Raw genomic sequence first — 121,896 nt, forward strand, 5'->3', positions numbered from 1 at the left:
ATGTCCCAGAAATGATGACAGAGGATTTGGGGTGGCCAGAGAATCCTACAGTATAGGCAGGGTAGGAGCCAGAGGACTAGGTATGACTTTAATGAGAAATGTCTTCTTTGGTCTGTGTCCTCTGCCAGCAAGCACGTTCCCCACCCGCCTGATGAGTGTCCACCCAGAGGCAAAAGAGCCTAAGGCCATCAGTGAGCGGGAGCAGCAGGCTGTGGCCTCAGGTCTCTGAGAGCTCACCTTGTGGCGCCTGTGCTTCATTTGTCTCACCAGAAAGGCATTCTTGCTGCTCAGTAACCCCCAGATGGAAGGCTGGTAACCTAAGGCATGGGTGGCAAAGGTGGCGAGCCGTCTGACTTTGTTAGGTTTCTTGAGGCAGGGCTAAGCCTTGCTCTCCTTCTATTGTCTTCCCACCCCGCATCGGCACCCTGTAGGTTATGTTGTTGGTAGACTCTGCTGGAATTGGACAGACAAGGTCAGACATCTTTCCTGGCTACTGGTTGGTCCCCAGAGTTGTCTCTTTATCCCATCTAGTGCCCTCCTGGGGGACTCCATGATGCCACACTTAACAGCCATAGAGCATACCAGAGAGTGAAAAGAAGGCCCAGTGAGGGAGAAACAGAAGGAATGGGAGGTCATGTGTACAGCGAATGACAGATGAGGAAACGCAGCCAGTGAGTGACTTGGAGGGAGTGCTGCTGCTCTGCTGCCCTGGCTGCCCGTGTCTGCCCTGTAAGCAGTATCAGAGGGCTAGAGTTTCATCACCAAGGGAAGAGGGGGGAAGAAAAACATCCCATAAACATCATCACCCCCAGGGCTGACACTGGGAAATCTGAACTTTGAATCTGGATCCTGGACTCGACCTTTGAAGGCCAGGGAGGGCACTGGTGGCAGTGGGAAGTCGAAGGCTTCAAGCTTGTACCATCCTTGCTGAGCAGGGAGTCGACTCTGGACCCCGGGCATTGTCCCAGGCCTCTAGTGCCCCGGGAGTGGTCTCAGGCCCCAGAATGGGGCACACTGCCTGGACCCGAGGGCCTCTGTCCTCTCAGCAGGGCTGGCAGTGCGTAGAGCCCCGAGCTCGGGAGGACCCTGTACTTGGTCAGTGCTCTGCTGCCACCTGCTTGATATTTTTAATTTTTCTTATTTAATTCTTTTTTTATCATGGTAAAATATGTATAACATATTATTTTACCATAGCGAAAAATGAAACACACATTATACGATTTTAACGTATACAACTCAGTGGCATTAATTACATTCACAATATTGTGCTACCATCATCACTCTTTCCAAAACCTTTTCCTCATTCCAAGAAAAACTCTGAACCTATTAAGCAATAACCCTCCATTTCTTTCTTCCCTCAGCCCCTGGTAACCTCTAATGGACTTTCTGTCTATTAATTTGCCTATTCTGGATACTTAATGTAAGTGGAATCAGTATACGATGTTTGCCCTTTTGTGTTAGGTTTACTTCTCTTAGTACAATGATTTCAAGGTTCATCCATGTTGTGCCATGGGTCAGAACTTCATTCTTTTTTGTGGATGAATAACTATCCATTGTACGTATGGACCACTTTTTGTTGACCCGCTCCTCCCTTGATGGACGCTCTTGAACTGTTTCCACCTTTTGGCCATTGTGAATGATGTTGCAATAGGCATGGACATGCAAATCTCTAGCCAGCTCCCTGTTTTCAATTTTTTGGGGTATATCTCTAGGAGTTGTATTGCTGGGTCACATGATGATTCTACGTTTAGCTTTTTGAGGAACTGCCAAACTCTGAAATTCTTATTGCTGGAACGAGGGGCCCTGCATTTTCATTCTGCACTGGGCTCTGCCAAGTGATGTAGCTGACCCCTCCTGTCTCTCAGGGCTGTTGTCAGAAAATATCAAGGTCTGAGGCATATCCGAATCACCTTTGGTGCATCAGCCCTGTATAAGCAGAAATAGCCACCACACCTATCCTAGAGTCCACTTAGGTTTCCCGTCCTCTTGTGGGCACACATGGCTCACTTACCAGTATACGTCACAGTGTGGAAGGAGAGTGGTTTATTAAAGGTGTAATGCCTGAGGACTGACACCATCAAAGCCCACGTGGCTTCCTCGTCTGCACTCACATGACTACTACCACACGGTCTTCACTAACGTGACTTCACTACGCTGTCCTTGCCATCATGATTTTTCTATCGCGGAAACACTTGTCCAGGAATAAAAAAGTTGTGAATAACTTTATTGTTTCAGGAACTTCCCCCAAACCCACTTAAAACTGCTTAACTCTATCATAGATAGCATCAAATGACTGCTACCTCAACCTTGCTCTGCCCAAAATCCCGAATGATGAAATCGCGAGCTTTACCCCGTCCTATTCTCACGCACACTGAAACACCTACCTCAGACCAGATGAACATCCTGACTCTGGAGACACTGTCAAGATTGCCAAGTGGTGACGTCTCTCGTTGCCAAGAGCTTTGTCTTATCAACAGGGTGTCTTGGTGGTATTTTTTCGGGGCCTGTATTTATTAGGCTACAATTTTACCTTCTACACTATGTAGTTGCTCCACTCCATCCAATATCTATCCATCCATCGGTTGATTTGTTGAGAGCCTACTATGTGTTAGGCACCCTTCAACACTAGTTCCATGATGACTGAGACAGATACGGCCCTTGGTTTTATAGAGCTCCCCCTGTCCTCCACTGTTACATCACATTCCTGTGGCTAGAGAAAGTGCAGACTCAGAGCCACTTTCAACTTGAATTCATTTGAAAATGGAGCTTTCCGTGGCAAACAAGCTGGGTCCCTGTTTTTTGTTTTGGTTTTTAATCCTCACCTGAGGATATGTTTATTAATTTGAGATAGATAAACAGAGAGAGAGAGAGGGAGAGAGGGAAACATCAATGTGAGAGAGAAATATAGGTGTGAGAGAAAAACATTGATTAATTGCCTCTCATATACACCCCGACCAGGGATCAAACCTGCAACTTAGGAATGTGCTCCAGCCTGGAATCAAACCTGCAACCTTTTGGTGTACAGGCTGATGCTCCAACCAACTGAGTCACCTGGCCAGGGTGGGTCCCTGCTTTTCAAATCTGGATTCTGGAACATGGTTGGGGAGGAAAAACTTTTCCTCTACCCTCTTAGGCTCAGTGCTCAGGGGCGTGCAAATTTAACCAACAAAAGACAGATAAACAGGAGAAAAGGAATACATTATGAATATTAATATTTTCCTTGCATGGGAGTTCATACAAAAGGAGTGTAACTCAGAAGCAGTAAGACTTGACTTTGGGGCTTATATACCATCTTTAACAAAGAAAAGCAGGTTTGGGCTTCAAGGATGATGTATTGTGGAGAAGCAATTAGAATATTGTTGGGGAACAAACAGAAGATAAGGATTAATTTAGTAAGAGTATTTATGAAACTCATCTCAATGACTACTCTCTTCCTGGTACAGGAGAGAGGACACTTTCACAAGGGAAATTCATGTCCAGCTTTTAGGCAGAAAAGAGGAGGGAAGAGAACTCTGTTTGCATCTTGTTGATTCTCAGTTGCCTTCACTTTAAAATAATCCTTATGCCAAAATGGCATATTTTGGGGTGGCATGTCCTGATCCCCTTCAACTTGATCTTTAGAAGGCTAGGTAGCAAGATGTTCTTAGAATGAGTGTGTCAGTCGGAATGATGACGTGACTTGTAAGTGCTGTGCTTCCTTACCTCTAAGGCACTTCCTGTGTCGTGGTGCCGCCCTGCGTAGTCGGTGCATGGACGCGTTGGCCCGAGCCAGCCTCTCCAGCATAGCTGCTTTTAAGCCCAGTGCCCAGTGATGAGATGACCCACCACCACAGCACAGGCGAGTCCCCAGAGGGATATTTCCAGGATCTGTGATCAGTGGGGGAAGTAAGGGGCCCTATCAGAGGTTTCACCAAGAGGTATGACCTGCCAAACCGGTTTGTAAACTTGCTTCTGTCACCCAGGGGTAACTGCTGTGCGTCAGGATGAACACCAGTCAGGATGCTGGAACAATTCTCTCCATGTTTGGGTTGCTTTTAGCTTAAGAAGGGCTTTCACTTTTCTTCCCTTTTATCTTTTTTTTTTTTTTTTTGGTCTGGTTCTTAAATATGCTGCAGCCCAGGGTGTTTATCTTGTGAGCTTCAGAAGGCTCGCGCTCCCCTCCCCCTCTCCCTCCTGTGGCTCCTTCACCATCTGATTACATCTTTCCTTGGTAATGGGGTTTTGACCGGCCTTTTGTGTAATGCTAAGACACAATGGGACAAGAATATTCACTCTTATTTTTATCACTGTGTTTCTTTTCTACCTTGTTTTTGTAAGTGTGCCTGTTTCTGATTTTGCTCGTGGTCCGGAAAGGGGCCTGGGATTCAGGGAGAAGATTAGATGCCCTGGTGTGGCGATTGGTCTTTAAAAGAAAGAAGCAGAAGTTTATCACATGCTGAAGCTCAGGGCCAATGCAGAACTGCCTCCCAAGAGGCCAATCAATTTCAATTAAGGAGATTAAAAGCCCTGAGCACAGAGAGGCCCTGTCACGGGTTTCTGAATGCCTGCTCCTCCAGCAGCCTGAAAACAGGCAGTGGGCCCCCCGAAGCTCTGGACCTTGTCCTCTGGGCCAATGTCAAGTGAGGGAGTGAATGCAAAAGAAGCAGCTGTCTGAAGGGGCTCAGCAATGCCTCACGGGACTCTACTGGCATTTGGGGAAGGATTGACCTGTCAGTGTCCTCAACTCCTGTAAGTCTACAGACCCAAGTCACTAGGCCAACTCAACCCGGCCTGATGGCCCCACACACTTCCTTGGGCAGAACTGGAGGCCTGGCAGCTGCCTCTGACCTGCTCTCTAAGGGTGGGACAAGCCTTCTGTGGCCCCTGGCTGGATAGCTGGTCCTCCTGGTCTGTACCCTCCTCCTCACAGGGCATTGCCAAGTGTTCCAGGTCCCCACCTTCCCTAATTGCTGAGGCTTCCTAGAGCCCAGACCACCACATGGCCAGGGCTGGGTCATAGCAGGAGGCCTGGTGGAGGAGAGGGGCTGTGGCATCACACAGGCCCAGGGCTGAGCCTGAATCACCATGTGACCACTCTGTGCTTGCTTCTTTAAGACCAGTTGACTCACCAGGGCATCCAGTCTCCACCCAGGCATCCAAGTGAGCCTCACTTTCCATGTTTATAAAAAGGGAGCAACCACCTACCTCACGGGGGTTGCCAGGCTCACAGGAGGTGCCGTGTGTACATAAAGTGTAAAGCCTGTGATGTCCCCCAGCCATTCCCCTCTGCCAGCAGCCATGCTGATGACAGTGGCATTGGGAAGACAGAGTGCTTAAATTATACTCAGTTCCCCAGATTTTTGTTCAGTAGTTAATAAATCAATGATATTGTGAGGATTCAAGGAACGTACTTTGTCCACTGTAGATGCTATGTAAGTATCAAGGATGTGTTGCAGGGGGCAGGAGAATGGGGCCATTAGAGGACGAGTCTGCAGGGATGCAGGAGAGGGGCAGGGTGGGAGGGCGGGAGGAAGGTACTCCAGGAAGGGGAGTAGCAGGAGGCTAATGGAAACCACAGATACTTGTTGGACAGGAAGGAGAAGTGGGCCGGGTGGATGCCAGACACAGCTTTATAGACAGGAGAGACTTCAAAGACAAGTGTAGGGATTCTTGGCAAACTCCAGGAGGCTGAAGCCACTGTTCATCCTGCTTGCCCTTGGGGCAGGAGGAGGGCAGGTAGATGAGGTCCTCTCCAGGGACTGGTTATTCCTCATGGTGCCTCTTCCTTCTCTCTGCAGCTTATCTTGTGGCTATTTTTCTATTAACAGGACCATCTGGAGAATGAAGGAGGTGGAGGGAAAGGCTCGATTCTAGCCATCTGGCTGCTTGTTTGGTTACCTGTGGGATGGGAGGGACATGGTTGGAAGTGAAAGCATCAAGTGTGGGGTCACACAGCTCCAAATCCTATGGGGGGAGGCAGCAGGGTCGTTCATGGATTTGCTCAAGGTCACTTTAGTTAGTGGCAGGGCCAGGCTCCTGCTGTCCTACTGTACCCTCCAGCCTTGCAGACCTACTACTCCCAATGTAATTGAGAAGGAAGGACTAGAGCTGCAGGCTGAGGTTTGTTGTGATGAGCTGGGATGGCTCTTCAACTTTGAAAGCATCTGGATCTTTTTCTAAAACAACAAATGGATTGCATTATAGAAAAATGATCTTTTCTTGATACAAATTTATTATACAACTGTGGAGAAATGGAATTTATCATTTATATCGAAGAAGATATAAAGATACATAAAGAATTTTAGATTGCGAAGGAAGGAGTAGAAGAGTGTCCAAAAGGAACCTCCCCTGGAGGGGGGCCCAGCTTTGTGGGAGGAAAGGGATGGTGAGCTCCAGCCCTTCCTTCCTGAGATAGAAAGTTGTAGGCTGGCCAGGCACAAGGAGGCGCATCAGGAGGTAGGAGGATAATGTGGTGTGTTGTGCCCTGGGACCTACTTTTAAGCACAGCACCTTGCAGGAGCAGGTTTGTGTCCTGGGGAACTGGCTTTGTCTTGTCACGTCATGGGAACCAAGGCCAATTTTGACAAAGACGGGAGGGAAGAAATGCTGAAGTGGAGTAGCACCAGACAGCAGGAGGCTTTGCCTGAGCCATGGCCCTAGAGTTGTCAGAAGCAGACAGCATCAGGGTGTCAGTCCTTTCGGGCTGCCACAACAGAATACCACAGATGGAAGGGCCTGAACAACAGACAGATGGAGGCTGGAAGTCTGAGATCAAGGAGCTGGCCGATTCCATTCCTGGAGAGGACTCTATTCCTGGCTTGCAGGCAGCCACCTTCTCACTGTGGTCTTTTTTCTTCTTCATATAAAGACACTAATCCCATCATGGGGATCCTTACCTTCATGACCTTGAGACAGTATAGTAAGAAGCCAGGGAAATTTATTGACAAGTAGAATAGGGACACTGATTCAGACAGCTGAACAAACTGGCCCAGCAAATTTACAACCAGGTATAGAAGGTCACCTCCTTAGAGGTAACATCCAGGCCTCAGTTGTATTAATATTTCAGCTCTAGCCCAGAGAAGCAGCAGAACCAGGTGGGTGATGCCAGGACAGCTACAATGACAAATGACCCCCTGCACTGGCACTGACCAATCAGTTGAGACCATGACCCTGACAGAGCACACCTGGGAAACTGATGAATACTCTGCTGACACCCTCCCTGAGACCTCTCCTAAGATTCCTGACTTCAAGAGAGAGATAAAAACTCAAGACAAAAAAATCCCAGCATGGGCTCTCCCTCTGGGGAGCAGCCTCCATCACTCCCTTTCCCCTCTTTTTCCCTCACTTCTTCCCCCACAGGCATGCAACTCCTAAACTCTAAGGGTCCCCGCCAGACTTGCAATCAGGGGAGTAATGGGCAGTGGCAACTCGTCCCTGGCTAATCTCCTGAACCTGTCCCCAATGCCCCTTTTCTCTGACTTCCCAGTGAGCTAAGGCAGTCCAGCCTGGGCTTTCCTGTTGCTTCCTCTATGCTAAGCCCAGCTTTCACAAATGTACCCTCAGAGTCACTTGGGCTCCTGTTGTGAAGTCTTTCCTACATGAAGTCAAGAACCCACACACTACAGCTGGCTCTAGGCAGACACACTCAGGACTGGGCCCTCTGTCTGGTAACAACCTCATTTAAACTTAAATTCCCCCCAAAGATCCTACCTCAAAATCCCATCACACTGAAGGCTGAGGCTTCAACATATACACTGGTGGGTCAGGGGGGGATAAACATCCATAATGCTTGGGCTCTGCCTCTCCATTATCTTCCTGTCTCCTCAGTTTATGCTGAACTCTGGCTTCTCAAACTATCTGTGGTGAAGGACCTGTTTGTTCTTATTTGTAATGGGGTATGATGTGTGATGACAAAAGTGAAATTACTGCATGAAAAAAGACTTATAAAATGCAAACTCATTTCCTTTTTTTTTTTTAATTACTAGTTTCCACCAAGATAGCATTGGTGTTAAATTGGTGTGGATGCTTCTGAATGTTCACTCCTACCTCTGTATTCATCTTGTCATGGAGCTGTGACCAAGCCTTCAAGGGCCTCCTACATGGACCACCCTTTGGGTGGCACATTCTGGAGCCCCATGGAAAGCACTCAGACACTACAGTGATGGGACTCTGAAACTTCCAGAGACAAGATGTCATGGGCACTTGATATGTTCCCAGATGCCCAGTGCATGCTTGAAAATATGGATATACTGAACCTTATATACGAGGTCTGTCCAGAAGGTTTCCAGCTATGCAATTTGAAAAATAGAGACATTTATCGAAGAAGAATCAAGATACAAGAAACATTGTACAAAGGACAATGACACCTCAGTCCCCTTCAAAGTAGGTACCTTGGGACTTCACAGAGTTCTCCCCATGGCCATCAGCTGCCCCATGATATTTTCCTGAATCTCATCAACAGTCTGAAATCTCTTCCCTTTCAAAGGTGACTTTAGTTTTGGGAAAAGCCAGAAGTAACAGGGCACCAAATCTGGGCTGTAGCAGGGCTGAGTCACCTGGGTGATTTGATGTTTCACCAAAAAACTGCACAAGACATGATGCATGAGTGGGCGTGTGGTCATGATGAAGCTGCCAATCAGCAGTTGCCCATAGCTGCAGCCTTCTGAATCATCTGAATAGTTTCTGTGGAGGAATGTTCAAGCTTAACGCAAAATTTGTTGCAGACTTGTTGCTCTACTTGCTCAGTCATTTTGAATGTGATGACCACACAGTACACATGCTCACTCAACGGTATCTACCAGCCCCCACTGACTAGGTGTCTCACCAGCAGGGATTGTCCACAGCATGGAGACCCTGGACAGACAGAGGGATGATTCACATCCTGGGTGTGACAGAGCAGGACAGCACATGACTTCCTCCCGCTACTCAGAATGGAGTACAATTTAAAATTTATCAGTTGTTTGTTTCTGTAATTTCCCATTTAATATTTTTAGACCTCCAGGGATTGCAGGTAAGTGAAACCGTGGAGATCGAAACCGTGGATAAGGGAGGACTGCCCTAACAGCGTTCTGTGTGGCGACAGCAATGGCCTTAGAATCAGAGACTGGAAAACAAATCTATCTTCCCCACTTGAGCTGTGTGAATTTGGGGTGAGCTTTAAGCTATACATGCCTCAGTTTCTCCATCTAGCAAATGGAGATGATAATGTCTTCCCTCAGGGAGGTGGTGAAACTTAAAGGACACCGTGCCTGGCAAGCACTTGGCACAGTGCCTTTTTTCCTCTGTTTCCCTTCAGAAAAAGACTGAGTTAGGTTCCCAGTGAAGAGGCAGGACTGCTCCCCAGGGGAGAGATCATGGCCATGAGACTGAGAATGCCAAGGGGCCTTTTCCACAAAATCACTGGATGTCAGAGCAGAGGATCAGGATGGGTGCAACCTCTGGGAATACAGACATGAGAAAAGATTTCTCAGGAGAACTTTCCCCGGCAAGAGAACTGGAGAGAGATCAGCAGGATGTTCATCCAACCTGGTTGACCAGAAGGCTCAAATATCAAACCCTTAATTGGGATTTGCTGAAGGAGTAGCCCTGATGGAGAAGACAGACGCTTCAGATTCCTCCTGTTCCTCAAAATGTCCAAGATAAACATGAGGCTCTTAAGCACCAAACAACTGGTGTGTTTCCAGCCCAGTAAGCCTCACAGGCACTGTCCTGGGGCGTGGGGCTACATGTCAGGAGACCTGGGGTCTCTGACTCATCAGTAAAGGCCCCTGTATGAGCCTTCTCAGGTGGTTATAACAAAGACTGGGCGGCTTAAGCAACAGAAATTTATTTTCTCACAGGTCTGGTGGCTGGAAATTCAAGATCAAGGTGTGGGTGGAGTTGGTTCCTTCCGAGGGCTGTGAGAGAAGGGTCTGTTCCAGGTTCCTCTCCTTGGCTTATAAATGGCCCTCTTCTCCATGTGTCTTCACATGAACTTCCTTCTGTGTATGTCTGTGTCCAAATTCCCCTTCTAATAAGGACACTAGTTATGTTAGATTAAGGTGCAGCCTATTGACCTCATTCTAACTTTATTATCTGTTTAAAGACCTTGCCTGCAAATAAAGTTGCCTTCTGAGATCCTGGGAGTTAGGGCTCAACATGAATGTGTGTATGTGTTGATGGGGGCAGTTCGGCCCATGACAGCTCTTTACCCGATTGTCCTAAATTTCATGAGCATGGAAATAAGGAGTGAGCTGCGACCCCCAGAATCCTCCTGATTTTAAGCAGATTTAGGCTCAGAGTAGAACTGTGCATCCACCTTCCAAATGTAGCTGAGTATGTGACTGAGGCCATGTAATCTTTCCAGGTTGAATTTTATTTATAAAGCAGAGATAATAAAAGTAACATCTATTTATCTCCCCAGGTGTTTGGAGCCTTCAGTGATGACTGTGGTGATGATGCATTGAAAAAAACAAACAAATTAGTCCTTAGGACTGACGACCCACAGGCAAATCAACCACCACCACCACAACAAAAAAATCACAAGCTTTCACACCACAAGAAGAGAAGATTATGATGCCTTCTAACAATGCTGCTTTATTGATGCCATGCAAGGAAAACGACATTAGATTCTATTGATTCTCTTTGAGATCTAATAATATGCTTTATTTGGGTCTTATTCACATACCACTTTTTCTACCGGTCTTTCTTGGGAGCCGAAATTGGCCAGTTACAAATAGAATTGGTTCTGCAGTCCTTTGAAATCACTGAAGTGGACATATTTTAGAACACAAAAGATTCCAAGTTTTCTTTGGGAAACAAGGCATAGTTGGAAAAAATACCTCATCTCTAAACAAAATTGAAAGTATGCCTCACTTTAGATTCATTTGATGACATAATCTTTCTTGGGACTAATCTGTTTTAGAATCTGTTTCTATTGGCCCCAGTAAACCAGTAAAAAATCCAGAAGGAAAGAAGCAGTATAACAACAATTCAGAGAAACAAGGTTGTTCAATTTTTTTAAAGCACTGAATTAATGTTTGCACCACTGAGTCAAATTATTTATACACATACCATCGGTTTTGCATCTCCAGAATTTGTTAGTATTCAGAGTATGATAAATTGTACCTGACTTGCTTGTGAAAACTCATCTTGAGAACCATTTTTTCCAGTGGGAAAATATGTGGATGACACGTGGTGAGGCTTCACTGAAACTGTTCTTCAGGTGTGCAGCCAGAAAAACTCGGCGGAAGAGAGGTGGGTTTTTAGACAGCATTATAGATGGTGAAGAATTTTGGCTTTGAGGCAGTGTTATAATGCTCATGGAGTGACTTCAGCTCTGAACGACATTTTGTTCAACTCTAGACAGGCTTCAGACTCAGGGTTTTCTGTGAATATCCAATGGGACAATGCACGCAGAAAGATCTACCTGAGCCCTCCCAGGGTTAAGGATGTGGTAAAAGTCAGCTTTTGCATTGTTATTGTTATAGAGAATCTTTGCAGGTTTATATTTCATCTGTGGGGGAAAAAATCACAAAAAGGATTAAATTTATTGAGGAAAAAAAGTAAGTCTTGGTCCCCATTCACTCATGTGCTCTCTAAGAAAGGATGTTAACAAGTTAGCAAGCATTAGAGAACGTGTGGAGAAACCAGGACCCTCCTACATACGTTGCTGGTGGGAATGTGAAATGGTGCAGACCCTTTAAAAACTGCTTGGTGCTTTCTCTAAAGTTAAACAGAGAATTACTATACAGTCCAGATATTTACTCCTAGGTATATACTCGGGAGAATTGGAAACATGCATCCATACAAAAGCTCGTACACAGATGTTCACTGCAGCATTATTCACCATTGCCAAAAGAGAGAAACAACACGTGTCTGTCAGCTGATGAAAGAAAAAGCAGAATGTGGTATATCCATGCAGTGAATGTCACATGGCAACAAGTGGCAACGAAGTGCCTATTTGTACTGCAATGTGGATAAACCTTGTATACATTATACTAAGTGAAAGAAACCAGTGACGAAGGCCACACACACATGATTCTGTGTATATGAAATGCCCAGAACAGACAAATCTGCATAAACAGAAGGTAAGTCCTGGAGCTGGGACGGCAAGCGACTGCTAAGGGGTGTAGGGCTCTTTTTGGAATGATGAACATTTTCTGGAATTAGATAGTGAGGTAGTTGTGCAACTTTGTGAATATCCTAACAACCAATGAACGGTACACTCTGGTGAATTATATGGTATATGAATTATATCTGGGGGGAAAAATCAGTGAATGCTTAATGTGGAAAATAAGAAGGCAACGAAAGTACGATTGTAGCATCAAGAGGGAAGCACTGCAAATGTCTTGATGTACGTCCTTCCAGATGGTTATGAAAATACATACACCTTTAAAAAATAAAATGGGATCATGTAGAACATTGTGTTTAGTGAAAGCTTTGTTTTATATTACTGTGACTTTTTCTTTCTATATTAAGAAATCACCCCTCTACACGTTGGTGACATCCGACTCTAAGTCTTCTCAAATGTCTTGCCTTTCCACATTCCTCTGCCAAGCTATGTTCCTTCTCTTTCCAAAGGTCTTCTCAGGAGGGCTTTTCAAACAAACCTGTTTACCTCAGATCACCAGAGAACTTTCAGTGCCTGACGTCACAGCTTGCCCTACATTGTAAGATATTTCATTAACGGTACGATTTCAATGGAATGATTCCTAAATCTCTATCTTTACCTTGACCTCTATCCCATATCCCATAGACTAGTCCTGGATCACCAAATGCCTTCTGGAAATTTCCACTTGGATATTCATCACTGACATTATTATATGACTAAAATCAAACTCATTCTACTTTTCAATGCCACAGAGGAGGATACACAGAATTTTGAATCTGGAGATGGGAGTTCATGCCCACGCTTACTTCGCCTTAGTCTTTCTGATTCAAGTCAAGCTTCTTGAAAACCACGGAGAGCTACTCAGGCTAACTGAGACAGAAACGGCCTGTATGGAGGGACATGGGGTAGCTCAGCTCACACAATAGGCAGGAAGGAAGGCTGAGGAACAAGATTTGGAAGAGGAGCAGTCAGCGTGGCATTCTAGGGGCTACGCAGCAGTTTCCACAGCCTCACCGAGTGCAGTGTGGGCAGGATCTGCTGCTGCCCAGGATGCTGAAGCACCTCTTTGGAGGGAGGCAGGACATTGTCCCATTAGCAGTCCCCAAGAGTGAAAAGAGGAGTTGGCTATGAGATAGCACCAAAGAAAAACAGCACCTGTCCACTTCTTTTAGCCTTGGTTTCCTTACACCAAGAAAATGGTGATGATAATTTTCTGACCCACCTTATGGGATTACAAGGAAGACAGAGCTGGTATATTGGATGATTCTTTGTAAATCATGAGCTGTTTCACAAGTGTATGTTGTTTCTATTATAAAATGAGGTTTTTCTTTTCATCTCTGTTCCCCTCAGCACCCCCATATCCCCTCAGTACCCACACATCTCCTCATTGCTTCATTTTTATTGCACCTTTTCCTACCATTTTTCCCTTCCTATCCCCATTGGCATCCTAGAAGTCAGCTGCAACAATGGAAACCAATCATTCTCAACCTTGATTACAGAGTGGACTCACCTGGGCAGTAATTGGGCTTTAGAAGGCATGTGATACCCCTTGGAAGCTGTATTCTTACCAGGCTACTGAGGAGATTACAACTGACCTACCAACTCGAATCTACAAACTGAGTTTGTTACCTGGAGCAAAAGCCTGGAAAAAGGGTTCTGTATTGAAATAAGTTTGGAAACCACTGCGGGCCACATCTGCCACTTGGAGATCCACAATTCAAGAGTTCCTAGAGGAAAGAGACCTGTGAAACTGCCCAACCCAGGATGTCTAAGACCTTGTGATGCTGTGATTTATAATAAGTACTGGCATACCTTGTTTTATTGTGCTCTGCTTTATTGCACTTCACATGTATTGTGTTTTTATAAATCGAAGGTGAGATCCTTCACCAGCAAAAAGGTTATGACTTGCTGAAGGCAGAGGTGATGGTTAGCATTTTTTAGCAATAAAATATTTTTGTATAGCTTGATGAATTTTTATGTATGTTAAAGTATTTTAAATTAAGGTATGTACTTTAAAACACTTTTAAAGATTTTATTTATTTATTTTAGAGAGAGGGAGAGGGAGGGAGGAAGAGAGGGAGAGAAACACCAGTCAGTTGACTCCTGCACCGCCCCCAACCAAGGACCTGGCCCACAACCCAGGCGTGTGCCCCAACCCAGGGCTATGGTATGTACTTTTTAAAGACATAGTGCTATTGCACACTTAATAGACTACACTACAGTGTAAACAACTTTTAAATGCACTGGAAAACCAAAAATTCCCTGTGATTTGCTTTATTGCGATATTCGATTTATTGCAGTCTTCTGGAACCAAACCCACAATATCTCTGAGGTATGCCTGCATATATTTAGCTTTTGTTCAGTTGCTGGCTCAGAACTCCCCAAGCCCTTTGGAATTTCCCAAGTGTTGGGAACAGCAAAGCTGTTGTTTGTTGTGTTAAGGAGTTAGATTTTGGAAAGCCCTTAAGGATGGAAGGTGGTTGCCAGGAGAACCAGCCACGTGACTAGAGGGTTGGAACTTTCAGTCCCGCCCCATGACCTCCTGGTTGGGGACAGGTGCTGAGCTTAACTCAATCACCAATGGCCAATGATTTAATCAATCATGTCATTGTAAGGAAGCCTCCACAAAACTCCAAAAGTACAGGGTTTGAAGAGTGAGCTGCTGGGCTGAGGAAGATGTGGAGACTGGGGAAGGTGGTATAGCTGGAGAGAAAATGGAAGCTCCTCACCCTTCCCCCATATCTTTCCCCAAGCATCTCTTTTGTCTGGCTGTTTCTGATTTATAATCAGTAATATATTAAGTAAAACATTTCTCTGCGGTCTGTGAGCCACTAGCACATTAATTCAACCCAAGGAGGGAGTCTTGGGAGTCTCTGACTTGTAGCTGGTCAGTCAGAAGCACAGGGGACAGCCTGGGCTTGCAATGGCATCTGAAGTGAGGGGTGGGGGGCCAGTCCTGTAGGACTGAGCCCTTGATCAGTGGAATCTGATGCTGTTTCCAGGTAGCCAGTGTTGCAATCGAGTTGACTGGTAGGACACCCAGCTGGTGTCTGAGACTTGCTGGTTGGTTTGGGGAAGCCCTCCCCTCCCCGTGTTGAAACTGGCACCAGGCCCTGTTTAGTCCCATGATATCTATTAAAATTCTACCAAGAGAATATTCTGAGAAATATACTTACAGTTTGGGAAACCCTGGTCTATACAGTAAATTTCAGAATCTGATACTCCAGTTCTCAAGGCTTTGACCATTTGTCTGCATGCTTCAGCTCCTCTCCTCCCATGCATCTACACATCACTACAGCTTCGCCAAACTTCCTGCCCTTTGAGGTAGCAGATTTCTGAGATCTGTGTACATTGCCCTTTCTCACGCCTAGCCTTCTCCTTGTACTGGCCGCTTTGCTAAAGTGACTGCTACCCCTCTTCTCTATCTGTGCACATTCTCTTTATCCTCCAAGACTCAGCTTAAGTCCCTCCTCCTCCACAAAGCCTTCCAATGTGAGTCCATCCTCTGAACTACTAATTGTTGCTTGTCTGGTCATCCTTTTGGCTAGATGCCATGTGGCACCTGTGGCCTCTTGTTGAACAGAGTTTGTGGAGCTTGTGTTGCTGCTGTAACTGTGGTGAGTTTTCACCTTGTCTCCTCACTGACCCTTTGAAAGCAGTGGCCACGTGTAGGTTCCTTCAGTCCTGGTACAAGTCCATCTGCACAGCAGGTGCCCCGTGAACAGTTGTCAGTTTGTTTGAAGTCTTTTGTGGTCTTGATTTCTTCTGCATCTGGTGCATTCTGACCTCCTGGAGCATAAGGGTCATGGGACTCGGGGACATTCTGGAGGGTGGAATGCTGGTCAAGACTGCTGAGTGGGTTATGTGACTTTCTAGGGCAATACAGCTGCTGAGAAGGACTTGGGGAAGAGAGTGACAGGCAGATGGTGTGGCTTAGGGAGTGTGGGGTAGCTCGAGATACAGCCCCTCCACTTCAGAGAATAGCTGGCTGCCTGGCCAGCAGTCCTAAGGAGCGAGGAAAACAGCCTGTGTCTGGAGTCCCAGCTTTCTCAAGGCCCCTGTGTTTATTATAACCTTGTAGCATTTCACCCGCTACTGTGGCTCCCTCCCGCTGCCACTGCTCCCTCCCTAACCCTGAAAGTAGCACCAAGGCTGGAAGCGGAGGGTCGTTCTAGCACTGATCGGCCACCATGGATGCACTCCCCTATGACGTGAGTAAGAAACCTCATGTCCAGAGCATGTTCACCTAGGCTGGTTCTCTGGGTGGTTTTGTTTTTGTTTTTGTTTTTTGGAACATCTGAACACAAGTGCAGTGTAGCTCCCCGGTGTGGAGCTCCTGAGTTACAGTGTGTGAGAAAATTTGTGTCCGTCTCTGCCTCTAACTCCTCTGTGCCCTCTAGGGACCTCATCCCAACAGTCAAAAAAGAGGGGGCTGGGCCTCAACTTTTCCCCACAGCCAACACCAACTGTCTGTGTTTCCGCACTTTCCCAGATTCCACGTGTCACACGGTTACTGGAACTTTCAGTACTTCTTAATGCACCCTGGTCCTCTCCATTCAGAATGTAAGGGGAAGTGATGCTATCACAGGCAAATCTTTGAATCTGCTCTGATTCATTAAGGAAGTGAGTTCACACATTGTTCACACATAGGTAACTCAGAATCCACTTCAGGGCTGAGGTGGGGGCCCTGCCACAACTCCCAAGTGTTCAAAGGTGGTGGGTCTCAACCTTCACTGTGCATCAGGATGGCCCGCAGAGCGTGAAAGACCTACATCCCACCTCAGAGCTTCTGGGTCCGCAGGTCCGGGGCAGGGCAAGGGATTCTGTTGCTCTAACAAGTTCCCAGGTGATGCTGATGTTGCTGGTCTGGGGACCACACTTTGAGGACCACTGGTTTTGGCATCACCTCCTTCCAGCTCTTCAGCTCTGCTACCTGCAGCAAACACCTCCCCACTGAAGTGGGGGTTTCCCAGTGAGTTCAGTGGCTTTCATTATTCTGGGGGTAGTTTGACTTCATTTCAGTCTGCTCTAATTCTTTTGGTGGACTGATAAACAATGGAAAGTGAGAGGAAATCAGGGATAAAAAGATACCAGAGCTAAGTAAATGGTAGAGCCAGTATTTAAACTCTGGTCACTCAAGTTCAAGTTGTGTAAATAGGTTCAAGTTGCAAAACTCCATCTTTTACACTCTTCTGTGTTCTCTTGGAAACCTTTTAATAAAAACCTATTGTCAGGTGGAAGATACCAGCTACTTCCCGGTCTCTCTCTGGCAGTGACTGGGAATATTTCAAATGAGATAATTAAAGTGAAACACTTACTAGGCCTGACATAGAGCAAGCACCCGCCACATTCACACGGAAGGACAGCCCATTGCACAGAGATTAGAAGAACAGGTTCTAGGTCAGGGTGTCTGGGTGTGAGTCCTGGCTCTGCCACTTATTAGCTATGTGACTTTGAGCAAGTTAGTTAACCTCTCTGTGACTCATTCTCCTCATCTGTCAAGTGGTGCTGGTCATTGTACTTCCAGGCTTATAATGGGGTTCAACTGAATTACTATCTCTCCCCTACCTCTGACAGTTCCTGGCTCATAAGAGGCACTCAATAAACACGTGCTATGATTCCTGGCTCAACGCTGTTGTGCAAACTGAGTAGAAACAGCCTTGTAAGGCTGAGCCCTCATTGGGGTTATTGTGAATGGTTCTCTCCACTGAATGTGAGGGCTGGGGCCACACTTCCTGGGTTCTAATCTTGTCTAAAAACTCTCCTTAGTTATGTGAGCTGGAAGAAGTTGCCTCCTTTTTTCATCTATTAAATGGGGACTATAGTACTACTTTTTAGGGTATTTTGAAGATTATTAGGTATTTTAAGTTATGAAGATATAGGGTATTTTGAGTTAAACTGTATGTTCAGGCATCAGACTGTGCCCAGCACGCATGCATCCCACACTAGTCAGTGGGTATCCTCACAGAGCTGGCGCAGCACGTGGGCTCGACGACCACAGATCTGCTTCTCTGACGCCCAGCACCCGTGAGGGCAGTGCAGCCACGCCCCGGTGAGTACGCCTGCGAGGGACACCCTGGCATGGCCTGACTGCTGGGGTCCTTGCCCTCATTTGTTACAGCAACCCACTCTGCGCTTTATGTTTCTTAGGCAGTCATTGTCTCCACATCCCAGAGGCCCGGACAGAATTGTGTTTTGAACTGATGTGTCCAATACACTGATACCTCAGATGGGTTTCTTCTTGTCGTGCAACTAATACATTTTTGATAAAGCGTCGTCTCCAGTTTCCTTTCAAGCTACAGAGAGGATATCCTTTTTCGGTCAAGCTTCAGAGTGATTTTGTTTTTTGCTTCAAAGTAAAGCTTTAATCTCCAGAGTACTGTAAATAGGTTCAAGGCATATATTATTGGAGTAACAAGGATGTCTACATATTAGTGAAGTAACAAGGAGGCGCATGTTATTGAAGTAATGAGGAGGTACATGTTGTTGGAGTAACAAGCTAGTTTTCACCAGCACTTACGTGATATTTCAGAAGCCTGTATCATAAGAGTTTACATTGATATTTTAAGTATTCCTAACAGTATCCAAGTGGTGAGTACTACATGTATGCAAATATTAGACCACTGAGCTTTTTTCTTCCTTTACATTTATTTATTTACTTTAAAAATGATATATGTTCATTTAAAAAAACTTACATGAATAATCTTTTAAGATCACATGTACCCTGGCCAGGTGGCTCAGTTGGTTGGAGCATCGTCCTACATACCAAAAGTTTGCGAGTTTGATCCCCGGTCAGGGCAAATACCTAAAGTTGTGGGTTCGATCCCCGGTTGGGGCATGTTCAGGAGGCAACCAATCAATGTTTCTCTCTCACATTGATGTTTCTCTCTCTCTCTCTCTCTCTCTCACTCTCTCTTCCTTCCTTCTTCTCTCTCCCTCTAGAATCAATAAACATATCCTTGGGTAAGGATTAAAAAAAATCACATGTAATTCTACTACTAGAGATAAAAACAACTTCTTTTTATCCTTTTTCTGTGCATGCATATTAATATTTCTTTTACAAACTTGATAAGGCTGATGGTTAACACATCATTTATACCTTTTTAAAGCTGTTGGTATATACTTTTTTGACATGCAATTGGTTGGTGTTTGTAGTTGCACACAATTACAATTAAATCTAACTTTATAAAAATAAATGTGTTTCTGAAATAAAAAAATCTGATTGGGTTGAACATACTATTTAGCAGTAAATGTATCATGAACATTTCTCCATGTCATTAAATATTTTCCCACATTACTAAAAATTGAAAAATAACTTCATTGCATAAGCAGTACATGTCATTACAAAAAAAATTAATTTGGGTAAACAACAGGAAAAAAAATTTAAAGTATCCAGAAGTAGCTCACTATCCAGAAGTAGCTATCATCAAACATTTTGGTGTGTGTTCTCTTGGACTTTTTTCTATGAGTTTGTGTATTAAAAAAAAAAGATCCTGTAGTACTTATTATTCTGTGACATGCTTTTTCCAATTAATTGACTGTGGATCTCTATGTACACCAATTAAAATAGCTGCATAGTATTCAGTTTTGAGGATGTATTATAATTTAAAATATTATTGTATATACACATTAATTTTTAAAAACTGTCTAAACTATGTCGTGATGAATATCCAATAGCTTAATCTTTGGGCAAGTCTTTATTTCTTTCAGATAAACTCCTTCAAGTCGAATTGCTGGGTCGAAAGTTTTAAGTTGCGTTGTATTGCCAAACTGCCCTCAGAAATGCTGTTCCACTAGCATGCCTATCAGTGCTGTCCATCGCAAGAAACACTGCTGCCGCCTTGCTTTCAGTTTTTGCCAACTGAATAACCAAAGTATTTCGTACTATTTTCAATATGTTTATTGATTTTAGAGAGAGAGGAAGGGGAGAAAGAGAGAGAGAGAGAGAGAGAGAGAGAGAGAGAGAGAGAGAGAGGGAGAGAAATATTGATCGGTTGCCTCTCACACACACCCTGACCCAGGACCCAATCAGCAACCAAGGCATATGCTCTGATCAGAAGTCGAACCCATGTCCAACCAACTGAGCCACACTGGCCAGGTCTAATACTGCTTTCTACATGAGCATTTTGATTTAATGTTAGCATTTTAATGTTTATCGGCCATTTGGTTTATGAGTTGGATAAGTATGTAGTAACGCATATGCTTTCTTAAAAACCACTTTTTCCTACAAATGTTTTTCTCATTTTGCCATTTGCTATTTAATTTTGTAAAATTTTTGAACTGAAGTTTAAAATTTTTAGTTAATAAAATGAATGAATTTTTACTTGATAATTTCTTCCCATGGCCTTATGTTTGGGAAATCCTTTATCTCCTCAAAGTTATTATAAATATGAATTTAAACATTTCTAGTATTTTTATGACTTATTTTACTTAAATACTTTAAACACCTGGAATTAATTGCCAGATATAGAGTAAGGTAGTAGGGTCTAACTCTATTGTTATTTATTAATAACCACATTATTGAGATATAATTCACATACTATATACCCTTTTCAAATGTACAGTTCAGTGGATGTTCGTAATATATTCAGAGTTGTGCAGCCAACACCACTATCCAATTTTAGGACATCTCTTCATTTAAAATAGAAGTTCTGCCCCCATTCACAGTCACTCCCCATTACTGCTTCCCCTCTTGGCCCTAGGCAACTATATTAATTACCTTTGTCTCTATGGATTTGCCTATTCCAGACATTTCATAGAAACAGGTTCATGTATTATGTGATTTCTTTCATTTAGCCTGTTTTCGAGGTTCATCCACGTTAGCTTGTACCAGTACTTCATTCCTTTTTATTGCTGAATAGTATTCTACTGCATGGCTATACCACATTTGTTTACCGTTCATCAGTTGATGGGTATTCAAGTTGTTTCCACTTTTTGGCTATTGTGAATAATGCTGCTCCGAACATATGTGTACACGTCTTTGTGTACAGATGTGTTTTCAGTTCTCTTGGAGTGTAATTGCTAGATCATATGGTAACTCTATGTTTAACTTTTTGGGGAGCTGTCAATCTTTTCCAAAGAGCCTGAGCCACAGTACATTCCCACCAGCAACATCCCAGGCTCAGTTTCTCCCCATTGTCACCAACACACCTATTGTCTCTCATTTTGATTGTAGCCATCTTTGTGGGTTTGAAGTGATACCTCATTTTGGTTTTGGTTTGCATTTCCCTAATGATTCATGATGTTGAGTATATTTTCCTATGCTTATTAGCCCATTGGCCATTTTTATATCTTTGGAAAAAGATATAGAAAAAAGATTCCCATCTTTTGCCCATTTTTATGTTGGGTTATTTGTGTTTTTTTTGTTGTTTTTTTGTTTTTTTTTAATATATTTATTGATTATGCTATTACAGTTGTCCCATTCCCCCCCCCCAACTCCACTCCATCCTGCCCACCCCCTCCCTCCCACATTCCCCACCTATAGTTCATGTCCATGGGTCATGTATATAAGTTCTTTGGCTTCTACATTTCCTGTACTATTCTTACCCTCCCCCTGTCTATTTTCTACCTACCATTTATGCTACTTATTCTCTCTACCTTTCCCCCCTCTCTCCCCCTCCCACTCCCCTGTTGGTAATCCTCCATGTGATCTCCATTTCTGTGGTTCTGTTTCTGTTCTAGTTGTTTGCTTAGTTTTCTTTTGTTTTGGTTTTAGGTGTGGTCATTAACAACTGTGAGTTTGCTGTCATTTTTACTGTTCCTATTTTTTTTCTTCTTTTTCTTAGGTAACTCCCTTTAACATTTCATATAATAAGGGCTTGGTGATGATGAACTTCTTTAACTTGACCTTATCTGAGAAGCACTTTATCTTCCCTTCCATTCTAAATGATAGCTTTGCTGGATACAGTAATCTTGGATGTAGGTCCTTGCCTTTAATCTTGGGTAATGTAATTATGATGTGCCTTGGTGTGTTCCTCCTTGGGTCTAGCTTCTTTGGGACTCTCTGAGCTTCCTGGACTTCCTGGAAGTCTGTTTCCTTTGCCAGATTAGGGAAGTTCTCCATTATTTGTTCAAATAAGTTTTCAATTTTTTGTTCTTCCTCTTCTCCTGGCACCCCTATAATTCGGATGTTGGAACATTTCAAGATGTCCTGGAGGTTCCTAAGCCTCTCCTCATTTTTCTGAATTCTTGTTTCTTCATTCTTTTCTGGTTGGATGTTTCTTTCTTCTTTCTGGTCCTCACCATTGATTTGAGTCCCAGTTTCCTTTGCATCACTATTGGTTCCCTGTACATTTTCCTTTGGTTCTCTTAGCATAGGCTTCATTTTTTCATCTACTTTTTGAACAGATTCAACCAATTCTGTGAGCATATTGATAACCAGTGCTTTGAACTGTGCATCCGATAGGTTAGCTATCTCTTCGTTACTTAGTTGTATTTTTTTCTGGAGCTTTGAAGTGTTCTGTCATTTGGGCCATTTTTTTTTCTTTTTATTTTTTTTTTGTCTTGGAGCGTCTGTTACTTTAAGGGGCGGAGCCTTAGGTGTTCACCAGGGCGGGGTAACGCTGGTTGCTGTGCTGTGACGCTGTACGTGGGGGAGGGGCCCAGAGGGAGCAATGGCGCCTACCTCACTCTCCCTGGATTTTAATCTTTCACTCCGCTACCCACAATCAAACTGGGTCCCTCTGGTGCTGGTTCCTGAGTGGGTGGGCTTGTGCACACTCTAGGCCCCTGTGGGTCTCTCCAACGACCTCTCCTGTGAGGCTGGGAGTCTCTCCTGCTGCCGCCCCAACCCCCAAGGGCCTTTTCAATCAAAGGTTTGAGGCTTTATTTCCCCGAGCTGTAGGCCTAGGTTGCGCAGTCTGCTTCGTTCCCCGTCCTTCATCCGGTTTATCTATGTTCAAATGTGGGGCTGCGGTGTGCTACCCGCACTCTGCCTGCCCCACTCTCTCCGCCACTCCGAGTCTGGCCCTCTGGGTTTATCTGCACGAATGTGGGGCCGCAGGGTCTGCTAGTGGTCAGACTGCCTGCCCGGTTGGTCCCACACCCCACCAGTCTGGGTCCCGCCACAGCTATGCGAGTCCTCTCCACCCCGGTGCCCGTCTCTGCCCCTCCTTCCGGTCTAGATGAATGTTTATTTTTTATTTCCTTGGTGTCGGACTCCCTTGCCGTTCGATTCTCTGTCAGTTCTGGTTGTGCGAGGAGGCGCAGTGTGTCTACCTACACCGCCATCTTGGTTCCTATTTGTTTATTTTTGATTTGTAAAAGTTCTTTATATACTTCGACTTTTCTCCTGCATTCAGTCTTTCAAATAAATCCAAACTAATTTTATCAACTTCTACTACCTCCTCTTCACCTCTGAAGTTGCCGGGTATTTCCCAATTGGAAGTCATTTCTTGGGCCCTGGCTGGTGTGGCTCAGTTGGCTGGAACAGAAAAGGTTGCAGGTTTGATTGTCCGTCACAGCACATACCTAGGTCATGGGTTTGATCCCTGGTTGGGGTGCATATGGGAGGCAACTAATCAATGTTTCTCTCTCTCCTTTTCTTTCTCTAAAGAAGTGAAAAAAAATCCTCAGGTGAGGATAAAAGAAAATAATAAAAAATGTCAATTCTCGGTCTTTGAGAGTTTTATTCATTTTCTAAAGCTGTGTGTTATAATGCAAGCCTAGGCATGACCAAAGTGCATTTTGGCTCCTGTTTCTTAGTGTGATCAGCAGCCAGTGTGCAGGAGTCAGTGTGACATTTAAAATTCACACACTCTGCCATGACTGGTGAGCCAGTCCCACCGGGACAAAGGGAAAGACCAGCTGTGGTTATCATTCCCAGGGGACATCAACATGGAGTGGGCAGGACAAATACACTTCAGTAGTTCATGTCACAATCCACAGAAGCAAACACAACCTTAATGGGGGTCCAGGCCGTCCACAGCGGTAGGTCCATGTTACAGGGAGCATCAGTGACAGGGAGGAGTGGAGGAAGGTGGCGCTGCTTCACTCCAGTGAAACATTTCTCCTAAGGATGAGGCAATGTTACCGTGTTCATCACAGGATGGGGTGGGGTTAGCATGGGGGCTGTTCTGATTTTCCCTATCCTGTGGCTAGAAGTACATCACTTTTGGAGGATGCCTAATTCAGTAATGTACAGGGTAAGTGCCATTTATTATGACATCTTCTCTTTCTCCCTCCATTGCCAGAGTATAGCAGAAAGTAGTTTTTCTACCAGAATATGCAATTGGCCCTCCACTTCATTGAACCAATTTAGGATGCTCAATTTCCTTTGTAAAATTGATTTTTCTCTCCTTATTCACATTAAGGGCCCTCCACGTTTTCAATCTGTCATGGCATCGTGATGGAGAGTAGGCACAACTGGAAGTCAAGAGAGCTGGTTTCTGACCAGCTCCTGCCCAATTACCACACTTGTATCAGCTTCATTTTTGGAAAGTATTTTAAAGGAATTATTTAAACTCAGTTTCAAAGTTCAGGTTTAAAATATCCTCCAATTTCTCAGCATTAACAGATTAAAAATGGTACCCCCCAGCCCCACTTAAAAAAGCCCTTGAATATCCAGTCTGTCTGGAGCATCACATGTGTAAAGCACATCATACTGTGGGTTTTCCTATCGGTCTCCGTTTCTAGATCAGTCTTTGGCTTTTTCATTGGTTCTATACATTCTTTTAATTTCACTGATAACAAAAATGGACATAAACAAATAATAAACAAATACACACACACATATATACATATCATATCTATTTTAGGAGGGATGATCAATTTTATGCTTTTGAGGTTACAAAATACAGAATCGATTTGTGTCGATTCAAAGTGTTGCTCTAGATTACTAGTTATCAAATTCTCGCGGAGTGTGCCCAGCATCTCTTTGGTGTTTACTGACACAATTTCACCACCACTTTTTTTAAAAATTTTTATTGTTATTCAATTACAGTTGTATGCATTTTCTCCCCTTTCCTCCACCCCACCCCAGCTGAACCCACCTCCCTCCCCCACCTCTACCCTCCCCCTTGATTTTGTCCATGTGTCCTTTATAGTAGTTCCTGTAATCCCCTCTTCCCACTGTCCCCCCCGCCCCTGGCTATTGTTAGATTGTTCTTTTTTTTTTTTTTTTTTTTTTTTTTGGGAAGCTAATTTGGAAATTGCAAGTTTAGTATAAAAGGTAAAAATGGGGTCCAGCTGCTTCAACTCCTTCTCCCTTTGTGAGGAAGATAGAGCATTAAATGAAGTTAGTTTCTATGCCAGGAACATTCAGTGAGAAGGCAATTGGAAATTAATGCAGAAAAATTACTAATAGAATTAGTAATTACTAAAATTACTAAATTACTAATAAAGCAATAGATTAGGAGTCACTCATTAGCCATAAAATCCTGAATGTTCACTTCTGCGACTCAGTTTCCCTAACTTTATAATGTGGGACATGGGATGAAAGATCTCTAAGGACACTTCTGTCGCTAAAAATCTCTTATTTTGTGATACATGGCAAACAATTCAGTGGTTACAGTATGCAGAAAAGTTAAGAAAGCCTAAACGTGAATAATATCACTTTTATTTTTTCTTGACCTTTTGACATTCCTTCATTGCCTTAGAATCATTTTCAGGCAGACTTAGAATTGTAAAGGAATGTTAATATCATAGAAGCCCTTCCTCCTCATCTTTTTTTTTTTTTTTTTTCTTTGTGAGATTTTTATTACAATTTCATTCAATTTGTAGATTAATATAGGGATTCTTGTTCTCTTGACAATACTGAATTTGCCTATGTAAGAGCAAAGTGTATTTCTTCATTTTTTCACGTCTCTTATTTCCTCTTGTAAAACTTCTATACTTCATGCTAGTCCTTCAAGTTTCTTAAGTTTATTCCTACACATTTAATGTTTTTTTATAGACATTTGGTTTCTTTTTTTTTTTTTTTTTTGTTGTTATGCAATTACAGTTGTATGCCTTTTCTCCCCATCCCTCTACCCCACCCCAGGTGAACCCACCTCCCTCCCCCCTCTCCACCCTCCCCCTTGGTTTTGTCCATGTGTCCTTTATAGTAGTTCCTGTAATACCCTCTTCCCACTATCCCCGCCCCCACCCCCCACCCCCGCCCTGGCTATTGTTAGATTGTTCTTAACTTCAATGTCTCTGGTTATATTTTGTTTGCTTTTTTCTTCTATTGCTTATGTTCCAGTTAAAGGTGAGATCATATGGTACTTGTCCCTCACTTCCTGGCTTATTTCACTTAGCATAATGCTCTCCAGTTTCATCCATGCTGTTGCAAAGGGTATAAGCTCCTTCTTTCTCTCTGCTGCGTAGAATTCCATTGTGTAAATGTACCATAGTTTTTGGATCCACTCGTTTGCTGATGGGCACTTCGGTTGCTTCCAGTACTTGGCTATTGTAAATTGTGCTGCTATGAACATTGGGGTGCACAGATTCTTTTGGATTGGTGTTTCAGTGTTCTTAGGGTATAATCCCAGCAGCGGAATTACTGGGTCAAAGGGCAGTTCCATTTTTAGTTTTCTGAGGAAATTCCATATTGTTTTCCACAGTGGCCTCACCAGTCTGCATTCCCACCAACAGTGCACAAGGGTTCCCTTTTCTCCGCATCCTCTCCAACATTTGTTTGTGGATTTGTTTATGTTGGCCATTCTGACTGGTGTGAGATGATACCTCATTGTGGTTTTAATTTGCATCTCTCTGATGGCTAGTGATGCTGAGCATCTTTTCATATGTCTCTGGGCCCTCTGTATGTCTTCCTTGGAGAAGTGTCTGTTCAAGTCCTTTGCCCATTTTTTAATTGGGTTATTTGTCTTCCTGGAGTGGAGTCGAGTGAGTTCTTTATATATTTTGGAGATCAGGCCCTTGTCTGAGGTATCGTTGGCAAATATGTTTTCCCATACTGTTGGTACTCTTTGTAATTTGATGCTGTTTTCTTTAGCCATGCAGAAGCTTTTTATTCTGATGAGGTCCCATTTGTTTATTCTTTCCTTTATGTCCCTTGCTTTAGGGGATGTGTCTGTGAGGATGTTGCTGCGTGGAATGTCTGAGATTTTCCTGCCAATGTTTTCCTCAAGGACTTTTATGGTGTTACGGCTTATATTTAAGTCTTTTATCCATCTTGAGTTTATTTTCGTGTATGGTGTAAGTTGGTGATCGAGTTTCATTTTTTTGCACGTAGCTGTCCAGATCTCCCAACACCATCTGTTGAAGAGGCTGTTTTTGCTCCATTTTATGCTCCTGCCTCCTTTGTCAAATATTAATTGATCGTATAGACTTGAGTTTATTTCTGGGCTCTCTATTCTGTTCCATTGGTCTATGTGCCTGTTTTTATGCCAGTACCAGGCTGTTTTGATTACAGTGGCCTTGTAATACAGTTTGATATCAGGTATTGTGATCCCTCCTGCTTTGTTTTTCTTTCTCAAAATTGCTGCAGCTATTCGAGGTCGTTTATGGTTCCATATGAATTTCTGCAATGTTTGTTCTATATCTGTGAAATATGTCATGGGTACTCTAATAGGGATTGCATTGAATCTATAAATTGCTTTGGGTAGTATGGCCATTTTGATAATGTTGATTCTTCCAATCCATGAACATGGTACATGCTTCCATTTGTTTGTATCTTCCTTAATTTCTTTCTTCAGTGTTGTGTAGTTTTCTGAGTACAGGTCTTTTACCTCCTTGGTTAGGTTTATTCCTAGGTACTTTATTTTTCTTGTTGCTATATCGAATGGGATTTTTTTCCTGATTTCTGTTTCTGCAGTTTCGTTGCTGGTGTACAGGAATGCCTTTGATTTCTGGGTATTGACTCTGTATCCAGCTGTTTTGCCAAATTCATTTATTAGGTCGAGTAGTTTTTGAGTGGAGTCTATAGGGTTTTCCATGTACACTATCATGTCGTCTGCAAACAGTGACAGTTTCATTTCCTCCTTTCCAATTTGGATGCCTTTTATTGCTTTTTCTTGTCTGATTGCTGTGGCTAGGACTTCCAATACTATGTTGAATAGGAGTGGTGAGAGAGGGCATCCTTGTCTAGTTCCTGATCTTAGTGGGAAAGCTCTAAGTTTTTGTCCATTGAGTGTGATGTTGGCTGTAGGTCTCTCATATATGGCCTTAATTATGTTGAGGACTGCTCCCTTTATTCCCACTTTGCTGAGTGTTTTTATCAGAAATGGGTGCTGTATCTTATCAAATGCTTTTTCCGCATCTATTGATATGATCATGTGATTTTTGTCTTTGCTGTTGTTGATGTGATGTATTATGTTTATTGATTTGCGAATATTGTATCATCCTTGCATCCCTGGGATGAATCCCACTTGGTCATGGTGGATGATCTTTTTAATATATTGCTGGATGCGGTTTGCTAATATTTTGTTGAGAATTTTAGCGTCTATGTTCATCAGCGATATTGGCCTGAAGTTTTCTTTCTTCGTTGTGTCTTTATCTGGTTTTGGGATTAGGATGATGTTGGCTTCATAAAAAGAGTTTGGGAGTCTTCCATCAGTTTGGATTTTTTCGAATAGTCTGTGAAGGATAGGGGTTAGCTCTTCCTTAAATGCTTTGTAGAAATCTCCTGTGAAACCATCTGGTCCAGGGTTTTTGTGTGATGGGAGTTTCTTGATGACTTCTTCAATTTCCTTTGCTGATATTGGTCTGTTCAGGTTTTCTGCTTCTTCTTCATTCAGTTTTGGAAGATTATATTTTTCTAGAAATGTGTCCATTTCATCTAGGTTTTCAAATTTCTTAGCATACAGGTCTTCATAGTAATTTCTTACGATCCTTTGTATTTCTGTGGTATCAGTTGTAATCTCTCCACTTTCATTTCTAATTCTGTTTATTTGGATCCTCTCTCTTTTTTTCTTGATGAGCCTACTTAAAGGCTTGTCGATTTTGTTTATCTTTTCAAAGAACCAGCTCCTGGATTCATTGATCCTTACAATTGTGCTTTTAGTCTCTATGTCATTTAGTTCTGCTCTGATCTTGGTTATTTCCTTCCTTCTGCTTGCTCTGGGCTGTCTTTGTTGTTGTTCCTCCAGTTCTTGTAGGCGTAGGGTTAGGTTGTTTGTTTGAACTGTTTCTAACTTCTTAAGGTAGGCCTGTATTGCTATGAACTTCCCTCTCAGGACTGCCTTAGCTGTGTCCCATAGGTTTTGGGTTGTTGTGAGTTCGTTTTCATTTGTTTCCAGGAAGTTTTTGATTTCTTCCCTAATCTCATTCTTGACCCATTCATTGTTTAATAGCATGCTATTCAGTCTCCATGCTTTTGAGTGTTTTGGGTTTTTACCCTTGGGGTTGGTTTCTAGTTTCAGACCCTTGTGGTCAGAGAAGATGCTTGATATGATTTCAATTTTCTTGAATTTGTTGAGGCTTGCTTTGTGTCCTATCATGTGGTCTATCTTTGAAAAAGTTCCATGGACACTTGAAAAGAACGTGTATTTTGCTTCTTTGGGATGAAAAGCTCTGTATATATCAGTTAAGTCCATTTCCTCTAAGGTATTGTTAAGTGACACAATATCTTTGTTGATCTTTTGTTTGGAAGACCTGTCCATTTTTGATAGTGGGGTGTTAAAATCCCCTACTATAATTGTGTTGCTGTCAATATCTTTCTTGAAATCCTCCAAGATTTTCTTTATGTATTTGGGTGCTCCTATGTTGGGTGCATATATATTTACAATGTTTATGTCTTCTTGGTGGATTCTTCCTTTGAGTATTATGAAGTGACCTTCTGGGTCTCTCTTTATGGCCCTTCTTTGGAAGTCTATTTTGTCAGATATGAGTATTGCTACCCCTGCTTTTTTTTCCTGTCCGTTTGCTTGGAAGATTTGTTTCCAGCCCTTCACTTTCAGTCTGTGTAAGTCTTTTGTCCTGAGATGGGTTTCTTGTAGGCAGCATATGTGTGGGTCATGTTTTCTTATCCATTCAGCTGTTCTATGTCTTTTGATTGGAGCATTTAATCCATTTACGTTTAAGGTTATTATCGATAGGTAGTTATTCATTGCCATTATTTCCTACCTGTGTTCCTCTGTCTTTCTCTTTTCCTTCCTTTCCTTAAAGCAGTCCCTTTAGCATCTCTTGCAGAGCTGGTTTGGTGGAGCTGTATTCTTTTAGACTTCTTTTGTCTGGGAAACTCTTTATTTGGTCTTCTATCTTGATTGAGAGCCTTGCTGGGTAAAGTAGTCTTGGTTGCAGGCCTCTGGTTCTCAGTACTTGGAATATTTTTTTGCCATTCTCTTCTGGCTTGGAGCGTTTCCATTGAGAAGTCAGTTGCTAACCTTATTGGGGCTCCCTTGTATGTTACTTCCTTTTTCTCCCTTGCTGCCTTTAAGATCCTCTCTTTGTCTTGGAAATTTGCCATTTTAATTATGATGTGTCTTGCAGTGGGTCTCTTTGGGTTCCTCTTGTTTGGGACTCTCTGTGATTCCTGGATTTGGGTGACTTTTTCTCTTCTCAGATTAGGGAAATTTTCCATCATTACTTTTTCAAACAGGTTTTCTATCCCTTGCTCTTCTTCTTCTCCTTCTGGTATTCCTATTATACGGATATTGTTACGTTTCATGTTGTCCTGCATTTCCCTTATTGCCTCTTCATTCTTTCTGAGCCTCTTTTCCTTTTCTTGCTCCTTCTGGGTGTTTTTTTCTACTTTGTCCTCCAGCTCGCTGATCCGATCCTCTGCTTCGTCAAGTCTGCTTTTAATTCCTTCTACTGTGTTCTTCAATTCAGAAATTGTATTCTTCATTTCCTCTTGGCTCTTGTTGATATTTTCTATTTCCTTTTTCATGTTGATATAGTTTGCAGTGAGTTCATTGTAGTTTCCTTGTAGTTTCTGGTAGTTCTCTTTGAGCTCAGAGAGCTCAGTGAGTTTCCTGATGACCATTGCTTTGAACTCAGTATCTGATAGTTGACTTGCCTCTTTTTCGGTTAGTATTCTTTCTGAGGCTTCCTCCTTTCCTTTCATTTGGGAATTGTTTCTTTGTCTTCCCATTGTTTGTGAGGCTCTTCTTGTTGGCCTCTGCGTCTTAAATTGCTTTGTTTTGACTCCCTGGATTTATGATATGAACTTCTATGGTAGAATGCCAATGGGATTCGGTGGTGCTGTCTCCTTACTTTCCTGTGCTCACTGGTCTTGAGCTGACGTTTATGTGTTTAACACGGTCTAACTCTAGTCTTTTCAGCACTCCAGGTTTTGTTGTCTCACCTGTGGGAAAAAGAGAAAGGGGGGGCAAAAGAAAAGAAAAAAAAAACACACACACACACAAAACAAACCAAAACAAAGATGGGAAGGAGGGAAAAAGGAAATAGGAAAGGAGGAAAGGAAGGAAGGAGGGAAGAAGGAATAAAGAAAGATCGGAGGCAAGATAAGAAGGAATTTTAGCAAAAATTAAAACATAGAAATAGATAAAAGAAGGCAGGAAGAAGACATAAAAATGGTAAAGGATGGGAGGAAGAAGGAATGAAAAAAAAGAAAAAAAGAGAGAGGAAGAAGGAATTCAGGGGGAAAGGAAAAAAAAGAAAAAGGATAAAAAAAAAAAAAATCTTCTGTTGGCTTTAAACCGGTCAGGTTATTTCTGCTGGTGTCCTGTCTGTGCAACGGGAGGGGGTGGTTGGAAGGATTGGTTTCACTTTTCTCTCTTCCTGGGTCACACTCTTCGCTGTTTTGTAGGTGTGGTCCCTGGCAGTCAATCAGTCCGTTGATCAGCCAATCCAGCCGCTTTGGCTTGTGACGCGTGCGTGCGCAGCAGGGGAATCCAGCCGCTTTGGGTCTGTGACGTTATTTTGTGCCCTGAGCGCGCAGCCGGCGGACCAATTGAGCCGCCAGGGCTTGGAACGCTGGCGCGCAGGTGGCGGATTCAGCCGCCTTGGGGTTAGGACACTCGCCAGCAGCTTTGTATTTGGAAAACAGGCACCCAGCCGGCCCTGTGCTTGGTGAGCGCGCGCAGCCCGCTGAGCCACAGGCTCTGTGCTTGGGGGCCCGATCCAGCCGCCCTGGGCTTGAGTCTCTCGGGCGGGCGGGGCCGCCCTGGGACTGAATCACGCGGCACTGGGTTCCGAGGTTTTGGGCCTGTGGGTGGAGCAGCTAGTCTCTGCTCCAAATTATCTCGGAGGTTTCAGGTGTGGGCGCCCCTCCGGGGTTTCAAGTGTGGGTCCCGTTCGCTAATCTGCTCGCTTGCGCGACCGGACCTCAGGTGAGCGTAGCAGTCCAGGGGTGGAGGGGGAGGGGCGCCAGGGGCCTCGGCTACTACCGAGAGTTCTCTAATTAGCCCCTGAGTGTCTCTATTTTCTTTTTCTTTTTGAGAAATTCCTCCTTTTCAAGCCCCCCTGGTCCAATCAAGCACCTGGCTGCTCACAGCGCAGCCTGGCCCTCTCCCAAGACTCCTGCCGCAGCCCCTGCGCCAGGGCTGGCGCTTCTGCCGCCCTTGTACCGCGCGGTCCTGGGTCCCGTGGACCTTATTGTCCTTGAGCACTCTTCTTACCGTCAGATCTTTCAGTGTCCTCTATCTTTGGTCTCTGATCTTCGTATATGCTGGAATACTGTTGGCTGTTCGCTCTGCTCCTCAGATCAGCTAGGTATTTCCCTGGTGTTGAGGGGAAGTGGACTCCGCTCCCACCTATGTTGCCGCCATCTTGTCCTGTTAGATTGTTCTTAACTTCAATGTCTCTGGTTATATTTTGTTTGCTTTTTTCTTCTATTGATTATGTTCCAGTTAAAGGTGAGATCATATGGTATTTGTCCCTCACCGCCTGGCTTATTTCACTTAGCATAATGCTCTCCAGTGACGAGCGGCGGCAATACAGGGACAGAGGAAGTGCACGTGATCAAAGGCCACGGGACAGGGGAGAAGGGAGAGTGTAGTGACGCCTGCTCCCCATCTGTCCGAGCCCACTCTTTCAGGTGGGTTTTCCTGAAAATGGGTTTTCACCAGGGCCTGACATCTTAACGGCCTTACAGATAAGATTCCTGACATCGTCACAAGGCTTAGGTTCCAGAGGAAAAGTGATGATAAAAAACACATAAATAAGCAAGACAATTTCAGAGGATGGCAGGGGCCACTGTGACTTGGTAGGGACTGGTGGTTACTTGCGAGCTGATAGTCACGAATCCCTCTGTGATGGGGACTTTAGTTGGGACTTGAATTACGTAGAACAAATAGTGCTTCAAATCTTCATTGCCTTTAGTTTGGGACAAAGCTACCAAGTTTAAGTTGCCTTCTCTAGTTCATGACACAACGTGCCTTATATGGACTTATATGGTGGCGTTTCCTGGGTCACATGTCACGAATGATTGCCAGAACGAGCTCCATGATCCCTGTATCCAGCCCCAAGCACAGTGCCAGGACTACCCCAAGTGTTTGGCAAACTTGCAGAGCGAACAAATGGAAGAGCCTCGGAACCTGAACTCACGTGTCATCCTCCAAATCGCTCTTTCCAGTTTTCCAGTCTCAGTGAGCCAAGTAACACCCTATGGTTCCCCCAGCACAGGTCTGTGTGCCAGCTCCGACACTTCCTCCCCCTTCCCTAAAGCTACACTCCCCTCCTGTACCGGAAGATGGCCTGTCACCAAGTCCTATTTGTTCTTTCTTTGGCTTGGGCCTTTGAAGTTTTGTCCTTATGGGTCCTCTTGATCTCTTTCTAGCTATCCCAACAGCTTCTTAATGGGGCTTCTGGCTTAGGCTTGCCCCTCTCTAGCTAATGGTCCATACTTCAGCCATATGGAGTAATATAACCTAGTTATCAAACATCTTACTTAGGATGTTTCCACGGTCCCCCACAACTTCCCAGCTCCTTGGGATGGTCCACAAGGCCTGGTGTGCTTGGGACCAGGCCAACCTCCCCAGCCATGGCTGGCTCTTACTGCTTTCTCTTGCATCCAAACCCCAGTAAGGACTGGAACTTCACTTGTAGGGCTGGGCCTGTAGGAGGGGAGATGAATGAGGCAGGTTTTTGAGTTTTTACTCTATGAGAACACCCTTCTGGTGGAGCCTCCTGTGGTGGAACTGGGTCCCCTCACTCTGCATTAGAAAGCCTTTTGGGACATGTGGGGACAAAGGCATCCCAGGGCCCTTGGGCCAAATAACATGGAGTGGGCCCATTCCAAATAATTTCATGGCACCAAGGGCCACATGAAGCCTGGGGAGCATTGTGGCATGAGGGGAAGGCTGGTGCCAAGCTCCCGGCTTCCAACAGGTGCAGGTATGGAAAAGGCTGGCTGTGGTTTAGATTTCCATTTTTTGCAAGCAAGGCACCCTGTCACCTTATCTCCCACAATCTAGATGCTCTCTTAGGGAGCTGTTACTCCCTAGCACCCCACATCCACCACCCTTCACAGCTGTGAAACAGCTCAGGGCCCTCTGAAATGGAAGCCACCGAACTAGACCCTGAACAGAAGCCCTGACAGAGCTAACCAGCTGGGGGTGCTGTAGGCTTGGGGGCTGGAAAAGCCTGTTGGATGCAGGAGGGGCAGGGACCCAGTGAGGGGTAGCGTCCTCCTGTGTTCAGAGAGGAGAATAAAGCAATTCTGTTCTAACAGGCATTCTGCATTAGAGAAGATTGATTTGTCCTTCTGATGTGTTGTTTCCATAGAAGCAGGGCTTAACCTTTTAAGCGAAGATTACAAAGCTACCTAATTCATGTAAAATTAGGCTTCAAGCACATCAGTGCTTAATGCTTAAGTGTTTCTGGGGGACTTGCTATGGCCATTGATCTGACTGACAGACGGCCTGTGACTTTCTATGTTTGAAGATGCTCCTGCTGGTAGCAATCTAGTTTATTTATTTTAACAAATTTATCTCCTTCATAAAGAGATAAAACTTCTTGGGTAAGATCACCAGAGTATTAATAAATACCTTTTAATTAATGACTAGCATGGACTCTTCTTCATAAACACGGGAGGACTGGCACACAGGCATGAAACAGGCACTTTCAATTAAAGTAATTTATTGTGTTCTTCCAGAATGGACATAGAGGGCATCTTGGGGACTGACATCACAACACAGTGTCGTACACCATTTTCACAACTAGCCTTGTGTCGAATTTTTTTTAAAAGAACATAGTAATTTTAAAAAATCTAAATATTTACATAGTAATAAAACATATATACAGAAGATTGAGACATTATTCACAGATATGGAATAATTTGTTTTTGCCAAGAAAGCCTATAGAAAGGATTTCTGAATAAAGTCTGAACAGTAGTCACAGTAAGTAAGCACAAATACAGTTTTAATTTACAAAATGTCACTTCACTCTTGCAGCTTTACAGTATGTATTTCCAATTTGGGGATCCATTGCACATCCCTGTGAGTTGGACGGTCCCCACCCTCCCTGCAGCGGCGAGAGTGCCAAGCTGTCGCCCAGGCTCAGAAGGACGTGCTTCAAACATTCGTGCTTTATATTTAACAGATGTCACAGTGGGAAGGTGAAAGTTTCTACCTTTATTAGCAACATATTCATCTTATCGTAACAGAGTTGAAAGGTCACTAATTAATCTTTTCAATTCCCTTGAGACATGTTTTCTTCTGAGAGGCAGCAGACAAGTTTTAAAATGCGTGTTGCAGGAAAACAAAAACCCTGGTTCATAGTATCTCACCAGACACTCAGTGAGCAGAGAGACTGGTTTCAGGGGAGGGATCACTAGCTGGCCTCAAATGTAAACGGCCAACTAAGGAGTGATGGAAACAACCACTCTGAACCTCCCTGGGAGCTTCAAAAAGGAGGCAAGTAAAAGACACACATATATGAGATGCAGATGTCTAGCAGTTGGGTGGATTCCACAGGCCAAACCTAGCACCAGCTTCCTGTCACTGTTGGTTGATGAGCTGGTCTTCAGTGGAAAACTGATTCATCCCAGAGCCCTTCCTCCCTCAGGCTTAGCTGTTCAGTGTTCTGTGGCACAAGTTCCTTGGACAGGGGAGTAAGGCATTTAGGTGCTGGGCCTGGCCAGGCCACTGACGGTTACTGGCCCTGATGGTTACTGCCTCACTTGCAAAGTGAGGGGGTGGGACTAAGAGACCCAATTCTGAGCTCTAACACTCTCTGACTTGATAAGTGCTGGGGAAATGCGTTACACAGAAGCACAGCAATTTTTCCCCCTGGGGTTTGGTGTTTCTAGTTCACCTTTCTTTCAAGCTAAATTTTGGCCTTTGGGTCAAGTGTCAAAGATTCAAGGTAATTTGCTTTATGCAATAAATGAGATGTAAATGCAATGTTTCTAAATAAAATAGGATTTTAAAGTCATCATCTTATTAGAGAAAGGAATCCAGACATAAATATACCTGTAAAACAAATATCCACATGGCATAATATCTCTTTAAATGAACCCAGATTTTCATTTGTTGGTTTTATATAAAGTGAAATGTATGTGTACTAGGAACCAAATAAAATATGTAACATTAATTAAATATATTTGTGTCTGGTTGTCACACAACACTAAAAAACTGAACCACTCACTCAGTTAAAACCATCTTCCAAAACAGTTGTTAGGTATCATGTAGATAACCGCTTACTTTGAGAGCCTCACCTTTCAATGAGTTATTTTGTCACTGTGTTGATGCAACCTACATGGAAGGTTTTTCTTTCCTAAGAATTCATATATCATTTGCACTTACTCAGTTACAAATGGTTATTTTAGGGGAACTGATGTCACAAATGATTTTATCTAATACAGCAGGGCTATCCAGTCTCCCAAAGCATCTTTAAAATTTTTTTGATTGATTTTAGAGAGAGAGAAAACCATCAATTTGTTGTTCCGCTTATTTATGCATTCACTGGTTGATTCTTGTATGCGCCCTGACCAGGGAACGAACCTGTAACCCTGGTAGATCAGGATGACACTCCAGTCAATTGAACTACCCAGCCAGGACCTCTTTTTAGAAGATCTAATTAATTTTGTTCTTAACAACTGCTCCCTCAGTACTGGAAAGTACCATTCTCCTTAACATAGCAACTAAGCAATTTATGGTAAAATAAATATGCTTTAAAACTCCACATATTCATTCACATTGAAGTTCTGGAAAAAAAAAACAAGGAAGGGAGCTGCTTCTTTTTAATGGACAATGAACTAACTGGATCAGACACTGGACTTCAAGGGTGATGAATCAACTCTAAGAATGATTTTTTAAAAATCTTACACTAAATGGAAGGCTGGCTTATTACAGATGGCCAAAGATAGTACATGGAAACTATTCAAACAGGACAGCTAAACTTCACAGGACACTCACACTTTGCAGTAAACTGAAATGCTGATGTGGGTCTTTGAGGAAATTCAAAGGGAAGAGGTGCACATGCTAATGAACACCGTCACTAAACGAAATTCTAGGCAGTGAAACCTGGCTCTGTGTCTTCTGTGTTTTCTCTCCTGGTGTCAAATACATGACCTACAACAGAGACAAGAAAATGATGGGGCCGTTCCCTAAAGGAGAGCTGCACACTTTCCTATGACGTGGCTGGAGGTAGTTTGGATACGTGAAGAACGTTGTTGGTGAGGTGTCTGTGTCATGTTTAAATCATGAATTTTTAGCCAAGGCTTTCATTGTGCTGAGTGAACAATTTTAGCCATTAGAAGTCTGTAATGATTATTTTTGCAAGAGAGCCCTCGAGTGTGTGTTACTATTAGAGTGTGTTCATATGTTGTCCAGGAACAGAAAATGGCTAAGTATGATTTACCTGTAAGACAGAATATCATGCAGCTATTAAAATAATGTGTATGAAAACTTGTAATAAAATGGAAAATGCTTGTTAGGGTAAAAAAAACAACTCAGGAAAACAAAATTTTATGTATTTGATCTCTATTGGATAAATCAAATAAATATGGAGAAAAGTCTGGGAAAATAAAACCCAATAATGATTGTCTCTCAGTAGTAAAATTAATTTACATTTTCTTCCTTGCACTTTTATTAATTTTTTAAAAGAGATTTTATTAATTTATTTTTAGAGAGGGGAAAGGAGAGAGAAACATCAATGAGTGGTTGTCTCTTGAGCGCCCCCTACTGGGGACCTGGACTGCAACCCAGGCATGTGCCCTGACTGGGAATTGAACCAGTGACCCTTTGGTTCATAGTCTGGTGCTCAATTCACTGAGCCACACCAGCCAGGGCTCTTTATTAATTTTTAAAGCATGCCAATTTATGACAAAGACTGCTAAGCTCAGATGAGCTCTGTACTCCTCTATTTCAAATTCAGAAGCCTCCTTATTAAATTTTAGAAAGCACTGTTATGATTTCACTTCCCCCCACCACAAGCTGTTCCCAGACCCTGGATGTTTTTGTCATTATCAGGGTGCTCTGCCCACACCTGGCTGCAGGGTGTCTTGGCCTCTGCCTGTCTCACCAGTCTGGGCTTTCTGAGGGTGGGCATTTGTTCACCAGAACCTACCATGGTGCTGGCTCCTGGGAGCTGCTCAGAAATGCTCTCCAACAGGGTTGAGGACAAAGAAACGAAGAAAATGTTTTTTCACTATAAAATCTGTATCCATTTTTGTTAAGACTAGACACAGAAGTTTGCTTAAATGTAATGGATTGAGACAAATGTCATTTGACTGCCAGACTATAACCCCGACCTGCCTGATTCTGGTTCACAGAAACACTAAGGATTTACACCTCTCCCCCACCCTCCTCAGTACACATGAATTTGGAAGGGAAAAAAGACCTAAAGTTAATCAGGGCATTGTTAAATCTTTAGAAAGGACCAACTGTTGCCAGCTCAGATAACGTGACAAAGAAGGTCTGGCCAGTGAGTCTCAAATCCCAGGATGAAGCTCCTTGCACAAGAAAGGTGGAGTTCACCTCTTGGACAGTCTCCCTGGGGTGCACACAAGGAGGGAGGGATCAGTAGTAGCCTTGAGTCCAGAGGAGCCACCAGATTGAGCAACAATCAAGAGACAGGCTATTCTAATCAAGATTGAATTTCATTATTGCAAATTTGGGGCACCAACCTGGAAATTCTTTTCCCCTTTTCTAAACGATAAACAGTATTATCACGCTGTTTCATTATTTGTGTCAAATATCTATCAAGAGTCTAGTGAAAAGACCTGCAGGGCCATTCTGCTCCTGTCTTCATTACGACCTCACAGCCTTGGCCCCCTTCGAGAAAGTGCAGTGGATTTCTGGGGGACTTACGATGGGCATTCTAGTTGTGGAGAATGAGAGACAGTGACATGGGGTCCTAAAGGGATTAGTACATCCATCGACTCTTGGGATCTTTAAGAAACATGCAGAGAAAAGCTGGCTTTGGCTTAGGTGTAAGAAAGCTACGCGGTGTAACGACTGGCAGGCGAGAGGCCTGGCTTCTGGGCAGGCCACCAACCAGCTGTGGAACCTGGAGTAAGTCGTGTAGTGTTTCTGGGCTTCAGACTTTTTTACCTGTAAAATAAAAGGACCGGATAAAAAGAAGGTATGGGACTAGATGATCTCTACATTCCTTCATACACAGATTCCTTGAAATTCTTTTCAGTTCCATGAGGTTGTTCTACCATCCCGCGTTCAATTTTCTCATCTGAAACATCTCTTTGCCTCCATCCTCAGACAGGAAAATGCAAAGGGCAATGGTTTTCCAGTAATAATTTTTAAAAGCCCACTGTGTCAGAGGGCAGTGAGGACGGCAGGGCAAATGCCCTAGGGCAACAGCCGGAGGGGAGTAACCCTGGAGAGCGCAACTAGAGCAGCATGATATTCCTCCCAGGGGCCCCCGGAAGTGCACAATTCCATTATTAGTTGTATTTCATGTGTCTACTGGGAATGGGCCAGGGGTGATAAGCACACGGCTAGTATGAGTTGTCCTGATATTCGGAGGACAGAATGGGAAGGAACAGTAGAGATCATGCATTTCAATTATGTGGACACATAGCCAAACAAGAAGAGAAATCCCTTTTATATAATGACTAGGTATGGTACATTCCATATAAGCAGCTCCTTTATTCACTTGTCCCTCGATCTGTTGCTCAGTCGCTCAATGACAGAAAGCACTGTATCATTTACATGGCTGAGCTTTCTCATTGCTCCGAAGTTCACTGACTTACGTCTGTCCTACACCACAGCACTGTGCTTTGCTTGCCATCTCAGGGTAAGGGCCATCGGTGCACACATGACCCAGGAGCGTGCCTACACGGACTAGCTGCTCCATTCATATTTGCTGATTCCACTGAAAACCTAGCAGCCCAAATCTAGAGGAGAAAACACTGAGTTGAGCTTTTTCACCTAGAAGGTTTTTTGCACATCTGGGTTTTGAGGGTGGTCAGTAAAGAGTCTCGAGGCCAACTGAGGGAATAAGCTGTTTGCCACATGGCTCCGTGATCAGAAACCTGTCCGTCTGGCTCTCAGGGGTGAACCCATGCAGAGGCAGGAGGCGAGGGTCAGAAGTGTATCACTTGAGAGTTAAGTAATGTGACGTCAGACTGACTCTATGGCTTACATTGTAGCAGATGCTTCAGTGAAAAGTTGCTTTGCGGGGATCTGGTTATAACGTTAGTAATGTGCCACCCACGCCAGATGGCTTGCCTTATTCAGTCACTCAACTAAAACACGATAGTCACTGGGGGCCCACTGTGTGCAGGGGGATGACTGACTGCCTCTCAAACCCTGTGGGGCAGGTGGGAAAGGACAGAATGGACATGAATTTCACCATAAAATTGGTGGTCCCTGTTCTAAAAAGAAATGTCATATTACATTAAAATGTTTTTTAATGTACAGATGTTTGGGGAGGCAAAATCTTGTGACACTAAATCCTTAGGACTTGCTATTCTGAAGTTTTTAAGAATATGAAACAGTGTGAGAAAAATGTAGCTTTTCACATTCAATGTGAAAAATATGACTGAACAAAGGACACTGAGAACCTCTGATGACCTGGGTCTGTTAGAGAAGCATTTGCTCAAGCATCTGCATCTCTAATGCTAACATTTTCAATGCAAATATTTTCCTGTGCTGTGTTTTCCAGCCGGCAATGAAAACATAAATGTGTTTTACCTGTTGGTGGTAGAGAGATGCCGTCCAGTCTTTCATCACCGTCAGCTACCTCTGCTGGTTACAAACATAAAACAAAATCTCATTAGTTTCAGGAGCACATCCGTTCTATGGAATATAGTCATACAATTAAAAAACCCTAGTATATATGAGTTTTCACTTTTCTTTTCCCTTCTCAGCTTCACTTGGTTCATATTACAGACGTTAGTACCAATATTTAAATAAAATATTTTAAAGATGATGTGAAATCAATTTTCCTGTACTGAAATTTTTTATATCTTATGAAACTTGTTCTATCCATCAATGATGATTGCAGTGCATTTCACTCATTTAGATAGGCTTAAATATCCACCCAGAACTTGGGGTGAGTTGTTTAAATACAATCACGAAGGCGCAGAGGTCAGTGAATTCCTGTGTCAGAATTTTGCTTGTCATCACCAGAACCGTTCCCAAGGGGCAGGCTTAGGACACCTTGAGAATAAATCTTTGCAGATGACTGGAAATTCAAATCCTAGAGCTGCCAGTGTAAGTTGACATCAATTCAGTCATAAAGAAAATCAGAGGGAATAAGCATTTCTTTAAAAGCAATTCTATGTTTTAAAATGCAAACCTTTGCTCATCTCTGATACATTTCAATCTCCTTTAGAGTTTTCCAGAAAACCTTCCACTAAATGCAAAAAAGAAGGTGCCCGTATGGCTCCTGAGAACTGACGGGCTACAGGACAGGTCCAAACGTTTCATTATGGCCATTTGGGTGATTTCAGTGTGCTCCCGTCTCCCGGACCTAGTGGCCCCACGGGGAGTTTCCTGCCCAAAGCTGCCACTTTGGTCCTGCATGTGTGCACGTGAGGCCAGTCACATGAGGGCTGCCACTTGTATCACGTGGTAGTGCTAAGTTGGTGGGAAGCGAACTAATAATATGTTCTTATTTTTACTGCGGTTGCTTTACATATTATCAGGGTTCACAGATTTCCACTCTAGTTCACCCTCTCACAGCTCGTCCTCAGACTGCTACACACTGACATCTGTGAGAGACTCCTTCTCTGCTGACCTGCTCAATCCACCACAAAGAGAAAACACTGAGAGGAGACAGAACACTCAAGATCCATTTGGGCTGGACAGAATAGAAACCACCAAAAATTATGTTGTAGACGAATACTTAGCAACAAAAACATTCAAGTCAAGCAGTAAGACAAATGATAAGAATAAAATTTTCATACAGATTTACAGACAAAATACAGGACAAACTAAAATGTTAACAGTGTTTCTCCGGATGAAAGACTTACAGGCATTTAAATTTTGAGGCTTAAAAAAAAAATTATTCTGTATATTTAAAAAATAACAAACATGTTACTTTTATATTTAAAAGACATTATTTTCTTCCAATTGGTTTGAGTGGATTTGAATAGGTAGCTGAACTTGCCTAGGATTTAAAAAGTCTCCAACAATAGCAGTAGCAGCAATGCCGCCACCATGTATCAGATGCTTTCAATTTACTGAGCGCGTCACACGTATTGTGTCATCCCGCCCGTGGAGGGCCCCACCAGGCAGGTCTGTTATTACGTCCATTTCAACAACCGAGGAAATGGAGACAGAGAAGTTAAGGCATTTACCTAGGTTGACATAGCCAGTAAGCGACACTGCCGAGGGCCGGACGCAGTTTCTGCCTGGGCTCTTAGCCTCTCTGCTGTTAATCGTGCAAACACGGATCACATGTTTCGGGTATAATTGCTTCTCATTTAGTTACAGCAAAACTCGGTTCTGGGCATGAGCTGATCTTCCCTTTGTAATGAAGTTATCCTCACTTTAAAAAAGCAGGCCTATCAATTAGGTGCTTTTTAGTAAGAACAGAACATATGTAAACGAAAAGGTGTATGAGTTGGTATATGCTGGCTGCATGAACAGGGCGCAGTGTCATGGAGGCAGAACAGGCCTGTGTTACTTAAATTTAATTATAACATCTGCCTGTAATAACGGGCTCACCATCCTTCTTCCCTGGTGACAGTCAACTTGTAAAATTTGGAAAAGATTGAGCAAGTCCAATAAAAATTTAATAGCAGCGACAGCTTTACTCTTAGATCTAACGCATACACACAATTGTGGTTTCAGCTCTGAGGAAATAATCTAATGAAAATGATAAAAATCCACACCAGGAAAGGCATCATTCCAGTTATAGAAAAAAAATTATTACATGTAATGAGGGCCTCAAATGAAATTCTATTTGCACGTACAACCTTTCAGAACTGCATGGGGCACCTCCTTTTTCTAGAGGCAGTGCGAGCTCCCTTAAGCAGTGAGTTATTAGCCTGCCCAGGTGGAGCCTGTATCTAATTCCAGGAACTGAGCCAAATATGATAAATAAGGTTAAAGTTGTGGAGTATCTATGAGACACTTTTTGGATTATCACTTAGAACCAACGTAAGACAAAAAACAGGAGAGCAAGCAATATTATCGAGAGGCCTCAGTTCTACCCACATGACAATGGGAACGCAAGTGGGGCTAGTTTCAGTTTGCTGGGATCCCACTTTTATGTTGCTTGGGGAGAAGGCAGTGTAGTGGGATGTGACAGAATTGGGAGACAAAGCCTATGTGGCAGGCCACCGCTGAAGCACTGTCATTCTGGTCTGGTCTGTATGTCAGGGATGGTTTTGCAGGTGCCGTCCACTTTCCAAAAACTAACAGAACGTGCTAGAAGGGCAGAGAAGTGTCATGGTGCCGATCCCAAATATCTAGGCAGATGATCTAAACCCAGTGGTCAAAGTGAAAATACCCAAAGTCAAATATGATGAAACTAAGGAACAGGGCCCACAGCGTCCTCAGCACATGGGAGGCTCCCGCCGGAAGGGAAGAGCACGTGAGCAGTCTACGGTTTGGGTCCCGTTCTGTAGACACAGGCACGGTCGTGCGGAAATGAACATGTGCCATGTGATTTACTAACACTCACGCTGGGTTGGTTCAGAGATGTGTTCACTGGCCAGTCTGTCTGTGGGAAAGAGAAACAGGAATGTGGAAAAAAGTCCCCACTGTGTGCATGTGTGTTTGTTGGGGGAAAGCAGGGAAGGGAAAGGGACCAGGACTCATTATAATTGGTCTTAGCATCTAAAATAGAAAAAAAGGGTGTTTATATATATAAATTAGTAATATATAGTATGGGGAGACAGAATTTAAACTGAACTTCCCATTTCAGTCACGTGGCCTGTTGCCAGAAAGGCTGTTTCTGCATCTCTGAGAAGAGGCCTCTCCAATACACTTAGTAGGCACTCAACACCCTCCCTACCCTTTGTCTTCAATGTTTCAGGGCCTTTAGGGACTTGTAATCACCTCCAGCTGGAGACACATATTCTGTGACACTGATTTCTCCACCTCAATCAGTAATATCAGCATCCTGGATTTAGAGTTCTCTCCCCTCAAGCTCCCAAAGAGCTTCAAGTATTTCTCACATTTTCCTCTTACTCCTACCAGCCCCTGTGGGACAGGAAGGGACTGGCACACTTCTGTGCATTCTGAGGGGAGGAATTTGCTAAAAGTTGGTGGCACAGTTGGGACATTGTGTGAAGAACCAGAGGGTGGCTGGTTTTTGAGCTACTTTGGCCCTTGCTTTTCCTTTGGGCTGAGTATTAAATTTAGGTCTCTTCACTATGACAAACTTTTGATCTCTCTCAAATATGAATATTACATTTAGCACTTTTCTGGGGGGGGGGCTAACAATTTTCCCCTGCAAATCAATGGGCAAATGGAAGCTCTCACATACCTAAGTGGTCAAGATTGCCAAGGCAGAATGTAGGCAACACAAGACCAGCTGAATACTACCAAGCATACCGCTCCGGATTCACACTTGAAATTTAATTTGGGATATAAAACCGATGAGACACAGCCCCCGACATGATATCAGTGCTCAGAAAGGCATTACTGTATAAGATGATTGGGAAGTTGTCTTTGATAACACCTGTTACTGTCTAAAATATTTTTTTCCTGTTTCCTATTTTTTTCCCAATTCTTTCCTGGAGACTGAAATTTAAATAAAAGGGCTAAAGTAATACAAGGGGCTTTTGTGAGGTAGGAGACCTTCTCAGACCACTCCAGGCTGAGGCAGGAGACCTTCAGTATAAGAAGGGATACAAGACTCTGCTGGCAGGACTGGATTTTTGTAGGTGTTACTCAGTCACCTTGCCCTGAGTGAGGCCAGGTGCCATGATGTACGACTCTCGACTTTGGGGGGAGGAAGACAGAAGACAGGAAATTGGGAGGGAACTAAGGAGATGGGGGTGCGGAGAAGGAAGTAAGAGAAAGGCCTTGAGGAGGAGGAAGAAAGGCACTCTGTGATGACCACGTAGCAGCAAGGATCCCCTAAGGAGCCACAGGAGCCCTGAGGATCTTGTCCCCAAGGGCGGAGCTCAGGGACATTGCTGCCCTGCCGGTTTTGGGATAAGAATTTGAACCCTCAAGGAAGGAACTGATGACAGAATATTCTCCAAGATCTCACATGACCTAGATGAGCTAAACAATAAGAACTTTTCGTTGTGGACTACTGTCTCTCCTTTTCCATGGACTGATTCGTTGGTTTGTTCATTGGTTCTATGCTGTGCCACACACCACTCTAGATACTTGGGACAGAAACGTGACTCCGATGCCATCTCTGCTCCTCAGGCTCTCATGGCCATTGGAGCACACAGGTGGGTGGCTCTTCCACTGAGAGAAGACCAAAGTGCTTGTGGCCACCTAGGGGACAATCCAGGAGGGGGAACCTAGATGCTACGACAGGAGGAGGCATTGTTTTCCAGACAGAGGAAAACATGACTTTGAAAACCTAGTGTGTTTCAGAACAGGGAGCGTTTGTGGAAGATGAGGCTGGTCAGGGGGTGGGGCTGACTGTGAGGAACCTTGCCTGCCATACTGGGGATCAGCAGTGTGTGTAGAAGGGATTTTACTGTGGGGGTGACAGGAAGCTAGCAGAAGTGTTTAGCTGGGGTGGGAAAGAGCAGATTTCAGTAGCTGAATTACAGAGAGGGAAGTCAAGGGTCTCAGGCCATGGCCATGTCTGGGGCTGCATGCCTGAGAGCCACTGACGATGGGACAGTCCAAGTCAGGAGTGCGGGTGCAGAATGAGAATGGCACCGAGGACGGACACTCGGGAACGCTGGGTGTAGGAGACAGGTGGAGAGAGAAAGGCAGTGAGGGAGACTGGAGGCATTGCCAGAAAATTTGGAGGAGAAACAGAGAGAATGAAGTCACAGAACCGAAGGGCAGAGAGTTTCAAGAAGGATGAGATTCCACAGAGTAAAAATCAACATGAAGGTCAAGTAGGAGTGTTAATATAAACAGCAAGCGAAATCTGATCTTTGGGATGCAGATGCAGCAAGAGCTCCAGTAGAGGAATGAGGTCAGGGGGCAAAGTACAATGGATTCTAAAGTGAACTGGGAGCGGGGGAGGCATACTGGGAGGCAAACCCTTTTGGGAGAATTTTGACCATCAATATTAAGAGAAAGAGAAGGTAGTGGTTTTAGGAAATGGCAAGGATAAAGGAGTTGTTTTACTTTCGGTTGGCAAAAGGGAGGAGGACAAGGTCATGGATGTTTTTTGAGCATCGTTATGTATCAGTCTCTGTCAGCGGCAATACTTACATTGTCTAATTCTAACTCTGAACACCCCCTGGGGTAGCTGTTAGCCTTATACAAATGAAGAGTGCAAGGCTCAGAGACATTGAATAATTTGTCCAGAAGTCCCAGGAATTTGTAAATGACAGCGCGGAGCTAGGAATTCAGACCTGTTCTTTCCATACTGTGTTTGTTCGCGATGATTTGTAATAAAGGAGAAGGCAGTGAACGCTGAGAGACTTAGGAGGATGACCGGATCATTTATTCAAGCTTAGAATCCTTTGCGAGTAGAAGGGGTGTTATTAAGTATGTCAGGAAACGGGTAAAGCAGGACTGCCCAGGCACAGCAGGCTGGTGGTCCCCTGGCCTAGGACAGAGGGGCCCAGGAGGTTATGACTTCCTCAGCGACCTCCAGTGCTGCCAGGCACCGCTGTGTATGACACAGACATTCTCAGAGAGGATACACTAGCATCATCTATAGAGACATCTGTGTACAGCACGTGTCTGGAGCCTCCCAACAACTCTGAGGCGGCTTTATTTTTATGTCCACTTCATGAAAGGGACACTGAGGATGAGAAAGATGGGGTGACCTGCCCAAGGTCAAGAGCTGGTAAAAAGCAGACATAACACTCGCAAACCAGATCTTCTGACCCCATTATAATTTATTACCTGATGTGATAATCCACTTTTTACTAATTAAAAATATTATAAAAAGAGCATCAATTAAGTATAACAGAAAACAAATGGTTAAAAATGATGAAGGGAAGATTTTTAATATAAAATCATCTAAAAATAAATATTTTATTTCTTTTGGACATGACCTTGGGACCTAGAGCTTTGTACACGACCTCTGTAACTCTGTCATCGTTAGGTCAGAGGATGCTCAGGGAGAGCGTACAGAGGTGCCTCTACAGCTGAGTGTTTTAGTTAGAGTCCTGATGGCTGCTTTTAGAAAGAGCTGTAAGGTTTTCCACACTGAAAACCACTTGGCCCTTGGTGCCCATGTGTCCCATTGTTGTGACAAGGGCCTTCCCAGCCTGTGCAAGCTCTCCCCGAGGCTGTCATCTGTGCTCCTCCCCAGGCTTAGGCACAGTGGCTACTGCTCACTGAGGTCACGGGAAGCGATCTGTTGGTGACACAGCCTCAGGCTTCTGTACTGCTGTTCTCTTGGACCCCCATGACATCCAAGCCTGCAACATTTCAGCACCTAAGGTCGCCTTCTCCCAGCCTCTCACCTCCAGCCACGGGAGCACAGAAGGCTCTGAGCAGGCCAGGCATCATCCGAAGTTTGATCAGGATTGTTAAAAAAAATCTAGAGGCTTCTGACCTCCTAGAGATGATGATTTTATTATTATTTTTTGTTTTATTTTTTAAAATCCCCACCTGAAGATACATTTATTGATTTTCAGAGAGAAAGGAAGGGGGAGGGAGGGAGGGTGGGAGAGACAGAGAGAGAAAGAGAGACAGAGAGACAGACATCAATCGGTTGCTTCGGGTATGCTCCCTGACCAGGGATCAAACCCGTAACCTGGGTATGAGCCCTGGGCAGGAAGCGAACTGACAACCTATTGGTGCACTGGATGATGCTGCAACCAACTGAGCCAGCTGGCCAGGGCTTTTTAAATTTCATATTTATTGATTTTTAGAGAGAGAGGAAGGGGCAGTGAGAGAAAAAGAAAGATTGATTTTTTGTTTCACTTATCTATTCCTTCATTGGTTGATTCTTGTATGTGCCCTGACCGGCACGCGAACCTGGAACCTTGATGTATCAGGATGATGCTATAACCAATTGAGCTACTGGGACAGGGCTGAGATGATTATTTTACATGATGACAGAAAGCTGACCTCAAAGGGATTCTTCACTGATAAGTTGGCCCACTGTCATTTTGGGGAGGTTGAGACTTCAAATGACTAAATGATCACAATTCAACTAGTGTTCATTTTTCCTGGAAGAAATCCCAGAATCACCAAGCCCAGATTTAAAAAACAATTCAAAAAAATTTAAATAAATAAATATTTGACTTAAGATTTCCTTCTATTTCATGTGGTGTTTCAGGTAGGATGATTGTTTTGTTTTGTTTTGTTTTGTTTTACCTTAAATAGTACTTTCTGTAAAGTCAGTCAGATCCAAACAAACAGAAACCAACAGGCAATGGAAGCAAATCACAAAAGAGAGACCTGCTTTTATCCATAAGACGTGCAAGCCCGCAGATGTGGTTAGCGATCTTTCCCCTTTGTACTATTCAAAGTGAATGGCCTGACATATTTTTCCTATCTGATCTTCAGGTGAATTTCAGAATTCATTTGAATGGAACTCTAAAATACAAAACCATAGCACATTATATGGAGCATCTCCTTCAGAAGACAAGAGACAATGGAGCACCCTAGAGCAAAGCATTGTGCTTTGCAATGTCTGAGAATTCAATAAAGGGCTTCTGCAATTATTTTCTTGTAGCTTATTCATACCTGAGCCTCTTTTTAACCTTCTTCTGGCCAGTTTAATTTGATCCTGTAGAATCTGTACCCAGTCTCTCGGGCCAGGAAGTTTATCCACATGATTAGCAGTACAGTACTTTTCCGTGAAGACTGAAAGGAAATGTGAAATATCGTTAAATGCTTTAACAAATAAAACCGGCAGATCTGAAACAGGAACATATCCCAAGGAGAAAAAGTATGTTGCTAAAAGACAATGGTTCTACAGTAGATACTTTCAATGTCCATATTACATTCCTCTGGTGAAGGTAGAGCTTGGCATGGCCCTGACTACATAAAATGTACTGTGCTTCAAAGTGAAACCAGCTATAAACATCTGGCAATTTCTATGGAAAGTGCCTTTTCTACTTGCTCCATGTCCATATATATATGTCTTATGAGCACAGAAAAAAGTGCGTCCTGTGGGTCCACTGGCTTCATGACAAAAATTCAGCAACTGTATTAAAAGATTACACTTTTTGTTATTAATTCAAAATCTAATGCAAAATTACACAAAAAGATGATGTTCTCTTGGCGATCCTACTAACTCAGTCAGTTCTCAGAATAAATAGGATGTAGTTGTATCTTAATGGAAGTTCCCATTCTGTGTTGCGTTAACTTCTTACAATACTCCACTGGCTTCTAGGAAAGAGCTACCTATGAAGCACAAAAGAAAGTATGGAGAGTCAGAGAAGGCACAAAAGGGAGGCCAGGCAATTATCTTACTGCAGCCACACGGCGTGTGAGTGCACACACAGGCGCTGACATGGGCAGTGCTGCCTCACGTGCCATCCTGAGTGCCCTTCAGCCTGCTCTTCGTAAGGTCAAGACCAAGCATGCACTCACGTCACACTGCCTTCTTGGTATTTAAAATATTGGTAATTTTAATGTTTTAAAGGCTTAAAAAGAAAGGAAAATGTTGACAGATTCAACTACTATGTAAAACTATAAAATTTCTATTGAATGGAAAATAAACATTTCATTGGAATGAGAAAAGCTACTTGCACTAAATGTGACTTGAAAAGGTTCAATATCTACCACCATATAAAGCACTCATTCAAATAAAAGACTGACTTCAAAAGTCCCTATAGATAATGAACAAAGTGTATTTAGCAAAAACCATTAGGAAAAATACTCAACTAATATGTAAGCCCCCAAATTGCAAAACACACTTTATACCTACTAAATTAGAAGAACAATGCTAAAAGCTAACATACTTAATATTGATAAATTGTGGGGCCCTGGCCCAAACATTACTATTGGCAGAAGTTGGCAAAACCCTTTTGGAAAACAAGATGGTAATATATAATGAGAGGCATAAAACTGTTCTACGTTTGAATTGGTAATATCACTCCTAGAAATTTATTCTAAGGAAATAATTTGACAGAAGGAAAAACCCCCACACAAATGTAGAGAATCCAGTCTGAGTTAGGGCCATGCTAGTAAAGATGGAGGGGTGACCAGATCAGTATCTAGAACGGGCATTTCTGCTGAATTGCATGACCTGGTAACTACAGAAGAGAGAGAAGGTCTGTAAGGGGAAAGGCAGATGTATTCAGCTTAGTTTGGGACATGCTGAGTTTGGTGTGTCTGTGGAACATCCATGTGGAAATAGCTAGCAGATATTTCTGTACAGAAGCCTGCAGTTCAGAGAAGGGACCAGGCTGACACCAGTTTGAGAGGCACATTTAAAATGACAGAAAAAAATGACCAGGGAGAACATATTGAGCAAACAGAGCGAGAACTAGAGAGAACCCTAGTGGCTGAGTGGAGATTAAGGCACAGGAGTCCATGAAGGAGCCCAGGATGGGCTATAGAGTCCGGAGAGCCACGAGGGGCCTTAGGGAGGTTTGGGCCAGGGAGTGGAGCTGATAGAGGGACCCACAGTATAGGTGCAGAAGGGCCAGGAAGGGAGGTTTGGAAAGGGTCCACTGCAGGTCATCAGGAGTGGTGGGGGTGGCCACAGATGACACTTTGAAAAAACTGGGTTCAGTGGAGAAAAGGAGAGGAAGGACTGGGAGCGGAGGAGGGCTGAGGGACGGGGAACCTGAACATGTGTACAGGCTGAGGGAAGCAGCAACGTTGTGGGGAAGACAGGATCCAGGAAAAAGGAGACATTCAAATGAATCATCCTGGAAGAACTGCAAGGTGATGGGTCAGGATAGAAATGGAGGGTTGCCCTCAAACAGGAAGAACTTCTTCCTTCTGACCCCAGAGGCTAGTAAGACTGGGGCAGGTCAAGAAGTGGTTATAGTTGGAGTAATCGCTCCTGAGACCTCACTGAGCTTACGGTGAGGAGAATGTAGAGTGTGGGAAAGTCTGGAATTGCCTCTGAGAAGAACAGAAGTAGGAAAGCAGCAGACTGAGGACGTGAGGATAGCTGGCAGGAGTGTGGTGTTGGCAACGATCTGTAGGGGCAGGCTGTTCGCTCCCATGGCTCCCCGCAGCCCTTCCTTGGGAGTGGAGACCCTGAATGGTAGTGCTGTTCTTGGGTTAGAATTTTTCTGCACAGTTTTGGCAGAAGGAGAGGGTTATGAAGCACTTGAAGATGTTGATGAAGATAACACCTTGAACGAATTACTTCAACTTTCCTTACTCCCCCTTCCCGCCCAAATCTGAGAAGGAAGGGAAGCCAGGAAAAGGCTCACAGAGTTGGAAAAACCCATAGAGATCAGGGAATGCAAATATCAGTAGGGTTGGCAAGGAGGTGTTGTGGGTAGGGGCAGTTGAGAGGATAGTGCTGGAGTATAGATGGTGGTGGCGGAGCAGTCCTGGATGCGAATGCCAAGGTGTGGTCAGGGGTGGGGGGCTGAAACGTAGCTGAGGTGAATGCCACTGTGTTTGAGATCCAGGTGCTATGTGGCTGAGGGGTCAGGTGGATCTTTCATGTGGACGGTAAAGTTATCCAGGATGACAGTGCAAAGAGAGAACAAGAGGAAGATGTGTAGCTGTAGTTAGAGCCTTAGTGGAAAGGACCCTTCCCAGCCCAACTGAGGAGAGGACTGATGGTTAGGAAGCAGAATTAAGGATCAGGGAAAAATCAACGATGTTGCCTGGTGTGTGATATGTGGGCCAGGCGAGTAAGGAGTCTCCACTTGGGAGAGATGCAGAGGGAACGATACCTCTGGGGGTTGGGTGTGCTTCTGATTCCCCCACACTAGGTTACAGACACCTCAGGGTCTTCGTTTATTTTGTCTCCCTCAAAGCACCTACAACAGCACTTTGCACTGATTGAGTTCTTACTCAATAAACATTTGATGACTAAACAAACACACTTTCTAGTTTTGTTTCTAACAGAAGCAAATACTACAGCTCACAAATGTAGACTAATTTGGGAAGGAAGGCCTATCTGAATTAATAGGAAGCTTTCATTAATAGAACATAGTTAAGGAAACAAGGTTTTATTACATTGAAATGCCCACAATCATGTTTGCCATGAGAGAATTGCCAAAAGATTCTTGAAGTCCTGTTTTCATGAATATAAAAAAACTTGTATTTAGCACCCTATTAGTTTATATGAAAATGTGTACCACCAAAAGGACTAAATATACCATCTTAGCAGGTAAACAGCTCCCTCCTTGTAATATTATTTCTATAATTAATTTCCATCGCAGCCCCTCTTTTCTTAGATTGTGAAACGCAGGAGTCCACGCTGGCACCCATTAGAAAGTAGTGGTTCCAAATTAACAAAGTAGATTTGGGTTATGCCCACATCAAAAATGACACCCAGCCACAAAAACCAAAAGGAAGGTTCTGGAATGTTTCTCCCACTCTGTGAAGAGCTTCCAAGCAGATCTTTTGAATCTAATCTTGAGCTCAGGTTAACCTTATCGCTCACTGAAAAAGGCAATAATTTTTGGTTATTTTTTCAGTTAAAACCTATCTAGTTTCAATAAAAAGAAGCCAGAGAAGTCTCTGTCTCCTGGTCTGTGTCTCAGATCACACTGAAGGCAGAGTATTAAGCTTCTCAAAAAATATCAACACAAACAAATATTTCCACTGGGTCTATTTTGACATTCTATTTCATGGACTACGTTCATAATCAAAACCAACTTTCAACTAGAATCTACGTACTGAAGATGAAATTTTATTCTGTTGCACACAGAGATGAGGCCTTAGGCCAAAATATTGTGATTGTATTGACCTGAAAACACTCAATATGTTATGTGAATAGAGGTATCGGGTAAGCAGAAATATTTTTGGTATCTGAATCTATGGTTAAAGGTCAAGCTATTATCCTGGTAACAGTTCCATTAGGAGTAACGATGTGAGAAGAGGTACTGCATTAATGCACTGGTTTCCTACCATGTTAATAGTGGGTCATTAAGAATCACAGTAGAACAATTTGCATTCATCCTTAGAATGTAATAGGTCCTAAAAAGAAATTTTCTTCCTTTTCTATTTTACATATTAAGGGGAAGCAAGGGCTAATGTTAAGCAAGTCCAAGCAATCTAAACAAGTAGATGAAGGCCAACAATTAAACTAAATATAAGAGTTAAAGTATCTACATTGCTTAATATAATTTGAGGTCCCAAGGCACAAAGAGTATGTTAAGCCACTGGAGAAATGACAAATGTTCAATTTGATCTGTACATGAATAATGACTTTTCTCAGATGCTTGCATTCATTTGAGCCATGCCCTTTAATTGTGTATAAATAATGAATAAGCTAGTGGTGGCTGAGCAGATCCTTCCTTCCCTGGGAACGTGGCATTTAAAATAATCATCAATGAACACAGCAGTGTGTGGTGTGTCTGAATGCAACACGCCGAGAACAGAGCCGATTGGCTGGGTTCCCCAAAGAGCTGTGTGTTCACACAGCAGTTCCTAGAGGACTCTTCATTTAGATTTTTCTGGCTCTCTATGCTGGGAAATGCAGAATATGGTATGGATTTTTAAAGGGAGTCATCGTACCATACAGACACTTGAAGGGGCAGGAGTAGATAGAACAGCTTTCATTTCACTGGGAAATGCTCTAAGAAGGCGAAACTCTGTCCAGTAGTGAGCACCCACTTCTGATCTGATGCTTCAGTTTGGACTTCTGGTCAGACAGGTCAGAGTCAGGCTGCCATCAGGCAGAACTGATAGCAGAGTCCTCATTAGATCTGCCAAACTCCCGGAACTTGAGGGGACCAGGGAGGAGGGTGAGAAAGAGCTGTCCGCAGAACCACTTGTGGCTGGGAGTGTGCAAAGGAGGGGGAGCCCTGGGACTGGCCTACAGGTGCAGGAGGGGAGACCAGGTTCCCTGCAGGCTGCTCGAATTACCCCACCTCCTCACATCTGAGGGCGTGGAAAACCAGCACCCCTCCCACATTTTCCTCTTTCCTCCTACTCTTTTAAAGCTGTTATTTGAAACTTCCCATGAACCAAGAGCTTTATATCTATCTCATCTAATCTTTGCAGTAATCTGATGAGGCAGGAACTGTGATCCCACGTGACAGATGAGAAAATCAAAGTACCAGCAGGGTATATAACCGGCCCAAGATGGCACAGCTAATAGGGGTTATTTTCCACATAAATGAATTTTTAACTTTATGTTGTAAATGAGCACACAGATTCGGTAAAAGGAAAGTGACTGAATTCTAAATAGAAGCAAATCAATAGCTAAGGTAATACTTGCATGTAAAAGTAAGTTGTGAACGTTGGTCTGACTTTCAGTTACATGCAAACAGAAGCACAGCAGGAATGGAGAGCAGACGGGGCAGGGCCTGTGAGGTCACCCCTCCTCTCCCGGTAATGGGCTGGGGCAGGATGGTATATAGGTATTTTTGGCTTAAAAGTGATGACTGCAGTCCAATTTTTATATGGTTCTAATACGGTAAATATTTTCTTTGATGATATCATGGTGCTTCATTCCCCAATTTCATGGAAAGAGCTGAAAACTACATATTGTAGTTTTGACATCCATTCTGATCATTTATTAAAATGACCATAAAACTGGCACTTAAGGCACTAGGAGAGAAAGGAAAAGAGCTAGAATAAGCCTGGCTACAGTGCAAGGCCTTAAGGTCCTCCAGAGCTCGGTGCAATTGATGCTGATCTAGGGACTGGTTCTCAGCTGTGCAGGTTCAGAAATGTGGTTTTATCAGACCACCAGGGGTTCAGGCCCAGAAACCAGCTCCCAATAACTACACCTACAAGAGACTGATAAATAAACTAAGATGACAATGAATTAATGTGTAAGGGGGGTGACTATCTTTCCAGCATCCAAAACATTTGATGTCTTCACCCACTTCACCCACTTTTTGGAATCAAGGGGCGGGAATGAAGAACTTAACAGAAGGTTGCTTACTGAGAACCAGAGGTTGTGAATGGTGTGGGGCCGGCCAAGCTTGAGGATGCCTGTGGGAAACTGCCCATTCCTGGTGACTGCTGACACTGTGGGCAGGAATGTGTCACACCAGTACCCGCCAAACCAGAGCTTGAATGGAGCAGAGACAGGTAATTGAGCTAAAGAAAGCCAAGCCACAGACTGCCCAAAAGGATGAGCAGGACCCCCTGGCATCCTCAGAATAGCAAGCAGTGAGGGGATGAGCAAAGCTGTGGCATGATGGCATGATGGCATGAGCAGGCCCGCCACCTTGTGCAAACCACAACTGTGAGGGGCAGAAGCAAAAAGGAGGACGCCAGCTGGTGAGGAGAGGAGGGTGAGGTCGATCTGCACAGTGCAGTGGAGAGCCAGAGAGGCTGAGGTGGCTGGTGAGGAGGGGATGTGGGGCACAGGCAGGCCTGAGAGCTGCCTCCGTTCCCACTGTTCCACACGCAGCCGCACAGTACACCTGTTTCCTAAGGGAACGAGAGCACTTTGCAGAGGTTGGAGTATAGCCTGATTCTTAATTCACCATCAATGGCCCATCAGTGACCAATATACTCTAATGCCCTTGACTTCTAGTACTGAGTAGGTAGCAACAAGTCCCTGTGCTTTCCCGTTGTGGGCCTCTGTGCACAAAGCTCTTCGGGGCACATCCTGAGACACACAGTCACAGATGATCTTTGGAGGTACACTTTATTTCACCTGTTTCTGTGTTGACTCTTGTTAAAGCAATGACAGTGGATGTTTTCTGATCTTATACAGAAACTGGGGTGCTTCACACCTAGCACCTGAATCCTACTTTTTTATTATAAAAATAAGATGCATTCATTCAAGAAGTATTTACCAAGCACCAGCAGACTATGCTAGGTGCCAGTGAACTGATGGTCCCTTGTCCAAAAAAGGCACTGAGTGAAATGGATGAAGACAAATGAAGTCAAAAGGAGTACAGAGTGAAGCTGCTATTATGCAAGTGGGTAGGGGGGGCACAGAGGAGGGGTATCGAGCCCACTCCTGGTGGAGCAGTATCAGGGAAAGCTGTTGGATAAAGTGGAGGCCAAGCTGAAACCCAAGAAAGAGTGGAGGTTAGATGAAGAGTGAGAGAAGGAGGAGAATGTTCCAGACACACGCATTTGCCCTAAGGAGGGGGTACAGAGAGGCAGTCTCAATGGCTGAGAGGCTCGGGTTTTTACACCTGTGAAGGAAGCAAGGAGGAGGCCCTGATCCTGTACGGGGAGGTTGGAACCAAAGCCTCTGGGCGAGGCTGAGTGCCTGGAAGGACTGCCCCGCAGTGAAAAGGGGACCATCTATCCGCCAGTATAGAAGCTCTGTCTAGTCTTTGGAGGGAGGAAAGGAGTTTCCTTGGAAAATTCTAATGCTTGGCCTGGACCTCTCATAGGTTTGGAATTTGAAATTATATTACCAGCATAAATGGATATAAGCTTCACTGTTGATACCCCTGGCCTATGGACAAAGGAAATGCAGAATTACTCCTACGATTTGGGCCCCAACAGATTCTCATGGCAGACAAACAAAAAAACAAACAAAGAACACAGGCCCACTACAGAGGGGCTCATATGTGAAAATAGTGCAACATAAGGAAAAAAATCCCTTGTAAGCAAGAGTCAGCTGACCCAAGAAGCACAGGATTAAACCACCAATAACCTCAGGCAATGGAACTACAAAGTACATATGTTTAAAATGATGAAAGATATTAAAGGACTTAAATCATTAAGCAAACAATGAGGCTGATTTCAAAACTAACTTGTAGAAATTAAAAATATGGTAACTTAAATTTAAAAATTGAAATGACAGGTTAGCCAGTAAACTAATAGAAAAGGGAGACAGATCTTGGCACCCAGAATGTAGTCCCTAGAGATGAAGACGTGGAACATATATCAGACAAATTAAGAGACATGAACAGAATAAAAATGTCCTCTTAACACTGACAGATGTTTCAGAGGGAGAGAAAAAATGAAGGGAAGGCAAACTTTGAAGAGACAATAGCTGAAAAATTATCAGGATTGGTAACTCATGAACACTCGGTTTCAAGAAGCACAACAACCAAGCAGATTAATAAAAATAAAGAAATAGCTAAATTTAAATAAAGAATCTGGAGAATGACAAAGGCAGAGATATCTTAAAGGCAACTAGATAGAAAAGACAGATCATCCACCAAAAGAACAAGAGACATAGCAGATTCATAACAGCAACAAAAGTTAGAAGAGAGTGGAATATTTTCAAATTACTCTGAAAAAAGACCTTGATCTAGGATAAATTACCCAACTAAACTCTACATCATTCAATAGTGAGGGTGAAATTAAGAAACTTTCAGGACATAATAGAAAGAATATACCACAGAGACCCTCACTCAAAGAATTACTACAAGTTGTATTGACAAAGAAGAAAACTGAAAGCAGAGGAAAGAGTGGGGGCTGGAGAGAGGAAAGGAGGATATGACCTGTAGATATCAAGAATTATCACAGTGCCAAACTCATGAAAACCGTGTAATATTGGCTGAGAGGGAGATGACAGGCCAAGTGTCAACATGTGAAATGGGAGCTCAATATATGTCAGAAGTGAAATTACAATTCATGTTAAAAAAAAAAAAAGGATGATGTGTTACAATGATTGACTACCCATAGAGACACATAAATTAAATCGCTGCCTCATAGTTTAGGCAAAAGTAAATTCCACGTGGGTGAATGATCTGAATATAAAAGACAAAACTTTAAAATAGTTGGAAAAATCCAGCCAAGATGGAGACATAGGTAGATACACTTTGCTCCCTTGCTCAACCAAAAGGACAACAAAAAAACAAAAACCAACCAGAACTGCTAGAATATCGAACTGTATGGAAGTCCAACAAACAAGGAGTTAAAGAAGAAACATTCATCCAGATTGGCAGGAGGGGCAAAGACAGGCAGACAGGATGCGCAACAAGGTGGAGGCTGACAGATGGGGCGGTCCCATATTCGTGTGTGAAAAAACTGGGAGGAACAACAGGGGAGCACAGAAACAGTGCAAACCAGAGTTCTAGCACAGGGAAATAAAGCCTCAAAACCTCTGGCTGTAATAACCTGTGGGGGTGGTGGCAGTGGGAAAAACTCCCAGTTCCACAGGAGAGTCTGCTGGAGGGACCCATGGGATCCTAGAATGTACACAAACCTAGTACCTGGGAATAAGCACCAGAAAGGCCCAATTCTCTGCTGGGTAGCAGGGGAAGTGACTGAAAGCCAGCAGAGAGCTGAGCAAGTGGCACTGTTCACTCTCTGACTCCTCCCCCACATACAGAACCATAAGGCATAAGGTTGCCCCACCCTGATGAATACCCAAGCCTCTGCCCCTTACAACATAACATGGGCACCGAGACAAAGAAATATGGCCCAAATGAAAGAACAGATCAAAGCTCCAGAAAAAGAACTAAGCAATGACGAGATGGCCAACCTATCAGATGCAGAGTTCAAAACACTGGTAATCAGGGTGCTGACAGAAATGACTGAGTACAGATGCAAAATAGAGGAAGAAGTGAAGGCTATACAAAGTGAAATAAAGAAAAAGTATACAGGGAAACAACAGTGAAGGGAAGGAAACTGGGACTCAAATCAAAGATTTGGAGCAGAAGGAAGAAATAAATATTCAACTGGAACAGAATGAGGAAACAAGAATTCAAAAAAAATGAGGAGAAGCTTAGGAACCTCCAGGACAACTTTAAACATTTCAATATCCAAATCATAGGGGCACCAGAAGGAGAAGAGGAAGAGTTAGAAATTGAAAACTTATTTGAAAAAATAATGAAGGAAAACTTTCCCAATCTGGCAAAGGAACTAGACATGCAAGTCCCGGAAGCTCAGAGAGTCTCAAAGAAGTTAGACCCAGGAAGCACACACCAAGACACATCATAATTACATTGCTCAAGATAAAGATAAGGAGATAATCTTAAAAGCAGCAAGAGAAAAGGAGTCAGTTACTTACAAAGGAGTTCCCAGACTATCAGTTGATTTCTCAAAGAAACTTTGCAAGCAAGAAGAGACTGGAAAAAAGTATTCGAAATCATGAAAGACAAGGACCTACATCCAAGATTACTTTATCCAGGAAACTATGATTTAGAATGGAAGGGCAGATAAAGTGCTTCCCAGATAAGGTCAAGTTAAAGGAGTTCATCATCACTAAGCCCTTATTATACGAAATGTTAAAGGGACTTATCTAAGAAAAAGAAGATCAAAAACTATGAACAGTAAAATGAGAAAACTCACAACTATCAACAACTGAACCTAAAAACAAAAACAAACGCAGCAAACAAGTAGAATAGGAACAGAATCATAGAAATGGAGATCACATGGAGGGTTATCATCAAGCAGGGGGAGAATGGGGGAGAATGAGGGAGAATGAGGAAGAATGGGGGAAAAGGTACAGGGAATAAGAAGCATAATTGGTAGGTACAAAATAGACAGGGGGAGGTTAAGAATAGTATAGGAAATGGAGAAGACAAAGAACTTATATGTATGACCCATGGACATGAACTAAGTGGGGGGGATGCTGGACTGAGGGGGGAGTGCAGGGCAGAGAGGGATAAAGGGGAGAAAAATGGGACAACGGTAATAGCATAATCAATAAAATATATTTTAAAAATTTAAATAAAAGCATTGGAAAAAATTAAAAACATGTCATCACATAATCAGGATATGGAGACTGTCTTAAAACAAGCACATAAAAAGCACAAAGCATAAAATAATCTGACTTTTAAATCTAAACTTTGTTGTAATAAAAGACATCATATGCAAAGTTTTCACAAATGGAAAGAGATTTGTAACCCATAAAACTAACAAAAGAATTTATATAAATCAATAAGAAAACAACAACCTAATGGAAAAAGTGGAAAAGGATGCAAATTCACAGAGGAAACTAACCAAATAGAAACAAATATGAAGTGATGCTCAACTTCATTAATAATCAGGAAACCCACCACTGAGAAGCCATTTGAGACCAGTTAGACTGGCAAAAATTAAAGTTTGTTAACACCAGATGTTGGCAAGAATGAGGAAAAATACAATTTCTTATATGCTGCTGGTGGATGACGAATGACAGCCATCCCCTGGAGAGCCATTTGGCAATGCTTACTGAAGCTGAAGATGCTTGTACCCCATGGCTCCGTTCCAGTCCCGGGTGTGTCCCCTAGAGATGCTGTCACACATGAGCCCAGCAAACACGGAGAAGATGGCACTGCTGCCACAGGTGCTCATGAAAAAGGAGAAGCAACCTGTCTGCCTCTTCATAGAAGACTAGAGAAAGAAATTTCTTTATTTATATGAATAAATCTTGGTTAAAAGGACACAAAGTTGCAAAAGTACAGTATAAGGCTGTGCATGTAGATACATAAATTCACAAAATAGTAGTAAATGTTATTTATATTTAGTGAAATAGATTCACACCAACTTCAGGTTACTCCGGAGCAGGAGGGAGAAAGAGAAAGGGAATGGACAGTACAGGAACGTTTTGAGTCTTACAAAGCAAAACAAAGGAAGACGGGTATGAAGTGAATAGAACATGTGTTTTAAATCCCAGTGTAAGGCAAAGAGAAAATGCATCTTGAAAAATGTCTTCAACACACTGAAAAAGGAGAATATTATAATTTCCACTTCTGACCTAAAGACGACTGCTAGTGGGGACAAGTGTCATTCTTTAATCAGTGTCTGAACAAATCAGAAAATTTCTCCTAGGAGGATGCTATGAAAATGTCAGTACTGACCAGATGTCAAGTATATGTGTTACATATACTCTCTGCTGGAATAAGCACCAAGAGCTATCTTTTAAAGAGAGCGGGGATTAGCAGGGTGAAGACAGGAGGCCATCATCGCTCAGGTCTCATCTGAAACGTGACCTTCTGAGGCAAGACCTCCCTGAGTTTGCTAACCAGTGTTTTTAAATAATAACATCTACTGATCATCAGCCAGGGGTGTCCAACCTTTTGGCGTCTCTGGGCCACACTGGAAGAAGAAGAGTTGTCTTGGGACACTCATTAAATACACAGTGACACATAATCACACAAAAAAATCTCATAATGTTTTCAGTAAATTTATGATTTTGTGTTGGGCGGCATTCATAGTCGTCCTGGGACACATGTGGCCCGTGGGCTGCGGGCTGGACACCTCTGGACCATCAACTCAACGAGGGCAGAAATCCTGGCACTCTTGCTTATGGCTGGCATACAATAGCACAGATGTACAGTTTGTGAAAGAGTAAATCTGAGAATGCTAGAGTTCCAGCCAAGATGGAGGCGTAGGTAGAAACCCTTCACTTCCTCACACAACCAAAAGGAGGATAACAACCAATCTAAAATCAATAAACAACCAGAAATGCCAGAAAATTTAACTGCATGGAACTTCGACAACCAAGGAATTAAAGACAAAATCAACCAGAACAACGAGACCGGTAAGAACCTGAGGCGAGGCTGTGGGGGCAGGGTCGGCTGAAGGCAAAACTGAGACTCAGCTGACTGTGGACTATGCGGGGCTTGCAATGGTGGAAGAAACTCCCAGTCTCACACAAGAGTTCGTTGGAAAGTGGGCTAGAGACAAGCAGGCGAGCTGCATTGTTCCCTCCCTGGCCCCTCCCCCACAGGCAGCGCTGCAGTGCAGCAAAGAGGGTTGCCCTGCCCAGGTGCATACCTAAGAGTCTGCCCCCTTACAACTTAACAGGTGCGCTGAGACAAAGTAACATCGCCCAAATGAAAGAACAGAGCAAAGCTTCAGAAACAGAGCTAAGCAATAAGGGGATAGACAACCTATCTGATGGAGAATTTAAAGCCCTGGTAATTAAAATGTTTACAGAACTGACTGAGCTTGATTGAAAAAACAAATGAAAGATACCCAAAATGAAATAAAGCAAAATATTCAGGGAACCAATAGTGACAGGAAGGAAACCAGGACTCAATGCAACAATTTGGAACAAAAGGAAAAAATAAACATCCAACTGGAACAGAAGGAAGAAACAAGAATTCAAAAAACTGAAGAGAGACTTAACAAACCTCTGGGACAACCTGAAACATTCCAATATCCGAATTATAAGGGTGCCAGAAGGAAAAGAACAATAGCAAGAAAATGAAAACTTATTTGAACAAATAATAAAGGAAAACTTCTCCAATCTGGCAAAGGAAATAGAATTCCAGGAAGTCCATCAGCCAGAGAGTCCCAAAGAAGTTGGACCCTCAGAGGAACACACCAAGGCACATCAGCATTAAGTTACCCAAGATTAAAGGAGAGAATCTTAAAAGCAGTGGGAGAAAAGGAGACAGTTACCTACAAAGGAGGGCCCATAAGGCTATCAGCTGATTTCTCAAAAGAAACCTTGCAGGCAAGAAGGGACTGGAAAGAAGTATTTAAAGTCATGAAAGGCAAGGAGCTACATCCAAGATTACTGTATCCAGCAAAGCTATCATTTAGACTGGAAGGACAGATAAAGTGCTTCCCAGATAAGGTCAAGTTAAAGGAGTTCATCATTTCCAAGCCCTTATTATATGAAATGTTAAAGGGATATATCTAAGAAAAAGAAGATAAAAATATAAACAATAAAATGACAACAAACTCACAGCTATCAACAAATGAACCTAAAAGAAAAGAAAAACAATGAAAACAAAAACTAAGCAAACTAGAACAGGAACAGAATCAGAGAAATGGACATCAGAGGGAGGGATTTCGGTGGGGAGGAGGAAGGGAGGAATAGGGGGAGAAAGTACAGGGAAGAAGTATAATTAGTAGGCATAAAATAGACGGGGAGAGGTAAAAATGGTATAGGAAACAGAGGACTCAAAGGAACTTACATGTACAACCCATGGACATAAACTAAGGCGGGGGGAGAATGCTGGAGGGTTGGGGGGACAACACAGAGGGGGGATAAAAGGGGAAAAATTGGGAAAACTGTAATAGCATAATCAATAAAAAATACTTAAAAAAAGAATAAACCTGAGATACTCTTTTTATCTGCTCTGAGACGTGACTTGAAAAACAGAAGAAAGAATTTCTTCAGTAAATAGCCACAGGTCTTGAAACACACGGAGCCCCGGAGTTCATTTCAGGTTCGATTTAACAATAAAATTTAGCACAGTTCAACAACTGATGCACCTAAAACAAAATCTTTAAATTAAAAGTAAAGCTAAGGAGAAACAGGAATGCACACAAGAATGCACTACTGATGAAATCAGAATATCCTACTACCAGAAGACTGCCAGGCAGTCAGCTGGTCAGGGAGAGTGAAAGCTGACTACGATGACCATCGAAAGCAAGTGCCCATCCCTGCATGGGGCTGTCACTTCCAGCGGTTGTTGTAATGAAGAGGGCCCTAAAGATCCATAAAGCTGACCACCAGTCATATTTAGCTCATTCTATAGGTTTACTTCTGAGAATCTGGACAAAAATTACTGAACCACAGAAATTTTTAACTGGAAGAGACTTTAAAACTTAGCCAAGACACCCTGTTTTTTTTTTCAAGAGAAGGTAATGTTTCAAGATCTTAAGTGGCAGAGTCAGGAGTAAACCCATATCCCATATGCTCCTTTCACTGTCCCTAAACTGGGTGGGACTTTGAGGTTTGAACAATCTTGTTTAATCACAGCGATTCTCAAATATTTGAGGCCGGAGTCATCTGGAGGGAAGGAACAGCATCCTTTGTCTCTCTTTATTTGTTTGTTTGTTTTTGCTACAATGGTATGTCTGTCTAAAATAAAGTGCCTTTAGTGGTTTCTCAAATTAAATAAAGTTAATTTTAATTTGCTTCAATTTAAGAAAGCCCACAGCAGAGCTTATTTATAATACAGCTGTTAGGAAAATGATGGATACTCTCCTTTGGCTAGATGATTTTACAATATATGTTTGTCTAACTGGTATATTTTAAGGGAATAAATTATATCTACTAAATATTAAGATCTGGGCAATAACAAGCTTTGATGTAATGATGCCTTACTATTTACCCCCTTTTTGGGAAAGAAACATATATCAAAATCATAGATTTATAGAAATTCTATGTGGAAAGCAACTTGAAAATGGTACAATTCATTTATTTTAGAGATCAGTAACTGAGCTTCTAGTTGAAGAAAATTTAAAAGATTGGGAATCATCAACTCCAACAGTTAGGCAAGTGACCTAAAACCATACGCACACACAACGCCCAAGGACTGTTTCACAGGATAGATCTATGTTTTATCTAATCTTTATATAAACGAATGAGAAAGTACTGAGTTTTTCTGTTTTTAAAGCTAGAGTTTCTTGGTATGTGAACTTTCAAAGTCATTCCGTGAGGTTCTGAGTTTACCCACTAGCCGGAAGTCTGGAAGGAACACCCAGAATTAATTGTGACACATTCAGGAAGTTCAGGTATCATCCTACCCCTCACAGCCACCCCAATTCAGAGCTGGGCAAGGTGGGATAAGAAGAACGATGAGCTAGGAGAGCAGTGGTGGTGATGCGGGTCTCATTTATGGGGAGATCATCAGGTCGATCCACTGGCCCCAGCCCTGCCATTGTCAGGGTGAAGATGCCGAGTGTTAGCACAAGGCTGATGGCTCGGAGGAAAGATCTTATTGTCTGTTCTTTTTTAATGGTGGTAACTCCCTTCTAAGTGACATCAGCTCTAGGAAAAATTGGGGCTCATGTTTGGAAACTCATTATAAAAAAGTTCTCAAACATTTCTTCTACACTCCCTCTATGAGGAATGTTTTAAAAAACACATGGATGGATGAGAACACTGGTGTATCAAGTCTTGAGATGGTAAAAACAGGAAATGGCACATTAAGCCTGCTTATGGATTTTATTATTGGTTTTATTTAAATCAAAATCCCACAATGTAATTATTATACTTTAACCATTTGAAGATTACTCTCTAGTATAACTAAATGAATGATAAACTATACCCTCCATATTGCATACTGCATCTTTAATAATTAACAATGACCAATGCTCTCAGAGCCCCCACTGAATACAATATGCAGGATCCTCTGGATATTTTTAATTGTCAAGATCTGTACCATCCTTGAATGCTGTGCACCACTTGATTTGTCTGTTGCTGTTGTCTCTTCAAATCTTTAAACTTATATTTTGCCTTCTTGAATTTCAGCTGCCTTCTTCCAACTTGTCATGGAGAGGCTGTGTGGCTATCTTGTTATTTGTGTTCTGCATACATCAATGTAGTGGAAGTGAGTTTTGATTTTTTAAGAAACATCTTTTTTCAGTGAAGATAAACTCACTGCCTGATTCCCTCATCCCTCTTTCCTTTCTTCCTGTATTTACTAATCATTAGTTCTGTGAGTGGCACTGTTTCACGTGCCAAGGAATATGCAAATCAAATAGAGAATGGGGACTCTGCCCCATAGGAGCTTACAGTCTTGTTGGAAGACAAGACGCCCAGACACAACTCAGATGACCATGTATCTTGATTTGCCCAGGACAGTTTGAAATGTCTGTTTTCCCAGTGAAATGATTAACAGCATCATTTTCACTCTCAAAAGCGTTCCAGTTTGGGAAACAAATGATAGTCATCCTCCACATAAACCATGATTACCAAAGCAAAGCGTTAATCAAGATTAATTGCTCTACTATATAAAGGTAGCATGTGTTACAGGAATTTGGAGAAAGGGGAAATCAATGCATGCTAGGGGCACCTGGAGAAAGTCTCACAGTAGAGGTGATGAGACTTGGGCTGGACCATGAAGAACGAGTTGGATTTGTTTACAAAGAGAGATGAACACTGTAGCCCTGGGAAACACAGCATCACTCCAAGTTCAAAGCGAGTATGTAATGCTTCAGGAGTAGTGTCAATGCTGGGCTGGTTCACCAGGTAGGGGCACTGGGAAATACAGTTGCAAAGAGGGAAATCAAGTCATGGAAAGTCTGGAAAAGGCCACAGTTTGGACTTGATTCAATGGGCAAAGAGGAGTTAGGTAGGAAAATGTCACAAAATTTTGTTTTACAAGTGTTATTTGGCTGTTAGTGTCCAGGAAGAACTGGAAGGGGAAAATGAGGGGCAGGGAGGATATTTAGAGCATTTTATGGTGATGGATGTTAACTAGATGTACTGTGGTCATTTTGCAGTATGTACAAATCATGTCGTACACCTGAAACTAATATGTTATATGTCACTTATATCCCCCCCAAAAAAGAAAGAAAAATAGTGTTTTGCAGAACTTCAAGGACAAGGTGATGCACAACTAGCTGGATCAGGATGGTGTGAGAGAAGCTGAAGAGTAATGAATGAGCAAGGAAGGACAGAGAATTGCCTGGCCGGGTTATTAAGCGGGAGTAGTGGGAAAGGATGAAAAGGCATTGATGCTAATCTTGAGCTTTCAAACTTGCAAAGTAGGAGAATGTCGCTGTCTTTCTCAAAACTAATATGGTTGCAAGGGGGTGTTAGTGCCAGAAGCTGATGCCACCTTTCAAGTGATGCACTGTCTGGATAAGAAGAACCATACGTGATTCTTTAGAAAGAGGCTAGGACAGGCTCCAAGCCCTGCAATTAAGTTAGAATGACCCACACTTCTTAGTCCTGACCATCAACTGTCGTCTCATTTGCTCCTGACTTCTGTCCACACTTCTAAGTAAGATGTGTCTCCACTCAGTTGCACCCAACATGCTGATTTAAAATATTGCACGTGGTGATAAATCTGTGTGGGGAAGGATCTACTTAAAATAACCAATATTGAATTTACTGTGTATCAAAGGGCAGGCCTGATGGGAGATGCTAAGGTTCTGAGTGATACCAGGAGCTGGCCAAGGGGAGGTGTCAGCTGTAAGAAAGAACCTGGAAACACGGTCAATGCAACAGAAGATCTGATTGTAGGGATCAGTCAGGGGGAAGACCTAATTCCAAGATGCGGCATCTCTCTCTTCTAGGTGCTTTTAACAGGACAGATGCCACGCTTGCTCTTATACAAAGATGTCTTTAAGGCAGCCAAAATCGATGCATCTGTTAGTTCAATATGAAACAAAGCCCTATGGATTTTTAAGGGGTTTTCTTAGTGGGAGCTGACATATGTTCTTATTTTTTTGTGGGTTTACCATTAGCCTATAGTACTACAGTGACCATAATCATTCCCTGATCATTTGCATATGCACCTTTAGAGCAAAAATATAAGCAAAGTTCAGTTCTTGAGCCTCTCAGATTTGCGATGCCTACTTTGTGTGAAATAGTCAATAACTGTTCATGGAATTGAAGCATTTGCCAGATTACAGAAGAAAAGCTACAAAGAATGTAATTTGGCCAATTCTGGATGTGTTATAAAATTCTGCTTTCCTGCAATGGAAAAGAAGATAGGAGAGATATGGCATTACCTCAAGATGCTGGTGAGCAGCTTAGATGAGCCAACAAGCCAGGGACTCAAAGGAAATGAAGAGGGGCTGTGAGGAAACACTGCTCTCTATGGTCAGGGCACGGCTGGCCCACATGGTGCCACTGTGCAATCAGAAAGGTGCCCCTTCCTCAGGGCATTTTCCTGGCATCAGCCACAAAGCCGTCATGATTAATGACAGTGTCAACAACGGGAAGGGTGCCTGTAATGCTGTGCAAGGCACAGTCATGCTGTAGTGGCTCTGTCTGTGCTAGAGAAACTCTCTCTTTTGACAGGAAGCTGTTTTTGTCAACCCTAACAGTGGTGTTAAAATGTAGGTTTTGTAAGAATTCAGTAACTAGGAGTTAGTCGAATCCTTGCAAGTTAATCCACAACTGGTTCCCATCCATGGTATGACAGGCTAAAGAAAGATCAAGAAAAGCCACAGCCTTTTTCTTCTCAAATGTCGCCACATTTCCATTTGGTTGTTCTGTACCAAGAAGATGAATCTATAACTTTGAGGAAGATAAGATTCCTTTTTTGAGCTTAGGGAAAGCCAGTGACAAAGCAGGAATAGCCTGTCCACCAGCTGTGGCCCTGACCCTGAGGGTTCTGACTCATTAGGTCTGGGGTGGGGCCTAGGAAGTTCAGTAGCAACTTGAAGCAGCACAGCTCTGGGTGAAAATCCCTGGGAGTAAACTGTATTTGAGTCCACTTCACTGGTATTTATATTCACGAAGTTAAAAACCCAAAGGCAGACAAGTTGCTGGCGACTCAAGCTCCATCACTTAGAATAGACTTTAAACAATTCTGGAGGCAATAAGCTTTCATTCAATGCTTTATTTAAGCTTCATTAAACGTATTCTGTGTTTAAGCCCCTTTCCATTTTTTTTGCATTTGATACACTGCCCATCCTTCAAGGTCTGGTTCAGATATCTCCTATCCCTTGATCTTCTGTCAGAGGGATTTACGTCCTCTGTGGTTTCCCCCTCCATTCGGTGATGGGCACCTGACATTTATTTTTTTTCTGCCTGGGAGTATGCTTCTGTATTATGGTTCCCTGTTCAAGTGTCTAGAGAATGCACATCCTTAAGGTCAGGGGCCACATCTTACTCATCTTTATGTTACCAGTTCCTGACTCACAGTGGGTGGACAATAAACATTAGTGTTTTGAACAGAAATTTCATGCCTGCTGATGATCTGTAAGTTTGCAAGGTCAGTGAAAATACTGTGAACGCTTTGGTGTTCTGACTCATCTAGTATCGGAAAAGTAGCAAAGACCATGTCTTCTGTATCACACTGTTTGGAGAAGAAAGTTGGCTGACCGAGGGTTTCAAATTCGCAATCGGGGAGACGGGCCGAGAGCTGGCCTAGAATGGAGATTATATATTTTTTCAATGCTATAATGATAAGGCCATAAGGAAAATGACACGGCATTTGTTTGGTGATCCATGGAGCTGGATCCAACTCCAACTTGTTCAAGTTGCCACGATGTCTGGAGCACCTTCCTTCCACCCTGGTGAACTAGGCAGTTATCCAGTGAGTCCTGGTCAGGCACTGCAGGCGCGTCGGAGACCAGGACCCTTGTGTGACACAAGACAGAAGATCATTTTAAGCCCCAGTGGTTCAAAGGACGAGGGCTGCTGACACAGGCTATCTTTCCATTTGTTCCAGGAGAGAAGTAGGGCAGCCTTCAGCAAGTAGGGTGCCTTTAAGGAAGAGGGTAAGGAAGAGTTTCACAGGAGGGCTGCCACATGGTGCCCATGTAGATCGTGACTTGTTAGAATGGGCTGTTAGGAAAAGGAGCTGAGACGGCACCGCTTCTCAAGGGTGGTCTGAAAACAACCTGTGTCAGCCACCTGCAGTTACTTGTTCACAAGTCAGATTTCTGGGATGACCCTGTACCTATGAAATCACTCTCTGAGGATGCACCCCCAAAATCTGAATTTTGAACCAATACCTCAGGTAATTCTGATGCACACTAGAATATGAGAAGCGCTGTGGAAAAGACTGAATGTATAGTGCTCTTCATATTGAACGGCCAAGATTCAGCATCTCTTCTCTGTCCCTGGCCACCATAAAAAGCAGGAAGATAAAAGTCACAACCATTAGGTAATAGTTACAAACAGAGCTGAGACAAGCTATGTCTCTGATGTCATGACATAGTTGTTACATATTATTTTGTTTTAATATATTGCACAGTTCTATCCTGTTTTAAGCTGATCTGATATGTAAAACCATGAACAGGTAAGTTGATAATGATTATTCATCTTCCAAAAGGATTTTTGAATTAAAGCATTCATCAATGGGTTCCAACTGCCAAACAATTACATTAGAATCTACAACCTTTGGAAGACTACTTACAGGTGGTGTGACTTCCAAGCTTTCTTTGTGGTTCTGTGTCCTGGAAGAGTCTCAGAGGTGTTTCCTTCCTATGGAAGGGCTCACACTTCTGTTTTCCTCTCTAGCATGATGGGATCGAGTCTCACTCTCTTCAAGGGAAGACATGCCCTTGAAGCCAGTAAATAAACTAAGGCAGAGCTGTACTTTACCCCCAGATGCACTCTGACTATGCTTTGCATACACAACAACTGACTGGTTGTTTTAAGTAATTAGTATGACACCCTGCTAGTGGAATTTAAAAAGAATCCAAAATGCTAAATTTTCAGATAGGAATTTAAACTTGGGATACCTGTCTCTCTTCCTTCTTTTTGAAAATTCCTCATAAAAGGAATGAAGCATGCCAGACGGTGGCTTTGCGGTCAGAGAGGCGTGGGGTTAAATGCTGGCTCTACTACTTACTAGCTGTTTAAGTTAATTTAAGTAAGTTTAATTTCTCATAGCCTTAGTTTCCTCTCCTCTAAGTGAAAATGAAATTAACATTGTAAGGATATTCGAATGCAAGCTGATGCTTCAGCCTTGAGTTCTGAGAAAACCCAGAAGTTAACTATCAAGAAATAACAAATCATGTGTAAATCACACCCCAACCAAATTAACTTAAGTCTATGTGAGATAAATAGAAAAGAGCTATTTACTTTTCTTGATTAAATCCAAGGAAATGAACAATGATAGGCAGTAAAACTAGAAGAGAAAGTTATTCTAAAATGACAAATATGGACGCCAGAAGTCTTGAGAGTTGACGAAATGAAATGAGAGGTTTTGGTGGTCGGTTCAGCAGAGCATATGGAAGGGGGTTTCAAATGTGGTCAGGGCTTTCTACTCTGGTAAGAAGTACGGTTCGGTTTTTGGGGCACCACCAACCAAGGAGTGCTGTCTCCCAGGGCTGTTCTGACCCCTGATGTCTGTCTGCCTTGGCAGACCACCATGCAGACGCCCCCCCAGGACAGTGGCAACATGTCCTGCAAGCCTGTGTTGCCTAGAGTAAAATTGAGAGCAGCTGACCAGTTCTTTGACTTGACAAGCATATATGATTTCCTTTGAATGTAAGGATTCAAGAGTCTTGTGTAGTTTGGTACTAATAAAACCTTCTCAGTTAATGTCTATAAAGCTGAATTAAAAATCATAACCCCGGTTCTAAACACAGCTTTGCCATAACTCTATTTTCTGAAGAGCACTCAGAGAGCCAATGACTCTATCACTGTTTAGCTGGCTCTCACTCAGTCAAACTCATGGTCTCCTAGGATACGATATCCAGAATCAGATGGTCTTCAGCAGGTCCAGCATGAAGTGAGCAGAACGTAACTGGGTACTAACCGCTACTGTGTTCTAACTGTAAAGTCAATTTTGAATCAAATCCAAGATACTAAACTATCCTTAGCACTGAGACCTCATACTCTCCTTAATAAAGGAATATGTTGCTTCTTCCCAGTTGAACTCAAAATGTTTGGGTGTGTTTCTAATTAAGGATCCCTGGGCCCTACCTATAAATGATTTTTTTAATGAATTACCAATAACTGTTACCCACCATATAACAGATGAGACTCTGAAAAATGTGATCTCTACAAAGACGATTATATTTTATTTTCAAGGTACTGTCATGGGGAATATTAATTATCACTACAGAGAGCTCTGTATTTATTGCACAATAAACTATTTTCTTTTTCAGTGATTTTTGTTCCTATCTATAAGCATTTTACAAGTTTTCCTTTACCATTTTCCCCATTGTTATCTTCGCCAACCTATCGTAATCACTTTGAAACAAAATCCAGCCTCCACTGTATTTTCACTTTAGATTTTATAAAATCTACCCAGCTTCACACATTCCTAGGTTGAGAACTTTTCACATTACTACAGTATCAGTGCATTATCTCAAAGGCCAGCAAAAGAGAGACTGAATGTTTAATATTTGTAAAATCTTATGAAAGTATGTGGTAGACAGCAGTAGTAAGGCAAGTAGCCTTGCCACTATTACATAGAAAGAAACTATTTTATCACTTTCCCAGTTTGCTCAGATTCAAAAGGCCTGGGTTAGGGAAATAAATTTTTCTTTTTATCTCTACCAATAGCAACAAAAACTGACTATAGTTATTCTAAAAGACCTTCAATAAATAGCTACTTCCAAAAATCACTTTATATTGCAATATGTGGGTTAATAAACTTTTCAAGTATGATATGTAAAGAAAAAAGTTTTAGGGAAATAAAAGATGTGCATTCAAATTTATATTCAATTTTGGTTTCCTTTATGTTTCTTTCATGGCATTTTATTAACTGGTAGAGATTTATAACTATGTTTGGTGTTAATCACTACAAATCAGTTGTGAGAAGACATGAGGATCCATGTTCAGTACTAGACCCTCAGGTCAATAAATTAAGGCCAAAGTCAAGATGAAAAATAAGAACCTCTGTGTATTCAATCACCTAGCATATATTTACAGAAACCCTACTCTGTATAAAACTTTCAGTGAAGTACAAGTAATAAAAAATATGTAAGACAAAGCTTGTCCTCAAGGTGCTTACAAGAAATTATCAGAATAAATCAGGTAAAATGCTTGCTGACCAGTACAAAGAGAAAGTTTTTGTAAGAAAGACAAATCTGATACCACATTCACATTTTAAATCAAGATTATAGGAAGGTACACAGTAACCTCTGCAGAGTAAAATTAAGGAGCCTTTCAGCTGTCTATATGTTTATGGTTTGGAATTTTCACAAGCACGTATTATTTTTGTAATCAGAAAAAAACAAAATAAAAATATCTCTGTGAATCAACACCACAAGGAAACAAGTGAATATACAATATTTGTTGACTTAGGTTGTTAGTGGCTTGTGGGTAGATAGCTGTCTTGTTTCATAGTTATTTTGTTGTTCTGAAAGAATTTTAATGCTGACTTAATTCAACAATATAAGAAGTATAGGGACCCTTTAAGTTCTTTGATTTGCATAATTTGTTTTATTATGCATTGGGAGCAGAAACCTCATTGCCATATTTATTTCTAGCTAAAGAGTAGGGCTGTGAAGAAAATTAAGGCATTTTCTCTATTTCTGTTTGTAATACATTTTTTCAAACTATTGTATGATGTCCAGTCTAGACTGAAAATGATGGAGGACACCCTTATTAGTCTACTTGTAAGAATATATTTCATTACCATCTATTATTAGGGTAATTTTTCTATTATTATTAAACTGGAACATGGTCATTTATGATTCCCTAATTTCCAAACACTTTCATAATCTTAATACACCATCCTGAAAAAGAAAATTAAGGCAAATACTGACTACCTTTCAGTTGTTTAAAAGCTTCAGCAATGAAAAGCATCATCAGCCTTGACCCTCATGTTCCAGAAGGCCCCAGCCACACTAAATCGAAACGAGACCTTCTTCACTTCAGCAGGTCCTAGTTACATCACTGACCATTTTTCAAATTCTGTAATCTTGTTTTTAGTGTCACTTCAGGCTGAATCATCCTTTTCAGATATGACACTGACTGTGATACTTCTGTAGCGTTTCTTACTTAGTACAACTCAACTGTCACTTTTAAGTGGAAAATATTCTGTTGGAGAATGAAAATTTTTCTGTTAATGAAGGCTTTTGTCCTTCTGGCCATGAAGAAAGGGTGTCTGGAACTTGCTGACTCCATTTAAAAATTGTATTATTTTGTAAAGTTAATTGTGGGTTTCCAGTATCCTTTAATAGTATACTATTAAATTAATTTACTCATTCTACATAATGATGGGGAACAGGGCGGGGAGAGAAGGGCTTCTGCATCCAGGCCCAGTCCACAAGCCAAAATGCAGGCACTGAGGCAGTGATTCTGGTATTAAGGCCTGATCCACAATTTCATTTTCGTGGTAGTTGTGTTTATATTTGAGAATTTATGTACAGTCTTTTAAAAATAACATTTATATTATCTGTTACCTATAATAACATTTATCAGAGACCTAAGTGAGAACATTTTAAAATTAAGAATAGGTCTAGGATGTGGAACTGGATGTAAATGAGCATCTATTTATACATGTACCTGCATGGCTACTGTGACGCAGTGGAACTCAGATACATTTCACAGGTGGGAGGGAAGAGACCCATGGTCTTCTTTGCATGTAACTGGCATGACTTCATGTCACCACGGCAGGAGAGCAGGGGACCAGGAGAGCGTAGAGATGCACAGGGTTCATTTCACAGTGGGTTCACTTATATTTAAAATGTCTTTAGAAGCAGTGACCTTCTAAAAACAACTTCTGACCTTTGGAGAGAACTACTTTTCTTTACTTTCAAAAGAAGCATCACAGCCTTATTCTTATTTACAAGTACAAATTTAAATTGAAATCATATTTGATGAAGTTCTTGGTTAGAAATTACTGAGAGGAAAAATACTTTCATTTTTAAAATCAATTACGAAATGGCTTCTTTCAGGTTTTGCAGTGGATCAAACTCAAATTATGATTTTAGCTCTCAAATTATGATTTTAACAGATGAACATCACCTTGATTTATCAAATTCTAGTGGTAACTGGGGTGGTGAGTTACAGAGCTCACAGTCAAAAGCCATGCCAGTGGGTAAACTGCCGATGGCCCATTAAATGAGCCTCTACTTAGTCTACTACAATTTCAGCTGCATCTTTATGGAATGAAGCAAAGCTCAACAAAGAACCCATAAAATGAAATGATGCAGACCAACCTTTTATTGCACCCACAATATTTTGGTCTAGTCCTTTCCGGTTGTCATTCAGTCCTCTTTTCCTCTTCCCATTGGGTAAGGAGTTAGCCAAAGTCTTGTCATCAAAAAATGCACACACCAGTTTTCTAAACAGAAGGCTTCCTGAGCGAGTGTAGTTTGACAATATAGAGTCCAGCTGAGATTTAGGCATAAACACATCAAAGCCTTCAGCAAGTTGCACTTCTGGCTACCAAAAGAACATAAATATTTTATTAAAAGCAAGATTTGAAGCATTCGACTTTGGGCACATGTGCAACAAAAAAACATTACTAGCTATTGCAATGTCCACAGCCTGCAAACCACACAGTCTCAGCTTTGCGTGCCAGTATTTGCAACCTCCAAAACCAACGACTAGTTACAGTTCACAAAACAAGATGCTCCAATTTCAATATTAAGTCTTGTCAAAAGCAAAGGAAGGTAGTACACTGTAAAAGCATTCTTGTCTTCAGAAATAGTCAAGGGAAAGCTGGAAAATGACAAAATCATATAATTCCAGAGCTATAGGGGACTTGAGACTTCTGGGTGAAACACTCTAATTTTTTAAATGAAGGAACTTAGGCCCAAATGACTTAAAAATAATTTAAATGTACTCAGTGCATTACAGTTGACAGATCACTTTCTCCTACATTAAACAACTTAATTTCATTTGCTTAAGGACACAGATATGGGGCTCTCCCACAGGGCCCATGTTCTTTGTACTGGACCAGTGGTTTTTAGCTGTGGAACTGTATTATTTTTCCCCAATGAAAGCCTATGTAAACTAATGTACAAAATAAATATAAATGATGGGCAGGTGCCCCGGGCAGTTTTAACCCATGCTGATCCCTACTTTGGGGGGGAATCTGAAGCTGCACCCCAGAGTACCACTGGAAAACCAGTGCACCAGTCACATGGTTTCCCTGTCAGGGATTTCACGTCTGGGACACTGGGTCAGAAGACCTATAAGGTGCCTTTCAACTTGGACTCCACCATATACGCTCAAACATTAATAATACATTCTCTGTCATAACACCATGGATGTTTACAACTCGCCTCTTCATCTTTCCACCCAGCTCACATCATTTCCTTTGGAAGGCCTTCCCTAACTCCTTCATTCCAAGGAGGCAGCAGTGCGCTCTTGGTCACCGCTAACTATCGGAAGTGCTTATATGAGTATTTACTATATTGTATTAGAATTATTTATTAGATTATGGCCCTTCCTGATTACTGGAACTCCAAGTTGGTATATCTAGAGCCTGGCACATAGTAGGTACTCAATAAGTTCTTGTCCAATAGATAAAAGTTCATTAATCATAATCTAAACTATTAAGTCATTCACTGTTCGTCACAACATGACTTTAAAACAATAACTTTAATAGGAAGAAATGTAACCGGTAAGCTCTCATTAAAAAAAGTTCAGAAGGAAACCTCAAGTAAGTAAGAGGTATTATAAAAGCTTATTCTCAGTTATCACATTTATCACTTTGCAAACCTGGCACTACTTTAGATTTTCTAAATCATTTTAGAAACGTGAGGGTTCGGGATTAGTTTTCTCTCCTGGAGAAGAAAATAGACGTTATTGTTTTTGTCCTATTGCCTTTCAAAATGCCTAGCACATTACGGTCAGAGTAAAGAGGGCTCAGAGAAGGGCTTCAATTATTCAGATGATGTGGGGAGGAGTTTGGGCCCTGTCCCTCCCAAAAGAAATTCCCCACTGGATTGTCCAGAAAGACATCTCATTTCTCTGCTTCACTCTGCTGTTCCACTTTTGGTCTCTGAATGCTTGGTAAATATCGCTATGAAAACAGTGCTGTCAGACTGTTTCCCGACTTCTGCATCTTGCTTCTGATAAAGGTTAGTAGAGGAGGCTGATGGGAGCTGGGGGCTGGACCCCCAACTCCCAGAGCAAACGCTGGCACACCTCAAGGCATTTAGTGCATATTTAAGTGATTCAATGTAAAAATATTAGGACTGAGAGAATTTTACCATCATAATCTCAGACGAAGTTTCATTCATAACCAGAATTTTATTTTGCACATTCTATGGCTGAGTTTAAACATTTTGTTCTAATTGAACTGATTGCAGATTTCTGTCAAGTGCTTCTATATCATTTGAAAGTCATGAACAAAGAATCCCTGTCTGCTTTGTAGAAACAGCTACTCACAGCTATTTGAGAGTCTAGGGAGAAATAGAAGCTCTTAAATTTGCAAGAGAGCGAAGGGAAAGATACCGACTTGTCTGATTCACATACCTCTGGTATCATCACATAGGCTCTGAACACTCAACCTCCTGACCTCTGAGATTCCCAGAACCTCCCTTGGGACTCACCTTGTAGGACTCGGTCCTGAACTAGCCACTAGGAAGAACTAGTCACTCCCTTCTCCATGCACTCACAGTATTTTCTATGAGCTATGTCTACAGTCCTTTCCACACTGGATTCATCTATTTGGGACTTTGTGTTTCTCATTAGAATGTGCACTCTTTTGTATATTCAGTGTATTCAGAGTGCAAACCGCCAGTTAGTGCCCAACAGGTATCTGTCAGAACACACAAAACGGCTATGTGGGAATTCATTCAACATAACTAGTATTGATTTAGCGATTTTTTAATCCCTGTATAATGAGGAAGTGGGTTTGAAAGTCTGAGTGCCGTGGTTCAGCAACCCAGACCTCTCATAACAGTACTGTGCTGCCTCAGAGAGCAGAGCACCCAGAGAACACGGACATGCCTGAATCAATACACATTTACTGAGCACCCTCCGTGTGCAAGGAGTTTAAAGTCGGGCTCAGTGGATGAGACAATACGTAAATACCTAACATACACAAAGTAAGAAGTGATAAATGGTACCTATAAGACAGGTACAGGGCATGAAGCAGCATTTGGCTGGTGAGGGGTGAAGGGGTTCAGGAAGGAACAGGACAGCATTTCATCAGGGCCCTGGAGGTAGGATTTAGGAAACAGGGATGCAGTTACTGTTTCTGGCATCTGCTATGAATGCTAAAACTAACTATCTAGAAGTTTCTGTGGAGCCAAGAGACTCCCTAACTTTGCATGCCTTAGCACTGATTTCTGGGACACTATCCCAAAACAGAAGTTGTCAGTGCTTCCTGTTCCACTTTCTATTGCCAGAAAAATATTATTTTCAAGCATTCTTTCCAGATCAAGGAACACAAACTTGCCCAGTTATGAGCCCCTTACAAAGGAGTCAGTTTTATTAGTTGAGGCAGCAGCCAGCAGCAGCAAAAGCAAAGGTGACAAATCTCTGTCCTCTTCTTGCTCTTCATGTCCTTCCGCTTATGCAGATTCTTAGCTGGTGGCAAATGGGCGCTAACATTATATCTACAAGGTGCCACAAAGCAAACCAATTCCTTTAAAAAAAATAGGGTAGCTTTACTTTCTAAGACATAAAGAAAAGATAACAGGTTAATTTAATTAATCACAAATTTTCACTGGAAACCTTTTTATTTCCTCCATTGTATAACTATAACCACAGTGGATTACTACCATGTAATGATCTACATCTCTGTATATGTATATTTAAAAACAGGATAAAATTCTTTAATTGTATCTTTGACTCTCTTTTTTTGTTTACTGTCTCTAGTTTAAATGAGATCTCCCTGTTATTAATCATGGCTATGATAGAAACCACCATTCCAAATGAATATCCCCTGAAAAACCAGATTTCCTTTGACAGAATCACTATCTGATGCTCGCATGAAGACAGCTAGCATACTAATTTACAGGTTCTATTGATCACTGAAGTAATAATATATTCAAAACATTCTATCTAATACTTGAGATCTTTGAATGATGATGCCCAAAGTAGAGGCAGAATTTATGACATTTATAGTTATCATTTGAAGAGCTAAGAGTCTAAATTCCCACTATAAATTTGGATTTTCAGGTATGTCTTGTCTATTTTAGGTACCTAAGCCACTTAGCATAATAATATATGAAATGTTGATTTTTCCCTATCCAGTGGCATTACACCTTACACTGAGTGAAGTTATGGAGGCAAAAACTCTTAAGGACTCTTAAAAGAATGTTCCTGGACCCAGGCTTGTGGACATTAAACTATCTTGTCTCTCTTTGCATTTCAGTTGTGGTCTCCCTTTGCTTAGAAGTAAGTTGGCCTTTGAATATTACGTGTGTGAAACTGCGTGGGTCAGCTTGTAGATTGTTTTCATGAATACCTGTCTGTTTCTGATCTATGGCGGCGGTCCGAGGATGTGAAGGGCCGACCGTATGCACTGTTCTGTGCCATTTTACATAGCAGACTCGAGCACCTGTGGATCTGGGCATTCACAGGGGGCCCTAGAACCAATCCCCGCCTTAGGTTCTGAGGGATAACTCTGTAGTTAAATTCTCAAGGAGTCAGAAGTTTTATGTAGATTTTTGACTGTGGGGGTCGGCACCCGTACCTGCCATGTTTTTAAGGGTCAGCTGTAGATGGGGTCAAGACCTAGCTTGGGTGGAAGATCCCCTAACCAGGTAAGTTAAAAATTTTCTCCCCTAAGTCCCTGTGAGAATATCATGTGACTCCCCTGTATAATCTAAAGAAAAATATGTAAAACAATTGGAAAGAGATGATACAAATTAATCCCAGAGGGAACTGTTGGGATACAGGCTTTTTATATAAGGTATTATTAATACTAAATTTTAGTTAGACATAAAAAGCTGTAGGTGGTCATAGATTGAAAGAGTAAAAAGAAGTGCATGAATATTCATACTGGGCACTAGCCCCAGATTTTCCATTGTAAATGAATAAATTAGACACAATAGTTTGTATACTTGGCAGGCTAGCTACTCAAGTTTCAAACTGGCTCAAGCCTGAAACCTAGAAGAAAACTGCGACTGAAGAGGCAGGATTTTGTTGTATAAAACTAATTGTTTTTGGACTGAAAACATATAACAGAATTTATAAGAATGTCTAAAGGCTGTGAATTTAGTCTTTCTGTTCACAATACTATCATATACATTGATCCTTATTCTCATTTAATATTTATTTAGCATTACAGTAGGTATATTTCTAGGAAAATAAACTTTATTCAAAAAAATTTTTTTAAAAACACCCCCCCCCCATAATTGATTTGATTTTGCTCACAAATGTGATCTGTTTCTGTTTAGAAAAAAAAATGTTTCCTATAACAGGTCTGCTCCAAGTGGATTTAGCAAGAATTACTATTACCATTTATTAAATGTTATTCCAAAATCATGGCCACAAGCAAGGCTTGCCTGTGCTAGTTGATCCAGCTAGCACAGCTGCTACCAGCTCCAAACAGGTGTGACACAGGGAGGTGGCAGAGCAAGGAATCAGTGTGGATGGGGCAGAGGCTCCACGTTGGATGAGCTGCATCAAGACTAACATTGTAAGGTGGTTGCTCTGTAGTGAGTAAAAAATGTTCAGGCAAAAGTTCTATCAAAAAGTATGTGTAATCTATATACTAGCATACATTTAATGTTGAATAAGATAAAAATTACAAGAAGTCATTAAAGAGCCAATTCTTTGTAGATTTTTTATTTGACAAAATCTTGGTAGAACTAAGAATTTAATGTTAGAAAAGACAATGCAATTGGGCTCCTTGACAATTTCTTCATGCATGTGCATAATGAGACACTCCAAAGCTTTCAGAGATGTTTTTAGCTTTTTTCTTTCTCAGGTGGTAAGTTAATGACTCTAGGACTACAGCTTGATTTATGCTAAAGATATTTGAGCCAAGTGTTTAACACAGAAGCTTTTAACCGCTGCAATCTAGCTTCTGCCATCGTAACTCCACTGAAATTGCTCCTCCAAGGAGACGTCCACCTTTGAGATCCTGTCCTTGCCCCTCCAGGCTGAGGAGAGGTCTACTCTTCCAGGCCCCACACTGCTTTGACAGCCTATGTTAGCGCTTAGGTCCTTTTATAACCTAATCATAGTTATATCGTCCGCACATGCTCCTTGAAGGGCAAGAACTATTTCATTCATTTCAGCATGTCCTGGACAGTGGTGCTATCACTGATGTGATTTGCTACTTACTATATTCCAGGCCCCAGTAACACACATTACATGGGTTTTTTAATTCAACTCTCAACCTATAAAGTGGCTACTATTATTATCCCCAATTTTCAGGCGTAGAAACTAAAGTTTCAAGGTATTAAGTAACTTTTTAAGATGACCCAGCTAATAAGTGATAAGGTAAGGATTTGAACCCAGGCAGTGTAGGCTGGAACTTAACACTAACAAACATATATCTTAATTAAATGTGTTAATGAATATATTTAAAAATAGCTTGCTTGCTTGATTTGTTTTACTAGTTCCCAGAGGATTACTTTATTTATTGGGCTAACAAGAAGTTAAGAAAACGGATTCTGAATTCAGAAGCTACTTATGTTGACAGCACCAATGCATTTCAAATTATTTAAGAATGACATAAAGACACATTGACAAAAGTATCTTAAGTTGATGGATGTCCATGGATTTATCCTCTGATAACTTTTGTGTAATTTTGGATTACTGGGAAATACTCATAGTCATTACAATATACATAGAAAAATGTTATGTTTTTAAAAAACATTTTAAAATATTTTAAAAAACTGATCGTAGTGTTTCACCAAAGCCAAAAAAACAGCGAAACAAGAAACAACAATTAAGAAACAGACCTAAGCCATGTATATCTGTCCTGAAAAACACAAACAAATATATCTGACTAAGTAGGAAAGAACAGTTACTGTAAAAAATTCACAGTTGTCTTGTCTGAGTACCTGTAGAGTTAGGGTTATGCACTCATGAAGAAGGGATGAAATATTTTACTTAAATCTAAAATTGGGTTTTGAGTTTCTGCCTTTGTGTCTGTGTAATTTCGGTTTCAATTTTATTTAATGTGCTAATTAAAAATGGGTCAAATCATTGAAGTTAAGAACAATCTAACAATAGCCAGGGCGGGGACAGTGGGAAGAGGGGATTACAGGAACTACTATAAAGGACACATGGACAAAACCAGGGGGGAGGGTGGAGGTGGGGGAGGGAGGTGGGTTCGGCTGGGGTGGGGTGGAGGGATGGGGAGAAAAGACATACAACTGTAATTGAATAACAATAAAAATTAAAAAAAAATGGGTCGAATAATCCTGCCCCAAAAGAGAACATTTCTGGCTACTCTTTTATAAAAAACCACTATTTGTTCAAGTCTATTTTTTCATTTATATGTACACATAAGTTTACTTAACAAATGCTTATAGTCATCCCTATAAAGGTGCTTAGGCAGGACTGCTAAGGTTTAAAAAGAATCTGTATTTATTGAGCACTTAAAACTTACCAGGTACTATTCAAAGTACTTGACGTAGCTTACTTTAGCTCCTCCAGCAGCCAACCCTGTAAGGCCAGCACTGCCACTGTGCCCACTTTAGGGAGAGAAAGCTGAGGAAGGCAGAGGGTAGGTGCACTTGCTCTGGGTCTCACTGCCGAGCTTCTAGCCCAAGCAGACTGGCCTCAGAGCCTGTACACCTGACCATCCAGTTCTGCTACCCAGAAACTTCTGAGAGAGTCACAGCACCAGCCTAACCTTTCAGTTCTCTTCTGTGCAACAATCACCCCATAAACAGTTACTGAGTGTTGGGTGTGTACGAGAACCGTGATAGGACAGTGCCCGAGCCTTGCGCTCAGAGAAGGGCTCACTGCCGACCTGGGTTTCAGAACCAACTCCACCCTTCTGGCTGTGTGAACTTGTGCTTTAAGCCCTTTATGCCACGGTTTCTTTATATATAAAATGACAATAATAATCATGTCTCAGAGTAAGCATGAAATGTGATAACTATTTAGCAAAGGATAGTAAACAAATATTACAAACCAGTATAGAAAGTTCTATAAGGAAGAACTGTTGAAATTATATTGGTGCTTTGGGGGAGGTGGTAACAAGAAAAGAATGAGAAAATGGGAGTTTTGAGGGGAGGGTTCTAAATTAAAGCCAAGTCCTAGATCCAAAGTTTCATAAGTTTATTTTGTATATTAAACTTAATACAAATGCATGTGTTTCATCATTTGCAGACTAAGGTAACATGTACTGAGTACCTTTTATGTGCAAGGCACTGCAGTAGGATTTTCCCACATTCTCGGTATCTGGTGTTTACAAGACTCTGAGGCGTTGACACTGCAGTTGGCTGTGATTAGAGCTCACTGTTGTTCTCCTTTAGGCACAGATAACCATTATCGGTGTGCTGCCTGCAACCAGCCATAGCCCCACGTGGGTGCTTATGTTTGTGTTTGTGCATAGATGAACAAATCTGTATTTGGGTCGCTTTAAACGTCACAGCATAAAAAAGATAATACATTGTGAATTTTTAAAACTGTATAGTATTTTTTACATTTAAAAAAGTAATAAAGCACCCTGGCTGGTGTGGCTCAGTGGATTGAGTGCCAGCCTGTGAACCAAAGTGGCGCCAGTTCAATTCCCAGTCAGGGCACATCCCTGGGTTGTGGGCCAGGTCCCTGGTAGGGGTCACATGAGAGGCAACCACACATTGATGTTTCTCTCCCTCTCTTTCTTCCCCCCCACCCCTCTCCCCAAGACTAAATAAATAACATATTTATTAAGAAATAATAAAACTGATTTTTAAAAAAGTAATAAAGCATAGATTTTATGTGTTATTTTTTCATTGCTTCTACCTCTAATCTTTCTCCTGTGTTCCAAATATCTAATCAGCATTCTGAGGATACTAAACCTACTGTTACTTCCTATCCAGAGTTGAAGGCTGCTTCTGCTCTTCCTTTCCCTATCTCAGTTAAAGAAGTCAGGACAAGCTAGTGACCAACCTCGTTTTTCAAGATAGAAATTTGGAGCTTACTTCCTACTGAGTCACCAAGTCCCTTGACGGGTACCTCCCACATGTCTCTCAGCTCTTTTCAGGCTCACTTCTTGAGCACAGACCCTCCCAGCCTCTTGCCTGGCTGACTGCATCTTCCTTTGGTTTGTGTGTCTCTGCTACATTCTTCCATCTATCATCCACAACATTGTTCCAGTTTCCATTCTAAAACAAAGGTATGATTACTTCTCTATTTGAAACTTGCAATGGTTCCCTAGGGCCCATGAGATAAAGGCCAAGGGCACTTGCAAGTCACCAACTGGCCCCGCCCTGCTTTTATAGCATCATCTGCTACCAATGCAACATTGGAACACTTGTCAATCATACAACTTTGGACCTAATCCTCCCAATGCTGGGCATTGTTCAGAGTCCATCTTCAATTACACAATTTCCGTCCAATCTGTTTTATAAAACATTCCTATAATATTATTATATATTTTGTTTTCTCCTCTGGACTTCCACCAAATTTTAAAGAGCTCATGGCTAAGTAATAAGAAGACTAAAAGGCACCTAAGTTTGGATGCCTTAGCACTGATGGTCCTGTCACCTACAGGAGTCAATGTCCTCCACCAGGGACGTCGTAGCCCAGTCTCATTAATGCCATTGAGCACCATCCATGGACAAAATTTCTTTACCCAATGACGGGCACACTGCACAGTCCCCTAGCTCCAGTGAGTTTCCACTGAACAGATGAATCAAATGGCTTGCCAGCTGAATAATGTACAGATAATATCCATATTTTTTTTGCTTTTCTTTATAAGTATGTTATTCTTCCATCAAGGTAATAAGCTCCTAACTGAGTTTTCATGGACAATTATGAATGTGCATTATTAAATTTAATATCTCTTGATAGCAAAAAATAATCACGAATAAAAAGCAAATTATATTTATTTGGTATATAAATAAAATTATAATACTGATATTGGTAAAGATAAAATTCTATTTCACTAATATACATAAGCCCTTTATCAGCTATTCCTCAATTTATCTTTGAAGTACATTTGAAACTTAAAAATTAAAGAAAGAGTAAGTTTAGTTATTAGCATTAGAATAACCCATTTAAGAGAAGTTTTACACAACTCAAACAATTGCTCCTGGTACATCAATGCCTATCAAAAAAGAATGCTAAGAAAAGTGTTAAAGCATTAAGAGAATTGTTTAAGATTGAACGTACTTTGTGTTATGGAATAATTTACCTCTGTTTCCAAATATGTGATCTACATGGGTTTTGAAACCAGAGCCTCAGCTGCAATAACAATATAATTGAATTAAAGTTGCTGACTGGTCCAGGGTAAAACATTATCATCATTAATGATTTTTTAAAATTAAGCTTTAGTCTAGAAGAACTTAACAACTATAGCGTGTGTTCACAAATAAAAACTAAAACAGCCCTGGCTGGTGTGGCTCAGTGGATTGAGTGTCCGCCTGCAAACATAAGGGTCACCAATTCGATTCCCAGTCAGAACACATGCCTGCACTGCAGGCCAGGTTCCCAGTGGGGGCCACGTGAGAGGCAACCACACATTGATTTTCCTCTCTTCTTCCCTACCCCTCTCTCTAAAAATAAATAAATAAATAAATAAATAAATAAATAAATAAATAAAGTAAGTAAGTCTTTAAAAAACTAAAACAAAAAATCTTTGACACTAAAGATTGAATAAAAGTTGAAATGATTTTTCTGGTCTAAAAAAGTCACAAGATGATTATTTTTGTTGCCTCCCTTTATTAAAGACCCAAAGTGGATACATGCTAGCAAACTGTCTTCCTGTGTAATGTGCAAGGGAACACGTTTTAAACAGCAATTTATTTCTTATTTAAAAGGTACGGCCAAACTCTAATCCCATATAGGTCTGTGGGAGTTCTCAGCAGGATTCTCACTCTATGCAATTTGATAATAATAGATCACTCGTTCTTATTTAAGAACTCTCCCAACTAGTTGGGGTTTATAACATCAAGGTACTTCGATACTGTAAAGAGAGTATGCAATTGCACACACAGCACACTATTAACAAAATTAGTGCGTGGTCATTGAATATAAAGCGGCAAGTCAGATGGATATTGCAGACATCATCCAACATCTTGGACCTGAAACAACATTCTGGCTATGATATTAAAATAGAAAAATCTTTGCAGAGCGTTAACCTATCATTACACAGAGTAAAGGACATGCACTGCAGCCTAATTAGCAGTGTAGTTTGCATCTATAAAAAAGAATTAGCGCTGCTGCTCCTTTTTTTATTATTAGTTTGTGTTTCCAGAAAGGTATGACTTTATCTGTAAGGTTCAGTTCATTTATGCTCATTTACAAAGGATTTAATTATGTTCTTTTAGCTCACTACACTGAGGAAATTGAAAATGGCCACTTCAAAATTTAAAATGTTAGAGAAATTAGTGAGTAGATTACTTACTCCATAACCTTTCTTCTTTCAGAGAAACAGAATGGAGGCATGCTTAAATAAATAAGGCATAAGATTTTCAGAAGAGAAAATTCTAGGCAAGCAAATTATTCATCGTTTTCCTTTCCTCTTTCCCACGTGTATTCTGCAAGTTTTTCCAGTTTGCCCGGGCAGCATGAGTTAAGAGGAAAGTGTAGCAATATGATAAAATTCCTGACAGTTACATCACTTTAGCGTCAGCAGCCAGAAAATATCAACTTACATCTGAGGAAGGTGATTCCAGAACAATGCCAAATCCCAGCACGTGGTTCTCCGAGGCGGAAGTGTGCTCAGCCGCCTGGACGGCAGACTGCTCTGAGGCCACAGCTGTCTTCTTCTCAGTCTCTAACACACTGGGCTTCTGTTCCACAGTAAGAGGTTCTACAGTCTTGGGGGGCACTTTTTTCTTTTTATTTCTCTTGCGTGAGACAGCGGTTCGCTGGGAGCATATAAGGGAAATTGGGGACTGTTGTCTGTTTTGGGTTCCAACTGTGAACAACAAACAAAAATATGTACAGGCACTTGTGTCCAATTTAGGAAAAACTTAGCACCCATCTACCTGCATAATCCACAAGCTGAGACTGCCATGGGGAAAGCGCACCAGAATAAAATGAAGCACGCTGGACCTGGCTTTACCAAATGTGGGCTCTGCAGCACCTTAAAGTTCTACAGGCAGAAAAACACCCAAGGGAGAACTCTGCTGCCAATGCTGGTGAACAATTGGCTGTACTGCTACTGCTGGGTTCAGTGAAAGGAAAGGATGATGAGCTCTGAGAAAGCACCTGAGCATCATTTTACAAATCATGTGACATTTTCATATCAATGAGAACTCCAAACTTAAATTGAGGTATAGATGTCCATGCTTTCAGGTAAGTTTCAGGAATATTCCAATTGTCATTTGGGGTTAAACTGATCAGTAGATGGCACTGAAACAGACAAACACTGGACATGGATGATCATTTGGGTAAGACTGAGCAACGGAGCAAACGAATCAGTCTGGAATGACCAGTATGCATGCACCAGGGAGCACGTGGGCAAAGCCTGCTAGTCACTTGTCAGGTCCAGTAACTCCTTCCTCACAAGCCAGTACTGTCCACACATCAACTATTTCCACAGCACTCCACTGCTGGTTCAGACTAGGCCACTTCTCCACACCACGGTTTTATGTGGCTGAAAAGTAGAAATAATATAGTTCTATACAAGTCGAGCAAGTGAGTAAATTCCAGAAAAGACAAGAAGCACTGAACAATAACTAAGTACTAATACTGAAAATATACTTAAAGAAACAAGGATGGTAATTATAGTTTTCACAGGTGCACTTTGAAAAGTAATGTTTGTTAATATTTACAAATACTTTCATGGAAAGTTTAATAGGAAAAAATGGCCTTGTTATTTAAATTTTCACGTGTTAAAAGGGCTTACTAAATGTGACCATAGGGTATGCTTGCCTTTTTGGCTTACCTATAAATAAATACCTTAAATGAAAATTGAAGCTCTTTAACTGAAAATAAATGTAGACTGCAAATAAAGAATAGTCGTACTCTAAACCTGGTATTTTCATCTCCAGGCTGGAAAGAAATTTATAACTGAGTGTTAGAAATGAACTATTGTACTTGCACTGCATGTAAACTGAAATGTTTTTAATCACCAGTGCAGGAATTCGCCGAGCTCACTGGGTTCTGAGCCCACCTGGCTGTACATTAGAATCACCCCAGAGCTTGAAAAAAGTTTCAGCATTTCAGCCTCACCCCGGACTAATTGAATCGAAATTCCATCCAGGGTTGGTGCCCAGACATTGAGATTTTCCTGAAGCTCCTCAAGTATTCCCAATGTACAAGCCGGAGTGCAGAGCTTTTCTCTGTTCTCTCCAAATTTTCACCCAAGGCTGAGTATCCCCAAAGTCAAGTGGGCGACTGAAGCAATTGTCAAGTCTCGAACACACGCCTCTCCAAGCCTCACTACTCTAAATTAAAAGTGAAAATGTTTTTGGTTACAAAAATACAAGGGACTGAGTTTTCTTCTCCTCTTGCAAGTCTAGACATAGCTGAAGTTCCTTGCATCCAGATCTTATCACTTGATCCTACTTCTTGTCTTCCTAAAGACAAAACTTTCTAAACACATATAAATTAAATTGAACCTTAAAGGCAATAAACCCTAGCCACACAACAAGTTAAAGAAGAGTAATTTATTCAGTTGATCCTTTCTGCCCTTCTACACCTTTGGACTCACTCCTGCCATAATCTGCAAAGGTTCAGAAAAGAAAACATTGCAACAAAGTGGCATTTACTTGAAAGTTTCTAAAATGGCTTTTATAGTTGCCATTTCAGTAGTAAGGAGCTTAAGTAATAAAATAAATCATTACAATTTCCTATGCATATTTTCTTAAGTGCTAACAAATTCTTCCTCTGAAAACAGAGTCTGTACACAGGTAAGTAATTTTTCTGAGTTCCTTACTCAGGAGATGTTAGCCTTTCCAGCCAGATTAGTAAGAACCCAGGTTATCATGGTTGAACAGGTAGGGTAAATGCTTACTGAGCCGACCAAAAAAATGCTTTGGTATGCAATCAAACCAAATTCAGCACATAAAATTAGATGTTGCTTTTCAGAGAGCCTTCTGTTCGCCTTACTTCCATGTGATCTTGGGTGACTGAGATGTCTTAAGTATTTAGCTTTTTAATATCAAAAGCACATCACTAATATTAAAATTTTACTAGAAGTCACTAAAAGGCATCACGTACAATTTCCAAACACTGACCTTTGTGAACAGCTTTACAAGGGAAGGATGGGAATGCTAGTCATATATAACTGTGCTGCTTTAGGCCAAGGTCAAGAAGCAGTTTTCCCTGACAAGAGGAAAGGCTTAATAAAATGATTGCTTATATTCTGTACGTGTGACAAAAGGGTTCTTTTCTCCCTCTAATTGTGAGGATTAGAAAACAGAGCCACTGTCGCGAAGACCTAGACTTCCAGACTTCTAGGAAATGCTCTGTGGTCTTTAGGACGACACTCAGGAAATAGCTTACACTCGTGTCATGCTTCACAGAACTCATTTACTATCTCATTCTCTTTTGAAAACAACCCCGAGAGTGAGACACTAATACTCTTGTAACAGAGGAGAAATCTGAGGCTAAGAGAAGTTGCTTGGGTAGAGGAGGAAAAACTGAACTCTGACCCCAAACTGCAAATTCACTGCTCTTCTTTCTTCATCTTGTCTAACAGGAGTGAGGCCAAAAAAAGGTGTCATGTAAATAAAGAAGACAAAACGTGTCTTTGAGCTTCTCTGTCCTGAATGCTAGGGAGAAAGGTCACGAGCAGAGAGTGAGGGCCAGCATCTCTTGCCAGTTTATGCTCTTCACCACTGGGGCCCAGGCTTCCTAAAGGGCTCCTCCACACCCGCGTGGTTTCCTACTGCCACGCCAGCCCCACCAGGGACTTGAGCAGGAGTGGGGTTGTCAGAGATGAGGCAGCCTCATTTTCTTTCCTGATTGGAATGGAACCTCTTTGTCAATTCACATTCAGACAATGAGATGAAGAACTTTGCCCACCTTCCTGTTTAACTGTTTCAAAATACAATGAACTGACATGCGTGAGGTGTTAGGAGATCAGTGGGTGAGGTATACAGAGCACATGTACATACGTAGAGGAGGAGTAGTATTAACAATAAAATATCTGATAGATTTGCTAAAGGGAAAATGGGTTGAAGAAAAAGCTAAGAAAATGGATACTTGAAAAATCACGGCAAGACAGCACAGAGGAAAGAACTTGATAATAAAAGCACTCTAAACATCCCAACTTTAGATGTCAGATATGTATTAAGAATCACAGGACTCGATCTGAGGTATAATCTTTGTACCTGCTTGAATTTGCATTAATTTGCGCATGGTCTTGAGTTCCTGGAGAATGGCCTGCAATGTTGATTGGCAGTTACAGGTACAGCAGTTTGATCCAGCTGACGAGTTCAATACTGGAAGTTCTCCTAAGCACGAAAGAAAAGAATGACATACTCCAAACAACACCAAAATTATAAAGAGGAAAAAAAGATACCTTGACAGGACTCAAAGCCTGTGCAATTATTATGAGACTGTGTCTAAGGAAAATGTACCCAATATTTTTCACAACTTAAATTTGGGCATCTGACTTTATCTAATTATCTAGGTTTCTGTATTTATTATAAGGTGTGTGTACTTCATGGGGCGGTGGAGCCTGCAGGAAAGTCCACAAACAATGCACTGTCACAGCAGGCCTTCCTATTGTCACACCAGTTCATCTCAGATAACAATAGCTTAAAAATTCACTGGACACATGCTCACGCTATTTTGCACAAAAAACCAGCTCTGAGGAACAGCCTTACAAAAATAACTGGCAACTATATGTGTTATAAGAGTTCATATTAAGAATTAAATGTGTCTAAGTTTGAAAAAATAGTCTTAGTATTAAGCATGCTATCTCAAAAATTAAGAACTGACAACACACTAAAACTTTTAAGGCGCTCTCTGGGTGCAGTGTGTGGGGGTGGGGAAGAGTGGGGGGGCAGGGTATGGGAGGATATGCTTGCTCTTGATGGGTTAGAGGGTGTTGATGTGTGGGCTTTTCTCCAACTTAATAAAGGCAATCCTCCTATATCTTTTTTCCATTACCAATTCTGACAGTTCCGTCATTTTAGTTTTTTTTTCACTGTTTAAATCCAATATATTTTCCTTAAAATAACTATCCTATTCTTTTCCCCTTATAAGCAAACAAACATCTTCCTACTGTCCTTAGAATAAAAGGGAACATTTGGAAAATCACGTTTTCAGGGGCACCCCTTCTAGCATCAGTACCCAACCCCATTCCCATAAAGTGGGCTGTGTAAGTAAGTCACTGCTATCACTCTAAATCCTATAATATTTATTAGTCGTGGATGCTATAGAAAAATTCACCAGAGCAGAACCATGCAATACTTAGATAACAATGTTTGGAGTAGCACAATTATCTACATTCAAAGTTGTAGCAAACTGAGGAGTTATAACACCTTGAAATTACAAATAATTTCAGTGAAATACCAGTCACAGTTATATATGATAAAATTCTCTTGAAAAGATGAAACAAACACAAAAAAGATCTATTTTCAAATGAATACGAGGTAATTTATGTTTGTAGCTTTCAACACAACGTTTTCCTACAAAGTAAATGCTCCTTCCTTGCTGTGTACTGGAAGAGAGAACTCTGTTCACCCAGAACTTACTGATGTGGGGTGTACTAACTCCACCCATACCCGAGGGCAGCTTACTTCTCTTCGAGTTTCTTCCATAGCCAAAGAATCGGGGGGTCCTTGTAGACTATTCCTAATCACTATTCTCAGTACTGTCTTTCTTCTTTTTAGAGGACAAAACCAACTCCTTTCAGCTTGTTATAAATCATTTTCTAATTTGAAAGAGAACACTGACTTTTTATTTTTATGGAGGAGGAGTCTTTCAAGAGCCCTCTCCCTATAAGCTGGAAGCAGGCCAACCTATGAACCTGATGTTGACTTATGTAATAGAGAAAGAGAAGACACAGGTACACCTCCTCGGGTCCCTCGGGTCTCATCAACAGTGTCCCAGGATGGCTTTTCATGCATCTGAACTGGTTACTGCAAATTGTGTTTAAAAAATAATAATCAAAACAATTCTCTTAATCTTGAAGGATAACAAATGGGAAAAATCCTTTACTTTTCAAGGAAACTGAAAATGACATTTTACTTTTTTCTTGTGGGAACTATAGATCTTCACATCTATACATAGTTTATAGAACAAGTAACATCCAATGTCACTGGAAGAAACTTAACATGACTGGAAAAAAATCATCCATTTTTTCCGTAAGCTTTGGAAAAAAACCTCCAATTTGATTTTTTTCTCAACAATTAGAAATTTCAATTAAGGAAATTTTACTTTAAAGGAATACATTTCAACCCTCACAAAGCAAGTTGTAAAATACGGATCGTTTGGTTCAGTAGCTGGGACGTGAGGTTAAAACAGGGACTAGGGTGCTGGTTTATCAGTCTTTCCCGTAACTATGACTCTTCTGATAATGAAGAAAAGCAACGGTGTGGGCAAGAGGATGTATTAATAATACACCACATGACCAGGAATCTTCTGTTAACGACAAAGGGGAGGGCGCTCTTTCTGCCCTAGTGTTCAGTCTTTTGTGACAATATCTGTACATCAGCAAACGTCAGCTACAACTTCTTAAAGGGCTAAAATCTCAAAAGAAATAATCATTTCTACTATAGAACCCCAGTCTTTCCTGATTCTCAAGTCTGGTATTTTATATTCCGCAACTTTTTCCTCCATGTCTTCCCTGTCTCTTAAAATAACTCACCTAAGGCAGGTGACTAAGGTAGGGCTTAATGTACAGCATTAGTGTCATTTTCTTATAACACTGATGAGAAAAAGAAAGCAATTCCGGGCCAAGGCCACTGTCTGTCTGGACTTGGCACGTGCTCCCCGTCTGCGTGGGTTTCCTCCCGCATCCCAGTGATGTGCCCCTGAAGTCCACCACTGTGCCGCTGTTGTCCCAGTCTGAGTGAGTGCGGGTGTGAGTGGCCCTGTGATGGAAGGGCATCCTGTCCAGGGTGGGTCTACGCCTTGCACCCTGAGCTGCTGGGAGAGGCTCTGGACACCCGTGATCCTGAACTGGAATCAGTGAGTTGGAAAAGAATTCTCTTACTTATTTGTATTCACCTTTCTGAAATGTATAGATAGCTCATATTTCCTTCAATGTGTAATATTAGAAGTGTTTTGGGTCTTTATTTAAAAGTTTGGTGATGCTTTTGTGACCAGAAATAGGCTGCAGGAACAAGTGGTCTATGGTAAAATTGGTTTCATTGTATGTTATTTTGCTTGAAGTCACAGTTTCCAAACACCTACCTGATGATATTAAGTGAGGACTTACTGAACACAGCGAACATTTAGGAATAAAACAACATTCGGACAACCCCCCATAAGAACATTCTAAATTCCAACGACCATACCGTTGGAGCTCCCAGCAGTGTGGGGCTGACTCTGGAAGGTTCTAGCGCGGGGGCCAGACTGCCCTGAGAACTGCCCGCTCTGGGCTGGGAACTCGTTCCACGCCCCCCGAGAAGAAGGGTGGAGGCTCTGTGGGGCCTCAGAAGAGTTCAAACGCTGGGGCCAGATGGAGTCCAAATCCTGGGGCTCTTCTTTTAATTTTTCGCCTTCCTTGCCAACACGCTGATAGATCCTCCCAGTGCTATCGTTCAGTAACCTTCTCATTCCTGTGATTTGTTTTTTAATTTCCATGCTTTCACCTCCTAATGGGAACAGGGCCAAAGAGAGCACTGTAAATTAGCAAAAGAAAAAACAATCCACTACCAAAAGATACCACCACCTCTTCTCTGGAAATGGCAAAGATTACTGATTCCAGGTGCAACCTTCTAGATACTAAGTAGTCCATAAAAATTAAAGGCAAGGAAACTGGCTATGGTCTAAAGAAACTGAATATATTCCTGGTGCATCTCAGCTTAATTTCTTTCTGGACAAACTCTTTTATGAAAAAAGAGGTTTTCTGAGTGAGTTTCATCTGGGACATACTTTAAATTCCCTCCTTGGGAGTGCTTTCCGGGTGAGGGTGTCATAAGAAAACAGGCTGAGGCAGAAGATGGAGGATGGGGCTCCAAGACTAAAACCCCCACCTGGAGCTGCTCCAGCCGACAGCTGTTAACGGTGAAGCCTGCAGGGCGGCTCGCCCACCTGCTCCAGTCGGGCGCAGATACCAGGAAGAACGGGTGGCACGGGCTGGCATGCAGAGCTTTTTGAGGCCCAGCTGTGTGCTCCAGTACGACACAGTCGGTGGAGGCATCACCGTCAGAGGTGAGAGGATGGGGCATAGAAACATCAGGGCAAGGGAGAAACGTCTTGTCTTTCTCAGACCAGCTCACAAGGGAGGCGCCCTTGGGACTGTGACTCAGCCCAGTGGTGTCCAGGGGTCCCTGGCTGCACAAGCACCAGAAGGGGAAGTGCAGCCCCCCACTGCTGCCCTGTCCCAGGTCCGTCCTCCTGACCACCCCACCCTGGCCCTGTCTGGACCAAACCCACTGCCACTTCCACTTGGTAACCACATGCAAGAGAGAACAGGTTGTTTCAAAGCCCACCTCACCTGTGCACTGACTTTTTAAAGAAGAGTGGTAAAAATCACATCATATAAAACTTACCATCTTAGCCATTTTTGAGTACACAGGTAAGTACTGCACTTAGTCACATCGTTGTGCAGCTCCAGAAGGTTTACACTGAGGGTTTTTTCAGATTCTTTTTCCCTGAGGGGATTTCTTTTTTTTGAACTAAGGTACCTCCCTACTGCACTGGGGGTACTTAGTAAATATTACTTAAAGATGACTGTCAAACTATACAAATAGAAAATATTTTCTAGAAATAAGACCAATAGAAGATGTCGATATCTATTAGGAGCTATTTCAAACATAACACCTTCTTAAACTGTGCATCAGCCGGTATCTTCACAAAAGTTAAGAAAGGTGGATTTTCCCCTTCTAATCTGGGTGTTACAATAAAAGTATTATGCCAAGGTATGTACACATACTCCTGCAATCACTCTATTAAATGCTTGAAATTTAAACTATGAGGAAAAACAAAAGCCCCACAGAAAGTATCTATTAAGAAAAACAGCTCCTGCAAATAAATCCAGCACGTTTAACATAATGATGTTTTAATGCACTGAGTATCATGTGAGCCAGATTGCTCTATAGAACTGGTAACTACACAACAAATTTAGGTATTTTGTTTTGTCTAGTTAGATATTTTGTTAGTTAATATATAAATACATTACTGACTGTAAGGAAACTTTTATATGTTGTTTTGAAATCAGTATCTTCCATTTTTAAAATGACAATAAAATACTAACTCTGCCTTTAAGCCTAACATGGGTGAATACAGATATGACAGATTTCCAAATTTACAATACTGTTATGTGTTGAGAGGAGAAATACTTTAATTTGTAATAGAACCATTATTACATCAAGCACCTGGGAAAATGACAATATAGAAACAATAAATCATATTCCAGATTCTAAGAGAATGACCAAGCACAACTGCAGGGATGCAGCCAGGAGAATTTACAACCTCCCCAAGCTGTCTAGCACAGGGCGTGTCTGGAGGAGCTCCCGAAGGGGTTCTGGAAGATAAATCTACAGGCGATAAATCTACATGTGGTGCTAGTTTCAGCACCAAACACATACTTTCCTGGCTAGTTAACAGCACGGTTTGGGCAAGAAGCTTCTTTCCTGTGGAGATCTTGTCCTCGATTCCGATCAGGGAAGTCATGCACCCATCAAAGGCTGTGGCACACCAATCTGCGTTGGCACGGGCTAGTGGCTGCCACAACCCCTCCCTCCTGGCTCCCTGGCAAGAGCTGCACCGCAAGGCCACACTCTGCCTGGTTGAGTCAGTGCCAGGGTGCTTCTCCATAGGAACCCGGGCCCGGGCACGTCTCAGCAAAAGGGATACTCTCTTTTCAAAGGCTCCATCTCTGCCCTGGAGACTGAATGCTATGATAAAGTGCTGTCTTTGGGGGTGGGGAGAAGGTCCCAGGGATTCTGGACCTTTCTAAGTGCAAATCTGCTTGCCAGGACCTTAGTTTCTTAGTTCCAGAAGTTATACCTCTAGAAATCACAGGACTGGAGTTTTGCATGCTTTGTACTTTCACGTGGAAGACCAGAATCCTGGGCTGCAGGTCGAGCGCAGGAAAGAAGGGAAAGTGGAAAGGGAAATTCTGGTTGTCAGCTGCCCCTGTAATGTTTAAAATATTTCTTCCAAAGTCAAAACAACAATCAGACAACAAATGGGGACCCGGGGGGCCACGGAGGGGGAAGGAGTGCTGTGGGGGAGGCCAGCAGAGGCCAGGGCACACCTGACTGCGCTCAGCAGAGAGCCCACGGCCCATCTGACCACGGGGACATTTCAAAGGACAGAAAATAGAGAACTGCAGAAGCCAGTGAGAGGCAAGTGAAGGGACGGTGGGGAAGGGTGAAGGAGGGCTGACTGAGGGGACAGCTTCTTGGAGGAGACAGGCTGGGCGACCCTATAGAACAACGGGACGTGTATGAATGAATGGTCTCTGGGGTAACTGAATTGTCCTCCCTTGAGCCAAAGAAGCAGGGAGCCACCCTGGAAATACCGCTTGTGGGAACAGGTCCTGGAGCCCAATGACACATGCAAGTGACAATGGGCTCCTGCAGAGCAAGGGGAAGTGTGTCCTTGCACATTTGGGACAGATGGAGCAGAGGGTCAGCAAGGAGATCTGAAGAATAAAGTAGGGAGGACCAAAAACGCTGAGTCAACACACTTTGCCTGGGATGGAGTGGGTGCTGACCGCAAGTGATAGGTGAGCCTGCAGAAGTTCAGTCCCCAGATACTGGTGTGGGGCATGGACAGGCCTGGTGGATATTCCTGACACCTGGACTCACTTCTTGAATGTGCTAGGTTGTTACTTGATGTGGGGCAAGTCACCTACTCTTCTCAGACTTCAGACCAGACCTGTGCTCTGCACTGAGGGGTGCACAGCAGCCACTGAGGAGGGAGGTGGGCCCTGATGCCTCTGAAAATCATGTGTATCCTCTTCAAAAAACAGTGGGCTTATTCTGTCTTCACTATGGAGCCCAAGGCATGTGTTTGTTTTTTAATGCAGGGAGCCCATGTTCTTTGACTTTAAAAAAATGGTGCAAAGTATAAAAGAGACTCAAATTTGAAGCATTAGTTACCCTCTGTCTTTCCGGTTCTAATTAGTCAGTGTCTTCTCCACAGATAAATGCCAGGAAGAGGAAGCTCTTAGGGGCAATGGGCTATCTAAAGAAGCCTGATTACATAGGGAAATCTGTGCACGTTCTGATTTCTTTCCAAACCTCTCTAAGTCTTCACTTTAACTCAACCCCAAGAAGCGAAATCTTTTTAGACAAAACAAACAAAAAGAAATCTTACTAAAATGGGTCTATGCTATGTGGCTCCCTCCAGGTAAAACAACCTTAACTGTTTAGTAAGTGCACCCTTTGGACAAGGTCTAAAAAAGCCTGCAGGCTGAATTCCCCCTTCACTGAATTTCAAGGCTCGACCAGATCACTTTCCCTCACACAAAGAATTTACATAATACACACGGAGTCTTGCAACAGAGAAGTCATCACACAGGATCTCCCCTCACTTGGCCAGGAGAGAAGGATGGGCTACACAGAACACGACTGATTATTCATGGTCTGGGATTATAGAAGAAAAAGACGGCAATGTACAAACAGCGAGAGGTTGTACATGAAGATCATATGTCCATCTATGTATGTCTTCTTATGAAGGTTCATGAAGAACAAATGAACTGGTGCTGATGGACAGCAGATATTCCACAAACCTTTCTTGAATTAATGAAAGAAATGGCTGATCAGACCAAATGAGTCCAGTAGAATTAAATGTAACACTAAGGTTATACACCAAGAGTATCTTAATAGAATGAAATAAAAAAGTACCAGAAATAAATATTTCAACAAAAAATGATTTTCAAGTGCCTTCTGATTTCTGGTCAAGATGGAGGCGTAGGTAGACATGCTTCGCCTCCTTGCACAACCATAAGAAAGATCACAACTAACCTCAAAACAAAAAACATCCAGAACTGCCAGAAAATCAAACTGTATGGAAGTCCAACACCAAGGATTTAAAGAAGCCATATTCATCCAGATGGGAAGGAGAGGTGGAGATGGGGAGCTGGGACAGAGAGGACAGTGTTTTGGTGGCGGTGATGTGGCAGTGGCTAGAGGAATGGGCAGTCCCACATTCACATGTGGTGGATAAAAGTCAGGAGGGATACCTGGGGAGTGAGCAATCCCAGCCCTAGGACACACTGAGCAGCCCAGAGTTCCAGTGCCAGGAAGATAAAGCCTTATAACTTTTGGCTGTAAAAACCAGTGAGGGTTGGGGTAGTGGAAGAAACTGCTGGTCTCTCAGGACAGTCCATTTAAAGGGACCTAGCATGTATGCAAACCCACCTACTCTGGGATCCAATACCAGGGTAACAGCCAGGGGGGTGCCAGTCACACATGGAAAGTGGGTGAAGTGACTGGAAATGGGGCGAGTGCCAGGAAAGCCTCTAGCAGCCAGGCAGCGGCACTGTCTCCTCTCCAACCCCTCCCCCACATACAGTGCCACAAAGCAGCGAAGCCCCACACTGGCAAGTACCTAAGGCTCTGCCCCGTACAGTTTAACAGGTACACTAAGACAGGGAGTCAAAGCAGCTCTACCTAATACACAGAAACACAGCAGGGCTGCTAAACTGAGGAACAAAGCAATATGGCCCAAGTGCAAGAACAGAACAAAACCCCAGAAAAAGAACTAAGTGAAACAGAGATAGCCAACCTATCAGATGCAGAGTTAAAACACTAGTGATCAGGATGCTCAGAGAACTCACTGAGTAGGGCAAAAGCATGAAGGAAGAAATGAAGGCTGCACTAAGAGAAATAAAGAAAAATCCACAGGGAACCAACAGTGAAGGGAAGAAAGCTGGGGTTCAAATCAATGATTTGGAACATAATGAAGAAATACACAGTCAACCAGAACAGAATGAAGAAACAAAAATTTTTTAAAATGAGGAGAGAATAAGAAGACTTGGGGACATCTCCAAAAGTGCCAACATCTCAATCATAGGGATGCCAGAAGGAGAAGAGAAAGAGCAAGAAACTGAGAACTATTTGAAAAAAATAATTAAAGAAAACTTCCCTAATTTGGCAAAGGAAATAGACATACAGGCCCAGGAAGCACAGAGAGTCCCAAATAAGTTGGACCCAAAGAGGGCCGCACCAAGACACATCATAATTAAAATGCTAAAGGTTAAAGACAAAGAGAGAATCTTAAAAGCAGCAAGAGAAAAGGATGACCTCCAAAGGAGTTCCCATAAGACTATCAGCTGATTTATCAAAAGAAACCTTACAGGCAAGAAAGGGCTGGAAAGAAGTATTCAAAGTGATGAAAAGCAAGGACCTACAATCTAGATTGCTCTATCCAGCAAAGCTATCATTTAGAATAGAAGGACAAATAAAGTGCTTCCCAGACAAGGTAAAGGAGTTCATCACCACCAGACCCTTATTATACGAAATGTTAAAGGGACTTATTTAAGAAAAAGATCAAAACTATGAACATTAAAATGACAACAAACTCACAATTATCAACAACTGAATCTAAAAAAACAAAACAAACTAAGCAAACAACTAGAACAGGAACAGAATCATAAATATGGAGATCATTCATAGGGTTATCAGTGGGAAGGGGGGATGGGGAGAATGGGGGAAAAGATACAGGGAATAAGAAGTGTAAATGGTAGATACAAAATAGATTGGGGGGGGGGCTAAGAATAGTATAGGAAATGGAGAAGCCGAAGAAATTATATGAATGACCCATGGACATGAACTAAGGGAGGTACTGCTGGAAAGAAGGGAGGGATCAGGCAGAGGGGGGTAAAGGGGGAAAAAATCGGACAACCATAATAGCATAATCAATAAAATGTATTTTTTTTAAAAAGTACCTCCCAGACCCCAGAGACATAAAGATCATCTGGTCCAAATTAAAAGGCAACCACCTCCAAATCTCTCAACATCTTTTACCCAAATCCCTTTGTATTAATTCTGAAAAATGGTCCTGATTTTTCCCAGTCTAGTGATCCTTACCTCTTTTAACTGGTGCCCCAGAATTCCAGGGAGCAAACTGCCCTATTAGCTGCAGACGGCCCTGCTTCCTTGCTAGAGCTAACAGACCTTCCCTGAGGAGGCCGTCCTCCTCGGCAGCCCACTCTGTGAAAGTTTTTCACCTCCTATTCCCATGGGGCTAGTGAGGGTGGCTCCCCAAAATGTCACTCTTTCCACCCCAGGAAGTCCACAGCTGTCTAAGTTGGGCCACCCAGCTTCCACAAAGCTGGACCACCTCCCACCCTTCTTCTTGAACAGCAGCTCTGCATACTGGGAATTTAAGATTCCTAAGGGGAAGTAGCAGGTGATGAAGTTGAAACTTATAGGAAAGGTCATCCCATTAAAGGCCTTACCTGCCAGGCTAAGGAAGAATAATTTCACCCTGGAGATACTGGGTTATTACTCTGGGTAATTTTAAATTCATTATCTCTTCTTATATAAGGATAGTAAATAATCACATCTATTCTTTAGAATAATAATTCTGGCAAAACTATGGTGAAAATGGTGTGGGAAAGAAAACCAGTTAGACTCTTATTGTTTAAGGCTACGAGAATGATGGTCTGCATCAGCATTTGCGGGGCAGGACTGGAGAGAGAAACTCCTGCAAAATTCTATCACACAGACTTGGTGATTAAGTGTATGTGGGGATGGGGTGGGGTGGTGAAGGAGAATCTATTCAAGCTAACTCTAAGGTTTCTAGCTTGGGTGACTGGTTGATATTAATACCAGTCAGAAAATTAGGGGAAAAGGTCGCAGCGGGGTGGGGATATGATGAGTCTAGTTTTGACACAGAAAATTTAGAAGATAAGCAGGCAGGTGAAAATACGGCTGTGAGGTGCGTAAAGCTGACGATGAGGCAACACTGCAGAACTATCCTGTCAGTGGTGGTTGAGGCCACAACACCCGTGGTGGCTGGTCTCTGGGGAGGCCCTGGGGCTCATTATCAGTGGGTGAAGAGACACCTTATGTGGAGATACCAGCTTTCCTATTAATCCAATAGGTAGACAGCTCAAAACCTCTGCTTCAACATTAAAAAAGCTGTGACTTTATTTGTTTCCAGGCTGGTAAAGAGAGTCAACTGACCCCTCCAGACATCCTCTGTGTGACAAATAGCAATCACCACAGTCAGAAAGGAGTCATCTCCATCTCCTTGCTCTCCCTGCCCCCAACATCAGATCCATCACCCAGGGTGCCACTCTGGGTAACGCATCTCAACAGAAGGACTGACAGAATCTTAAAGCACTGAGGGACAATTCCTTCACTGTATTTAGTATTGCTCGGCTTTATTATAGTATCATGTCCAGTTTTGTACTATTTTAAAGAGACAAGGAAAAAGTAACAAAAATGGGTTGTTTCACTGAGAAATAAATGGCTATTGAATAATTGTCTTCAAGTATACGATGGGTTATTACAGGTAGGACATATCAACAAGGAAAAAATGGATTGAAACTGTGTCTTCCAGGCAGGAGGCTGGGCAACATATGGTCTTAAAGAGCTGACCCAGTTCATAAATACTAGAAACCATGCAGAAGCATTCAAGAAAATGTGCACAAGAAGAGATGATAAGAATACTCCTTCTGATTAGGATGATGAAAAAGTCCTGGAAACAGATAGCAGTGATGGCTGCACAACCCTGTGAATATACTTTAAAAAAAAAAAAAAGAATGCTTTAAAACTCCCTATAATTTTCAGGAACAGACACATTAAAATAAACAGAAAAAGTAGCAGTGAGAAATACTAAGATGACCAGGATTTGTAAGAAATTGTTCAAATATCTCCCCTCTCAAACACCAGAAGCTGGTGTGGAGCTGCGTTGTGGAAAACACTGACCTGCAGCCTGTCATGTGACGACATGACAGGAGGGGAGCAGAGGAGAACAGAGACAGGGCCTTCATGCCTCCGCTGCAGCTCTCACTGTGAATCTCAGCCAAAGAGTCTCAAAGCAGAGGAACTGGAAGACTCTGTGCTACAGGAGGACCTGAAGTCCGTGTGCCCATTCCAAACCCGTACCGACACACACTTGCCACCAAGGACCCACGGGGCCGCCCTCACCGAAAACAGCCATGTTTACGAGGGACATGGCAAGACTGGGATTCTAACTCAGGAAAAATGGTCTGAAAAGCATTAGTTTGTAGAACAGAGCCATGGTTTCTAAGTGAGTCTTTTTTTCCAATGCAACCTTAAGTGGAACCCCAGGAAATGAAGAGGAACAGAGTTCTTTTTTTTTTTTAAGATTTTATTTATTTATTTTTAGAGAGAGGGGAAGGGAAGGAGAAAGAGAGGGAGAGAAACATCAATATGTGGTTGCCTCTTGCTTGCCCCATACTGGGGACGTGGCTTGCAACCCAGGCATGTGCCCTGACTGGGAATTGAACCGGTGACTCTTTGCTTTGCAGTGCAGTGCTTGATCCACTGAGCCACACCAGCCAGGGCAGGGGCACAGTTCTGTTCAAGAGAGTGTACTAGAACACACACTCCTGATCAGTGCCTGCACCATGCTGAGGAATTCCAAGAGCGCTATACAATATAGTCTAAATGTCACTGAGAAGCAGAGGGGCCAAAAAGTGGCTATGGAGTCATTAGCTGGTTGGATCAAATACCATGATGAGGAGTACCTAAACTGCAAATTCACTGCCATGTGTTTGAGGACACTGTGAAACTGAAAGTTACAGGTAGAGAATTATTAAGCAGCCCAATGTATACATGGCATTGTCATTTAAAGGACAACCACATTCCTTTCAAATATATTTAGATAACATCCGGTTCATTCATTCATTCAAGTAACTATTCATTGTAGTACTACTAAATATGAGATACCAGGTGATAAAATACATACATATATATATATATATAAAGAAACAGTGTCTCCCTTTCAGGGCTTTGCAGTCTAACGTGGAAGACAAATGAAGCACAAACAATTCTAAGAATTCAATGCCTCTCTTTGAACGCATGGGCAGGCTTACCCAGCGTGGGCCACCTGCTGCCAGGGCAGGAGGCTGGACCTCTTTACTCAAGCTGAGAGCCAGGCCAGGACAGGTACTGAGACAGAATGCTGGCGATCTTAGCTGGAAAATAGGCCTTCAAAGCGAAAAGGGCTAAAAAAGCTTAAGACAGGTATTACGGGCTAAAGGACCAGAGAAATATCAGGAAATATCAAAGACAGGCAGTTGAAATGGGCTATCAAGCTGCTTCTCAAATGTGCTCCTCAAAGAATGTCCACAAAGACGAATACACACCCGTGAGAAGTTTGAGGGCAACGTCCTAAGGGGGGAATAAGGAACAACTTTCTTTGATATCTTTGTTTTATCTTAAAAAATATATGCAAATATTATACTCCGCTTCCTACCCATGGAGCTGTGTGGATTCCCATAGTGCATGGAAGAACACCGGCACCACAGTCACACACCTGCCAGTTAAAGATGCACTGGCCTGAGGAGGGGTGGGCTGGCCATCATAGACGGCAAAGGGCTGCTGCTTTTAAGCCAGGCTTTTAAACAACCCCAGCTACACTTTCAAGGCATACATTTGTAGTGCCCATGGCAGAATGGGCAAAAAGCAAGAGGATATATGATAAATGCCTTGGACATTGCATAAATTATAAGTGTTCCAGAAATGAAGGAGAAAAAGAGAGCATTTAAACTGGGAGGATGAGGGCTGGCTTCAGGAAGATGGTGAGACTTGAGCTGGTCAATAAAGATGGCCAGCATCCACGGGCACTTTTGGAAAAAGAGATAATAGCACTGAGCCAAGCTTGTGGGCAGAGGAAAACAAAGAGGGTGATGGTGAATCAGCTTAGTTGAAGTTAAGGCATTGAATAGGCAAAGTCAAAGAGAGAAGGACCGTGATGTTTTTACTTTGTCCTCGAAGTGACAGGAAATCAAGGAAGGTTTTTCATAAGAGAATGGTATGACAAAGCTAGAATTACCCAACCAGTTCAGTTTGTCTACTTATCTCTCCTCCAAACGTTCTTACATCATGGACAACTAACTTTCATTTTATAATAAATATAACATGGCTGCCCTACCAAATGTTCCCTTTTTAAATACTCATCCAAGGACATATTTTTATTGATTCTAGAGAGAGAGAAAGGGTAGTGGGGGAGAATCGATGTGAGAGAGAAATATCAATCAGGTGCATCCCACATGGGCCCAGAACACGCAACCTCATATGTGCCCTCACTGGGAATAGAACCCATGACCTTTTTTGGTGTATGGGATGTCGTTCCCACCAACTGAGCCGACCTGTCAGGACCCAATGTTCCTTTGATGTGTAAGTCCAGTCTTAATTAAATGACTGGGTCAGAAGCCACCACTTCAAATAAAGTTCAGGAGTAATTGAGCCAAAGAGTTAACATCCCAAGTACAGGGGAGAGGTCTTATAAATCAATGAAAAAGGCGACAAATACTAATACCAGAAACATACGCAAAGAACATGAACATGTTATTTAAAGAGAAGTATGCTGTTTAAATCTCTTAACGTCCCTAATTAATGTAATAAAAATTAAATATAATATGAAATTCTTTGTTGACTAATTTGGCAAAGACCATAGATTCATAAAGCCCATTTTTGGTGGAGGTGTAGAGATATAGTCACTCTCATATGCTTTTGGTGGGGAGCCTTTATGGAGAGAAATTTAGCAATTCCACTTACAGGCATTTACCCCACGGAAATATCCAAACAAGTACCCATGACCGATGTACAAAGATATTCACTGCATCGTTTTACTAGGGAAACATTGGGATAATCCAAACACTGTTCATCAGAGCATTGGATAAATTATTTATGGTATATTAGTATGATTAAGTTATGGTATATCTTTACATATCTACAAAGAATGAAACAGACCCCTTTATTGTCATTTGCAAACATGTGCAAGATAAACTGTAACCTCCATGATGGCTGAGACCCTGATAATTTCACTCACAATGGGACGACAAGGGCCTAACTGCCTCGCTCAAAGTGGGCACTCAACCTGCGTCTAATAAATGGAGATGCACATAAGTGAAAAAAGTTGCAAAATATGATACATGATTCCATTTTCCTTTTTTGTAACACATACCCATACTTTTTACACACACTCTATTTTTAATAGTGGTTATCACTGGAGAGTGTGATTGGGACAGGATCTTCTACTTTTCACCTTGTTTTCAAGGTTATACATTCTAACTTTAAAAATGGTTTTAAAAAGGAATGTGTATTAGTTTTTGGTAAGAAAAAAATAATCTAGAAGAATGATGTATAGTTTTTACTCTTTGGTATTCTGAAGCTGGTATTAAGGCAACTGGCGGTGGAAGCTTTGGACATAAAAACATCGTCTATTATGTTACCCAGGAAAGACGAAGTCGGGCAGGAATGAGAGCAAGGTGGCTAGAGACAGCAGCAAAACAGAGTCAGGAAAGGGGGGTGCTGGTTGCATATATTTTGCAACCCCTGGTGCACCTGCCTAAAGTTACTTCCTATTGAAGCTCATTACAAGTCATGTATTTTAAAAAGGAATTTGGACATATGAAGGGAAAAGTGTCGAAGATACCATTTAGGAATGCTTACTATGTACAAGACCAGGCCCTCTGGCAAACACTCCGCCTACACTGAATCCTGGTAACAAGCTAAGAGGTTCAAATATTGATGAACACATTTGACTCAGGGGAAAAGGACTTTGAGATTACAGGTTTAAACTGGATGCATCAAGTTCCAAGGTCTAAGCACTTTATTACCCTACTAAACTGCTCAAGGAACTAGATGAATGACAGGAAGGACTACATTCACAAAGCAATGGCGCTGTGTGGTATATCCAGGATCCATCATGAGGTGCTGGTGGGTGTGAACTAGTCCTCATCTTAAGCTCCTACTTGTGTTAACACACACAATGGAAGCAATGAAGTAACTATCTCTTTGGACTCCAACTTAGTTGTCCGGTTTCAAACCACAAAGAATAAGGCTCAGATGGTTTCTTTAAAATTGGAACCATGGCTCATGAGGATCCTGTAAGTTCTACTAAAGCCACATATTAAACTTGGAGAAAGTGGAGTAACAATTTGTGTTCATGATATGTGAAACATACAGCAAAAGTCTTCAAAGGTTGACAAAACACCTAGGAAAACTATAACAAACTGTAGATTTCAAGAGCTGCTCCCATATTTCTGTGCTAGTATAACCAAATTCTTGTCTTCATTCAATAAGAGATAGAATAAATGTTTATAATCTACTGTTTAGAAAGAGATAATCCCTTTTAATATAATTTGAAATGCTGACCCTCTGCTCTCCTGAACAGAAAACGTCTAAAAGAATACTAACACAGCAGTACAAATCTCCACTCCTTGCTACCTTGGATCAGTTAAGTAGGAAAATGGTTACATACTGGCTGTATTACATTTCAATTGTTTAAAATTTTTAAACAACTCAACTTAAAAACAAGTCTTGTTGTATAGTTTTATCTTCAGTGTAAAGAATATTAATGATAAATCACATTACCAGCACCTTTTTCTTCAAAAGATCTCAAGGAATTCTGACAATTTGGGCCCAAAGGTACTTGGAGAGCAGCAGTCTTCCCTGAGGGAAACTAATGGGAAATCTCCAAGGGAAAGGCAACCATAGCTTCAATCAGTGGCCTCCAAACTTTTTTGACCGTGGTTCACATCACGAAATACATTTTTCTTGCCCTGGCTGGGTGGTTCAATTGCTTGGACTGTGTCCTGTGCACCAAAAGGTTGCGGTTCGATCCCCAGTCAGGGCACATACATAGGTTTGAGGTTCCATCCCTGGTCAGGAAGTATAGAGGAAGCAACTGAGCAACATTTCTCTCTCTCTCTCTCCCCCTTCCTCCCTCTCTTTCTCTCTCTCTAAAGTCAATAAGCATATCCTCAGGCAAGGATTTTAAAAAAATTTTTGAAAAATAAATAATTTTTCCTGATGACATAAAAACACACATATGTTTGCCATGCACATAAATGTGAAACAAGTCTCATGAATTTATCCTTCCTGCATGTAACGCACACTGATATTTTCTAGTCTGTTCTATTTCACCAGTATTATTATTATAATTATTATTATTGCTATTACTGCTACTACTACTACTGTTGTGGTCAGTGTTGGTGACAATCTGCTTAATTGATTTCATGTCCCACTTTTAGGTCACAACCACCAGTGTAAAAAGCACTTCCTTAAGCGTCAAAGTTTTTCAAGACTCTGTCTTCCACACTCTTTCTGGCCCCACCAACATTCTCTCCCAGCTCCAATGACTATCCCTCTGTGTGAGGACTCCAGTCATGACCCCACTTTGGGGCTCCAGACCCATACATCCAGTTGCCTACTGGACTGCTCACTTTTACATTGCAAGAGCAACCTTAAAATCATGTCCAAAATGTATTTTATGACAATTCTTCATAGGCCTTAATAAATAGCACCTACTTTGCTGTCCAAGCCAGAAACACGGGACTTCTCTCTCTTCCCCTCCTTCTCACAGACAATTAACCACTGAGTCCTGCTTATTACAACTTCTAAATTACCCTGAATGCTTCTACTTCTCTGCACCCTCCTTTCTATTACCACTTGATGGGGCTACAAGCAAAGGCCTTCAGTGTTACTCCCCTCCAATCTAGTCCCCCTGAAGCCAGAGTGATCTTTCAAACATGCAAATCTCATTACAAGACTTACCTCAGCAGGATGCCAATCTCAGGGTGGAGCCCAGCTCCCCACCCAGCTTACCTGTGGCCTCCATTGCCTCTTTCTCCAGCCACATCCTCCTGCCTTATTCCAAATTAGTGGCTCTCAGGTCTGGATGCACATTTGAATCACTGGGACAATTTTAAAAACATCAGTGCCCAGGCCTCCCTTCAGGACAATTAAATCTGAATCTATAAATGGACAACCAGGGGGTCCTCTGCGTTGGATGTAATGAAGGTCTCAGAAGTGCTCTCACCCCCCGGATTCACACATCCTCAGCTCCCAACCCCATACTTATCCCTCAAGACTCAGCTTAAATGTCATCTTCTCAAGGGTCATATTCATTAACCCCCAGGCCTGGGGAGGTTGCCCATTCCATGTTCTCACAGAATCCTTAATTTCCTTTATCACGATCTAGTGGGCTTTAAACTTTCCTAGCCTGCCATTAATGGCTACTCAATGAATACCTACAAATGAATATAAGAATAAGTAAATTCTACTATCAAATGTGACAGAAAACCACAGTTGAGGAAAGCTGAAAAAAAAAGAACTATGTGCAAAAAACAGACGTGCAGGACATAAAACAATACCTATGACATCTCTGAAAGAATTTCTCCTCATTTCTGTGGAGTGTGCGGTGCTGGCCAGCAAAGGCCACTTGGTGCCTATAATCAATCAGTCTTCTTATGAAAGCGTTCCCAAAGGCACATATCTCATTGTCGTTGTCTTCCTAGTTCATCAAAGATAGGCAGGAAGTTGTGTCTCCCATTTGACAAATGAGAAGACTAAGCTGCTTTCCCAAAATGACCAAAGTAAACCAGAAGACACCCCAGATCTGGGCCACACATCTGCTGTTGTTCCAGGCACCAGGCTCTCTCTTCCAGAGTAAACAGCGGAACAGCGGACTTGTCAAGAATGCTGAAGCTAACATTTCTATAGCAACTCCTTCTGAACTGTATTTCACGCGGTACTTATTGAGGCATCCGTTAAAGTCTTGCTAATAATTGAAAAAATTATATATGTGCAATGAGAATGAGTTAATGTTAACAGAAGAACTTTAACTTTTGCATCTCCTGATTTTTTTACTTTGATGTTGTACCTTGACCTTGCATTTTTTTGTGGGGTTCTTTACATTTTACATGTTGGTATAAAGTCATATTTGAGATATAATTCCATTAACCATACAAGCAACTTCATAAGCTATTATGTTGCATCAACTTTTTCTGTAGAAATAAATTGTTAAGGATATTATTCCTGGAACAGAATAAATTCTTGGAATTACTGAATAACTTATGTGCGTACCACTGTTCCAAGAACACATTACTTATTTTATCATGACAAACTAAAGTTATTAATCTTCTGCCTTCCATTTCAACAATGAGAAATGCTGGGAGATGCACAAGCACCTGCATTACATTTCGGTTCAACTTTATATCATCCATAAACATCTCTGTTTGGACACCTCGTCCAAACAAATGCTCACAGAATACCCTATGTAGCATTCAATTTTATGAAACTATAAAAGTTCCTTGCTGTTAATTACAGAGACAAATGTCTCATCACACATTTGGTTACCAGATAGCATAATTAGTTTTCTCTATTAACCTTTCAGATATAAAATTTGATTTCCAAGTAAAAAAAAAAAAAACATTGTAAAACCCTTGGAATTCAAATAGCACAGTATATTTGCACATGTTTGGAAAAAATAGGCAATACTAAGAAAACAATTTTATGAATTATTATTTATTAGGATACTGATTGTCTGGAATACTGAAAGAAAATCTGTCTAAACTTAATGATGTTATAATATATGATCAAATATGCATGTAATAAGCTGTCCTTTCTATAGAAAGGAGACACAACAACCTGACCGCGAATGGAATGTGCCCTTTGATCTCTCTCCTCTGGGTATGGTGATGTGGCTCAGCTGAGCCATCACAGCCTCTCCTTTGTTCCCCAGTCAGCCGGGCATCTGAGAGACATCCCGTGAGGGAAGGGTCTCAGGTCTATGGCAACGCAACAGCTTTTTCTACCCAAAGCTAAATGACCCCGCAGCCTCGGCTGCGAAGGAGCAGCTCTAGCTCATATATGCAGGGGTGTTTTTGATTGTCACAGGCACTAGATGGATGGGTGCTCCCAACATTTATGTATATTTATGCTGCCAATGTCCAGAGGCTTGAATCCACACCTGCAATGTATGGGACAGTCCTGCATAAGACTGTCCCGACTCAGCGGACCACTCCACTCGGATCAGCTACCTGGTGGCAAATTACATTGTAACATGTTTTAAATGGCACTCATTCATTTATTCAAAATCACTTATTGTGCATCTACTCTGGGCAAGTATTATGCACTAGGAACACAGAAAACTCAAGGTCTTGTCCTGCAGGAATTCAAGCTGAGACCTGAGGGGATGTAAAGGATCACACAGACAAGGGTGGCAAAGGTCATTCTAGGCAGAAACCAGCACTGCAGACGCCAAGGCCACAGTACTGCAACATTCCAGAGGGGCCTTCACGTGGTGCAGGGAGTCTGCAAGGCCTCCGCAGGGCTGGTGTCCACACAGGGGTAAAGGGGTGCATGTTATTTTGGAGTTAGACATATAGGGGCCTGTCATTAACCTAAGGAAAAAGGAAAATACATAATGAAAAATAAACATTCCCTTGTCAGTGCTGACATATTTTACTGCTGATTTGTGAGGTCCAGTTAGCTACTAGAAGGGTGTATACATTTTCACCCTGAGAGCCAGGGATGGAGCCTAGTGGTAAAAGAGTTGAAAAATAGTTTCAAAGTGGCCGATTTCACCACTCTATTTTGAATTTAAAATTGGATTTCTCACTCATTCATTGAGCATCTATTGATGTTTGTTCCATGACCAGCATGGTGCTGGGCAGGGGAGACACTGTGAGGATCTTTGGGGAATTTCCCACCCAGTGGCAGAGACATGCTTGGGATGCTGTGGAAGGGCAGGGGAGAGGGCATCAGTGAAGACCACCTGGAGGAAGTTAGGTCAACTTAGAGTCTTTAGGGATAACAGAGAGCCATGCAAAGAAGAGGGAGCAGGGTGCCACTGTGGTATTCCAAGCAGAGGTGGCACGTGTAGCCACTGAAGTGAGAAAGTGACTGGCCTAAAAAGACAGGAAATAGGCCCACTGCACGCAATAAAAATGGTTAGGTGTGGCAAAAGCCTGGGAAGTGGGAATTGTCAGGAAGAAGCTCAAAGTAGACAGGGGCAGTGCGTGCAGGGTCCTGCTTACAAGTCTGAGCCCAAACCCGAAAGCCATAGACAATGAAGAAGCTGAGGCAGGCGAGCCCCCTCAGAGCTGTGCACAAAGCTCCAAGACACTTAAAGGCAGCTCCTGGGTCAATCATTGTAGATTCCCTGTCTGCTCCCTTCCCCAGCCCACCGCCCAACCCCTGCTACTGCTGTTACATTCCTTTCCAGGTAATCTTCTCTCCAGTAATTTGTTAACTTAAAAGAATAACAGACTTGCTGTGTAAACTCCTAGATCTATTTTTAACCTTGAGAAGCAAAACACACTGTTCCAAAATCTTTATTTTATCTTATAGATGGCCATGTTATTCTCTTCCAAAAGTAAAAAATCTATATTCCCATGGGAACCAGAGAGGCTAAATTGTTAATATACCTCCTTAGATCCTGTCCTTTGTGGGGATTTTTAAAAATGATTTGCTTAGATCAGTGTAGGAAAAGCAAACTATCACACACATCAGTTACAGGGTGGTGACTGAACCCACGGAGCCTTTATGCAAAACAGAAGAGGCAGCTTTCCCTCAAGACCCCGGCCGCCTCGGGAAGCAGGCCCAGCTCCAGCTGTATTCAGGGGCTGCTCCCTCCCCAGTGTGACTTCTGCCATAGTCTGCTGTTGTTTAATGCATCGCTTTGTTTTCTTAAATTAAGGTGGGAAAAGTTGCCTTGCGGACCTGAGAACTAGACAATGCCAAATTCAATTTATGAACAGGTCATTGTTACCGTAAGCACATCGATGTTACAGCAGAATTCCGACCCAGCAGAGCATATGCTGTTTTTCAATTTTGTGTTTCCACATGTAGCTGGCTTTCAAAAAAGATTTCAAGCTGAATCTCACAAATCAACACCAGACACCCCAAATTTCTATGCTAGTTTAGTATATTTAAAAGGCTTCTTTCAGTTAAATGAGGCATATTTTAGTTTGGCTCACTAAACGTCTCTGAAGTCTCAATTTAGCAGTATATTTTAAAACAAATATTCAGAGCCCTATATAACAGTGTCCAATATGTTCACACACTCAGATAACAAATATTTGAACTTTTTCTGGAGATACCTTCCAATTTAGAAGAAGAGGAAGAAGGGGATAATAACAATAAGAATACAGCATTTTCTACTTTGAAAAACTGTTTTACCACATAAAATTTTCTATATGCTATAGGGGAACCTGAGGAGGAGGTAGGGCCAATGTGGCTATTCTATCATAGAAGATAAAACCCTCAAGAGTTTTTGTCCAAGGTGTTATTAACTGTTCACCTGAGATCCCAACCAAGGTTTTCTGAGTTTAAACCTATCTTCTTTCTACTATGCTTTATGAACTGAAAAGGCTCCTGTGTACTGTTCGAATTGAGCTTTAAAGGCTGATAGGAGGGACAGGACTGTAATAATATACGGAGTGTGGACAGGGGGTAAAACATGGGAGGAGATGGAATACTGGTACGGAGAACCCGGATGGTGAAAGGAACCAAGGTGAAAGCAGGAAAGGTACTTCAGGAAAAAATGATGAGAGGCCAGTTAGACACAGGCAGATGTTTTCAGTAAGGGGGAGGAAGGAGATAAGGCTAGAGAGGTAAATTAGAAAAGGTCAGCCAACAGCAAAGGAGGGAGAGTGGGCCTCACTTCCTCAGAGGCTGCATGGCCAAGAGCAAAGAATGTGGCAAGCCAAGTCTAAATCCAGGCTCTTATCTACAAGCTATACGACTCTGGGCAAACTGACATTTCCAAAGGCCCATTTTTTTTTCCATCTAAAATGGACATAACAATACCCTCTCAGAACTGGTGTGAGGGTTAAGTGAGACACAGTATGGGAAGTGCCCAGCATACAGTAGATGTTAAGCAAACCTGAGTTCTTTTCTTCCCAAATGGGCCTTGGGGCTGTCCCATGTTGAAGTTTTTGCCCACCTTTCTCCTACCTAGGGTTTCACCTTCACATCTGGAAGTCTCACTCTGTTGGGGAGAGGACGGGGACAACCGACTAAGATCTGTCCACGTGGGCAGAATGGGAGGGGGCACTGCATTGAACTCTGACCTAGTGAAGAGTGAGGAACTGGATGTCACTGCTACTCACTGTGTGACCTTGGGCAAATCACTTCCATCTCTGAGCTCCGCTTCCTGCCTGTGTAACAGATGTAAACACCAACCTTATGATGCAGTTGTGATATTAACTGAGTGATGAAAAAGTGAGACGGGCTTGCAGTTGCGAGCACGCGCGCACGCGCGCGCGTGTGTGTGTGTGTGTGTGTGTGTGTGTGTGAGAGAGAGAGAGAGAGAGAGAGAGAGAGAGAGAAGAGACAGCGCTTTATTTTTTTACTACATTGATTAATATAAATATTATGAATTAAATATTTTCTTATCTCCTGCATCCAGGAGTAAATCCATGAAATTCTCAGACAGTAATCGAAAACGATAGGTCCTACTCTTAAAAACAGCCAAAGTGAAAGGGACCAAAGCCAGTCTGTTTGTGGTCTTGAAGAACATCCGAGGGACTTCCAGGTTGTCTTGTAACGAAGAGCACTACAATTTTATGACATTAGTCATAATTTAAAACAACACTGCAAACAAAAATCATTCTTGAAGCTCTAAATACCTTTTAAATAACTAAAATAAAAATTGTAAGTAGTTGCCTCACAGCCCCAAACTTATAAATCAAAACTAATTAAAATTCAGGGCTATCATGACTTCTCATTTACACGGTAACTAGTTGGTAAATTAACAGATGGCGTAAAAATTACACCTTACATCATTTTTTTAAAGGACCAAAAGTATGATAACTAGGGAATACAGAAAATTCAATGTATTTTACAATAAAATAACTGTTTATACCTCTACCCCTGAAATTATTTTTGAAGCCATGTTTTTGACCTACAGCATAAGCAGATACACTTTTAGTGCTGCAGGAAACCTTGGAAACAATCTACATGGAGTTTTTAAATGGTGATGAGGGTAACCCACAGAAGTGGGGAGGCAAAGGAATGTGGGACATGGGACAAGGCGCTCTGGGTCTCCTCAGCCTGCTTCCAGCAGCCCCATCCCCTTTCAACTGTTAGGAATACTGGGGGTTCCACATGGGAGTGGACTGAACAAAGCATTTCATGGGGTTAAGAGCCTGGTTCTGCAGACAGACCCTGGTTTTCTCCTAGTTCTGTCACTGAGTAACTTTGTGAACTCCTCAAATTCCACATCCATAGACTGGGAATGATAATACTTTTCTTGGGACAATTAATGGAACATGCGCAGAGTCAGTCGCATAGTGCCTGACACACAGCCAGCTCTCCATAAATGACACCTACTATTATTGGCCACATTCCTAACCCCAAGAGCCACTCTTAGTGTTCTGTTCCCTTCACTCCACCACCAAAAAAGGGGAGAACGGACATGAAAAAGGTCAGGGACATGAGGACATAGTGGGGCCATGGTGCCGAGGGCGGAGCTTTAGAAAGAGAAGCGGAGGTGAAACATTCTTGTTTCCAAACAATGTGCCTTTGGGGGAGGAGGGCTTTCTTTTCCTCTCTCTTGGACCTTCATTTTATTTGAGGTTGCTTCTCACTCTTGGAACTCCAGCCACAGATACAGTGAAACATCAGAGTTTGGAAGAAGGCCCAGCTCCCAAGTGCTTTCAGGCCAAACAAGAACAGAGCAGGGCCCAGGCCACTGGACTCTAGGGGAAGAGCCCTCCCATCTCACACATGGACCCATCCACTTCTCCTGAAAAAGAATTACACTGTAGTTCAAGCCTAACTCCCTCACTTGGAAAAGTTGGAAGGAATTTTTCGAGCATGTCATCTTTGAGGAGACTCTGGGGACCCTAGTGGGGGCAGCTGTCATCGGGAAAGAGATTCAACAATTCAGAGATCGCAACCCTGCTCACTTGGCATGGCTACTACACCTGTGCTTCATTTTCTGAAAGTTGTATAGCTGAAGCAAATATTAAAAAGAACCTCAGGGTCTGGCACATAATTGGAGCTCAATAAATATTTGTTAAAAGACTGCATAATTGATGTTGAACACCTGAAAAATAGACATGTGTCAAGTTCACATACCATAATACTAAATCTAAACCAACATGCAATGTATACAGAGATTTTATTAAGTGTTTGTGTTATTGTTCTGAATAAAAAATTAATTAAGTGCCTTATTAAAATACTTTCCAAAAGTGCCTTGTTACCAATTAAGGTTTCTTTGATGATCCTTCAACTTGCCTGGCTCAACTTGCTAGAGGGAACAGATCTTTGGACAAGAGATTTGAATTTACTCCAGGTTCTACTGTTTGTGAGCAAGTCACTTAATTCAGAGCTTGTTTCCTCCTCTGGGCAGTGGAATTGATAACAGCCACCTTAACCACCTCACAGGAATACTGTAAAAATCATGAGATGTCAGATGTGAAGGCACATTCTGAACTACAAAGTGCAGCCCTCACGTAAAGTCTGATTATGATGATCCTCTTACCTGCTGCTGTGGCTCTCACCACCCCTCCCACCTGCAGTCTCTTCTAACTGCCCCGTGTCTACTCAAATCTTTCCATAGTTCAAGGTCCAGCCTCTCTGGAGCTCTCCACCAGACCCTGAACTGGGTCCTTCCTTCCAACTCTGCTTTTGCCCACTGCCCTAAATGGTTCCCAATTGTCATTTAATTATCACTCACACAGAGAGGCGGTACAGGGGGTGTTTACAGCTCAGGCAGACTTGCAGGGGATCCCAGCTGTGGCACTTTTTGAGACCTCTGGCAGGCTACCTGGCGTCTCTAAGTCTTGTCTACAAGACTGGGATGATAACAATTCTTACCGATTTGCTCTCAGAGTAAATGAGATCATTCCCAAAAAGTACTCAATTCAAGACAGTGCATACAGTAAGCACTCAAACAACTGTAACTGTTATGACTACTGAATCTTGTTTCTTCACTGTGTCCTGAATTTGTGTCCTATCTCCTCAACTGGATTTCCATCCTTGAGAGCAGGGACCCTGTTCTATACATTTATTTCATTACTCTCAATCCCCTTCCATTCCAGAAACCCCACTTTCATTCTAGAAAAGTACTGAGTTCATAGCCTTTTCCTCACAAACATCTGTTGAATTGATTAAAAGGAATTAAGCAGTTTTTCTCTAAACGGCGCTCAAATCTTCACACTAGTCCATCGCAGCCAGCTTGACAAAGTCAGTGTGCACAGGGTAAAGCAACCTCTGCTGGCCCTGTTATCAGTAAAAATGTGTGACTCCCAGAGCACACAGCCAAGCTGTTCCCACTGTGGAGCTGCCCTCGCATGTTGGACGCCCTACATAGTCAACAGCCTAAAAATATTGCAGAGAAATAGATTTCCTGTGGGGACTTCTGCCAAATTCTGGAGCACTCTCTTTCCCCAAGACACAGACTTGAATCTTACAGGTGCAGGTAGTGTCAAGGGTAACACACGTGTGAACACATACAATCCCGTACAATAACATGAGGGTCATGTTTTCGGGCTGTGTTATAGGTAGAACAGTTCTTCTGGTGTTTTGCTAACAAATTTCCTTGGATGTCATAAACCTCACACCATTTTCTACGCAGGAATAAGTAGTATTATGGATACACATTGGTGACTTAGAAAACAAACATGATTTAAATCTATGTTTCAGAAGAGTAATTACAAACTAAAAAATGTCCATTTTATAACATCCTCAACAACAAAATTCTCAATTTTATATGCTATCCGTAACTATTCCCAATTGCCCTAGAAATTATGTTTGTGTAATTACTTGCTCTTCCACTGGAGATTGCAAAATAAAATGTATTTTAAGAATCATATCAAACCTTGCCCACAATGAGCAAAAGATTGAGAAGTAACCCAGGCACACTTTCAAAGTGTTCATTTTTTTGTCTCTTAATGTCTAAGGCCCAATTTGGAAAGCTTATCCCAACCCTGGTCTTTCATTGATGTTCTCTTATTGCCCTGGACTCAAGCTAGGAAAAATAAAAGCAGCAATTTCTGCCCCTTCGAGAGTGTACATTTTACTGAGTTTTGAGCACTAACATCTTCCCATTCTTCATCCTCCACTCTCTCATAATCAGAATCAACCTACTGTAAAGCATCCTTCCTACTTTCCAAGTACACAGCAGAAAGGAGGGGGGGAAACCTGCTTCACTGCAGAATATTAAACCAAAGACATGATGTTCTATTTTTATGATAAATGTAAATTTTCTACTACTAATAAACAAATTCTTCATTTCAAATGGACAAATTGAGTGGTACCTAGATACAGAATTCTAACCAATTGAGTTTAGGGAACTGAAAATATAGAATTCCAACTGATTAAGGAACTGGGAAGAGTACAATCCGAGAATATTCTCCTTCTGGGTCATAGCATTTCACTTGACTATTAACCTTTTGGTTTTTAGTTTTCTTGACAATAAACAGGTGTTGAGAGCAGTGCTGGCCTCAGTAATATTCTCTCCCTCAATGGGAAGATGCATGTGCCTTCGGTGATCGCTTATGTAAGAAATGCTATGTCCCTCCTATTTTCCATTAATCTCTGTTTGACTTCGTAAGTCATTTGGCACCCACACTTTCTCTTCCTCAAAGCGAAGAGAGATCCTGGTGACAGACCACTACACGAGTCTGGCTTTCACATCATTTTAATCTGTAGCAATACACACCTGGGTCTGAGCAGCAATCTGCTTCCTGAAGCCCTGTCAACTCTCCCCAAGGAGATGGCGATTCTGGCCCTTGCTTTTAATCACTCTTGCCCAGACTTTCTCCCCTTCTCTGCTTCCTTTTGTACAGCATCCAGCCTTCCCCCTACTACCAGCAGTGGAGAGGCATCCAGGATGGGCAAGGTCATAGCCAAATGCCACCATTTACTCTTCACTGTGATTTTTATGGGTCCTTCACTCCTAGAGGCAAAATCCTAATTTTGGGCTGATGGTCTTCAGCCCAAAATTACATGCACATGCAAGGTACCAGAAACTACACATAAGAAGTGTAGCGACATTTTTGGGCTTCCTATTCATTCATTCATCTTGCAGCTACATTTGTCAGGTCTCAAAGATGCTGCTTTTGCTCTGTGTCCCTGAGCTGAGCTAGGAATGAGGACAGGGAGAGCAAAGCATGGCTCGTCTCTGACCCCAAATGTTGGCATGAAATGAACACAAAGCCAGGAAAACGAGGAGCTGTGCTGTGATAACTGGTACTAACTATCAAGAGGGGGTTAGGAAGACAATCACACTTTTATTCTCCTTACGCTTTTTGACTGTAGACTTAATTTAATTTTGTCATGGCAGGATTAGCAACCAGGCCACAAAGGTGAAGGGACAAATAATGAGACAGCGTATTAATCCTCTATCCCACCCAAGGCAGAGAGGTAAAACCAAACAAATAGCAGCTTCCTGGAAATTGAATTTCTGTTATCCAGATGTCAAAGATGTAATACCCCAATTACACAAACTATTGCCAGTGAAGCGTGCCAGCGAATATGCAATGTAAATGGGGTGAGCACAGAGCGACAAAACTGCATCGTCAGCATCTGGCTCTGGGAGTGAGTGATAATTAGCACTGTGTGTAGACACTAATAAACATTTATGTCTGAAATTACAACTTTTACCAATGTTAATAAGGAATATATTGGCAATCTGTAAAATAAAAGGTCTTGAAAAGAATGTCATACACTAAGCAATGGCAGACATTTCCCTCTCTGGCACAATCTCCCCCCACCTCCCCACCTAATTGCCAACGGCCACATTGTTTTGCTGAGAAATTAACTGACATAGGAACCTACCTAAAAAAATGGGGTGTGTCTCTTTGGCCTCCCCATTGACATCATTGCTGAATTCTGACAGCTTATATATCTCATGGTGGTAATCTGGGATGAGAAAACAACCAAAAATTAGAATCGAATGACCTGCACTATATGAATAAGCAATGAAGACTAGAGTCTCATTCATTCTATACGGTATGGATAACCTATACTTTAATTTATAAATATAATTTTCCAGAACTTGATCAATCACAGAATTCATAGTTACTAATAACCCCTAAAACTTTGCTCTGAAGTACACAAACTTGAAATATTACTTTGAATTTAGAAACAGTTTTGCTTGACCACACGGTTTTCACAGGAAATTTGGCCACAGATGCCAATTATTGGGCTATTCTTTCACATGAAAAGGATATTTATAAGGAAAAGAAAACCTCGCCCAATCATAGGCCAAGGGAGGATTCCAAATACATCTCCACAACTTGTTTTCATGAGCATATGAATAATATATGCTTTAGAGTTAGTTACCTGGCACGCTCAGTTTACCTAGAAAAATCCCCTCCTTTAAGCAGCTTGTAGGCAATAACACTGGAAAAATACTGACTTATTATTTCACATATAGTATGATTAGGATAAGAAAGATTCCCATCTATCACACATGAGTCTTCTGCATTCAGCTATTGTATTTTAATAGGCAATAGTTTATTTTCTAAAATGCATCTGCAGAGCAGAGAGAAGAATCAGACCCATAATTTAGGGGGGAAACGAAGAAAAACTTGCCATGTCAGTCAAACTTCAAAATACAATATTTTACAAGCTTCTCTACAGAGGCTACTGTGCTTTGGCAATCTGTTTCTAAAACATAGGATTGCCTAGGTAAGTAAACAGAAGTTCCTTCTTAACAGCTATTCCTTTTTTTTTGAGGGGGGTCAGAGCTTGGACCTCACAAAGCAAGATCTACAGAAGTATTCTCACTTTTAAGGTAAAGTAGTAAGTTCCCTTAGGTCACAAATAAGAAAGCAGCCTACATTCCTGAATGAATCAGATAGACAAACAGGTCAGCCACACAAGGAGAGATTTTTGAAGTACAAATGACTGAGTAATCAGCACTGCGGGGGGGTGGGGGGCCCAGAATGTACATAGAAAGAGGGAAGAGCCAAATATTTTGAATTCATAAAATTACTTCAGACCTCTCTCATTAAACAGTGTCAAACTAAAGCAGAGGAAACATAGGAGCAGATCTTCAAACCGTGTAAGAAAACCATTTTCAGACCAGCTGAAAGCAGGCTTTATAGACTCTGCATCATAGTTAGCTTAGCAGGAAAATATCTATTACTTGCAACTGCCCTCTAATTTTCATCAGCTTATATGTGACTTCTCCAGGTTGTTAAGACAATTGCCTTGCTCTCTACTCTGATGTTAAAGCAACCAAGGAAAAATGGACAGGTTCTGTGGTTTGGTTCTGACCTCAAGTTGATTCAAAGGTAAACTCAATATTAGGACTTGTGACACTGCCATGAAAAAAGTCACCTGTCTCTCATTTAAAGCGACCAATGCGTTTCCATAGACATTTTTCATCTGTTCTTACCTTAAGTTCTGACCGTTTTTTAAAAAAGTCAAACCAGGAAAATAAAGACTCTAACAAGTAACTGAACACAAAACGTTCAACTGATGACACTATTCAACTTTCCCCTCCCCTGACAGAATCAACCCAAGCCCAGAGACTCTGGTGTACACCTGTTAAATCGTCAGGAACTGGCTAGATTTTTTTTTTTTTTAATGATACTTAACTGAACTGATCTGATAAGTGATCTATTCTAAGACACCTCTGCAACCCAAATAACGCATCTAGAAAAGATTTCGGATATCAACAATCTTACGTGGGCTTGCACGGCTCATGAGCTTCTTTCTCGTTCTTAAAAGAACCACTACCACTCTTTTTCCTTCTCTTTGGGGGAAAAAAATCCCCAAGCCCATAACCATTGGTCGGGATCAGTGTCCGCACGGCCTGATGGAAAGGCAGTTCTCCCCCAGCCCCCAACCTGGCCGCAGGAGTGGAATACCAAAGAGGGCTCTCGGTTCCCCAAGTGTCATTGTTTGCTAATTTCCTTAGTGTCCTCCGACTTGTTTACGCGGAATAACAACCTTCTGCTTCGCCCCCGTACAACTTTGGTCGCCTCCCGGCGAGTGCGGCCGCGGCCCCCCTCGGGAAGGAACTCGGGGTCCCGGAGCCCGGAACGGGGCGCGGGCCGCGCGCGGAGCTGTTTACGCGGCGCCACGTCCTTGCTCGCCGCCTGTACGCCCGGCCCGGCGCTGCTTACCTCCGCTCACCAGTTTGAAGCTCTGGGATTTCCTGCTCCTTTTCCTCTCCGAGAACTCCATGGTGCTGTAGGCAGGGCTGCGGCCGGGGGCGGCCGAGGTGGCGGTGGCGGCGGCTCGGGCTCGTGTCACCCGGCAGCGGGAGCTCCGGGACCAAGGTCCGTCTGTGGAATCCGCAGGGGGGAGGCCAAGGGAAGGGAAGAACCACCTCGAACCCTCTCGGGGGCTGCGGCGCGCCGAGCTCGGCGGGAGGCGCTTTCCCCGGAGAAGTTGCCCCCTCCCGGCCGCCCCCCAGGCCCCCTCCACACGCCCCCCGACCCTGGCTCCTTCCCGGCTTCTGGGAAAACCCGGCCGGAGCCGAACTTTCCGCTGGGGAGCGAGTTGGGGGCGGGGAGGGCGGGCCGGGGCGGCGGGCGCCCCGGGATGTCGCCGCGGGCCGGCCTGGGCGCAGCTCGGGACGCGGCGGTGGCGGTGGCGAGCGCGGCCCTGGGGACGCGGCGGGTGGACAGCGGGCGGCTTGAAGGCGGCCGCAGCGACGGGGTGCGAGCCGGGTCGAGGAGCTGACCGCCCCCGCGGGAGGAGGGGCGCCGGGAGGAGGCGGCGCCGCCGGGACCCCGGGGCCACCTGCTGGCGGAGCGCAGCCGCGGCCATCCCCGGGGGCCCGGGCCGCCGCCACCCACTAACCTGGCCGCGCACGCCCCGAGGAGGAGCCGGAGGCCGCAGCGCCCTCGTTCGGCCTGGCCGGCCTTCCCCCGGGGGTCTTTAGTCCGGCGACTCCGGGGTCGAGGAGTGGCGGCGCTGCAGCTTGTTGGCCTCTAGGCGCTCCCTGGGGCGGATCTTGTTATCAATAGTCCTGAGTGTCGGGGACCCTCCTGGCCACCCGCTCCTTGCCTTGAGATCCAGGATGTCCAAGGGCCAGACTCACTGGTTTTAGGCAAGTTTTAGGAAAAACAAATGCCAAAAACTTACCCATCTGCGCTCTTCAAGGAAACGAAGTGATTTTAGAATTTATTGGTGAGATGGGTATAGTAAGAGTGAACTTCAGTTCTTCACCTCAGTACAAGGAGGGAAGGAGGAAGATCCGGAGTTATATTTAGGGAGAGAACTTGGAATGTGGGACTTGGAGCGGGTGGAAGGGTGAGGGGTGCAAAGTCTGTGTGCTTGTTT

The 121,896-nt window shown here is 42.4% G+C and overlaps 1 protein-coding gene across 14 annotated transcripts; it reads right to left on the reverse strand.

Moving 5' to 3' along the window:
• Positions 1–34,901: 34,901 nt before the first annotated feature.
• On the reverse strand, positions 34,902–121,401 carry BEND7 (BEN domain containing 7). Of its 14 annotated transcripts, none has more exons than XM_053922382.2 (9): positions 120,732–121,401; positions 118,432–118,515; positions 93,049–93,348; positions 89,911–90,033; positions 86,281–86,546; positions 74,767–74,992; positions 49,066–49,185; positions 41,008–41,058; positions 34,913–35,950 (listed from the first exon to the last, which is right to left on the reverse strand). In XM_053922382.2, exons 1-9 carry the CDS (start codon positions 121,378–121,380, stop codon positions 35,928–35,930), a joined length of 1,842 nt encoding a protein of 613 aa, XP_053778357.1. In that variant the 5' UTR covers positions 121,381–121,401; the 3' UTR covers positions 34,913–35,927. The 14 variants fall into 14 exon arrangements, 8 of the variants coding, with proteins under 8 accessions (XP_053778357.1, XP_053778356.1, XP_053778359.1 ...); XM_053922381.2 differs by having other exon boundaries at positions 34,914–35,950; positions 41,008–41,061; XM_053922384.2 differs by lacking the exon at positions 34,913–35,950 and adding an exon at positions 36,148–39,408.
• Positions 121,402–121,896: the final 495 nt, after the last annotated feature.

This window comes from Desmodus rotundus, chromosome 4 (assembly GCF_022682495.2).
Source record: "Desmodus rotundus isolate HL8 chromosome 4, HLdesRot8A.1, whole genome shotgun sequence".
Classification (NCBI taxonomy): domain Eukaryota; kingdom Metazoa; phylum Chordata; class Mammalia; order Chiroptera; family Phyllostomidae; genus Desmodus; species Desmodus rotundus.

Excerpts from the sequence above, each read along its gene's own strand:
- BEND7 (XM_053922378.2), bottom strand. The coding sequence starts at position 121,380 with ATGGCCGCGGCTGCGCTCCGCCAGCAGGTGGCCCCGGGGTCCCGGCGG. Across the intron at positions 118,516-120,731 it reads CTTCAAACTGGTGAGCGGAG|ATTACCACCATGAGATATAT; the intron begins GTAAGCAGCGCC and ends TTCTCATCCCAG. Across the intron at positions 90,034-93,048 it reads CACTGCTGGGAGCTCCAACG|GAGAACTTCCAGTATTGAAC; the intron begins GTATGGTCGTTG and ends TTTCGTGCTTAG.